This window comes from Misgurnus anguillicaudatus, chromosome 15, assembly GCF_027580225.2.
Source record: "Misgurnus anguillicaudatus chromosome 15, ASM2758022v2, whole genome shotgun sequence".
Taxonomy (NCBI): domain Eukaryota; kingdom Metazoa; phylum Chordata; class Actinopteri; order Cypriniformes; family Cobitidae; genus Misgurnus; species Misgurnus anguillicaudatus.
This window is the reverse complement of record NC_073351.2, coordinates 4721665-4865843: the sequence shown is the minus strand read 5'-3', so window position 1 is coordinate 4865843 and position 144179 is coordinate 4721665. Positions and strand designations below refer to the sequence as shown.

Genomic DNA, 144179 nt, shown 5'->3' with positions numbered 1-144179 from the left:
ATGGGCGTGTCCGAATCCACTTTTGCTAATTTAACGACGGGAAAAATTGTTTTTGCGCCGAGCGCATGGTCGAAAAGGGTAGGTCCTTTTGTAATGGGAGTATTTTGGGCGTAACGTGCAGTAAACGAATGAGAGTCACAGCTCTCATTCCCTTTAAAAGCAAGTTGCGCTGGCGCTATGTCTAATCCCTATTTAGATGACGGACTTTGTAAACTGAAAAACTAAGCGGAGGAAGAAGATCCCCAGTTTAAGATTAATGTTAAATAATTGTGTTGTTTTTCACTTGTATTGAAATTGTTACTTTTTTATTAAAACCTTTAAAACCCGTTTTCTTTTAGTCATGGAAGTAAAAAGCAGGCTTGTAATTGCTCTAAATGTATGGCTATCCAATATCATCAACAAATAATTTACAAGTATGTAAGATAAGGTTTGTACTCTAAAAATACTTTATTTGTAACAAACAGGAGATAAAGAAATTACAAACGGCTCTCCTCACGTTTCAGCACTTTGGACAGCGTTTTTTTAGCAAAGAGTTTTTTTAAGCATTACTTACAAATGTTTCTCATCTCGCCATATCCACAGCTACATCATATACAATAAATCCGTGAGGTAGCATAAAAAAAACATTTAAAAACAGACGCATTTGTTTAAAGCAAAGCATTTATTTACTTATCAGGCTGCAGGTAAAGCAGCTCTTTGCGCCTTCTAACGTCTCATAATTACTCCTCATTTATGTCCAAGAGACTCAATAATAATCTTTTACATTCAATCCTTTAATCTTTCATATATTTAAAAGCATTTTTGTGCTGCTGCGCATTCATGTACTTTGTGATAAGCAAACCCGCGTTGTCCTCCCGTTTATAGGCGCATTTTACTAATGCGCTCTTTAAATAACATAAAACACATTGCGCCATTGACTTTAGACTTTAGAGCAGGTTTTTGTTGGTCAATGGCGTAGTCTATTTTAGTTGCCTCAAAATAGCAACGCGCCAACAATGCGTCTGAACACACCTCATTTTCAGACCAGAACGCCCATGGGCGCAAAAGGGGGCGCAAATACATTTGCTATTTAAACAACGCGGCGCTAAACGTGAAAATTAGGGTGGAAACTAGCGAAAGACACTTGCGTCGCGCATTGCGCTGCATTGCGCCGGGTGTAAGATAGAGCCCCAAGTCCTTAAACATCAAGTCCGAGTCCAAGTCCGAGTCCAAAAGGGTCCGAGTTGGACTTAAGTCCGAGTTCTTAAAGGCCGAGTCCAAGTCGAGTTCACCCGAGTCCAGAAATTAATTAAATTGAAAATAGATTTTTTGTATTGTAAATTGTTACTTCCTATTAAAACTTTAACCTTTCAACCCATTAAACCAATGGCAATATAAAAATGTAATAAAAATACCTCTATTGCATCTTGTCATTGCCATTGAACATTTTTATTTTATGTCAACTACTTTTCTATCAAAAATGATTTAACAGAAAAGAAAGGGGATATAGAGCTATCTTCTTTTTACCAGATGTCTTGCAAATAAATTCTCTATGATTTTCGTAAGTAAAACAAATTATTGCTGACTTTGAGGACATCGTGCTAGCCACCCTGCTGAAAAAAACAGCATTGAACCAGCATAGGAATAATGCTGGTCTATCCTGGTTTAGCTGGTGGTCACCAGCATACCAGCACCAAAACACAACATATGCTGGTCTTGCTGGTATGACCACCATGGGATGCTGGTGCTAATGCTGGTTTGGTGCTGGTTTAGCTGGTGCTAATGCTGGTTGTGATGCTGGTTTGATGCTGGTTTAGCTGGTGTTCACTAGCAAATCAGCACCAAAACACAACATATGCTGGTCTTGCTGGTATGCTGGTTTTTTCAGGAGGGCACGCATTGATGTGTGTGATGTGTTTGTCTGCAAGTATGATGCGACTGGCTGCTGTAAAATAACAGGAGGGGAGACGGTCCCGTACACACTGCATATTAATTCGGTTGTCACTTCACCTTTTAATGCTTAATCCTGTTCTGTACACACACACACTTCAGTAATTTACGGAACTCACAACGGCATTCTACAACCGAATTATCTCCTGCAAAATGCAGGTAGTGACAACCGCATTAACAGAAACTCTGCACAGTGTGTTCATAACCAAACTGAACAACTAGTAGTTAATACTAGTGTTTAAACGTGCATAATAAACATGACAGATCTCTCTTCTGAAAAAATTAATTCCTAGAAGGGGAAAAAAGTCTTCTGTATGTGCGGTTTAGAAAATGACAGAGGCACGAGGTTTGGTGACTAGTGTTGCCTGATCTTGCACTAAAAAAACAGCGAACAAGAAAAATCCAATAATAAACTGAAATAAATCGAAATGCTTTACTTCAAAGATCAAAATATTAGGACCGGCACCTTCACACTTTATTAACACCAAAAACTTGATCGCTTCATGAGCCAAAAGCCATAAACGGTTAAGCGCCAAAACGGTATTTACGTACAAAAAACCCGAGGACCTGGCAACACTGCAAGACTGCGCGCTGTGAAGCAGCCTCACAAAAGAAGCATACAATACGCAAAACCAAGACAGAGGTTTATTGCAAAACACAATGCTGTTAGATTATTTTGGTCAAAGCTGTGAGTGATAAGCATGCGAGACAGCAGAACGTTGCTATGGTTATTTCTGTGTCAATCATCACATTTTCAAGAGTGAGTCTTGTTCCGTACAGACATGAAACGAACATTTAGGGGATTCACTCCCGCATTTAAATGCGGTTGTCACTCCCGAAAGTTTCCAGTGTGTAAGAGACCACTGAGACATTAATTAATTTCTCATCTCAAGTTTATGCTGGTTTTATTGTTATACATGACGCGGACTCGACTGTAGGCCTACTCGGGATATTTTCCGAGTTCAAAATGTCCAAGTCTGTGTCAAGTCCGAGTACAAATTCACCCGAGTGCGTGACAAGTCCGAGTTCATTCAAAATTGGACTAGTACCCCAACTCTACATCTGATCTCTTCTGGAAGCTGGTTCCAGCTGCGACTGGCATTTGAGTAAAGCTTTGAGTAAACCCTTGGTATTTCTAGCTGATGTGATCCTAATGATCTGAGTGACCTGTTGGGTTTATATTCAATGAGCATATCAACAATGTATTGAGGTCCTAGTCCACTGAGTGATTTATATACCATTAATAATACTTTAAAATCAATCCTAAATGTAACTGGTAGCCAGTGTAGCGACCTGAGGACTGGTGTGATATGTTCATATTTTCTGGTTCTGCTCAGAATCCTGGTAGCAGTGTTCTGAATGAGCTGGAGCTGTCTTATGGTCTTTTTGGGAAGGCCAGTGAGGAGGCCATTAGAATAATCCACCCTGCTGGTGATGAAAGCATGCACAAGTTTCTCTTAAGCCGTTTCTCAATACCAAGTACACCAAACTCGGACTTGTGTCCTTCGTAGTTCGAACTTGCAAGTTCAGACTCGGAAGAACGAACTCCTGACGCGAAATGCATTCTGGGAAACTTCGCTGTCATAAGTCCACACAAGTCTCCTCTGATGCATCTTCGATAAAATGGGCGGATCAAGAACACATCCGGGGATTTTATGTGAACTTGGGCTTGATGCGAACTTTGAATTGGAACAGTACTTGGGCCGCGACTGATGACGTTTCACAAGTCCACAAGAACGCAAGTACAGACAAGAACGCATATTGAGAAACGGCTTAAGTCTTGTCTGGAAACAAAGCATCTAATTCTTGCGATATTTTTGAGATGATAGTATGCTGATTTAGTTATTGCTTTGACATGACTACTGAAACTAAGGTCAGACTCCAGAATCACACCAAGATTCCTGACTTGATTTTTAGTTGTTTGACCCCTAGCGTCAAGGTATGCATTCACCTTGAGAACTTCATCTTTGTTTCTCTTTGTTTAACTGAAGAAAGTTTTGGCACATCCAACTGTTAACTTCATTATGAGGTCTGACAAACCTCTTAACTTTTAACTAGTTGCATGGTCGAGTTTGTGATTGTGAACCTGCAGCAGCTGATGCAAGGATTCTAAGCGACAATTGAGATCCACTTGAACGAGTCAATGATGAGTTAAAATAGAATGATCAAACATTTATCCAAAATCCACAATTGATTCGTATTACAAACAACAAGATTTTATCTTTTGGAGTCAGATAAAACAACCTAAATTACGTAATGTTGAAAAGTCATGGATAAGTGCCGGAAATGACCGAACGTGCAAGGATCCTTCTGCTATATATTAAATTTTTTCCTTACAACCATCATCTACAGGATCCTCTATAAAAGGACATGACATTTTATTAATTAGTCTTAGACAGTCTCTGCACCTAAGTATATCAAATTGGCTTTGGTAGCCATTTCAATTACGGTTAAAATGTTTTTGTCAAAATTTTAGTGGAATATATAAAATATATAAACCACTAAGTTAAAATGACTTGCACTGCGAGTTTGATAATAATATTTTACATTGTAAGTAATAAAATGTGCACAATGACTGAATTTACTTAACCCTTAATCATTGTTCAAAAATGATACGTTTTTAGTGTTTGGGGTTTGAAACTATAAAATTATATATAGTTTTCCATATAAAAATCTATATTTCCTTATGCAATCACTCTTTAAAAGTTTGCGGTCTATCAGCTGTTGCTCACTCACCACAGGTTCAATTCAGCTAATCAAATTCTGAAAAAATGTTAAGCAACCAACTTATCAAAACTGTAAAAACTGGATCTTTTCTGTTTTGTTTAAAAGAATAGCTTATCCTTTTTCCATATTAAACTATGTTATTACTAAGAAGAGTTGATACATACCTGTTAGCCCCATTCATTCAATGGCACCACCCAGAGACAAAGCCAGAAGCCACCAAACACATCAACGTTCCTCCCATCCAAGACGAGTAGCCACACAAGCAAGTTTGGTGGTACAAAACAAAACGTGCGCTTTTCTAAGCGGATTTAAAAGAGGAACTATATTGTATGGCAGAAAAGCACTTTTGGGAGTACTTCGACTCAGCGCAGTAACACTCTCCCTCTTCCTCTCATTATGAGAGGGAGAAGGGGAGCAGATTTTTCAGGCAAGTCGAAGCACTCCCAAAAGTGCTATTACGTCACACAATATAGTTACCCTTTTAAATCCGCTCAGAAAAGCGCACGTTTTATTTTGTGCCACCATACTTGCACATATACTCATAGAGGGATGTATCAACTCTTTTTTAGTTAAGGTAATAACATAGTTTAATATGGAAAAAGGATAGACTATTCCTTTAATATTAAATTATAATTTGTCTGTCTGTTAAAGGATATCACATTTAGCAGGATGTCTGGTAAAGGTTCTTCAAGAAAAACTGAAGGATCAAGGATCGGATGAAGTTATTACTGATGAAGACATCTTGTGTGTGCAGATTGCCGCTTTGTGCTATAATTTAGGTGAGTGCCACATTTATTTAATTACATGTGCACACTTGAGCAAAAAAACATTTTAAAAATCAAATAAAAATCTCTGGATCCATTTTTCTTTTACTTTTTTCTTTTTGTTAAAGGTGCTCTAAGCTAATTCACACGTTTTAGACCATAACATTTTTTTGTTACAAACAGCAAACATCTCCTCACTATCTGCTTGCTGCCTGTCCGCTGATCAAACTGTAAAAAAACCCGATCTCTGTAAACAGCCCAGCCTCCACAAACTGCAATAAAAACACAGTGGCCAAACCTACACCAGAAATGATAACAAAGTGTTCCAGTCAATAAACGACAAGAAGAATTTGGGGGTGGGGGTTGGGCGCGTTCATGAAAGCACGGAAGCGAGGGGGAGGGGGAGGACGTCGCACAGATTCGCTTAGAGTGCCATTAAATGCAAGTTCATAAAACAAACAACTTTATTGTGTTTGTACTGATCCAATATCTACAAATCTATTGTACGTAACCATTTTCAGAAGTTAAAGAGCAATATTGTGAGGTGTATAATTTATTATCAGGTGATCAGTTACTGATAACAACACCTCATCAATGTTGAGACACCTGTGATCCTCATTTACTGAATAGGTAGAAATCTGCCCACCCAACAAAAACTTGATTTTGTTGAAAAGGCATTTATAAAAATATATCACCCTACATCTAAATTTGGTTGAAAAGTGAAAGATAAAAAGACATCACGGGTAGCACCCAACCATTGAATCAATATGAAAAAATATGTTGCATCTCTTTTGAAATGGAATCAATTTCACTTTTGCACCGGCATTTAATGTTGATAAACATTACTACCTTATATAAGCCCAATCTGATCCAGAAAATGCAGATGATCAAGCTGATCGATCAACTTTGTCAGGGCAGCATGAGCAGGACGTAACAGATTGGTAAGGTAAGGATATTAAAACATGGTAAATGGACTGCATTTATATAGCACTTTCATAGACCAATGGCCATCAAAGGCACTTTACATATTGTCTCACATTCACCCATTCACTCACACACCGATGGCGGTGTCAGCCATGCAAGGCGCCATCAAGCATGTCGGGAGCAGCTGGGGTTAGGTGTCTTGCTTAAGAACACCTCGACACTTGGTCAGGTGGAGCCGGGGATTGAACCACCAATCTCCCTATTTGTAGACAACCTACATGAACCACTGAACCACTGCCAACATAAAACCAAATATGCATTTGTGATTGTAAAAACGACAAACATCAAGTGCTACTCGCACTGCACAAAACTCACGTTTGAATCATGGTTTAGTCAGTACTAAATTCTTTAAATATGAAAACATAGACTACTTACAGGCTGTGATCAGAATCACTTTTTATGTTGGCTGAACATTTTTGGAAGCGTAGGGAACTTTCAAGAAACGTGCTCTGGAAAGTGTTATGCGCTCTGCTCTGCTCTGTTGTTTTTTGGTTTTCTGTGTTTTTACCGCGTTTCTTAGAACTTTTCTCTGTTAGCTGGGTTATGTGCTCTTTCTAGTTCTTTGCTCATTTGACATGCATTTAGATTTAGATGACTCCCACCATATGGGCAGCTGGACTGATGCACCTGGACATGATTTTATTGGTTGTTTAGAAACAATGGAAAGTGCACATTGGCTGTGATGTAAAGAGTTGCAGACACTATGAATGGAACAGGGGAGTTTGTGAAAAGTTCAAAGTGTTGAGTTTCAGGTTTCCGGTGCGCTACTCGTGCCACTGCTGCACATGATCATAAGACAAAAATCTGGCTATCAGAAAAGAAAGGAGAGGGAGAAAAGAAAAAGTAAACCAAATCAGGGTAAAACAACTCCTCAGAAGTTTCTTTCTAAAGAGAACAAAATTATTTAAGTGAGACAGGTATTGCAGATCTATATAAAATATAGATGTTATAGAGGTTACAGTCGTAACAGAGTCTTAACTGTTTTGTTGACTGTTTTTTTTTTTGCCTTGGGAAAAAAACATAAAATATAAATCAACTTCTAAATCTGATTCTTGGTTTATGGTTGAAACAATATTTGTTTGTTGTTATGGTGTACATAAGCTCAGCCATTATGGGAAAAAAGAAACATAGTATAAAAAGATTACTGTAAGCAAAAAATGTCAGATAAACCATGAAAAAAAAACCTTTTTGTTTTCTGTTAAAGGTCATGGACCATTCTCTCATTTGTTTGATTTGAAGTACATGCCTAAAGTCCTCAAACCTAGTAAGTGACAGAGTTTCTCACTTTTGGTGGATGTTCAATTAAGCGTAACTCATTTAATAATTTGATAATTAATTATTTAACAACTTGTTCTATTGAGTTTTAAAGATCAGTTTTCAAAAACTAAAATAAATTGATAAATTGATACAGTTGAGGTTTTTAGTGTTTTATTCCTCTATAATCTTATTTAGTCAAAATTTTTGTTTTTGCTTCATTCAAAAAATGTTAGCTTATCAATAGGTTTTGGCCTATTTTTCCATTTTAGTAAAATTTAGACTGCTATAAACAGTTTATTAATATTATTATTAAATGATTATGCATTTACTTATATTATCACTTTTCTGTTTGAGAATAACTTTCCAAAAAAGTTAAACCATTAGTAGTGTATGTTCATTAAGTTAGAATAAGTTTATTTTAAAATCTTATGATATGGTCTATATCTTAATATATAAACTAATGATGTTTTATCTTTTTGTTAGATGAAACCTGGAAGGTAAGCATCAACATTGTCCTCTCTAAATATAAATAAATTACACAAGCTACGGAGCCCTGTCTCAAAATATTAATAAAGTGATGTATCTACACTTATTTTATGGATTTTCTATTGCCCCATTCCGATATACCAGATGACATTTTTAAATATTGGAACCGTTATCATTAACTTATTCCCTGCCATTGACAAGTTATCTCCTCAATTAAGAGAAAACTAAATGTTTTGATAGTCGTTCTGAATCTCTAACAAAATTCCTTCACAAAAATACAATTATTTCAGCTTTTTGCTAAAAAAAATATGTATTTTTGAAGAAAAATACCCATATTTAAGAGTTTATAAACAGATAAAAATAAAGATAGTATGAAACTTTTTTCTGTTTTGTTTGTTTGTTTATTGTTTGTTTGAAAGCAGAGGGTCTGTTCTTTCATTTGATATATTTATATGTTTATATATTTTTAGAAGAACATTTTCCTGGAAGGAATTTAGTGAAACTTTTGTGAAAATCACAAAAATGCTGGCAGGCAATCTTTCAAGAAAAAAAGGCTGGCGGGGAATGGGTTAATGGACAGTAAACGTTTAAATTTAAACAAATCCATCCTTCCAAAATTCCGTCCTTCTGTCAGAGTTTATTTAAGGTTTGGAACATAAGTGGATGAATTCGGCAATGTCTCTTCACTGGTTATTAAAAGAACCAATTGTATGCAGAGCTTGTTTTGATGTGTCTGGAGAAAACATTCTAGGGTTAAAAGACATACTGTTCAACAAAATATATTCTCAAAGATTTTTACTGTATCTTGGGATGATTTAAAAAAATATGCAAATGTTGCTATCCTTTTAGGGGTTAAATCAAAACGTTATGCAAAACAATTTCTTGAAAAACTAGCCTCCTTTCTTACCCTCAAAGAAAGAGCTCTTTAAAAGGAGTTCAAAGAAGGGATTTTGTTCCTGGGGGAAATTGATATATTTCCAGATAATGAGATATTTTATGGGCCCTATTTTAACGATCTAAGCGCATTGTCTAAAGCGCACAGTCTAATCGGGCATGTCTGATTCCACTTTTGCTAATTTAATGACGGGAAGAATGGTGTATGCGCCAAGCGCACAGCCTAAAAAAGTTGTTCCTGTTTTCCTTATGATTAATGGATGTGTTTTGGGCGTAACGTGCAATAAACCAATAAGAGTCTCAGCTCTCATCCCCCTTTAAAAGCCAGCTGTGCCTGGGGCCATGCCTAATCCAAAAAGCGGAATTTGTAAACTGAAAAACTAAGCGGAGAAGACCACCACCAGTTTAAGAATAATGTAAAAAAAATGTGTTGTTTTCATTATTATTTTTTGAAATTGTTTTTTTTATTAAAACCTTATAGAAGTAAAAATAGCAGGCTTTTAATTGCTGTAAATGTATTGATATCCTACATAATCAATGTAATCTCATAAAATAATTTGCAAATATGCAAGAAAAGGTTTGTACAAACAGGAGATAAAGAATTTACAAACGTGTGGAGAGCCGAAGTGTTTCAGCACTTGGACAGCGCCATGTTTTTTTTAAAGCATTACTTAAAATGTTTCTCATCTTACCAAATCCACAGAGTCATCATATACACTAAATCAGTGTGGTAGCATTAAAAAAAACATTTAACAACAATAGATGCATTTGTTTAAAGCAAAACATTTATTTCCTTACCAGGCTACAGGTGAAGCAGCTCTTTACGCCTTCTAACGTCTCATAATTACTCTTTATTTATGTCCAAGAGATTCAATAATAATCTTTTACATTTCAATCCTTTAATTTTTCATATTTAAAAGCGTTTTTTGTGCTTCTGCGCATCCATGTGTGTGATAAGCAAACCTGCATTGTCCTCCCGTTTATAGGCGCATATTTATAACATGCTCTTTAAATCACAAAAACAAAATTGCACCATGGACTTTAGACCAGGTTTTAGTTGGTCAATGGTGTAGTCTATTTTAGCTGCCTCAAAATAGCAATGCGCTAATAATGCGCCTGAACACACCTCGTTTTCAGACCAGAACCTTCATGGGTGCAAAATTGAGCGCAAATGCACATTTAAATGTATTATTAATTATTTTTATTCTTAACTCTCTATCTCTCTCTCTGCTAAGTTTTGACCTAATTTTTCACATGCTTGCAGATAATGGTTTACCAAAACAAAGTTATTGGGTTGTTATTTTCACATTTTATAGGTTGATAGAAAAATCAGATTTTCACTATGATTCCTTTAAAAACTTTTTTAAGCTTTTGTTTATTTTCACAGCATCAGATGGCCTCCGCTTTGCTGTTTCTGGACATATGGGAGGAGTTAAAGAAAAAAGGGAAGGAGGAGTTAAAGAAAAAAGAGAAGGAATTGGAGGAGTTAAAGAAAAAAGAGAAGGAATTGGAGGAGTTAAAGAAAAAAGAGGAGGAATTGGAGGAGTTAAAGAAAAAAGAGGAGGAAGCTTTTAAACTGAATGAAGATGATCTCATCTTTATTTGTGAGTTAATTCTGGGGGCTCATGAAAAAAGCAATCGAAAGAACAAATCCTACCTGTATGAGATTGTGAATAATACATGGAATGGCATCGATGTGCGCAGATGGGACTACTTTGCACGGTAACATTTATGCAAATTTACTTATTACAGTAACATTTTAAAGTAAGGGTCCAAAAATAATTAGGCCTATGTACCAATATCTGAATTGATTCTTAACCAATGATTAGTGAAGCCAAAGAGTAATCAAGAACTCTAAGGGCAAAAAGTCAAGGGATTAATTTACTGGAAGCAACTTTACAAAGTTTGTTTTGTTTAGAGTTTTTACTATATATAAACTAACAGTGTAGTACTAACAAGCCAGTGATATTCCAGATAATATGATTTTGCACATTGTTTAAACAGTAATTATGATATATTGCAAACTATCTTGCACTCCCCAATTTGGAATGCTAATTAGCACTTACAAATATTTTATTTAAAATACTTATTGTGTTAACTTAACTCTTTCCCCACCATTGACAAGTTAACTTATCAATTAAGAGAAAACGCTTTCTTGCCAAATAATTTTTTTATAGCAATCCATTTTACTGGTTTTATTTACTAGGTGGTGCTCTTACCCACCTTATAAAACAAATAAGCCTCTACAGATCCAAAAACATTAAAAACTCTGTGTATGTTTTGATTATCATTCTGAATCTGATTGCAAACAAACGTTGTTTATCTCTACCTACCCATATTTGAGAGGTGATAAAAGAGAACAAATTAAGATAGGATTTTTTTGTTTAAAAGCAGAGGGTATATTTTTTCATTTGATATATTGTATGTTTCTATGTAAAGAAAAATTTCCTAAAGAAAATTTTCTGAAAGGCATAAAACTTTTGTGAAAATTATAAAAAATGCTGGCGCTGGCTGGCAAATAAAAAAAATGCTGATGGGAAAAGAGTTAAGAATTACATTTCTATGGGGCGGTTTCCCGGACAGGGATTAGACTAGTCCTAGACTTAAACACTTTTAAGAGCTCTCCAAACTGAAAACAACTTGCACTTACAGATCTTAAAATACATCAGGGCCCTTTGTTTTACTTCAAGATGCACACAGGTAATGTTTTTAGTAAGGCATGTTGTTTAAAACTAGTTATATTTCCTAATTAAACTAAGGCCTAGACCTGGATTAAGCTAATCCTGATCCGGGAAACCGCCCCTATATGTATTAACATTAAAGGCGGAGTGTACGATCGTGTCATGTTATGTATTGTTTTCTAATTTTCCCCCCTCTTTTTAAATCATTCTCGCCTGGAGGTGGGGTTAAAGTTGGGGTTTTGGGTTAGGATGTCTAAAATGTAACAGAAAGTGAGTCTAACCCCAACCCCAAGTGACAATGGTAAGAAAATAGGAAAAAACAAAGACAAAACAATACATCAAATGAAACGAAAAAGAAAGTCCTGCAACGCACACAAAAAACTATTTATAGAAATTCATGTGTCACAAAAAAGACATTCGTGCTCAAGGCAGGGTTATTATAGTTATTTTAAGGGTTTGCCAGCAGATGACAGGTTGTCTTAATAAACTAACTATTAGCAATGAGATGATGTTTTCTGAACCGGCCTGTTGGCTCGGGGGCAACACCCGGACAGCGTCATACACATCACGTGACGCTGCTGTGCAGGTCAGGAGTTCTAATAGACATTAGTCTAGTGCCACCTATTGGTCATTAATGATTCAGCAACATCTGATTATTTATGATCCGGTAATACGAGTGAATCTGTGTTCAACTGCTGATCCAATAACAAGTTTATTTAGTTTTAGTTCGTTTTGCAGGTCCACATTATAGTTGTAGTTTAGTTTTCAGTTTTTTTTATTTTTGGAAACCTTCAATTTTATTTCAGTTAACGAAAATGTTTTTTTACTAATAGTTTCAGTTTTCGTTTACAGTAATAACCCTGGCTCAAGGCACAGAAAAAATCTGAATTTTGTGCCATGGACATGAATAAATTGATCAAATTTTGCATGACTATAACACGACTTTCCGTGAGATCAGTCTGACAAAACGACGTGGTTGAACTGGAGAACCCATGGGTCAAATTTGGCCAATGTTAATTAATGCTAAGAGAAGGGTTCTTGGGTTCTCCAGGGTTAAAATCCAAACCCATTTGACTTAATTTCATTATTGGAACACAAGAGAAAATACATAAGATTCTGTCTAACATCCTGTGGAACTTTAATGTAACAATACCATTTTCTATGTTACTTTGCACGAGACTGTCATCATCTAGGCGTTCCAAATGGTTTTGACTATCAACGTTTGCTCAAGTCTGCAAGAGTGTGTGAGGTGGATGATGGGAAACACATCTGCTTTCGGGACAAGGTACCTGATTTTTCTTCATATGCACAGTAAATTCCCCAGAGTTAATTTAACACCACTTGGTATTTATATAGGACTTTATTGTGTGATACACATGACACTTGAATTAAGCTCTGAGAATGTCCCTAACAAAAATGTACCTTGATTGTGAACTTACAGAGCAAGACTCCCACCATTAAAATAACATTCTTGATGTTGCTTCTCAACTCCAGTTCTTTAATCCCTTCAATGACTTAAAGCCAAGTGCACAGTTTCAGAGGCAATAACATAAACAAACCACTTCCTTTAGACTTCCGCAAAGAATTCATAACAACAGTCTATTATTGAGAATAGATTATTTCTAATAACAAGGAAAAAACAAAGGAAATTATCTTAGTTCTAATCAAAGCTATTTTACTGTGTAAAATCAATGTATACAGTATGTTAAAATGGTCATATTATGAGATTTTTTAGGATGTAAAATAAGTCTTTGGTGTCCCCAGAGTGCATGTGAAGTTATAGCTCAAAATACCCCACAGATAATTTATTATTGCATGTTAAAATAGCCCCTTATACAGTAGGTCTTAGCAAAAATGTTTTCTTTTCAAATACGAATGAGCTGATGAAATGCAAACACTGATCATAATAGCCCTTTTCAAACAGACATTATGGAAAAAAAACACGGAAATGCTCTCAGCATTGTTTGATTTTTGGTTCATTCATACTGCCAATGATTTTCCAAAATCTGTGCTTGCATTAACATAGATGCCGTAAAGATCCTGTAAAGACACGCGACGTGTTAAAAGTCCTGCACTTGGTAGTTTTTTCTCTGCACCATCTGAAGTTTGCTTATAATCCGTGATTTCTCTCTCAAGATACCACACGTGTGCATTTTTTTTTTTATGATAAGACTATAAAGGAGCACATAACACCATAACACTCGTTCTAAGAGTGCAGACAACTGCGTTTACATGGAACTTGGAGATTTGTCAGGTTTCTCGCAGACATTGACTACGTTAACATGCTGTAAATATTCGGGTTACGGTCAGGTTAAAGGGCGTTTTGCAGGTAAAATGTTTCAACGAATTTGTGCAATTTGCTTGTTGATAATAAACATTTAAACTGTTATTCATTGTATTTTATGTTGTTGGGTATCACAAAACCCGAAAAAGTATGAAAAAGTACAGCGGTTTGCAATGATTCTCCTTTCCCCCACAACGCACTGTATGACGTCACGCTGGGGAGAGAATTGACCAAAGCCGCCTTGAGAGCATTGAGAATGACTATAGATAGATAAGATAGATAGACAGATAGATAGACAGACAGACAGACAGATGGATAGGCTAGTATAGAGAGATAGGCAGACAGCCAGATAGCATAAGGTTAGCATATCTTCGTGTAGAAAGTAAACAAACAATTAACATACTCGTGCATGCTGGCTTGAGGGGGTCCATGATCCTGCCTGAAATGGGTGTAACTTTATGCGATCTTCAGCACAAACGGTTTTGGCAGCATGTCTCTAATCCTGGAAGGTGAGTGAAGCACGTCACGTCTGTTCGCGGGGACCAGCGATCCAAACGCACTCACTTTCTTACAGCCAGTAGCGGAATGGCAATCGAGAGAGTCGGGACTTTCCCGGGCCGATCTGATAATAGTTATACATTTCGAGTTATATTAGCAACACCGTCTGGCGGCGTGATGTGCGCCGGTTCCCGCAGCCCGCTGGTCAAACTGTGCAGGCAGCCTCTCTGCTCAATAAAGTATATAAAAGTGCTCAACCTGTTCGGCAGGTCCAAACATGTACAGGATTTATAAAAATACGGTGATCAATCAATGAGCGGTTCCTCCTCAAATGGCATAGTCTGTCGTGATGTAAAAAGCCGCCGAACGCCTGTTTATTACAGTATGTATGCGGTCGGATCCGAGTATGCTGCAGCTGCTGACTGCTGCTGCATAAAATGATTGTGTGATTCGTTATAATCGCATAAACAATATAACAAAGCATCCTTTTATTTCACAAAACAATATATTTGAGATATTATTTGATAGACTAGTAAGTGTGGATTAAGGATGTTTAAAAATCTCTAGCCTGGTGGTCAGGACATGAATGGATCAAATCAGCAGATTTGCGAAGTTTTATTTATCTCCACATATATCATAAATAATAATTAGCATGGTAACTTTGCAGTATAACACATTATATATTTCCTACGATGTATATATGATCTCCAAATTATATACGTAAGTATTAAACAGCAATAAATGTCTCATCTATCTCTATGGCTCTGGCTGAGTCTTTCTCCACTTCTCCCCAACATGACGTCATCGCAGAATTGCGTTAAAAAAACCGTTAATACCAAAAACGTAAAAAAAGTGGTCTTTAAGACCATTTTTGAGACATTTAAAAAATTACACACATATCTTGAGTGATTTATGTACCCATTAATCGACAGTGGTGGTTAACCTGCAACATACACTTTAAGGTCATTTACATGCATGAACAGAGAGAGTTACTCCTGTACGCATGAAATTTGTAATCAATTGGCAATATCCCGATGTAAACGGTGATTAAAGGCTAAATGCAGTGATTTTGCATGGCGGTTTTACCGCCTTTATTTACTAAAATAAATTATTATTTAAATCCAGAACAATGAGGTGCACCGATGTAGAAGCAGGGTAATTAAAGGGGCCGTGAATTGGTCGATTTTATTGCTTTATGGCGTTGATTGATGTCTACTTATGCATTTCGCGTTGTTTTTACATTCAAAAACATCAAAATAAATTAGTAATACGCTATTTTGTAACATGGATTAGTGGCTGTCTTGAGAAATGGTTCGTTTGAAGGGGCGGGCCGCATTGAAGACCTGAACGTAAACACCCACTGCTATGATTGGACAGCTTCATTCCCCGTCATTACATGTAGGGAAATGTTTTAAAAACATTAATGTGATAAAAATAGCAGCCGAACACAAATATGTTTGAGACACAAAAGATTCTGGGTGCTAAACATGATACACATAAATGACAATACGTATATTAAAGTAGAAACAAAACTCGACGTGACTAAATTACCGTATAAAACACAGTAAGCGTGCATCCGAATCTAAACTGCGTCTAATAAATCCTTATCAATAACTTTGTATATTTCTATTTTGCTTGTGAGGTTGCTTTTACATTCACGTAATGTTAAATACCACAGTTATATGATAAAAAATAAGCTTTGTTGAGTGTTTGACCATTCAAACGCAACTTGCCTAAATTACCGTATACAACACAGTAAACGGGCATCAGAATCTAAACTGCAGTTGATAAATCCTTCCTTATAACTAACTTTGTATATTTCTACCTTTAAATTACAGTCGTATTGTTAAGTGTTGTACCTTTATTAATCGTTTAATGTTTTTAGTAAATTAAAACAGTCAACAAACGTATTTAGACACGGATGTTACAACAGGACATATCAAGCAATCTCTTTTAACAAAGCAATAGTGAAACGCAGTAACTTAAATAAAGTAAAATGTCTTACTGTGAATTATACTGCTGTGTCATTGTTGTCAGATCCAATATAAGTGGTGCTTCTGAGTCTCTCTGCAAATCCAGCATCGACTTCTTTACAAATGAATCCATGTCCATAACGTTAACAAACGCTCCCCACACGAGCTGGAACTTCTTCAAAAGCAAACTTTATCCAAGCATATTGCTAATGTTAAGTTCCAAGCCTCCGAATTGAAGTATTTAGCTTCTGTGTTGTTCCCATGGTTGTTCCAACCATAGATATGTATAAAGGCTAGATTTAGGGTTGCCACCTGTCCCGGTTTTACCGGGATTGTCCTTCTTTTTAATAACCTGTCCCGGGAAATTTATCAACTCTCCCGGGACACTGAATGTCCCGGTTTTCGAAACGCTATGTGAATATGAAATTTAGCGCGCGCACGGCAGAGAGGGAGACCTTGCGTCTGTGTGTGTGTTTGCCTCATTTAGCCCATGTAAGACAGAGAGCTTCCTGATTGGCCTGTTTCAGGACATCAACCAATCAATTGTCAGTGTGGGCGGGCTTTTATCTCTTCTCCCGAACCAAACTAATCAGTGTATCTAGAAACAGGAGCGCCATGACAGAGGGAGAGTGCCCCAAAAGTGAAAATAAGACACATTTTACACCAGACTACACGAAAGTGTATCCCTGTCTTAAAAGAGTTAAAATCTTGCATGGTGTAGAGTTTGTAACAGTGACTTCAGCTTTTCCTATGGCGGGTTAAATGATTGTACAATACATGTTGAGGTGAGTTCAACAAGTTTAATTTCATGTGCATATTTGCTAGTTGCTATTAAGACCTGTTTAAAGTTGCAATGGAATATAAATAAAAACAGTTTACATAAATAGTATAAGCAGCTTTAATAAATTGTAAACCTGATTTACATATTTTAACATAATGTACAAATAATTGGGTAACACTTTACAATAAGGTTCATTAGTTAACACATAAACTAATAATAAACTGCACTTATAGCATAAAGCAATTTTTTATCTTTGTTAATGTTAATAATACATTTATTTAAATCTTGTTAACATTAGTTAATACACTGTGAACTAACATGAATAAACCATGAGTATTTTTATTTACTAACGTTATCAAAGATTAACAAATACAGTAACAAATGTACTGCTCACGGTTAGTTCATGTTAGTTAATACATTAACTAATGTTAACAAATAAGAATTGAAAAAAAGAGAATTGTAAAATTTTCCCAATAATTGCATAAGCCTATAGAAATATTATGCTATTTTGGGGGGGGGGGGGCTTGTGAGCAAACCAATTGGCCGGGTCATCTATATGTCCAGGTTTTTTATCAGACATGGGTGGCAACCCTACTCAAGGCGGAGTCCCTGACGGCATCACCTGGCGGCCATCTTACGACAGGGCGCTCGCTCACTCGTAGCATTGAGTTTAATGGTGCAGGTACTTTTAAATGACCATAACTTGCTCAATTTTCTACCGATCCTCAAACGGTTTGGGTTTTTACAAACGTTATTAACGTGGCTATAATTCTGGATGCTTTAACATGTTTCATGAATTTATTTTTTATTTTTAGTATAGGTATGCAGTGTCATAGGTACATCTTTGACGTTATATAACAAACCAAACCGTTTGAAAATCGGTAAAAAATTAAGCAAGTTATGGTCATTTAAAAGTACCTGCATCATTAAAACTCAATGCTACGAGTGAGCGAGCGCCCTGTCGTAAGATGGCCGCCAAAATGCGGACGTTGCACTCAGTTGGCCAGCAGCGCGGACGAGCCATCTAGCCTTTATACATATCTATGGTTCCAAAGCGGTTCTTTCACAACCGAAAATGCGTTTCCATGGTATCATAACAGATCACCGCGTCAAAATAAAAGTCTCTCAGAAAAAATGTATTTAAAAAGTCATTTTGGTTAAATTTGTCAATCTTTAAAGACATGTTTACAAACACACGTGTCACGCGAAGGTGTGGGCGGGGCTACAAAAGTAGACTTGTCCTTTTGGTTATGGGGAGGTGTTTCAATTCTACTTTGATGTCATAGATTTCCGAATTTTTCACTGGAGTGTTTAGCTGGCTTGGTGCCAAAGATGGTTATATTTCAGTAGCACGGACGTTTTCAGTTCTGAAACTTGCAGGATGTTCATTTAAGTATGATGACATCTTATATAACAAATTATCAAGTTAAAATTGAGTTTTTGATTCACCGCTCCTTTAAGTTACATGTCTTTTCCCTTATGAGAAAAAGATTAACAAGCTATACTAGCCTGCAGCTTAATATATTTGTGAAAAAAATATATAAATTGAAGAACAATTTCTTAACCAGAAGGTTTTTAAGTTCAAATTTACAGAGCATCAGTAAACACAGAACACAGCTGTGTCTTAAAGAAATTAAAATTAGACCTGTAAATGTACAAAATTAATGTAATACAGAAGGCAATGAATATTTATCTATGGCATTTTCAATAATATATTAGTAGATAAATGAACGTGTATCTATAATGTATGAAAACGAATAAATTATTATTTTGGCTAAATTAAGCTGAAGAGATCATTTTTAGTCAGACTGATTTGTCATCATTTCAGAACAAGCTTCATGGCCGGCACTAGCTAGGGCCTCAAGCTTGGAGGGGGGCCTCCATAACTGCCAAATCCATGTGCGCTAGTCCGACAATCACTACTGACAGCATTAAGTAAAGTTTTAAGGTGAGTTCGACTTTATGTGGAGCATCCGCTGCAGGAACCGCAGGCGGATGACATCAAGAGAACAACTGATAAGCAGACTCCTCTATATGATTTCTTGATTCGCTCTCGCTGTATTTTGATATCATCCACTGTCGGTTCTTGCAGTGCCTCATAAAGTTAAAGAAGCTTAGATGAACAGCATTCAAATCACTGCAGCTGACCGACTTTGAGTGACGCTGAAAGTATCATGTCCTTTGATTCCTGCTTAGCAAAAGCAGCATGCAAAGACAGTTCAGCACATTATTATTATTAATAATTGTACTTTGAGTGGCATGTGCACAATAGCATTGCGTGGGGGGCTGCCAATCAAAATAGTCAAGTTAAAAAAGTTTGTATTTAAAGTCAAATAGCAAACAAACTTGCGTTATTAAAGTAGCCTACCTAAAGTAAACTGTCTACTTTCCCCTGTAAGTCCTCTACACTTTATTTTAGTTTTCAAATCATGAAAACATGATACATATTTATTGGGAAAAAACTATTTAATTATTCTGCTTAGTGGTTTGTTTAACTTCCAGTGGCAAATGATGGATATTTAAGGTATAAAAAGGTATTGACATAGAAATATATCCATAGTCTAATAGATAACTTTATATATTGGTTCAGTAAGAGGGGAATTCCTCTTCATACCCAGCTAAAATAAAAACAAAAACGTTTTTTAGGAGGTGTTTATCTGTAGTTTTTTACAGTTAGGGTTTTTGCAATGTGTTGTCTTACTGTTGTGTTTGTGTTATCACAAAAAGGCGGTGTTTTAAATAAATTACTGCATCCACAACAACAAATTTGACCTGTCTTAAAATTATTAACACATGTGGTTTTGCATAATTTCTAATTAAATTTGAACATAAATTTTTTTCAATTTGTTAAATTTATAAAACAGAAAAGTAATGGGGAAAACATGTTTAATCACTGTAGTGGTCAAATGAATTCTTACATGGTAGAAAAAAAACTCTTTCTCTGATTACTCTGAAAATTAAAGAAGTGTGAGGGGCCTCCAACATAAATTTTGCCTAGGGCCTCCAAATATCTAGAACCGGCCCTGACAAGCTTATATGTTATGTATAACAACATTATATCCAGAGTTGGTTGAAAATATGTAGAAATATAGCTTATGCGAGTAAAAAAAATACAGAACAAAAACTGTTAGCTCACGCGAAACGAACGAAAAGCCGTTAATTAAGCGGACTCTCTGCAACAGAGGAGGTGCTGAAACAGTCGAGTCGGCAAGATGATTATCAATGTTTATAATCACGCAGATGCTGTTGATGAAAAACTTTCATATCTAAATGTCCAGGTAAGAGTCAGGTGTTCAGTCAGTTAATAATAAAGCCACCGGCGTTTTTGGTTGCAGCTTCCTCATCCACGGAGCGGACGCACCCTTACAAAAATTAACCATGCTTTTATTGTGGTAAAAGTGTAGTAACCATGTTTTTTTTTTTTGTTTTTTTTTGGTGTATTGATTATTATCAGCAAAACTATGGGTTTACTACACTAACCATGGTTTAACAATGGTTTTTGAAAACCATAGTTGTCAAAACCATGGTTATTTTGTGGTTACCATGGTTTTACTACAGTAACCATGTTTTTTTTTTACTTTTTTCATTTATATTATGTTGCTTTTAATCTTTAAAACTGCATCTAGATGCAGACAATGCTACAGTTATTCTGTCATCTTTCACTTTTTTCACACGTTCACTGTATGATTTAACGAAATATGAATAGCAAGTATTACATTTTGTGATTGGTTTCCTCCTTGCTCTAAAAGTGTGGTGCTGTGCTGCATCTCGCCATATTATCCTCTACTCCTTGTTTACTTCCGGTATACTCATACTGCGTGCAGGTTTTCTGGCCCATACAAGAAGTTCCTCTACTCACAAGACCAAGATTCCTTGCGAATAGAACATGGGCAGAACACAAATCAAAGTTCCTTTTGATGGGGATATGCCGATACACGTTTACATGACCAAAATTTCGGTTTAGAAAAGGGGTAACCCAGGGCTGATATTCGGGATTTTAAAAACTGGAATATAAGCATATTCGTGTTATTGCCGGTGTTAATGGCCGTGGCCGACCGGGTTATTGCTAATATTCCGGATGTGAACGGGTTATTGGCTGCATGCAAACGTAGTCTGTGAAGTCACCGCCTATACATAATATAGTCATTCAAAAAGCCGACGCCATATCTGTCTTAAGTTATACTGTTGTATCTCTTATCATGTCTGCACAACCTGTAAATGTAACATCAGTTGTGTGTTTTTTTTTTTTTTTGCAGTTTCCTCGCCAGCTGCATTATTCGAGCAGAGACTTTTATGCGTTACTTTGCACTTACATGCGCACATGAACAAAACTGCAAAAAAAGCCGGTTAAGGTGTTTACATGCCACGCGAAATCGAGGTAGTTTATTAATCATAATCGCCGTGTTTCTCAATCCTGGTGCTTCCCCTCCCAGGAAGTTTTAGATGTCTCCTTATTTAAGGCTCTGTTTACACGTACATGGTTATTTTTAAAAACTGAGAGATTAACCTTCATTTGTGCCCCTCGTTTACACGCAAACGGAGAACTCGCCTCTGAAACCGATTGTTTCTAAAAACTCTGGCTAAAGTGGAGATCTTGAAAATCTTCGGTTGCACGGTTGCATGTAAACTGAGACAAACGGATGTTTAAGCAGGCAACGTCACAGAGTATGCGCCAGAGCTCGCACCTACGTCAAAAGTGCGACCTATGTTTACATGTGACTGCTACTCTGAACGCTAAGATCACATTTTTGTTCGTGCACACTCATTTCGTGTGTTTGTATTTGCAAATACAGCTGCTCCGTTGTGTCGGGGGGCGGAGACGAGTGCTCGGGGGTCGGCGGTTTTGCGCGTGTTTGGCTTCGTGCGGCGCTGCAAGAACCGACAGACGGATGATGTCAAAGTACCCTGAGAGCGATTCAAAATTATGCTGCATTCCAGGCACAGTGGCGGTTCTAGGGAGGGGCCAGCGGGGGCCAGTGCCCCTGTGACAACAGGTTGGACCCCCTTGTGGCCCCCCTAAATGTGGGGTGTGAAATTATTTTTACAATTTTTTTTGCAATCATTGTTTTTTACATCTGTTATTAGACAGCGGGAACCCAACAGAGACAATGCGGAACAGAAAACAACGCGGAATATAGTGACTGCTTAAAGCAGAACAGTATCATAGAACCGTTTGTGGGTTTTCATAACAGTAATAGTAATAACAACAAAAAGACATGACAAAGTGTATAAATGAAGGTGGTAAAATTCTCATCAGCAAATAAGGAAAACTGAAAAATACTAAGATAGACAGACGAAGTAAGTGTCATTTTCTCATCCTCATGTTGTTCTAAACCTGTATGAATTTCTTTTTTCTGATGAACCCAAAAGAATATATTTTGATAAATGATGTTTAGCAATTGATGTGCCCGAAGCCGAATACGTTATTCGGAAGGGCACGGATAATGGCTTCAAAACGAATAACGAATTCATCCGAATAACAGAGAAAATATGCGGCCAGACATAATCACGTGTTTACTGGAACAGCGCTTAATTATAAACCCCTTAAAGCACGTATATGTGTGTGGGTTGGTGTGTGAAGTGAATGAGTGCAATCTTTAAGATGACATGAATGACATTTTCTGCGCGTCCCTTATTTAGGAATGCAAGCTGTTTTGGAATTAGTTTAAAATCTTAAAAACTCTGCTAATATCAAACTTCTTTTAACCCAACTGTAAAAAATGACCCTTTTAGTTTTTTTAATTTATTTTATTTAATTACACAAGACCAGAAAATCTTGATAAAATGCTGCACTCTGATAATAAAATATTCGTTAATAACTCCTTGTCTCCGTGTGACTTCGTTCACAGATGATCTTTTAATTTCTTCAAGTTAAAGCAAGCTTCATTGTCAATCTAGGTGAATATAAAATAAAGAGTAAATAGATAAAAATATGAAAATGTAACATTTTAAAAGCAAAATTTAAACTGAACATTACTATGACATGAATTGCAATTAACATAAAAATAATGTAAGTAAATAACAACTGAAACATTTGAATTAAATCTTTCTAATTTCCTTATTGTTTATCATGTTGCTTGTTTTGAACTAAGTCAAAACTGATTTTTAAATAATAAAGCAAACTGTAATTCGACATTTTAAACGAATATCTGATTATTTATTAATTTAGATAAAGATTAATGAGAAAGTTTTATTTTTAAATAATTAGTTCTGTTCGCCCAAACGCTGTATGGACATAGATAAGAAAAAGCTCAGCAAGTTTGTTCTAATGCTTATTATGCTTTCGTAAATTATTGTCAAAACCGTTGTTTTTGAACTATTCTGTCAGTGCACGTAATTGCACGTCTGTGCGTTGCGTTTCGGATCTGTCAGTCAGCGCGAGTCTTGTCGATCTTAATAACTTTTTAACATAAATCAGTCAATAACTCTTTAAACTTCAAGCAAGTCCTGCATTTTATTTCCAAATTCCTGCATGTTTTTAAACCGAAGATGTGACATGACACGCATCTTAGTATATTAGGTTAATCATTTCACTCTCAGAAAACGTATTGGATGTTTAATTAATAGAGTATTTGAATTAATGTAGGCTACTTGTTTTTTTCTAAAAAAAACCTCCCACTCATTTAGACAGAATGGGTCACATATGTAACTGTGCTGCAAGATACAATAAACGCTTAAAGGTGATATACAGTCAATGCGCTCTCAAGTTCAAAGCACATAGGCACAAGCTGTATGAGGCTTTGAAAATTTGAAGTTTGTCTTCCATGCCTATTATTAATGAGAATCAAGTTATTTAAGTCTTTTTGCTTAAAATTGTCTATAATTATTTTTATAAAAAATATTTACAGTTATTTAAGTTATAATTATAATAAAAGCAACATTTCATTTAAAATGCCATTTTCATGTAATACGACAAACTTCCAGTTTAAGACCCGCCCACTTCCGGTTCCATCCGAATACAAATACAGATACAAATAATTTTGAGATTGTTACAGATACAAATACAGATACAAATACTGACTCCGCTGCAAACCCCTAGCACACAGTTGACAGTACCCATTAAATTCCATCATTTTATTCCTACTATGGATTGGAAGTCAGTGGTCACTATCAGCTGTGTGTTTACCATCATTTATCAAAATATCTTCTTTTGTGTTCATAAGAAAATAGAAATTCATACAGGTTTAGAACAACATGAGGATAAGAAAATGATGACAGCATTTTCAGTTTAAGGTGAACTATCCCTTTTTAGTTACTGTGACTACTAAATATGTAATGCAAATGTAAAAATATAATGAAAATGTAAATAGTTACTGAGACTGATACTAAAAATGTAAAAATATAATGAAAATGGAATTACAGTTAATGTGACTAATACTGAATGATATAATGCAAATGTAAAAAATAAAGTTGAAATGCAAATACATTGTTGAATGATTATAATTTTTTTACCAGTTAATGCCTTTAGTGCAGTGCAGAAAATGATATTACAAGAATAAGGTCTAAATGTAACTGGCCCCTCTAGCCGTACAACTGGCCCCAGATTGGCCCCCTCATTTGAAATGGTCTAGAGCCGCCACTGTCCAGGCAGGTTTTTAAACCTGTGAATTATGACTTCAAAACCACGACTCACGACTCTATGCGTTCCAGGCAGCCTGTAACCCGTGTTTTTACAACCTTCTACCTGTGAAAGTGCACTGGAACGGCAGTCAAACTCGTGACTTCCCACCTGGAACACGTACTAGATCAATGTACTCCCAGTTCAGAGTCGTGAGTCTTGAAGTCGTGATTCACGGGTTACAGGTTGCCTGGAACGCAGCATTAGACCTCTATGTGTGATTCCTCAACTCGCTCTCACGGTACTTTGACGTCATCGATCACCTACTGCAACAACTCCTCCCTCCAACATGAAGAACCAGTTCGCGTCACCACCAGCGCTGCAGGTGATTGGCTTACGTGGGCTTTAGCTTCTCTTGACGGCATATATGCGCACGCGTACGTGTAAATAAACACTTAAAACTGACATGCGTGCCCGATATTATTTTTGAAACCGGAGAGGTTGAAATGTCCGTTTATGAAAATAGCCGCCCACGTGTAAACATAGCCTTAAACACCTAAACCAACTCATCAGCCTCCTTCCAGAATGTCTCACTAACAAGCTAATGAGTTAAATCAGGTGTGTTCACTGCAAAAAATGACTGTCTTACTGTACTTAGTATTTTTTTCTTGTTGTTAGTAGAAATATCTAAAAATTCTTAAATCGAGATGTATTTTCTTGATGAGCAAAATGACCTAAAAAATAATACTAGTTTTTAGACAAAAAAAAACACCCCATTGGCAGATAATTTTGCTTGTTTTAAGGACAATTTCACTTAAATTGTACATTATTTGTTTTAAAACTAGACTTATTTACTAAGATTATTTTGCTCATCAAGAAAAAGCTTCTTAATTTAAGAATTTTTAGATACTTCCACTGAAAACAAGACAAAAACACCAAGCAACAAAGTCATTTTTGCAGTGTTAAAGGGGCCATGTCACAAGAATTTTTTTTTTTTTTAGATTAAAATACCATGTAACGATCAGCCCTACACTCTAAAAAAAAAAAGGTTCTATATAGCACCAAAACTGTTGCTTTGGATCGTAACGATAGAAGAACCATTTTTAGTGCCATATAGCACCAGTGAAGAACCAGTGAAGCACCAGTGAAGCACCTGTGTAGAACCATATAGTGCTATGTAGAACCATATGTGGTGCTATATGGCCCCTTTATGGTTCTACACTGGTGCTTCACTGGTGCTTCACTGGTTCTTCACTGGTTCTTCACTGGTGCTTCACTGGTTCTTCACCGGTGCTATATGGCACTAAATGGTTCTTCTATCGTTACGATTGAAAGCAACAGTTTTGGTGCTATATAGAACCGTTTGTTTTTTTAGAGTGTATCAGCTGAGTTACAAATAGTTAAAAGGGGTCAGATCTTACTGTGTGAGGTTAAAACAATGTTAAAAGGATGACAAACAAGTGAAATGAAATTAAATAAGTGTATTTACAAGAATCACAATGAACTAAAAACAACACATAAAACTTAATACTGTTAAAAGAAAGGAATACAAGAAAACCAAACCTAAAACAATCTAAAAGTTTAAGCGTGTTAAAAGTACAAATGTGCAAAGTATTCTCCAATGTATATACAATACAGTTATAGTGATAATCCAAATTTATAGGGGCGGTTTCCCGGACAGGGATTAGACTAGTCCTAGACTAAAACATTTTTAAGAGCTGTCCAAACTGAAAACAACTTGCACTGACATATCTTAAAATACATCAGGGCCCTTTGTTTTGCCTCGAAATGCACACAGGTAATGTTTTTAGTAAGGCAAGTTTGTTAAAACTAGTTATATTTCCTAATTAAACTAAGGACTAGTCCTGGATTAAGCTAATCCCTGTCCGGGAAACCGCCCCATAGTGATAATCCAAAAGGTAAATCCAATAAAAGTAGTGATGTTACCAGTGACACCGAAGCTCCGAAGCGTGTGTCAAAAAATTACACTTAACCGATTTTCATTGAAGCTTTGTATCGAAGCTTGATTCGTTCTGGCAAAATGACGTGACCAATGACATCCGAAGCTTTGTTTCACATACACCCACGTGACTGCTTCGTTATCTGATTCGAAGGTTTAAAATTGTGCGATGCGCGGCGCGCCCTCATGGGTTGTATTGGAGTATTGCATTACACGGAATCGATATATATATATATATATATATATAATATATATATATATATATATATATATATATATATATATATATATATATATATATATATATATATATATATATATAATATATATATATATATATATATATATATATATATATATATATGAAGAGTTTGGTTCCAAAACGCAATAAATCCATTTTGACAAATTTTGGTAAAAACGTGTTTTCTATACCAAGAAAGTGACAAGATGAAAACAACTATTTTCTGTTACAAACTTTCACATAGCATCTTTAGGTTATAAAAACATAAAAAATTCAAATCCATAAGTTGATTTTCAAAGATTTATTATAAAAACGGATAATTTTTTTCACAAAATGCAATAAATCCATGACAAGTTTTTATTCAAAATGCTATAAATCTATTGAATCAATAGCCTATATAAATGTGTATTCATCTTTGCCATGTTATTTTCATTTAGTTGACTGTACACACTAATTAAAAATATAAACATTAATGTTATTAATCAAAACACTTACTTTGTCATATTAAGATCACTGTCATTGCGGTTACTTGACGTCTTCGCTTAACGTCTTTCACAGAGATCATCTGTAAAATGTTTTTGGTCCTGCTCGATTTTCGTTGACTTTGAGTAAAATTATGTACAGTTTTTCATAAGATCCTCTCCTCTGGGGTCAATGTGTTATCATGACAGTAACTTGATGCTGTCGGGAGAACAAGCACCCGTCTCCCGAGTGCCTCTCAGGGAAATTGTTAGATGCTGATGGCTTACGTTTCTTTCCCATCACAGAAAACCATCACAGATTTATCAATGCCATTAAAGTATTATTTTGTTTTGTTTGTTGATCTTGAAGTACAAAGTAGATGAGGAAAACCAGGACTCCGTGTACTCAGCGCGTCCGCCATTGTTTGTTTACATTGCGTGAACGGTGGGCTGTAATATCAGAAATGGATTTATTGCGTTCTGTAAAAAAGGGGGAGTGGCGTTTGTCGCATTTTGGGAAAAAAGGGAGAAAAGATGACAGAATAACACGGCGGATATTGGATTTTGCGTAAAATTAAGAATTTACTTTTAACTACTGACCTGATATAATGCTGATTTTGGCAGTAACTCATTTTTTTCAAAAATGGCGTTTTTATATATATATATATATATATATATATATATATATATATATATATATATATATATATATATATATATATATATATATATATATATATATATATATATATATATATATATATATATAAAATAGTAGTAAAAAGCCTTTTCTGCACCACTTAATACTATGATATTTTTTTAATTGGTTCACACTTAACACTATTGAGAAGGGGTATCCTTAATTTGTTATTTTTGTTTGGAGTTACCATACGCATGAAATGGAACATGCTTATTTAATATATTTATCCTTAATTTGTGAATCCATTAATTTTTGCTTTCATAATTAATATGTTGTTTGGCTGTGATACAGCACTTTCAGCAGCAGAGGTCCTCATCGAGCTCAGATTTGAAAAGCTTTAAGTAATGAACCTTTTTCCGATACAATTGGGTTGAAAGCTTCACTGCTTCAAGAAAGCTATACTTCGCCATCACTAAATAAAAGTAACTCAACTGACCAACAACAGTTTGGTTGAGCTTTAGCATTAGCCCCTCATGTGCTCTTTGCTAGTTCCTTTTATAGTCACTTCCTGTTTCCTGCCATGTGATCACTCACTGATCACTGATAAGGTAGACCATATCAAAATAAAAGACATACACACAAATAAAGAGTAAGAGATAAAATGGAATAAAATGGCTAAGACTACACGTAAAACCTAGTTAAAACTCAAATATACATAAAATCATAAAATATATATATTGAGTGTTAAAACATGCATCTTGTGTGGCTAGGGTGACCAGACCTCCCGAAAAATTTGGGACAGTCCCGAAATCTAAACTGGTGTCCCAAATCCCGAATCCTGCTCTAATTGTCCCGAAAATTATACTAAAGCAAAATCTTGAGTAGTAGTTGTCTGATAAAACATGAGCGAGGAGGTTAAGTCATCCTGCAGCCAGCCCCCGCCGGCTGCTCATTGGCTGCAGCTCAGCATCTTGTTTTTTATACTGTAGGTGCGCATTATGATATGCACTGATAAGGCGCGGGAGTGCTGGCAGCAGTTAAAACCTCCTTGAAATATGCTGACGTTGTATTGTTTCTACAGTATTAATGTATCTAATTCATGCCAATAGAAAAGTGTCCAGATTTTTTTTATGTCTTAGGAACGTTTTTTTACATAAAGATAAACACTGTCACAGAGACAACAAATTGGAGCAACATGTGAAGTGTCAAACTACCCGTCTTAAGAAAACATTGACCACCATAACGGTGACCAAAAATGTTCAATAGAACATCAGCATATAAACCTCTGTTAAAGAATACATAAGAACAGTCTGTTTTGTTATAAGATAGATTTAAAGGACACGTTCTTTCTGATCCCATTTTAAACCCTAGTTAGTGTGTAATAATGTTCCTATAATGGCATAAATAATACCTGTAAAATGATAAAGCTCAAAGTTTACTGGCAGGTTATATATTTTCTTGAACAGGATTCCCCTTTCAAAGCCTACAGCGAACGGCCAGTTTGGACTACAGCCCTCTACTTCCTGCTTTAATGACGTCAAGTAGAACAGCTTTTTGACCAACCTCCGCCAACAGGAATGTGTCAGTCTAGCTAACGTCAAGCTAAGCTGCTATCGAATCACAACACACTAAACAAACTACACGATCAGAACTCGATATGTATTTCTGAAGGAGGGACTTCATAGAACAATGAAGATATCAGCTCGTTTTTAGGACAGTGAAAACGGCGCCATAGAGATAAGAAAATTATGTTAAAAAATAGTTTTTTTAACACGTGAAACATGAACACATTTAATGTCCTTTAAAGGTGCAATTTGTAAGATATTTGCAGTAAAATGTCCAAAAACCACCAGGCCAGTGTTATATATTTTGTCCAGCTGATTACTATCAATATCTGTAATGTTTTCAACTACTTGTAAATCGTGAGAAAATTTCCATTCAAAACATTGACACGGGGCGGTGCAGTCTCCTGTCAATGACGTTAATATCCACGTGACCCTTTGTCACCGCCTTTACTGATGTAAAAACCACATGACAACAGTGGTCAAGTTCGAAAAAATAAAATGGCGGCAAAGGAAGCGGCTGGAGCACAAATTTAGTGAAAATAAACGTATATTTTCACTTTTTACACCTTTTAATAGCATTTCTAGCGAGAAATTAGTATTGTAGTTTTCAAATATGTGATTAGTTATCACAAAGGCGCTCTCTGTTTATATTTCAAACACGCTGCCTTTGAAGTGCGTCCGAAAGCCTTTCTCTGAGCTGCCTTCATGCCTCTGAAGTCATTTCCTCATGAGGCAGCGAGGCAACAAGTCCTCACTACCTTGAGTTTTCGGACGCAGCCAGTGTCGTGGACAAATGCGGAACTATGCGATAGCGCCTGTCGGGCTACGCGCTTGCTTATGAACTTATGGATAACTCTTTACTGTCTGCTGCTGGTTGTGTCAGCTCCTATAAGCGTACGGGCCAACCAAACGACCCAAGAAGAGTTTGGAACAAAACGAGAGAAAGAATGAGAATCAATTTGTTGTTGCATTATCTGGATGGAGAGAGCTTCACGACAACATTTAACTAGACAGAGATTATAATCCTGCTTGTGTTTTACGCGATGGGTGAGTTGTTTTGATTCAAAAGGTCAAAAGGTATTGTACAGCAATATAAATGGTCATTTTAAGACACTTCACAATAAGATATGTACTGTCAATACATTATGTGAAAAATCATTTCAAACTTAATTCTGTGCTGTGTTAACCGTCGAATTTGGACTAATACTGTAACATCTATGACTAACAATTTTGTTTTGAACATCACATATAAACTTACATAATAAAATAAACAATGTCATCAAACGCAACATTTATAAGACTTGATTACCTTATCCATCAACGTGATTTCTCGTTCGCGTCTGATTGATGGCCATCAGCTGTTGAGTTAAAGACTACAAATCCCATAATTCCACGCTGCTTCAGAGCGTCATTAAACAACATCATTGTTATTGATTTGACCTGGCGCCATTTAGCGGCGCAGATAATACAAATTGCATCTTTAATGTCTTTTCAGTCTTTCCAGTGGCTGGAAGTCAGTTGTAGTTGTGTTTCTCTTTCCTTCAGTGATTCTGCTCATTATCATTAGGTGTCTACAATAATCAGATAATCACCACTCAAATAATAATTTAAGAATTCAGTTAGCTCTAACACTGCTTCAGTGTTACTTTAACACCCCGCCGGTTGTTTCCATATTAACACCAGGGAATTTACTGTGCAGTGCTGCTAATAAAGTCATACTTAACCAGAAGTTAAAAACTAGATGAGATTGGTAATCACAATTTCCCTTGGCTTTTGCTGCTTCAGCAAATGGATTTTATAAACACATACAAGTGAAGCAGCTAAAAAAGTTAATAACAGAAAGACATGAGTTGAGCCCAACTAAAGAAGAAACTGTGATTTAAATATCTAGTGCTTCCAAATAAGCAATTAATTCAATGTATATATTTGTGGCTTAAATTTTTGTCTTCTTCATGACTCTCACAGGTGGCGGATAACATTTATGACATGTTTCACACCCGTTACACCCTCTATCGCCAGGCCTACCAGCACAAGATTGGCAACATCATTGAAGACATGTGATTTTATTCTATTTAAAGTGTTTTCACTTAATTTTGAAATTTTCTCATGTTTGTTTATAGTTAAGAATTGTTTATATTGTATATACTTTTTCATTTTGTTAATCAGGATCACAACAGCCCTACAAGCTAAAGTGAAAATTGATTTCTCGGAGATTACAAAATCGTGCTTGGGGACTGATATTTGGGATAAAATCTCAAGGATTACAAAAGGCGAATCAGCGGACAAGACAGCTCTGGATAGAGCCATGGCAGAGTTCACCAAACTTACAGGTCAGCAGAACAATAGCCTACTGAAACTGAAAGTACAAAAATGTAAGGCATCAAACACATGTATTTAAGTTATAAACTAAATGTTTTGTGAGGAATTGCTTTTGGAGACAGACTTTACAGTCCATGTGCAGGAAGTTTATCAAATAAGCACACAAAAAAATCCAAATTGTGTGGCAGAAAGACCTAGCCAGTAATCCAGGTAACATGAAGGCAGTCCAAAAAGGGGAAAGTAAAAGAGTAATCCAAAAGTTGATAACTGGTAATACTTTGCAATGTAATGTGAATTTAGATGAATGTTACATTTAATACTTTTCAAATGTTAAGGCAATGTCATGTTTCATTGTTCATTTAAACACCTATTTCGTGAACTATGTATAACCCCAAATCAGAAAAAGTTGGAATGCTGTAGAAATTGTGAGTAAAAAAGGAACAGAATAATTTACAAATCTCATAAACTTTATATTTTATTCACAGTAGAATATAGATAACCTATCAAATGTTGAAAGTGAGACATTTTGAAATGTCATGCCAAATATTTTGGATTTCATGAGAGCTACACATTCCAAAAAAGTTGGGACAGCAATAAGAAGTCGGAAAAGTTAAATGTACACATAAGGAACAGCTGGAAGAGGACCAATGTTTAAGAATAGTAATGTTGTCCCATTCTGGTCTAAAACAGGCTTCTAGTTGCTCAACTATCTTAGGTTGTCTTTGTCGCATCTTTCTCTTTATGATGTTTTCTATGGACTGCAGGCTGGCCATTTCAGTACTCAGATCCTTCTTCTACACAGCCATGATGTTGTAATTGATGCACTTTGGTGTCTGTGATTGTCATGTTGGAAAATGAAAGGTCTTCCCTAAAAGATACGACGTCTTAATTCGATAATATGAATCTATAACATAGATAAACCTTTCAGCATTGATGGTGCCTTCCCAGATGTGTAAGCTGCCCATGCCACACGTACTCATGCAACCCCAAACCATCAGAGATGCAGGTTTCTGAAATGAGCGCTAATAACAACTTGGGTTGTCATTGTCCTCTTTAGTCCGGATGAAATGGCCTCCCAGTTTTTCAAAAAGAACTTCAAATTTTGAATTGTCTGACCACAGAACAGTTTTCCACTTTGCCAAAGTCCATTTTAAATGAGCCTTGCCCAGAGAAAACACCTGTGCTTCGGGATCTATAGAGTTTTAGCTGGCAACGGCGAATGGCACGGTGGATTGTGTTCACTGACAATGTTTTCTGGAAGTATTCCTGAGTCCATGTTATGATTTCCATTACAGTAGCAGATGCAGTGCCATCTAAGGGCCCAAAGATCACGGGCATCCAGTATGATTTTCCAGCCTTGACCCTTACGCACAGAGATTGTTCCAGATTTTCTAAACCTTTGAATGATATTATGCACTGTAGATGATGATAACCTCAAACTCTTTGCAATTTTTCTCTGAGAAACTCAGAAAATTATTTTTCGCTGCAGCATTGGGGGAATTGGTGATTCTCTGCCCATCTTGACTTCTGAGAGACACTGCCACTCTGAGAGGCTCTTTTTCTGATTTGGGGTTGTAGTAATGTTGAACAGTTTTCCACATTTCTGAGTTTAGGATTATTTTGGCATAGCTAAAAAGTGTTTTGATGCACTGGAGCCACAAGCATGCCCCCCCAACACATTTGCGACCATCCATTCAGATTGTAGCATTATTTGAAAGTTGAGAGCGAGAAGCATTTTTCCCGCAAGTGGAATGATAAAACGTTAGCCTGATGCAACCAGACTCTCGTACATTTATTTCATTTGTACAGGGAGTCTGGCCACGCTCCCTTGCAAAGTGTTACTTCCGTTAAGGAGGGTTCTCTGTTGAAGTTTAAAACTATTGGATCTGCCCAGAGTCACTCTGAATCTGCCATAACCAATCGCTAACATTTGGTTGTGACGTATGTCACTCAGTCTGGCACACGACCTCAACGTCTGCATTCTTAGCCACTACCCGCTGTTCGCTGATTGGACCTGCAGAAGAATGTAGGAGGGCGGAGCCAGGCTAATAAAACGTAACATTCCTCTAAAATTCTCAACAATGGTGACAATTAAATGAAACAATTCATGCTGCAATGCATGCTGGGTATCAACAAATTACAAATCTCATCCAGGACTCCCAGCATGCACTGCGGCATAGACAAATTATTAACTTTTTTTATTTTCTTTGTCACTATTGTTGAGATTTATACTCTGATTCTTCATGTCTGTGTGTCACAAGCACACAGGTTAATGACAGGGGTGTGCAGCGAAGTCATTATTTGTATCTGTATGTGTATTCGGATGGATCTAGAAGTGGGTGGGTCTTAAACCGGAAGTTTGTCAAATTACATGAAAATGGCATTTTAAATGCATTCTTGCTTTTCATTATAATGAAATAAATAATTTGAGTCTTGTTCCTTAGAGCCTATTCATGGAAAAACTTCTCATTTTCAAAGCCCCCTACAGTTTGCACCTATAGGTGCTGCCTATGCATCACTGTATTGTAGTGTTAAAATAACAAACTTGAGAGCGTGGACAATACTGTACATCACCTTTAAACGTTAATTGTGTCTGTCAGCACAGTTCCATGAGACCCATGCTGTCTAAATGAGAGGGAGATTTTCATAAAAAATAAATAGCCTACATTTATCCCAATACTCTTAATACCGAATAAAATTATCTTTATTTGTATGTTTTCTGAGAGGTGTAAAGATCTACATGTTTAACCTAATACTACAAAGATGCGTGTCCATCCACATTTTGGTTTCTGTTTTAAAACATGCAGGAATTTGAAAATAAAATGCAGGATTGCTTGATGTTTAGAGTTATTAAGAGAGATAAAGTTCAGGACCTGGTTTATGTTAAAAAGTTATTAAGATCGACAAGACTCACGATCACTGACAGATCTGAAACGCATATAATCTAACATTATAATTCTATCATGTAACTGCATCACAGTAACACTGCAAAAATAAAGACAGAAAAACAGATCCAACTAAAATCAAGATTTATTTCTATACAAACAATAAAGAAAGCTTCAATAATTAAGGTTGTTGCAGTAACGAACCAGCTCAACAATCGTGCTTTCTGTCTCCAGGATGCGGGCGCACTCTTTAATGTTTGTAAACAGGAAAACCGTGTATTAATGAATATTTTATTATCAGAGTGCAGCATTTATCAAGCTTTTCTGGTCTTGTGTAATTAAATAAAATAAAAAATAAACGAAAAGGGTCCATTTTTACAGTTGGTTTAATAGAAGTTTGAGATTAACAGCGTTTTTGATATAAAAAGCTCGGATTTCTAATTAAGAGACGCACAGAAAATGTCATTTATGTCATTTCATAGATTACACTCATTCACTTCACACACATATTATTTGTGCTTTAAGGGTTTATAATTTAACACTGTTACAGCAAACATGTGATTGTGTCAGGCCGAATATTTTTTTTGTTATTCGGATGAATTTGTTGTTCTTTATGAAGCCATTATCTGTGCCCTTCCGAATAACGTATTCGGCTTTTGGCAAATTCCTAGTTAATGTAAATCAATTAATTAGATTGCATTACATTATGCACCAATCCCCACAAAATTGCACTATTAACTCTACATTAGCATAACAAATGTGTTTTATACACACAAAGTTAATGCAACCAGAGAAAATCTGCACAAAACATCAAGGGTAAAGAGTCCAATTAAAACAAACATTGTGTGAACCTTAAAACATGACAATGTCGTAACGTTTGAAAACGGTGGAATATAACATTCCACTAATGTTCAGACAACACAGAAATGTTCTTAAAACAATAAAAAATTGATACTTTGTTGGCAGAACATTTTTGAGAACGTAGGGAACTTTCAAAGAACATTGTTAGAACGTTTTTCTGTTAGCTGGGTAGTTCTGAATTATTCTAAACCCTGCCCTGGTAGCAGAGGCGGCCTTAAGCACCTGGTGGCCCGTTTCAATAACTAATAAGGGGCCCTACCCACATAAAACATAATAGAGCAAAAAAAGACAGGAGTCCTGTTGGTTTGCATCAATGGTATATTATTTTATTACGTGCACTTTCAGCTTTACGAACAGGCAGCTCAACAGAAATTATCCAGCTTATTTAATTAAAACTATAAACAATTATAGTTGGAATAATCCTTGCCCTTTCATGGACGCAAACTTCTCTGCTTAATTGATTTGCGCTGTATATTTTCAGCTGTCTGGGCTGATTTTTTTTTTTAAAAAACAGCTCAAACATATTCTTAAATTAAATTATTTAACAAATAGCAAAGAAGAAAAAGTGTCTGACTGACACTGAACAAACTTTTAAATAACGATGTGCTCTGCGTTTTTCAGTACCGTTGACATGGCAGCGGGCGTAGATTTCACCTAAGCCCTTTTTAGAAATCAACCCTTCTATGTTTGAGTGCTGAGAATGCCCTGATAAGTTCATCTTTGTCCAGCTATTTTATCACCTCATGCTCAATTGAAATCTGAGCGAGAGCTGACGATGCTATGTAGTAAACTATTATAAAAAACAGTTTACATACTGTGATGCGGAAGCAAAACAAGACGATTCCCTATCCAAAAAAAATCACCCATTGTTTATCTAAAGTTCTTGGTCATTATGTTCATTTAATGGAACTTGGTGTGGATGTTGCATTAGAGGAAAATGCAGTCATGCACAAAATATATTAAAAGCAGTCAGTAAATGCACACAGATGTTATTGCACATAGTTTTAATACAATGAAATACTGCATTAAGTTTAGTATAAAATCCAATCATATTATAAAAAAAACCCATTGAAATCAGCCCCTAAAAAAAAAACATATTATTAAAAACCTAGAATTGCTTCTGCACAGCCAAGCCTGATGAGAGAGAGCTGCGTTTTTGCGCCCTTAAAGGGCACTTCGGGAAGGGAAACTTAAACTTAAAATCTCACTCCAGATAAAATTAAAATGCCGTCGTTTTCAATGCTCTATTCTCCAAGTGTATTTTAGCCGTCACACAATGAGACACAATTGCGCAACTCTCTGCACAGCTCTGATCTTCGAAGGGAATGAATAGAACATAGGGATGAGTACTTCCAATTGGTATTCTCTCCATTTGTGATGAAATGAAAGAATTGACTTTTAAAAATCATAATTGAAATGGCCTATAATAAATATTAATCCAGTTCTACAGTTTTATTGTAGACTAAATAAAATACATTCATTTCATATTAATAATCCGATTTCTATCATAGGCTAAAGCGCGTATTAACTTCTGAAAGAAAATAAATAGCAGAAATTAATTTATTTAAAATGAAAGATATTTGATTGCTTAACATCCACTGGCACTGACACTGTGAGCTCCCCCTGTCACGGCTGGTATTAACCGGATTGTGGAAAAGTAACAGACGAACCCAAACGCAAGATGTACAAAAATATAACTATGATTTATTTACAAAACTGAAAACACCCACGAGGGGGTAAAAACAGAAGGGAACAAAAACACTGTGCTGAAACACAAAATAAAACAGAACACGAGAAAAACTTGGATGGGAAACTGGTGACATAAACACAGTGTCTACAAACAACGCACGCACACCACACAGAGAACACAAGGGCATTATATAGACAGCACATCAATGGGGAACAGGTGAACATAATTAATCACTTAAGACATGATTACATAAGGGAGTAGGGTAAAAGTGACAAGACACTGGGAATACGTGTTACACATACATGATGTGAAAACACACGTATTCCCACATAAAACAATGCTGCCCTGGTCCTGCCCTCTGGATAATAACCAAGGTCAGGCAAGACCATGACAGCCACAAAACACTGGGAACACGTGTCACACAGATATGATGTGAACACACGTGTTCCCACGTACACACACTGCTGCCCTGACCTTGCCCACAGAACATAGACCTGAACCTATCCTAAGGTCTGGCAAGATCACGACAGCAACAAGACACCGGGAACATGTGGAAGCCACACACAGAATGTGATCCCACATGTCCCCACACAGAACATGATACTGCCACGGTCCTGTCAGATGCACTCAGACCTACATCCAGCACGGATGTCCGACAGGACCGTGACACCCCCGTGCAGGAATCATAGCCCCCCGTTTTAACGTTCTTGCGCCGGGGCTGGGGCCCCCCTTGGAGGACGGGGCCCGTTTCAATTGAAACGGTTGAAACATAGGTAAGGCCGCTTCTGCCTGGTAGCCACCCCATAGTAGTGTGTTAATCCATAGTTTTGAGTTTCCTTTCGAGAACGGTCTCTCAACATTGCGTCAGAGGCTGACGCTATGCAAGGTCCTCCCCTCTTCTGATTTTCTGAAGCTTTTTTATAGAACAATGCCAGGCCTGCCATGAAGACGCAGATAGGCATGGCTTCTGCTGCTATATAACGTCCGTCTGAAGGCATATGCTCAGATTCTTTCTCTTCACTAAATGTTACTGAAGCATCGCTGTAGAGTATCACATGCGTAATGGACGTAGGCCGCGTCCCTTACACGCCTTTCTGCTGACATTTACATGGATATATTGGTTCGCTCCTCAAGGAAAAGGTAACACCAAAAGATTTTTTACATATAAGATTTTCAAAATATCACAGACCACAAACATTAGGATAAAAAAGTCCTAGATTTAATCTGGTGTGTGGTGTTTCACAGAAAATCCAATGATGTGTCAAATACAGCACACCACACACAAACAGATTTTCAACCAGTCTCGAATGTGACCACCAGAAATCTCGCAAGACTTCAGAATAAGCATGGCAGAAAATTATCTTTATTTGTACGTTTTCTGAGAGGTGCAATATTCTACATGATTAACCTAATACTATAAAGATGTGTGTCCATCCACATCCCTCCAAGATTGGAATGATTTTCACATACATTCAAGGAATAAAAGAAAAGGGTTTGGGTGAAGTCATGGAGACAGCGGGAACATGGTCTGTACAACTTTGCATCAACTTCACTTTGTGCTGCGCCATGACTGCTTCAATCTTCCATCATCTCGCTTTTTGATTGGATATTGTTTTGTTTCACGTGATAATAAGAGCATGCGTGCATTTGTCCTCGTGATTACCCACACACATCAGGATTTCTGAACGTAAATATTAAACATGTTTACAGTTTTTCTCAATTGCTTAAACACTACAACCAGGCTTTTGAACTAAAATTTCAAAACCATAACGCCATTTTTCAAGAAGCATAATCATTTTGAACACATGAGTCAGATTTGGTGAACTTTTACTTCAAAACTCTAAACACAAATCCCTACATTTCTCAGTGCTTACACCATCTGGTCATATGGAAAGCACTAGCATTCCACGGGTGTTTCTTGTTATCCCTCTTTACCCAGTGTATTTAAGCCTAGTGTGTGCATTGTCTGATGTCTGTGATTGTTGGGTGTAATGCGCTGTTTGTGTCCGTGTCTACAAGGTCCTGTTCGGATTGTTTGTGTTTGAATTTACTGCTACATTGCAGTTTTTTGCGATTGCTGGGACAGATTTTTCATTACTTTTGGCGGGTTTCCAAAACTCTTAACACAGCAACACACCTAAAACACACAACTTGCAAAATCATTAATTTCATGCTCAAAATCACAAATTGTAAACCAAACTCTCACACTGTTAACCAAAATACTGTAAACATGTCCCAGAATCAACTAGTTATGCCAAATTACCAACACGTGTTCTCTTTCAACAGAAACATTTAGTCAATCATAACACAATGTCATAAAAAAACACAAACATAAGATGGAAAAACAAAAACTGCATAAGTTTATGTGTCAGTCTGTCCTGAGTTTTGCACTGCAGTTTCTTTTGAAAACTTGTTTATATTTTTGTTTAGTTGGGTTTAGTAAATGCATGCAGAATTGCAAGACAGAATTGCTGCAGTAAAGACTTTACTGTCACGGTCTTGTCAGACATCTGTGCTAGATGTAGGTCTGAGTGCATCTGACAGGACCGTGGCAGTATCATGTTCTGTGTGGGGACATGTGGGATCACATTGTGTGTGTGGCTTCCACATGTTCCCGGTGTCTTGTTGCTGTCGTGATCTTGCCAGACCTTAGTATAGGTTCAGGTCTTTGTTCTGTGGGCAAGGTCAAGGCAGCAGTGTGTACGTGGGAACACGTGTGTTCACATCATATCTGTGTGACACGTGTTCCCAGTGTTTTGTGGCTGTCATGGTCTTGCCTGACCTTGGTTTTTATCCAGAGGGCAGGACCAGGGCAGCATTGTTTTATGTGGGAATACGTGTGTTTTCACATCATGTATGTGTAACACGTATTCCCAGTGTCTTGTCACTTTTACCCTACTCCCTGATGTAATCATGTCTTAAGTGATTAATTATGTTCACCTGTTCCCCATTGATGTGCTGTCTATATAATGCCCTTGTGTTCTCTGTGTGGGGTGCGTGCGTTGTTTGTAGAAACTGTGTTTATGTCACCAGTTTTCATATCCGAGTTTTCTCGTGTTCAGTTTTATTTTGTGTTCCAGCACAGTGTTTTTGTTCCCTTCTGTTTTTACCCCCTCGTGGGTGTTTCAGTTACAGTTAATAAAGAGTTATATTTTTGTACATCTTGCGTTTGGGTTCGTCTTCTTTAGTTTTCCACAATCCGGTTAATACCAACCGTGACATTTACAGTATTTACAACAGGACATTACTGCAAGATAACAAACATATTCAATATTACTTCCATTTACAGAATTAAGTAAAAATAAAAAATAAAAAACCGAAAAACCACTGAAGAATAAAGCAAAAAAGAAAATCTCATAATCTAATCTATTGCGTTTCTATTTGTCCACATGTTCTCATTCACATCACACCTGATATCTTCTCTGTCAAGGCATCTTTGGAAGAATCTTTTGCCATGTCTTATCCACCCCTGACAGTGTTCAGGTGTGATGTCTGTGAATGCACCATCTATTGCATCCTGGTGGTCTTGATACCCATTTGGTCTTCCGCTGACTTGTGCAGACTTATATCTTATTTTTTGTGTTGCTCATATTGTTCATTTTCCCCACAAAATCGACCTGAAGAGGTCTTCTTTTACACTATTGTATACCATATAGTCGTGCAATTGAAAGAACCTGAGTGTGTTTCTTAGATAAGAATCAGCTGTGATTTATATATTTGCATTGGGACAATAAGTTGTTTTTCATTCCCAATGGAATAAAATAAAGGGTATATATTTGTGTTTCAATTCATCATACAAACAGCTGTTTACTTTGACTAGTAAGGTTTAGCACATAATGTTATCTGTTTTGACATGCTGTGTGAAAGCTATTGTTTTGGTCTTGTTTAAGCTTGTGTGTAAAAGAAGTTCAAGCATTTTAAATTTCTGTTAATTATATGAATTTTGTGTTAAAGCAACAAGAAAAGTGTTAATAGTATAGCTTACACAGGCGGATGTAGTGCTAACTGCACTTGGATCCTTGGAGCCTCTGACTGCTTGCGTAGCAACCAACATTACACTATTATAGTACAAAACGTTTGAAAAGTAGTACTAGTCGCAATAAGCACAGTTAATAATTATTTGGTATTTGCAGGGTTTTTTCTACCAAATAGTTATTTGATGTGATCAGGTTTTATATAAAAGACAAACACTAAAGTTCAGTCAAAATAACCTTCTCATTTTTTTTTTAGATAACATCTTTGAGGATATCTTGTACTCAACTAATGATGAGCTAAAAGATTCCATAAAGATACTTAAGGATATTGTGAAAAGAAACCTGCCAAAGTTTGTGGGAGAGGCCAGACTTCCAAGAATTGACAATCAACAGACCTTACAGGTAGAAGAAGAATTAACACATCTGTTTTTGTGTCTGTACAATTCAGTCCATTAAAAGTCATAGAATAATTGTATTAACAGTCAAAAGTTTTGTGTGGCCAATTTTATCTTCCTGAAGAAGTTTGTTTTGTGCATTTATGGTTTTCAGTTTAGATTAAGCCTTAGTTACACTGAAAAACTTTTTGGTGTAGTAAAATATATTACATTAACCCTCATAATTTTTACATAGTATTTCTAAGTAAAATGATAATAAATACAAAATTAATTCATGTACAAAAATGAACTGTGTGGGAATAGTAAGTCATATTATATATTTTATTGTATTATTTAACTGATTAATAGTCACTGCAGATAGTCCTTAAATAATGAAGTACATTTTAATCAAAATCTCAAATCAAAAATCTGACTTCATTTATTTTAAGCGTATAAAATCCATTAAACTAAAACATTCAAGTGAAATTAACTTGAATTTATTTGCACATGTTGTAAGGAATACCCACAATCTTTTGCGCCTGAATATTTAGTTTTTAAGCTTTTTCACAGAATAAGAACTGATAAGAACTTTAACTACTTAAATATTTGTTAATAAAATTTCATAAAGGTTTAAGCTCTTATATTATTGATGTTGTTTTGTTGTAAATTATATATATTTTTTGAAGTCACCATTCAGGTAATCAGTCTTTCCTTGACATGAACCCTGTTCAGAACATGTTATTGTTTTTCTCTCCACAGTGCTGGCAATGGATGTCAAAAACACAGTTTTGTGTGCGTTTCTGTGAAGAATCACGTTTATTCAATGATTGACTTATTGTCACACTGTAAAACCTAAAAGTTAACTCAACTCATACCATTTTAGTAAACCGGCTGCATTAAAGCATTTAAGTTTTAAAACACATACATTTGAGTACTGTGAACTTAAATAAATTGAGTCATATGCAGTTATGCACTTATATTTAAGTTCACACTACTTCACACTACTAGTTCACAGTACTTAAATTTAACTGGTTTAAGGCAACCGGTTTCCTTAAATGGTTTGAGTTAAGTCAACTGTTTTTCAGTGCAGTAATGAACTTAGTGGTTAGTCTTATTGTTATAAATGGCATTATAGCACAAAGTCCATACAAATATGTTAAAGAAAATAACAAACAGTAAATACAATCTACCATACAACAGTAAATAAGATTTATTTAATATTTTCAGGGACAGCAATGGGCAAATAGGACTTATATTCAAAAAATAAGAGACTTTACCAAAACGATTAAAATAAATCTAACTTCTAAACAAAATTAATTTAGTGACATTTACTTAATTATTTAACAAATGTTTTATGCATTATAAGTAGAATTTATTTGATTTATTCATTTTTTAAGTAAATTTTACAAGTTATAATTTCAGTGTATATAAGTACTTTTATTTTTCCCAAGCATTACAAAAAACATATGGCACTGGAAAAAAATGGCGTTTATATACTAAGATATGTCAGTGCTATTTATTTTCAGTCAATACAGCACAAACATGCATTTTGCACATGCACATGAAACATTGTGTTTATGTCTTAGAAGATCCAGAAAACACTAGAGGAAACCTGGGAGACAACTTTGAACAAATTGAAATGCTTGGATGCTTCCAATTTCATAATTGATGTACGTCATGATCAAAACTAAATCTACTTTGAATATTTATATATGTCGACAGTGTATGTTACTGTATTATTGGCAATTTCCTTCTCATTCAGGTGGTTGAAATGGATCATGGCATGAAGCAGGAAGACCTCTTTAAAAATGTCTATTTCTACAACAAGAGGAACCCAAATGATGCCTTTAATATCAAGAAGTATCAGGTATCCTTTGTCTACACACAGCCAAATCCCCAGTGTTAAATGAACACTGCTGGGTGTATATGTGACTCGGCTTCTGTGTTACTTTTAAACACTGTAAGATGAAGTCATATACAGTATACACCCAGCTGTGCTCATTTAACTCTGGCGATTTTGCTGTGTAGACTTTGAGCTTCACTGTTTGCTTTGATTTTGTTTTAACCAAAACAAATAGGTACACTTCACAGCAGTGGCGGCCAGTGACTTATTTTTTCAAGGGGGCTCGATGCGAAGTTCGTCACAACCCATCATGTTTGTGGTTCCTTTTTTCAAAATATGTGTTCAGCGCATCGAGACATCCTGTGTGCATCAAGTGTCTTGTCAAAATAAGTGCCTGCTGCAGACGCGTCTAAAGGGTTTATGATAAAAGAGACGCTCGCATTTGTCAGATACTCACATAATCTCATCATGCGTAATCAGAGTTTACTGTTAAGGGAGTGTCTTGCATGTATTTTGTGAATTTGAGCATCTCTTTCATCATAAACGGTTTTGACGCGTGTGCAGCAGGCACTTGTTTTGGCGAAACACATGATGCACATGGTTCACAAATACATATTTTGAAAACACAAGCAACACACATGACACTCCAAACACTTATTTTCAATTAGCACCTCTCGGATGAGCAGTCACTGGCCTCCACTGCTCAACAGAAACCCTAAGTATTATAGTTTTATGCACAAATTGCATGAATTCTAATATTTGCATTTATTAAAACATGGCGCTCGGTAAAGTCATGATAGAGGAGAGGCAGGATAAATACTAGTATGATATCACTATAATTGTGACTTGTAATGAAACATATCTAAACCTAATAAGTAAATTGTGTTTTCAACAGCAATATTTTTACAGAACATTAAGAAATAATGTTTTATGACATTTTGTATTATTATATTTTTTAAGATGTAAATTAAGACTTTTGTTTCCACACAAAAGGGGACAAAATGGGATATTTTACCCAATGCAGGACCTTGCTCCTGGCACAAAATAATACATTTTATTCCAATTCTGCATCTTTTTATTTAATGCACAAAACTGTGACATAACTTTATTTCCATTATCAGGTATCCAGTCTACAGGCAGTGAAGTTTAAGGAACAGTGTGTTAGGGTGTACTACAAGAAGTCTGATGAGAAGAAGCTGCAGGATGAGAAGAAGCTGCAGGATGAGAAGAAGCTGCAGGATGAGAAGAAGCTGCAGGATGAGAAGAAGCTGCAGGATGAGAAGGAGCTGCAGGATGCTGTAAAGTGCTTTAAAATATGGTGCATTGAAAATTTTGGACTCCCTCGCCATGTGAGTATGATTTGTATGTAACATTGTTTGTCATTGCATGTGAAATAGGTAAAACATGTTTCTTGTGATATAACATAGTAAAATCCCTGGTGTTGAATTAAAAGGATAATCGTCATCATTTACTCACCCTCATGTTGTTCTTAACCATTTGAGTTTCCTTACTCGGCTGAACGCAAACTCAGATTTTTTTTAAATAATAGTAAACAAACAGTTTGTGTCATTCATTAAGTTCCACCATTTTTTTGTCATGGAATTCATTGATCATTGTCTTATTTTGTGTTCAGCAAAAACAATCTTTGGGCTCAAAAGCACTGGCCCAGAAAGAGTGCAACCTTGTGTTTGAGAAGTATGAACGCCAATCAGTGTTTATTTAAGACCTGGGGTTTTGTTGTATTTAAAAAATGTGCATTTACAAGTTATTAGAACAATTATTACTATTGTCTTTGCATTATTATTTTACCAATACATATAAAATTGGCCTGCTGTTTGTGCTTTCTCGTGTATATACAGTGCATAAAAATAAGTTAATATTGATATGTTGCATGCAGCCTGATACTATATTTGTTCACATTTATTTTATTTTGTCATTAATCTACACTCGGTACCTCATAATCAAAGTATTTTAGGAATGTCTGTACATTTATTTAAAAGGAAAAACTGAAATATCACATTTACACAAGTATCCCAGACCTTTTGCAACAACACTTGAAATTTAGCTCAGCTGCTTCTCATTTCTCTTGGTTGCTGCTGAGATTTTTTTACATTTTAATTGAAGTCCATCTGTGGTAAATTAAATTTATTGGACATGATCTTGAAAATCATACAACTCTCAGTAAAAGGCATCACAGCTGACAATGCACATCAAAGCAAAAACTTAGAAGTCAACACATACTTAAAATGTGACCTCTGCATTTAACCCATCCCAGTGTGAATAGTGAACTCACATACACAAACATCTGGGCAGCTATTCCTCTAACACCCAGGGAACAATTAGGTTTAAGGTGCCTTGTTAAGTTGTGCTACAGTCACAAACTGCTGGCTAGAACTCACACTTGCAAACTGTAAAAAAAAATTCAAGCTGTTTCAATGAATTACTATTTAGTATAGTTCCACAGAAATTTTACATTCACTCAATTTCTGTCTCTTTGTTTTTTAACAATATTTGCCCATCCAAAAATATTGGTTCAATTTGGATATTTTAGCTCTTCCAACAACTTCCTTAATGACTGGCTTAAATACAAATGATTTATTAACATTGAGGTCAAAGATATAATGAAGTTTATTATCTCCTAACTTAGATCACCTTCTATGAGGATGAGAACTTCAAGGGTGAGAAGTATGAGTGTAAGGAGGATAAGATTTCAGATTTGACAAAGCACCTGAAGAGTTGTCATTCCCTCTGTGTGAGTGGAATCTGGGAGGTGTATGAGGAGACTGACTTTAAAGGTCCAGTACATGTTTTAACTACATCAGAGTACCCTAAATTTCCAAACTCAGATTTCCCCCAAAACTTCAATTTCTGCAGGATTCCCTCAGTAAGTTTACACATACACAATTGAATGAGTATACAATCTTGTTAATGATATTTGAACAATTGATGTTATTGGAACCTCTAATACAACCTTTATTTCTTCTTTTTTATCTTTTGCCAAGTGGGAAATTCATCTTTACAATTGGGAGGATTTTGATGGTGATGCGCATGTGGTCACAGAGGACTGCTTTAATTTGGAAGAAGTGTGTGGTATAACTGAGGTGCACTCCTGTAATATGATTGCTGGGACCTGGGAACTCCATGAGGGTCTTAACTACACTGGAGAACACTACTTTGTATCTGAGGGGCCTCATCCAAGACATGAAGATTGGAATGCCCCCAACACCATTGTTAAATCTCTTAAACATGAGGAGATGTAAAATCTGACCATTTATTCCATTTACCGCCCTCTTTTACCCCTAAACAAGTTATTCATGTGTTTGAGCGATGCTGAAGCCACATTTTAAAAATTAGAAGCATTTGTGTTTGTTTATGTGATTTAAAAAATGATTAGATACAAGACAAGACACTAGTCTAAAAAGTAGCTTTTGAAACTGATTACAAAGATCAGTCAAATGAAAATTTATTATACTGTCTGCTTGTTTATCACATCTGAAATAATACAGTCAGATATATATTATTTCCCTCCTCATTTTACTTTAGATTTAATCCCTATTGTGCCACGATTAGTTCATTTGACTTTAATTCATATTATGGTAGTTGGGTTTAATGTTTAAATAATATTATTGCATTAACAGTTCATTTTGGTTTGTTGGTTTAATAGTTTTGATTCGTCAAAATATTCATCAAATTGGTCCTGGATAATAGAAATCGGACCTGTTGATTAATTTTATAATTTTAGATTTAATCCCTGATGTGTCTCGATTAGTTTCTTTTGACTTTAATTCATATTAGGGTAGTTGGGTTTAATGTTTGATTTATATTATTGCATTAACAGTTCATTTTGGTTGTTGGTTTGATTTGTCATAATATTTATGAATTCCGTGCAGGATAATAATAGGACCTTGTAATTCATTTTATCATTTTAGCTTTAATCCCTACATGTCTCGAGTAGTTCATTTGACTTAATTCATATTTTGGTAGTTTGATTTGTCGTAATATGTTATGTAAAAGGGCATGATAATTCAAAATGATTCATAGGTTTTTAATATTTAATCATATTTCGGGTGAAGTGTTTACAGTAGAGATAGTTTTGTTTAGGTTTACATTTTCTTTTACTTAAAATTATTTATTTAGTTTATTTCTGTTGATTCAGGAATTCGATTACATCTGTGCTTATTAACCACAAAAAAAATCAACCACAAAAATAAAGTGTATGTAATTAACACTGATGGAGGTGTTGTGATTTATTGTCTCTTAATAATTGCATGGCAGTCTGCATTTTTCAGTTCTGAATTATGAGAAGTTCAGGGTACTCAACACAGAAAATATGTGAGATGTGATGATCACAGTGACGTCACACCAACCAAATATACTGTGTCAGTGTGAGTAATATGTGAGCTCAGTGAATTCAAAATGTTGAGCAGGTTGACAGAATGCAGTTTAGATATCAGTCATGTTTCAGCAAACCATTTGTGCTCTACAGCTGTTTCCTGGGTCAAGTGAGGAAGCATAGGACATTATGTTCTGTCATTTTGAAAATACAACCCCAAAACAGAAAAAGTTGATTTAAGAAAACTTAAATGTACATATAAGGAACAGTTGAAAGACCAATTTGCAACTTATTAGGTCAATTGGCAACATGATTGGGTATAAAAAGAGCCTCTCAGAGTGGCAGTGTCTCTCAGAGGTCAAGATGGGCAGAGAATCGCCAATTCCCCAACGCTGCAGCGAAAAATAGTTTTCTGAGTTTCTCAGAGAAAAATTGCAATGAGATTGAAGTTATCATCATCTACAGTGCATAATATCATCCAAAGATTCAGCGAATCTGGAACAATCTCTGTGCGTAAGGGTCAAGACCGGAAAACCATACTGGATCCCCGTGATCTTCGGGCTCTTAGACGGCACTGCATCACATACAGGAATGCTACTGTAATGGAAATCATAACATGGGCTCAGGAATACTTCCAGAAAACATTGTCAGTGAACACAATCCACCGTGTCATTCGCTGTTGCCAGCTAAAACTCTGTAGGTCAAAAAAGAAGCACAAGTGTTTTCCCTGGGCAAGGCTCATTTAAAATGGACTGTGGTCCAACGAATGAAAAGTTCTTTTTAGAAAACTAGCACGCCATTTCATCCGGACTAAAGAGGACAAGGACAACCCAAGTAGTTATTAGTGCTCATTTCAGAAACTTGCATCTCTGATGGTTTGAGGTTACATGAGTGCGTGTGTCATGGGCAGCTTACACATCTGGAAAGGCACCATCAATGCTGAAAGGTTTATCCAAGTTCTAGACACATTTGATCCCATTCAGACGTCGTCTCTTTCAGGGAAGACCTTGCATTTTCCAACATGACAATGCCAGACCACATACTGCATCAATTACAACATCAAGACTGCGTAGAAGAAGGATCTGAGTACTGAAATGGTCAGCCTGCAGTCCAGATCTTTCATCCATAGAAAACATTTGGTGCATCATAAAGAGGAAGATGCGACAAAGAAGACCTAAGACAGTTGAGCAACTAGAAGTCTGTATTAGACAAGAATAGGCCAACATTCCTATTCCTAAACATTGTTCCTCCTCCAGCTGTTCCTTATATCTACATTTAAATTTTCTGGCTTCTTATTGCTACCTGTCCCAACTTTTTTTGGAATGTGTAGCTCTCATGAAATCCAAAATGAGCCAATATTTGGCATGACATTTCAAAATATCTTACTTTCAACATTTGATATGTTATCTATATTCTACTGTGAATAAAATTTAAGTTTATGAGATTTGTAAATTATTCCATTCCTTTTTTACTCACAATTTCTACTATGTCCCAACTTTTTCTGTTTTGGGGTTGTATTAAAAAAAAAAACTTTTTTCTGTAAAAGAATTACTGTAAACTATATTCCCTTATTACAAACTACTTCAACTTTATTCCTGTCATATGTGTACAAAAATGGTTGTCCTGAATTAACAGAGGTCTAGAAGTTGATTTTTCATTTAAAGTCACCATTATGGGGATCAATATTTGCTCTAGTTGAGCTCTTGACCCTTGACTTTGATTGGTAGTTTTTTAGTTGCTAAACTTTGTGTTATTTAAAAGCAATTTCTATGGCAAAGAACCAAGCCAAACTCTGATTAGAAAAGTTTGTCCAAGAATTACCTAGAGGATTAATTCTTTGATATTTTCTTGTCTTTAAACCCTTGTATTTTGTGTCCAATTTTTGTGACGATTTTTTTCGGTGAAGCGACTCAAATAAGGCTTTACTCATTGCTCAGCCTCCCTCATAGTCATACCATGGACAAGGACATGGATAGAGTGGCTCGAATTTCATCTGAGACTGCTTGTCACCTTGCCATTCATCTCCCTCCTCCTCTTTCACTACGTCCTCCTTCACCAAGTCCTCTTCCTCCTCCTTCACCATGTCCTCCTCCTTTCTCTCCTCCTCTTCCTCCTCCTTCTGCTCAACCTATTTCTTCATTTCTCTGTGGATCCATTGTTTCAAAGCTCAGTGAACTGATTCGGACTCTTTTATCTTTCTATTGAAGGATCTGATTGATGTGTGTTCAATTTTAACTCTTAGTGTTTCCACCTTGGTAATTGTTTGCTATTTGAGCCTTTTAAGCTGTGCTGACTTGAGTGAACTGTATTGAATGCTAGTGCTTTCCATATGAGAGTTTTTGTAGTAAAAGTTCACCAAATCTGACTCATGTGTTAAAGCAGTGGAGTAGTGTTGATAGTTCAGCAAAATTATTGTGCTTCTTGAAAAATGGTGTTATAGACAGGCCGAGACCGAGACAAGACCAAGACTTTAAAGGGTCGAGACCAAGTCAAGACCAAGACAGGCCGAGACCAAGTCAAGACCAAGACCAGTGCAAGTCACTGCATTAAAACACTTATGATAAAATGTGGAATATGCATATGATAAGGCACTTCTTGTCTGTGTGTGTGCGTGTGCCATCAGAAAAGTTGATAAAATAATCAAAGGCATTTCAGATATGTGGGAATGTATCTTTGTCTATAAGCAAATAAAAGTGAACAAACAGCTGAAATCAACGTAACCATTTATTCTGAACTGTCTTTCCATGGCTTGCCATCAACTTAACACAATGCAGGTGTTTTAGTAATAAAATTGGAAAAATTGTCATTGGGAGAAACTTAAACAATGCTTAAACAAATCCAACATCAAATGCCAAACCTGAATAAACTGTCATAAAATTAATGATAAAAAATACATTTGTGATGTGCCATCAGTTGTGGTCTTGACCGGTCTTGAAATAAAATTCAGAGTCCTCTTTGTCTGAGACCGAGACGAGACCGAGTATAAATGCGGTCAATTCCAAGACGAGACCAAGACCTTTAAAAGTGGTCTTGAGACCGGTCTCGAGAACTACAACAATTGTAATTGCTAACATCCCTTTGTCCAATCTGTAGTTACATTTTCACACAATATTCAGTTAATTAACATTTTTCTAAAATTTTCTTTTTACACAAGCTTACACCATACCAAAATCATGTATCATTCTTATCTTTTTTTACAAATGCTTAAACACAGCATGACCGAAATGAAGACCTAATCTACCAAACTTTAAATACAATATAATGCCTCTACTTCTGCAACAACAGCAGCTTACAGTAGCCTAAAAGATCTGATATGTATTTTATAATAGCTGATATCCAATGCTTTCCATTACATGGCCATGTACAATAAAAAGGCACTTGATACAAAACAATACAGAACAACACAACACAAAGAAGCAGAAAAATAAAGTAAATGTCTGGATGAGGGCGAGCTGGACTAGGGAGAGGAAAGTTAACGGAAAGGAGAAGGGATAAGGAGAGAGGAAATGGGAGAGGAGTAAGAGTGCATGGAGCAGTTCAAAGGAGAGTAAAAGCTGTTGTCACTGATGAAATAGCAACCACCATCATAGCACAACTGCTGCCAGAAGCAGAAAGGAAACAAATGGGAGGAAACATTTGTGATTGTGAAGACATTTGTGATTGCAAGGGACAATGTAGCATTCCACCATTCACATGCCTTCCTTAATCCCATTGAGGAATTTTTTTCTGCCTGGAGGTGTAAAGTCTTCAATCATCAACCACATGATCAAATGTCCCTCCAGGATGCAATGGAGTCTGGCTGCAGAGACATCTCAGCTGAAGATTGCCAGGGGTGGATAAGGCGTTTCTATCCAAGGTGCATGGCGAGAGACAATAAGGTATGACGTTGACGAGAACATGTGAAGCATCTTTTGCAGCGATTTTTTTATGAGCATATCAGTGAACACCCCTGACCACTCGCTGAGTTTCACGTCTTTGTAAACGAAAGTTTAATGCATTTTAGGAAGGATTGTTCCAGTGCACCTATACACACATTATAGAGGTGGGAAGTGATACAAGAAACACCCAAAAATTCTCGGGGCAGCATCATATGTGCAAATTTCAGTCAAAACTGTTCTTTTTTTATCATAAACAATCTGAAAACAGGGCTTTAAGTGTAAAATACCCAACTTGTCCTTTAAATCAGATGTGGGGATCTTATTAGATTGTTTCTCTCTGCTAGTAAGGTCGGTATTGCATTAAATAACATTCAGGAAATCAGTAGTGCTGAATTCATTATTTGACTTGAACAGGTTTAGTAGATCACTTCATGAAACGGCATCAATGAACACATGAAATAATTACAGCTACAGGAACTACAAACACTCTCCACCAGAGACCTCAATCCTGTAAATCATGAACCAAACACACGAGGCATTCGGCTGATGTTTAGCATTACTACAGCGAATAACAATGTCTGTATAAGCTATGCTTTTATACAAGCATGAGACCAGTCAGATCATCGATCAGACTCTAGACTGGCTGCTGTAACCATGATGTGCATGTGTGACGGATGACAAACCTATCAAAGATACAGCAGAAAACTGTATTCAGTCATCTGAAGCGAAAGCAGACTGCAAGAAGACTTGCTATATACAGTAATGCAAAGGTTTTTAAAGACCATAGGATGTAATGCAAATCAATATGAGAAGAGAGGCATTAGGTAATGTACAATTAACTAATAACTAATCTAAACATGACATTTCTGAAATGCCAGGAGTAAACCAATGCTTTAACATGGATTTATAGTGTACAAGTGAAAATAAAACGCAATAATATAACAGAATAAACGGATGTTACAGTTACATGTCATTTGTTCAGAGGTAAGGCTTATATGACACTGTAAATAAACTCATGTATGAACTATAACATTCAGGTTTTACATTTTCAGTTGTTTGTGTTTCAGTACAACTTCATTATCTTCACTTTAAAGTGAAATGCACCTTTAACAGATTGCATTTGTCATTTAAAACAAAAACAAAACAAAAATAATACTATAAAAAGTAAACATCACATTGAGCACAAAATGGTCCCATGATAATAAAAAAAATCACGAATGATTCTTGATAGTGACGAAAACTCTTTCCCCGCCAATGATGAGTTATCTCGTCAATTAAGAGAAAACATGTTCCTACCAATGACGCTTTCCTGACAAGTCTTTTTACGGCAATCTGTAATTCTGCTATTATCCACTAAATAATACCCAATTTATAAAAAACTCAAGCAAAAACGAATTTTTCAGCATTTAAAACTCTGTGTATGTTTTGATAATCGTTCTGAATCTGATCTCTAACAAAATTCCTTTACAAAAATGCAATTATTTTTGTATTTTTGAAGAAACCTACCCATATTTAAGAGGTGATAAAAAAGAACAAATGTAGATAGGATGAAACGTTTTCCCCAGTGTTTGTTTGAAAGCAGAGAGTCTGTCCTTTAATTTGCTTCACTGTAAAAAAACTGTCTGTAGAAATTATCAGTTGGTTGCCAGTAACTTACTGTAGATTTTACACTTATGTTATTTACTGGCAACAGTTTGTTCAAATTTAAATGAACATAAAACATTTTCAGTCTTTATCTTCTACAGTAAGTTACTGGCAACCAGCTGCATAATTACAGCTAATTTTTTACTAGAAGAAAATTTTCCTGGAAGGCATTTTGTGAATCTTTTGTGAAAATCACAAAAAATGCTGGCGGGCATCTTTTTTTTAAAAAGGCTGGCAGGGAATGAGTTAAACTGATCTAAACATACACTGCAAAAATCACTTGTAGTATTTTTCTTGTTTTGCTTTAAGAAAGCCACCAAATGTTGTTACACAGTCAGAAAAAAAATGATCCCTCAGTAAAATCACACCTTTGCACCTACAGTAAATATAATTTATATCAATGAGTCCATATTAGTACCTCAAAGTATATGTATACTGTTACTGTTTTTTCCCTTTGAAATGATTTATTTCTATGTTAAGCATTTTAAATGACCTCAGTGTATGAAACATGCTGATACATGTGAAAACTTGCCTTGCCTAAATGAATACATATAGGATCTTTTTAAAGGTTGACTGCTTGGGACCATTTTTTTCTAACAGTGTAGGAGCAAAATCTTATAGTATTTTACCACATTACAGTAGTAAGAATATAAGCATTTTAAAGTACAGATGTGCATTTCTATTAACACATCACAGTACTGAACTGAATTTATTATAGATATGCATTTAGATAATAATCACAAATACAGCTGTGTGCCACAATTCAAGCTAAAAATATTTACCAAAGAAGCAAAATCACGTAAGATAACATTATTTATATAGTAAAATTCTTTCTATCATTTTTTATTAGGAAATTTAGGTTTGTTTGTTTTAACCTCAATAAATGTTGTTAGATTTACTTGAAAATGCCTAAAACCTTTTGCCAACGAAGTTATCATGCATATATTTGCCTTTCAATTAATATATTTAGCTTAAAGATATTGTACTGGAAAACAAGACAAAGATACTTTTTTGCAGTGTAATGCACAGTCTCATCTCTACAGTACTTGTATTGCATGTCAACAACCATAAAAGCAGTTGAGACAGATATAATTGTGTGTGTGTTATAGAGAAAAGACTGTAACTACAGTAAGGCGTGACATGATCAGATGAATAATAACCAATAACTATGGTATGGGTGTTATAACGTGACTGCTGTAACAAGAGTTAATGTAAAAATCAAAATAAACTGCTATCAACAAAAACTGTATGACACATTCAAGATAATACTGACAAGAACACAAAAGATAGATATCACATTAAATAAACCATATAACAGCACATGCTGTGAAAGTAACAGATGTTTGTAATTGTTAAAATCATATAATACTGAAATAAATAACAGCAGACTTGACATCTTCCAGTCTTGTTAATAATAGTCAGTGCTTTGCGGTGTCTTTATAGTCTTTGTGCATAAAAGACACAGCGGTGAACATCATGAAAACTGTCGAGAAACATCTGGGTCATATATAATAAGTGACACGGTCTTCACAAGATTCATCTAAAGGCATGGTGAAGGACTCAATCATCTCTAGCCTCACTATACTATAGTGTAGGGATAGTTTACCGTGTTAGTTAATAATAGTTTATCCCACCCACCAGGGTCAGGACTCTAGTATCTTATTAAAAATAATATAATGTTGAGGATGAGGAGGAAGCTCATGAAGAAGAAGAAAAGCTCAGTGCGTGGATGCAAAGTTTCAGACGTGACTATTTTATAGCTAATCAACATTACAAAATACAATACTAACAAATAAACATCTACGCACATTAATGAAGTCAGCAGAGCTAAAAGGCCTTGTTATTATGAACTATCTGATAAAGATATGCGTCGAGGACACGTTCTGTGACTGGATATCTATGTTGGCTATAGCATTCGAGAGAAAAAATATCTGACTGGGCAAAGCAATAAATAAAATATCCTAACATCATACATATTCATGGATATTTATATATGTATAACATTATACAGCCCTGCAACAATACTCTGGTTGTGACATTGACAGCCAACAGGCATTTGTGTGTTTCTGACTTTTTGGCAAACTTTGTGTATGGTTTTATGGCCATAAAACATCCCTAAAGAATCAAACCTTTTAGGATTAATCTCACAAAAACACCATCCATGAATATTATACTGTAGAAACAAATCTTCTGTAAAGCTGCTTTGTAAAAGTGCAAAATTATGAAAAAAATCCTATAGAAAGAAATTTCACTATTATGTTGTATGCATTGTGACATTATTTTCATGAAAGGACATTTCCTTCATTATTGTTATTACTGTGACGCATTTAGATTTGCTATTGAGTTACTTTTATGTCAATTTTGTTTCTGATTTCAGTTTTTACAGTTAAAATTATTACATTATTTGAAGGTTTCTCATCATAAATTAAAAGCAATGCAACTGCTACCTTTATGTATGTACCTCTCATCTTAAACATCTCCCTTACTCATAACAATTCGAATTGAATGAAATTGGATTATTTTAAATAAGAATTTAGGAGGGGTTAATAAATGTAATGCTAACAATATCACAATGTTCAATCAAACAAAACTAGGCCTTTTCCTATTTGAATTTTAGGGTGAGAAAGACATTTTTTGTGAGATTGGTGAAAAGGTCTGAACTGCATTTCTGCATATGTATGTGGTTTATTTACTTACAATTATTTACTTTATATATATATATTTTAAAATGTAGTTCCTGCCATGTGATTGGCTGAGATGAGGTGACTCTACACACGAGAAAGGAAGCCCAGATTGAGGCTGCTGGGGATTTGAATGGTTTCCAGTGCCAGAGAGGACGGGTTAAAAGGAAAGGTCACGGGGTAGATGATTTTGGTGTCCATCAGCAGCTGAGGTGACTCCTTCCGATCTCGTAAACGTGTCTGACGGAGAAAATCACACACACATGTAAGTAGTCAAACAGTATAAAAAAACAGTACTGAAAAACATACACAGCAATCAGTGGGCAGAACTACTTTGCAACTATATAAAGAATCACCAACGCCATTTGACAGTTCATATAACAGGGAGATAGTACACAGTATTGCCTTTAATGTACAGGACCTTTTTTCAATTTTCATCATGAATAACTACACTATTATGATTATTGTTACTGATATATAAAATTGCATGTGATAAAAGATTTTCTTGTTTTCGAAGAGTTTGGTTCCAAAACACAAAAACGGCAATAACAAAAAATAGTTACCGCCAAAATCAGTATTATATCAGGTCAGTATTACAAAGTAAATTCTTAATTTTTAATTTAAAAAAAATCCGATATCTGCCGTGTTATATCTGTCTTTCATATTTTCTCCTTTTTTTCCAAACTGCGATAAACGCCAGTCCTCCTCCTCTGCAGGATGCAATAAATCCACTCAACCAATCACAGCGCTCCATTCCACGCACTGTGAACACTTTGAATACACACAGAATCCTAGTTTTCCTCATCTACTTTGTGATCAACAAACAAACAAAAACAAAATAATACTTTTGATGGCACTGATAAATCTGTGGTGGTTTTATGTGGCGGGAAAGAAATGTAAGCCATCAACATCTAATAATTTACGTGAGAGACACTCGGGAGATGGAAAAATGCCGGCTGTTGCTTGTTCTCACACGACAGCATGAAGCTTCTGCCACGCTAACACATTGACCCCAGGAGATCTTGAAGTCAATGAAAATCAAGTAGGACCAAAACATTTTACAGCTGATCGCTGTCAAAAAAGTTCAGCGACGACGTCACAAGTATAACAGCAGCAATGACAGTGATCTTAATATGACACAGTAAGTGTTTTAATTAATGCCATTAATGTTTATTTATTTTATCAGTGTGTACAACTAGTCAACTAAATGAATATAACATGGCAAAGATGAATGCACATTTATATATTGATTCAATAGATTTATAGCATTTTGAGAAAAAAAAACAGTTTTTATAATAAATCTTTGAAAATCAATGGACTAGAATTTTCTATGTTTTTATAACCTAAAGATGCTATGTGAAAGTTGTAACAGAAAATAGTGGCTTTCATCTTGTCACTTTCTTGGATATATATATATATATATATATATGTGTGAGATATACCTGTATAGTCCTTATGAACAGTGCCGACACACGCTCTTCAAACGCATTGACAGGTGTGTACAAGTTCAGCACCTTCACAATCTGTAAACACAAAGAGAGACATGACGTTTCAATTTAATTCACATTTATTTCTATAGCGCTTTACACAATCTTGCATTGTTGCAAAGCAGCTTTACTCTTAAATGCCTTTTACTACAGTGGAGACAATAATGGGTACCTTTACCAATAATACCATGTACTTTGCAATAATAATTATTAATTAATAAGTGTCTATACGATTTAAATATACGGACTGTTTTACTCATAGTGCTATAAGAAAGTATGTGTGTCTTAATATCTATTTATTTCATTTGTTAACAGGGACAGTGTGCACATTAATAAACATTTCTGTAAATGTGCCAAAGTTAGAAAAAAAAAAAAATTCAACTCCTAGACCCATTGAACAAATGTTTAAAAAGTGTTTAAAAGTCATCCAAACATTATATTAATGCACACAAAATCCACACAACAATCATAATGTATGGTCACATAGTGAATACTAATGTGTGCCACCTTTGTTTAGAATAGAAAGAGGACAGAATTGATGACAACTGGGTCCATTTAGACCTTTCTATCCGAATGCATTATGAGAGGCACGGCAATATATCAAGATAGACAAATAGTGTGTAGACTTAAATGTGTATGTCTGTTTGAGAGAGAGATGTTAGGCTAGTGCAGTGCTTCTCAAATAGTGGGGCGGGACCCCCAGGGGGGGCTCGAAGCGACACCAGGGGGGGCGCGCGCGCGAGACCCCAGGGAAAATACTTTTTCAGGAAGTGATTTTTAAAGACATTACACCCCAATCACGCAGTAAACCGCTTGTGTTATTTATTGATTATATTTAATTTTTCAGTATCAAATGGTCAAAAAATATTATACTTTAAATAAGGATTGATTTTTTTTTGTGTTTTCTTTTTGTGTATTCTCAATGTTAATAAGGATACAATGTTTTGCAGATGTGTAATTTTATAGGCAAATTATACTATTTACAGTCGCGGCGGAGAGTGGGGGGGGGGCACAGAAAATAATTGAGAAGCACGGGGCTAGTGTATGTGTGTTACCTGTGCTGTAGAGAGAGCGTTACACATCGAGCAAATGGCTTCGGCATCTTCATCAGTTTTCTTTTTAACCTGAAGCAGTTGTGCGGCCTGAATCAGCGGCTCCAGTGTTTCTTTAGCACCGCATACCATGAGGTTCTTATCCCTCAACCACTCCTCCAACTGACTCACATTATACCTGAACACACACATACATCATCACTTAGTATATAACCAACAATAACAGCAGAAACACTTCTTTTAGATCTATTTTATATAGATGTATACATTCATGCGTAAAATAGTGGTTTATATGTGTGCTCACCTGATCTGCATGCCCTTGCTCCAGGAGCACATGTCTTTACGCAGCAGCAGGTTGTTAAGCGTGACGGCACCGATGATGTAAAACTGCTGTTTGACCACTTGTTTTATAAGCTCTGGGTCTGTCCCGTGCTGGCACATGATGGAGTGAAAGGTGTTGAGCTGGCGGATGATGGAGTCCAACGTGTACGTTCCCTCATCGGCGATGCTGGACGTCCTTTTACGGAGACCCGTGGGCTTGACCCCCGACACGCCCTGAATGGTTTCGTGTTCCAGCATGCCGGAGACTGACAAGAGCGACAAAGAGAGAGAGAGACATATAAACACACAAGAGAAGAAAGGATAGGGATAGAGACACCCGGATACACGTCCTCACCGATCATGGGCTGTAGGATGTTCTCCATACACTTGATGAGCTGCTGGTAGATCTGAATGGCCAGGTCGCTGAGGACCTGTCGGTACTCGGCCAAGTCAAAGTTGGAGAGACAGTGGTCGTTCTGTTTGGAGGTGTTATGTTTCATGAATTGCTGGAGGGGGAAGCATAAAAGAGTGTTGGTTCATTTGCGCAAGCTGGTATTTACACAACGGTTTCCAGTGAACAAGATGGTCAAGTGTGAAACAATGCATATTAGGAAAGTCACCATATTTATTTATTTAAAGGGACACTCCACTTTTTTGAAAATATGCTAATTTTCCAGCTCCCCTAGAGTTAAACATTTGATTTTATACCATTTTGGAATCCATTCAGCAGATCTTTGGGTCTGGCGCTAGCACTTTTAGCATAGCTTAGCATAATCCATTGAATCTGATTAGACCATTAGCATTGCGCTAAAAAATAAGAGTTTCGATATTTTTCCTATTTAAAACTTGACTCTTCTGTAGTTACATTGTGTACTAAGACCGACAGAAATGTAAAAGTTGTGATTTTCTAGGCCGCTATGGTTAGGAACTATATTCTCATTTTGGCGTAATAATCAATGACTTTGCTGATGTAACATGGCTGCAGGAGGCGCAATAATATGACACAGCAGCCGAAAATAGTCCCCTTAGTAACTTTCAATGGCAGGGGACTATTTTCGGGCAGTGCGTAATATCACTACACCTGCTGCCGTCATGTTACATCAGCAAAATCCTTGATTATTACGCCAAAATGAGAGTATAGTTCCTAGCTATATCTGTCTAGAAAATCACAACCTTTCATTTTCTGTCGGTCCAAATTTATCTCAAAACCACAATTTCTACCCCAGTCCACATAGTATCTCAGGCTTTGGTCTATGGGTTACATTACAGTTCAGAGAAAGGATGAAAGTAGCAGTAAAAACAAGGCAGTTAGACTTTTTGTGATCAGATTTTGTACATGTGTCTTGTTTAAATGTGGTTGTCCCTAAAGCTTTGCTGTGTGTTTGTAAATGTGTGTGTGTGTGTGTGTGTGTGTAAAACCTCACCTCATCTCCGCTGTATTGTTTTAGGCAGTGCAAGAACCGACACGTGTTAGACAACCAGAAAGAAACCGTCTCAAAGTCATCACCTCGTTTCTGTAGACAAAGAAAAGTAGTCAAGAGTTATGAAGAAAACAGAAGTTACTCTATTTAGTATTGAAATCTGTACAGTAAGTTATAGCAGAGACTTGTGTGTGTGTGTGTGTGTGTGTGTGTGTGTGTGTGTGTGTGTGTGTGTGTGTGTGTGTGTGTGTGTGTGTGTGTGTGTGTGTGTGTGTGTGTGTAAGCTGATACCTTGAGGATTTTCTTGATGCTGTTAATGACGGAGGTAAGTAGCGATCGCACTTTCTGGTCATCATTGACGTAGTCAGCGTGACGCAGACACATGAAGAGAATGTATGCGGGCAAACCCGGTATCAGATTCACCGCCACACCACGAGGCTTCAGCTCTGTGATCATCACACATATATTCATCAGAGATGCATCTGAACTTAATTTACCAGCAGCAACATGTTTTGTGCATGCAGCATGCATGATTGCGTACAAAGGACTAATATTTGAAGTGACCAAATACTTTAAAGGTATTTAAGTATTACCTAGTATGAGATTTTTGACCAGTTTGAGCTCATCTTCCTTCTTGTACTCGAGCATTCCCTGGAAATCTTTCTCTCTACGTGGAATATTCACTGGATGAACGGGCTCGTCAGTCGTCTGTCCTGGAGACACGTCCATCTGACCACCTTTTACACACACACACGTACACATTAATGTTTATAAAGTCACTTGTTCATTACTTGTGAAAGGTAAACAGCTGTATCCAAGTACATATCACACGTGTGATGTACCTTCAAGGTCATTGATCTTTTTGGCAAAGACTTTGAGTTGTTTCTTTAGTTTGCGAACCGTCTTGTCCTGTTTCTCCAGCTGCTCCATGAGGTCCTGCAACAACAGAGACACGGATCCTGTCACCATGACAATCACTATAGCAAATGAGTCTCAGTTTAACAGGAGGATACAAGAAAAGCTTTATTTAAGTCAATCAGCCAAAGCAGATCAAAAGAGGATCTTTCTGAAGGTATGAGACACGTCTTCATCTGCTCATGCAAGAAGAAAAGAGAGAGAGAGAGAGATGGGCAAATCAAGCAAAAATCAAACTGGAAAAATAATCACAAGATATATTTTACAGAAAGATTATTAAGACTTTTTATACTGCAACCGAATTTCGCTATTATTCAGTATATATTTAAATCAAATTCTCATTGCTGTTCTGCCAAGAAAATATATATATATATTGAAAATGCACCGATGTGTCAGCCTATAATCGGTATCGGCAGATAAAAGCAATGTTTTACTCTATTGGACATCGGCCAATTGTTATTTTAATGGTACGCTCTGCACTTATAGGATTACACAACATAATAATTTAAAACAAGACATAAAAACTAAACTATTGGTACCTATCGGTATCAGCAGATGTCATTTTAAATGAGCGAAAATCAAGTGACAAAATCTTTGTATTGTATCTATGTTTGTCCGTATGCACTTCCGTCTATCTATCTATCTGTGATGGGTTTTGAGAGATTCACCCACAGAGTGAGAAAGAGAGAGAGAGAGAGAGAAAGAGAGATTATAAAACTGTGCTGATTTACAGTGCTGTGGGTTAAACATACACAGTTAATACACAGCGATTCTCTGTGACACACACCAGTGTTTGTTAGTGTTCAGGTACACACACACACACACTCGAATACACACACAATCCTACATACAACCATCCTGCGTAACATGCTGAATCTGTAGGCTTTATATTCCTTTGGGTCATCCGAGTGAAGCTCCTGTGAATGAAACATCTCCACATCAGATGAACCAACAATGCACAGTAGATGCTAGAACACAAGACTGCTAGTCGTAAGATATTACTGATTGCACACACATCTCAGAGACGTTTATTTGATGTCTCCGTTTACATCTGCAAAAGTTTCCTAAAGGATGTATTACAGATCTTTAGCAGACATCTTACAGATGTACCCGTGCTATCTGGGCTAGCACAGAGTAAGGGCACGCTCACACCATACATCATCCTCCCTCCCCATTTCCCCGCTCATCTACACTCACATTACACTTTATGATCCATACCCGAGTACGGTTACATCATAAAAGATGCGATTGTTTTGAAGAAAACTGAAGGATGTGTGCGATTGAGTTCATCATAATGATGAGTTTATCAAAGGACCGAGTTTGGGCACCCCTGATATAGTACTCAGTACCTAAATATATTATTACATTGCAACAGTGACCATCTTAAAATGAAGTATAACCCATTTCACTTATGAGGGATTGACAATCTTAAACTACATAAGCTGACCACTGGTGAATTAATTCAATCAAATCATCATACACATTACGTTCTTCAGCATAATAATAATATATAATATTACAGCTTGCATCTATACAAACAATGGTGCAAACACTACAACTTGAGCAAGTTTTTTGCAATCTAGTTGGACTTAAAGGACAAGTTGGGTATTTTACACTTAAAGTCCTGTTTTTAGATTGTTTATGATGAAATAGAACGGTTTTGACTGAAATTTGGACATATGATGCTGACCCGAGAATTATCGGTTTCTGTTGTATCACCTCCCACCTCTACAATGGGTTTATACTGTAGGTGCACTGGAACAATCCTTCCTAAAATGGATTAAACTTTCGTTTACAAAGACGTGAAACTCACCAAGTGGTCAGGGGTGTTCACTGATATGCTCACACAAAAATCGCTGCAAAAGACGCTTTCCAACAGCTGTTTTAGCATTCGTTGTTAACTTGTGGACCTTTTTTTGCAAACGCCTCACGCCCGTATATTCTTCCGTTGAGAGCTTGAATAATAGACACTCCAGCCCAGTTGGTGGCGATAATCCACCTTTGCCAATTGCAAGAATAGAAACAATGTTCCCGGCGCGGAGTAATACTGTACATCACAGCACATCTAATACAAGTCAATGAAGTTGGCAAAAACTACGATAAAACCTGTTAAAATGCGTATTTTGCAGCGATTTTCGTGAACACCCCTGACCACTCGGTGAGTTTCACGCCTTTGTAAATGAAAGTTTAATGCATTTTAGGAAGGATTGTTCCTGTGCACCTATACTCGCATTGTAGAGGTGGGAGGTGATACAACAAACACCCGAAAATTCTTGGGCCAGCATCATATGTCCAAATTTCAGTCAAAACCGTTCTATTTCATCATAAACAGTCTGAAAACAGGACTTTAAGTGTAAAATACCCAACTTGTTCTTTAAGTAATGAATATGTAGTGCAGTATGTATCACAAAACCATTAAAATGACCATGTCTCCAAAGCATAAAATTGTTTGGTGTTATGAGCTCTGTACTTCCTATCAGAAAAGGTTTTCCTACGAAATTTTACTATTTTTAAACTGCTTCATCCACAGTTTAAAGGATTAACCATCCATAAAAGATATTTGACTGAAATGCTTATATTTAAATATTTCACTCTATCCAATTTACATTTGACCAATGATAAAACTGCGTTAGATAATTAGACAGAGTAAGCAATCAATCGCAAGGCAAGATGGCATTATTTATGCTATTACACAACTATTTTCAAGAAAGGAGGTATGTAAAGCATTACAGTGACTGTAAAATATGTATTATCTGCAGTGTTGGGTGTAACTAGTTACTAAGTAATTAGTTACTGTAATTAAATTACTTTTGCTTTGAAAAAGTAAAGTAAGGGATTACTCTTATTTTTCTTGTCATCTAATTACAGTTACTTCTGATGTAACTTAATACTGTGTATGGACTCAATTATATATACTATAATACAATAGTGGATTAAACATGGTTTAAGTTTACAATTCTCATTATTAACTGGTCGATTATTAGCATTAATATTAATGAGATGTTGGCTGTTTATTAATACTTAATAGCACATATTAATGCCTGATTTAGAAAGTAATTAGTAATAAGTAATTAAATACTTTTGGAGAGAGTAATTTGTAAAGTAATCTAATTACATGATTGAAGATGTAATTAGTAACTAGTAATTAATTACTTTTTTTGAGTAACTTACCCAACACTGAATTTATCTGTATGCGATTGACATAATTTGAGTCTTCATATTATAGTCACTGGGCTATTTTTATTTGGCCATTGGCTTGGTTTTGTACAGAGATTTGGCAACCCTAGCTAAGGTCCAACATTCACAGTGTCTGTATATGTGAGGGAAAGTGCTCAGAGCGTGCTGTAAGTGTAGGTAGTGTAGTGCGAGTGTAGATAGTACTGCACTGACCAGGTTTTCGTTGGTGAGACGTGTGATCTCGTGTTGCAGACTGGCCTCGATTCTGGCCTCTGGAGGAAGCTGAAGGTTCTGAGCCAAGAGCTGCTGTTGCCGATTATTCTCCTCTTTAACACTCTGGAGCTCTCCACGCAAAACCTCCACCTCGTTCTCATGAGACCGACGCTGTGCCTGCAGCTGAGACTCCAACAACCTAAAGACAGAGAGAAACTGACTTTCAGCTGGGAAATAACTTAAAACTTAGTGCTGAATTAGATTCTGTTCTCAGACCAAAGCTTTAATAGAATAGTTCAGCCAAAATGTACACTATGTTTCACAGTGTATTTCTGTTTATTAATTGTAGCAATTTTTGGGTGAACTACTCTTTTACCTACGGTTAACAAACTTGCATATTTCTTGCACTGCAGCAGTCAGCATTCAGAAAAAGTACCTTCAGTTATGGCTTCTCTATGTCAGTAATAATTCCATGCAGTTTCTTAATGCAATTTAAGTTTCCTTTTTTTTTGATATCATGAAGCACTACGAATGTTAAGAAGAACAATCAACAGCTGCAGGGTGAAGGGAGGTATAAAACAGCACGATGTTATATGAATAGGTCTTTAAGAAGCTAAGGAAGCAAAATCAGTCCACAAACAGATGACGGAGAGATGAGAGGAGAAAACTGAATGCACAGTCTACATCTCTACACGCTCTCTCTCTGTTATTTAACCTGTTTGTTTCCTTTAACCCTTCATATACCAGCCACAGTTCCCCATCCTCATTCATCTTATGGTAGTCAGGGAAGGGAGATCTGATGGGGTGGAACAAAGAAACAAATGAAATACAAACCAAAAAAGGACAGAAGAACAAAAAGTTGCAAACCTTGAAGTGAGAAGACGACTTTTACAGGTTTACTAACAACACAAATGATATTATGTACCCTCATGTTGTCTCAAACCTTTATTATTTGTTTTTTATGCAGGTGGAGCTGGGGTGGAGGTGGGTGTGTATTAAAGCTCTGATACTGTGCTGTGCAATATTGCTTATAGCACACCAACAAGACTATTGTTAAGCGTAGAGCAAAAAGAAATGCATTTGCAAGCATCTAGAAAAACTAGGAACTATCTGCACCTCATGAGTTAAGTTAATATGACTTGCACAAAGCTACTCTATGACTTCAAAAGGCCTAGAATATAGATATCGACAAATTATTCACTGGCTTAAATATTATTTTTATTTGCATATAAACAAATGTGGAACATGCCACAAAAGCATGCCATTTCATATCAATAATGTCTGTATAGTGCAAATGCATGGAGGTTCAAATAGGATTTGATAGCAATGGTGAAGGGTAAGATTTTCAGTAAATAACTGTTTGTCAAATAATAATAGTAAATCAATAGATTTAAAAGACATGGAATATAGTCACATGAACTACTTTTAAGATGCGTGTTGGTCATTTTGGGACCTAATCCCCAATCATGTTTATCGTATGAAAAATAAGCCGAAAGGGCTTGGGTCATACAAGCTTGAGACGACACAAGCATTCGTAAATAATAACAAACTGAATATGGATGGGTTATTTTATTATTAATAGTGATTATGGAGAGTAAAAAAATATAAATAAAATGGCACAAAGACTTCACAGAATTTTAAGTAAGCAAAATTATTGATGGAAAAGAAATAATGCTAATGTATGACATAAGTTTACCAAACAATTAAGAAAATAAAAAATGTAAAAGAGCAATTACTTCCAGACTGATTGGCGTAAATAAATTTTCCACACACTGAGACACAGAACCAAGCCTAGCCATCACAGCCTGGTAAATTAAATGCAAAGCCATTGCCCAATGTTTTCAAGATTGCTTTATTTATTTTTGGCATTATTCTGCAGTGCTAAAAAAGCCAAAAATATTGCAACGCAACGTCCAGAAGTCTTGTGCTGGCACGACAATCTGCCTCGACGTCTGACGTGTTTACGTTTTATGTGATGCGACAGCATGACGTATCCAAAAAGCTACATAAATGCGATCATGGCGGTCAGACTGAAAAGGATTTCAAACCACATCTGGATGTAGCCTGATACTGATTAGAAAAAAACAGATTTCATGTGGTTTTTGGCCGTTCACATGTTCTTAATGTGACTGGATTCCAATCGAATATGCACCAAAATCGAATTTGGACTGACGAGTGTGAACAAGGTATATATGTCTCCTTATATAAACTAGGGGTGGGTTAATACCCATTTTTTCATACTGAAGGATTTTGTGTATATTTCTTTATGTGTAATCAATTGCCTCTTTCACACAGTAATTCTGGTAAATTACCATGAATTTACCAGAATGAATTTACCAGTAAATACAAAAATGTGCTGTTCACACACGCAGTGGCGTTCCGTTATTTTACCAGTAAGACATCATTCACACATCAGTATCAAAATACCGGTAAATTCGTTGAGAAAGCGGAAGTATCTGTAGCACGCGGCGAGCTCAGTGTTGTATTTGTAAACAATCCACGTCGTTCATAACCACGGTCCGTATTTTGTTGTTTTCACGTTTGTGGTAAACAGTCGCAAAGTTGCTCATGACCAAACAACATTGAATGAGACGACGTCAAACCGAAAATGTATAATGTATAAAGGTTTGCTCACACAGGCAGATCTTTGGGTTAAGAATGTAGAAGGTTGACACGACAACATCGCTTCTGAAGAACTATGCTACATAAGAACCTTCATTAAATCTCTTTTCCCCACTTGGTCCTGCTTATTATTTTACGTATTAGATACATTCTAATACGTTGGCGAGCCATGAAAGACTGAGTAGCCAAATTCAAGAAAATCTAACAATACCGATTAGATTTCGATACCTGAATTCTGAGTATCGTCCGATACCGATCCGATGTTTAAAACACGGTTATTGTGTGCTTTTGTATGACGCATTTAATTTGTCGCTTCTCCCGTGCATTAATTTCGTAAGTACAATTGACCCCTTAATCACCCACGTCACTGTGACGTCACCGCTCTAGCCGGAGGCAAAAAATAAGTAGGAACCTATAGCAGACGCAATAAAAGTTTGAGGTTTTGACTTAAAAATGTCATCTTGTTGTCATAATATAAGGAACAGCACTTTTGGTTCAAAACTAAAGTTTTACCGGATCCCGGCAGACATTCCTTCAAAGAAATCAAGACGACAATTGTGGTTAAATGCAATACGGCGTACAGACTGGACGGAGACGATCATAAATAATGCTCGTGTTTGCAGTGCACACTTTATATCTATGCATATGTACTGTTGTGTTGGTTTTATCTAGTACATATCAGCAAGTTTCTGTTTTATTGGTGAAAAGTCGACAACCTTCAGCGCTATTGTTTAGCTCAAAATAATCCACATTGTTAATCATAGTTAGCCCAGCGATAGGTTACATCAGACAATAAGCCTTGACAAAATTCCCCAAACCACCCAAAAGTAATTCATATTGTTGTCTACGAAATATCCCAAACCTGGTTAAAATCACGAGAGTTAAATAGCTGTCAAGGTCCCGCGGAATCAGTGACTGTACATATTCGGACAGTTCCTAACCTTCTTCTGCATCCATGTTTAATAAATCTCTCCTAAAACGTGCTAGCTTACGCTTGTCAACATTGCCTCCGCAGGTCTTTTTGCCTCCAGCTAAGCCCCGCACACACAAATACGTCACAATGTTTACCAACTGTAAAAGGGTCTATACCATTAAATATCTTCATAAATGCATTTGTTTTTCACATAAAGCTTTCGAAGATATTAGTAAGACTTTAAATAGTGTATAAAAATGTTTATGGTGCTTTTATAATAGTCTGACATTTTTATAGCATGACAGTAACCACGAGTAACGCATAGTATCGGATTTGGATTGGCACCTAGGGGTGGGATGATCCAATACTTGGGATTGGGTATCGGGCCATTCCGGACCTTTTTTGTAGGACTAACGGAGCCGATCCAAATCTGACATGTGCCCTAAATGATAAATTAAAATAAAATGATGTTTGCTTTACATCTCAGTCTGACAAGATTCCTTTATAACCTGTAGGATTAAATATCATTTTAAATGGCAGCCAATCCCATGACAGATCTTATGTATAGTGTAACATCCATCTGTTCCAGCCCTGCAATGAAGCAGATTTGAGTTTCTGCTCTGAGCTGCACGCATGCAGTAAAGCAACACATCATGCCTGTCCATCTGTTACCTCAACCTGTTCACAAGCTCATTTACTTCAGTCGGCCTGCGCGCAAACCTGGGTGATCTGCGCGGGAGAGAGATGAGCATCAACACACGGTCAGACAGTGAGTCAGAGAGACGGACGGACATACAGGCAAATATAAAGTGAAAACAGATCAAACTGAGACACAGAGATGTACAGACACAGGTTTGTGAAAAGGACAAAATCAATTCCTGTCATGGATTCAATGTTTTCCACAATTCAGCATGAGACTGTTTGGGAGTATAAGAGATGCATAGAGAGTAAATGTACTGCACCTGTTGGTATCTTTCAGGCCCATGTACGCCTGCGAGATCTCCTTGGCATCAGTCAACTTCTGCACATCCTCAATGTAGGGCAAAGGTTCAGTCATGGTCGCCTACACACAAACAGAATGATCAGATTAATACACAACTATATCTACTAACATTTATGATTTATCACATTTATGTAAAAAAAAACATGATTTATCATTTCATTGTGCTGTGTTTATATTTTTTTCAGATAAAGATATTTCCCCTAAAAGTAGATTTCATGCATTGGATGGGAGACAATGTTGTTAGGAGAGCTGCTCAAATAAATAGTAAATAATGCCACAGTGTCACTTTTTGGTCAAAACAATGAATGTGAATGAATGAATGAATAGGTACATATAGCAACATTGAATTAATACATAATGGAATGACTATCTATATTAAATTGAGTTGCCTTGAACTGTAATCTGCTCCCAATTGAAAGTAGCTTTCGCAACATTGAACATAATCAAATTTAAATGAATTTTATTCTGACATAGTGGTGCTAAATCTCAAAAAAGAGATCAGTTGTCTGACCAACATACCTTCTCATCCTGATGTGAGTAAAGCAGAAGACAGAAGAACAGATGAAGTTAGACATGTTTAAAGACAGGGTTAATGAGGAGAACACTGACAGATATTAGTGCACAAAAAACATCACATGACGTCAGATGATCAGGAAGTTCATGCAGGAGTAAGCGTATCGAACCTTGTGCTGCATGGCCTCTTTCTGACTGACGAGTTGAGATCGCAGGATGAGCACCTCCTCCTTACGCACCTCCAGCTCCTCATTGGAGGCGTTCAGCTGATCCAGCAGAACCATGTACGGAGGAGAACCGGGAGCAGCGGATCCGGCCTCGGTGCCACCTCTTAGAGACTGACGCATCTGATTTAGATTGTGTTTCAACTTCTTATTCTCAGACTCCAACTCCTGACGCTAAAGATACATGAGAGAGTAAATTCATTTATTCTTAACATTTCACTTTATCAGTATGGAATGATGTATTTTATTTTAAGCTGTGAAAGAAAAGTTAAAAGATTTTGTAATTGCAAAGACACACATTGTGTGTGTGTCTGTGTGTGTGTGTTTACCTTGAGAGATTCATACTCCAGTTCAGCGCTGCGAGCTTTCTTGTGTTCCTCATCATCCTGAAAGACAGGAAAACATCATTTCAACATGATCAATCATTTTAAAAAGCCTGTATTACCATCTCTGTATAAAATATTCCCCAGTTGCTTGACATCACAACATTAGACCTCAGTTACAACAAACCAATATAACTTGTTTACTGGAAGACTTTTGACGCACAAGAAAAGTGCGCACACTACGCTAATACTCTCTCCTGAATACAGAGGAGTCTAAGATGGCGGCGCTACCGGAAGGTAGTTATTTTGGTTTATAAAGTTTTAAATATGGATATTTCTACAACAGCACCACGCGGATTACCCTCAGAAGACCTTTTTTTATCATCCTGGAGCCGTTTGGATTTATTTTGTGAAGGGTGGATGCACATTTTTTGGACTTGAAGGTTGTGGACCCCGTAACTTCACATTTAATTAACTGAAAGATCTAAAACATTTTCTAAAATAACTGAAAATGTGTTTTTCTGAAAAACGATGGACATATGCATCTCGGACAGCTTTTGTCTGAACTATCCCTTTAATACAAATTCTCTATGTCTGTTACACACCTGTTCTTAAATACTCTTGTTGTCTTTTTAATAGCCATTTTTACGTAAGATGGATGGTGTGCCTGAACTGTTATCTATCATAAGTAAGAAATAACTGACGATCGTTGAATTATTCCAAAATAATGCACACCAGACCTGGTACTACTTCATAGCTGTGCGTTTACTGAAAAATAATGCACACCCATATAAGGTTTTTCACTTTGGTATAAATTTGCAATAATAACATTGTATTTTGTATGTATTCTACATATTTAATAATTTTCTAGGTTTTTTTAGCTGCTTTCAGACAATGCAACATTGGTTCAATTTACATGTATACAGGGCCTGAAATTAACACCCGACCACACGCCAAATGCAGGTGAATTTTGCAATTGGCGGGTAATACTGTCAATCTACCAGCCACATTGGTGGGTAGCCAATGCGAATCAGTGATGCGCGGGTCAATGTATAAACAACCCGCACCCGACCGCTGTTTTCAACTTACACGCCCGCAACTCGGACCACAAAAAAATTAAAAATAAATATTGTACCCTACCCGCTCCCTGTAGTAATTAGTAATTCTTTTTCTAATAAAAACATTTGTTTATGTCTTAAGTTTATGTATAGATTACAGTCCGAAACCAGTCTGTGCTTATTTGGTCTTAAAGAGACAGTAACCTCAATTAACATACTTAAGTCTGTGTCATTAATGTTAATCAAACAACCTAAAACAAAGACAAAATCATTTTTGTAGCTCTAAAAAATAATTATATTTCATTCATACAATAAAGACAGTGTTATCATTCACTATTCAGGCAAAAAAAAAACTGCCTGGTAAAAAGTCACTGTGGCAGGTGGACAAAAAAGTTAACTTCAGGCCCTGGATATATATATATATATATCGTACTGTTTTACAATCACAGTAACTGAGCGTATATGTCAAAGTGTAGATGTGTGTTTAAGTGTGTGTGTGTGTGTGTGTGTGTGTGTGTGTGTTTAAGTGTGTGTGTGTGTGTGTGTGTGTGTGTGTGTGTGTGTGTGTGTGTGTGTGTGTGTGTGTGTGTGTGTGTGTGTGTGTGTGTGTGTGTGTGTGTGTGTGTGTGTGTGTGTGTGTGTGTACCCTGGCTCTAGCCCGTTGAAACTGTTCCTCTCTGCGATCGAGTTCGTTTTGCAGTGACTGTTTCTCTTGCTCTAGTTCGGACACTCTCTTCTGCAGCTTCAGGAACAGAGACATATCCAGTATCCCCTTGGAAACATCCTGGAGAGAATAAAACATCCTATAAGCACGCAATAATATACAGTATATTTACATAACATCATATGTTGAATAACTGCTATGACCTCCCCTATATAGCATAAATATTCCTCCATAAAACCAAAACTGAAAACATTCTTGAATATCATGAATGAATATCACCTCTCCTAAGCGAGACCCCTCCTCTGACTCGGCAAACTCGGAGTATGTGCATTCGGATTCGTTGCTGCTGTGTGTGGAGTCTGTACGTCTGTGTCCGGGTTTGGGAATGTTCTGGAAAAAACAGGACACAGGGGTATTTCTTAAAATGTTGTTTTTTGATTATGCATAAATGCAATTTGAAGGGATTATTTACCCCAAAATTAAAATTTTGTCAACATTTACTCCCCCATCGTGTTGTTGAAGATATTTAATGGTAAGCATTAATGTCAATGGATGCCACCAACTGTGTGTTTACCTTAATTTATCAAAATATCTTCTTTTGTGTTTAACAGAAGAAAAAACTCATACAGGTTGAAAACATCATGAGGGTGAGTAAATGGTGACATTATTTTCATTTTTGGGTGAACCATCCCTTTAAGTGAGTATTTGTATATTTAACATTTACCACTGCCAGGCTTATCTCCTCTTTCAAATCGTCGTATTTCTCCTCCAGTCTGAGGTGCTCTGAAAGCAGGTTCTGATATCGAGAGCGTTCCTCGTTTAAATCGCTTTCTAACTGCTGGGTTTCCTCCTTTAGAGCCCTCTGCATTTTTTCTACAAAACACAAGCATTATGTGTTAAAGAAACACACATTAAACAATGGGCCGTATGATAGATGCCACTATATGTGGTTTTGTTGTACCTGTCCACTGCTGGCTCTGTTCCTGGATCAGTCGGTTCAGGTCGTCTTTCTCGTTCTTCAGCAGGTGGTTCTGCTCTTTCAGTTCGGAGATCATCTGTCACAAACAACACACAATCAAAATGAACCTCTTGGATGACTTCACAGTCTGTAATAGTGAAAATGTGGAAGTGTGTCCGAAATGTCCTCATCTTTAATTTGAGAGTATACAGTGTGTGTAAAAATATAGGGTGGGACTGTATTTGATTCATAAAGATTTGACTGGAGGCTGGGATAAGAAGTAGGCTAACAGACCCCACCCACATGACTCTTGTTACATTAACACAACAGTAATGTACCTGAAAAGTTATACTGTATGTAAATGAAAAAGCAAACATTTATTTCTTAAGAAAAACTTACAATTTCAGCTACTATCTATAACCATGACCAAAATAATCAAATCAGTTAGAGTAAAATTTTAATTAATGCACATATTCAATGGTAGTCCTTTAGGCAAATATACCCTAGACTGTTTAGTATACTTTTGAAACTTTAATGTATATTTCAGCATTTATTTATAGTGTAGTACTTTGTCCTATAGATTTCTAATGTTAAATTCTTTACTGTAAACATACAGTTGAAAAAGTACAGTAGTCATATTTCATTGTCTATGATAAATGTTGCTAAAAGATGACAATGTGTAGTGAACTCAGAAAATTAATTTTAAAAGAGTGAAGCGTTCACTTTCTTAATGTAAATCAAGCACTGTGTAAAGTTACATTATGTGAGTTTTCTAGTCCTCTATCTTAAAACTAAAACTACAAGTATTTCTAAGTTCTAGTCTTTATTTCAGTCTCACCTGTGTGAATGTACAGGTTTTGTCTCTTCTCAGGTTTAAACCAGTGAGCCGGTCTCTCTAAGCCCTGAGTCTATGGACACAGAAATGATTTCTGGGTCTTTAGACATAAACTAAACTCTAATAGGGTCTTGGGATAGTGGATTACACTCACAGTACTAGATAAAAGCAAAGATACTGAATATAACAAATTCAGTATCTGCTATTACTATGAATAGGGGATGATGCAATATGACCGCTCTGGTGAAGGAAGTCAGTAAAAAGAACCAATCATCAATTGATAACCACTAATGGCCCTTAGAGTCATGTGAGGCACTTGCAGACCTGTACCCATGTACATTAGTTGAAATAACCTCGAAAAAAGTAGCTAACTTTAAATTCAAGGACTTTCAAGGACTTTCCAGGTCCAATACCCTCAAATTCAAGGATTAAATGTGGGAACACATTTCAAGTGAGAGCAAGATTACATTGTGTATATCAAATTCAACCAATGGTGAGGCTTAACGACAAAGACAGGGAGACGTAAGAGCCAGGAAGTATATCGCAAATCTCAAATATTGCCAAAGACGGCGTTACAGGGACGCAGGAAGTATGGCGCAGAAAACGCAGCGTCTCGTTCCCTTCTCAGGGAACAACAGTTACATACGTAACCACCAGAGACGTTTTCAAGTGTCAAATGCAACTATGCAAAAAAGCATTTTGGTATGAATCAACATTCGCATACAGAAGATATAAGCATTTAAAGCGAACAGTTTAGCACGTGTGCTTAAAAAGTCTAGAATTTTTATGATATTATCCTACACTACACAGGAAATAATATGGATTTTTTTCCAGAAAACTTCTTGCATAAAATAGATTCCAGCACTTTCAATGACCTGTATCCATGTATGTATATTTACAAAACTTCCGAGGGCCTTGAATTATTCACAAACTTTCAAGGATTTCAAGGACCCGTGGGAACCATGTTAGCGCAAATTGAGTTTAAAAAACAAAAGTTATGAAATAGTGGATATTAGGTTTAATTGCTGATCAGAAATATGTTGTTTAATTGTGATTGTAGCACACAATTTTGGAGATATCTGTCTTTCCCCATTCAAGTACAGTAGATATAGTCTTGCATGACTGAAATAACTGCTTGGTGGAGTTGAAAACATTGCCCCCTAGTGGTGGGACGTTGGTTACCCTCACAGGTTTAGATAAAACTTGCAAATGAAAAGATTCTATTAAACGTCTTTATAATGAAATTTGCCTTGGATATAAAACTGTATTTCTCATAAACAAAGGATAAAAAAGTAATAAACATTTGCAAATTAACACTTATTTCACTACAGGAACAAAACGGGACTTCTGGGAGCACTACCGAGTGATGATTCAAATGAGTCAAACTCGATATTGAATCAGTTCATTTAAATGATTAACAATTCATTAAACTGAATCAGACCTCTCAGGGCCTGTCTGAAGTTCACATATCCAAAAACAAGTATAAAATGTTCTTTAAACAGTCAGGGCTGCGTTTTTCCAATAACAATTGAACTCATCACTTAAGAGCGCTTTCTACAAACTACTTAAAGGAATATTCCATTTTCTTAAAAGAAAAATCCAGATAATTTACTCACCACCATGTCATCCAAAATGTTGATGTCTTTCTTTGTTCAGTTGAGGGGAAATTATGTTTTTTGAGGAAAACATTGCAGGATTTTTCTCATTTTGATGGACTTTAATGGACACCAACAATTAATACTTAACTCAACACTTGGCAGTTTTTTTCAACGGAGTTTCAAGGGACTATGAACGATCTCAAACGGACATAAGGGTCTTATCGAGCTAAACGATTGTCATTTCTGACAATAAAAATAACAAATATCCACTTTTAAAGCACAACTTCTCGTTTAGATCCGGTCGTCATGCGCTAGCGTGACCCGACACAATACGTCATGACGTCAAGAGGTCACAGAGGACGAACGCGAAACTCCGCCCCAGTGTTTACAAGTATGGTGAAAGAGGACCGTTCCTACGTTGTTGTATGTCAACTGATACTAATTAATGTCTTTGTATCAGTTTATTGTTTACAATGGTCCGCAAATGTGCGTTTTATATATGTAACAAGTGACCTCCCTACGTCACTACGCATTTGCGTTAGGTCGCGCTGGACCGGACCTTGACGAAAAGTTGTGCTTTAAAAGTGTATATTTGTTATTTTCATGGTCAAAAATGACAATCGTTTTGCTAGATAAGACCATTATGCCTCGTTTGGGATCGTTTGTAGTCCTTTGAAACTCCGTTGAAAAAACTGTTAAAAGTGTTGAGTTAAGTATTAATTGTTGGTGTCTATTAAAGTCCATTAAAATGAGAAAAATGCTGCAATGTTTTCCTCAAAAAACATAATTTCTTCTCGACTGAACAAAGAAAGACATCAACATTTTGGATGACATTGTGGTGAGTAAATTATCTGGATTTTTCTTTTAAGAAAATGGAATATTCCTTTAAAGAACGTTCATTATTCTTGCGTTTTCCAAAAATGCCTTTTAATACGTTCGCACGCAGCATCATTTAAGTGCTACTTACGAGTCCCTATCCATTTATCAAGTGCTGAAATGTCACCTATAGACTCGTAATTGAAGCAAGAGCTTGTTTTTTAAATGTTAATCTTCATCCAATTATTGCACGTAATTATATTGTTTATTATTGTTCAATGTTATTTAAATGTTGTAATAATTTGTGCCTTGTGAAATGATCTTTTCCATATTTAGTTATGACTCATCCCATTGTGCAATGGCTTTTGCAGTTTATATGATTAGTTATTATTTGTTTATATAAAGATGATTCGTATGATCATTTTTTAAGATCTACTTGCTTTTGAGAAACACAGTCCAGGAACAGTGTTGGGTTTAACAAAAGGGCAGGCCGCTGCCATGAAAGGTCGCTCACGAATACTTAAGAGCAAATAGGACTCTTTACAGTCTCTAACCCTAACCTAAGACATGTTGAAGTCAAGTCTACACCACTACATGTCCACAACATGTGTACTGTTTTAGACACAAAAATGCTAACAGGCAAACACAGCCTGTACCTGCTCCATCTCATCCTGGTATTTTTGTGCCCAGTCCTCGATGGTCTTCTTCTCCTTCTGTGTGTTCTGTAGGTCTTTACGCAGACGCTCCAGCTCCTCCAGGAGTGATGTGACTCGGTTGGCATTGTTTTTAGCCTCCTCTTCTGCCCCTCGCAGACGCGTGAGCTCTCCCCGCATACGCTCCGACTCTGCAGCATGACTGATCTCCAGACCGTTCAAGCGCTCGCTGACAGCACGGTTCTCTTTGTGCTAAAACCAAAAAAGATTCAAAGATTAAGACCCATTATTAAAGGAGTTTACAATAAAACTAGTGATGCACCGATGTATCGGCCACCGATATTTATCGGCCGATTTTTGATGAATTTGAAACCATCGGCATATCGGCAATAGCACGAGAAAGGCCGATACCGATTGTTTATTAATTAACTGCATAAAGAAATCCATTATATGTAAAAAATGAGTTAATGTTGTTAATAAAATAAATGCTGAATAGCAAAAACCACCTTTGAAGGTTGTCATGCTGTCTTATTATATTTGTTTTAGCTTAATTTGTGCCTCTCTTATTATGTTGGTCAGTTGAATGTTAATTAGATCCAATCCATGTTCAGTAAAAATAATTTGATGCAAAAATAAACTAGCTAATAGACCAACTGTATAGATTGTATACAAGTGTTTAATAACGGTATCGGCATCGGTATCCGCCAGAAGTTGTCTGTTTAAATCGGAATCGGTATCGGCCCAAAAAATCCTATCGGTGCATCCCTAAATAAAACCCTTTTCAAACAGCCTCTCTTGTCTACAATTGGTTTAAATAAGCTACAGCATCTTCACATATGATGAAGTGTGGTACCTGTTCGTCTATCTTCCGCTGCAGCTGCATGATTTTGTTCTCCATACCGATGTTGAGCTTCTTGAAGTGTTCGACCGATCGGGCCTCGATCTTGAGTTTCTTGAGCTCGCGTTTGGCTCGCATGCGCCGGATGCAGCACTGCAGGTACACGATGGCTCGGAGCGAACGTTTGTACCACTGACGCGCCAACCAGCCGCGCACCATCTTCTGAATGATGATGGCCTTGTGCTCACGCAGAAGCTAGACGAACACAACAAATGCATTATGAACAGGAAAAAAACGAGAGAGAGAGAGAGAGAGAGAGAGAGAGAGAGAGAGAGAGAGAGAGAGACAGTATTAATATGAGTCCAGCTGCTGTGGTCCATCAGTGGGGCAGTCCCTATACTGGAACAACCTGGTCCCAGTAAGATCACATGACCGTATACACAGAGAGGTCACTACATCACAACATCCAACTCAGTTTTGCACCCCAACAGTCTGGTGGAGAAAACTGGTGACATCATGTCAATAATATCACAGCATGTGTTAGACGAGAAACGGCTATGACAAATCTGCTGTGATGCTTTTGTGATCTAAGCTTAAATCTGACTTGTCACTTTACTCACTATATGCCACTAACTATACATACTAATTATTTTTTAAAGGAACATCAAACATCACTATAAAACATATCGTAATGGTACAGACAGGGGCGTAGCAGCCATTTTAAAAGTGGGGGGGGGGCAGTATGGTAATGTGACCTTAAGCTGATGTTTATAATAATACATTCTAAATAGAATACCAATTCGTATTTTACAGCACCCTAGTGGCAATTTTGGGAACATGCCATGATAGCTTACATGAACCTATTTTTGTGAAATCATACTCACAATTTAAAAATACTGCAGGACTTTGAAACCAATGTGAGACCATCTATAGCCTACTTTATTTTTATGAAATAAAGATATTTTATGATAGTTACAATATTTCAGTTACACTACATTTGTATTTTGATGAATATACAAATTACATCTACACTCATTTTATACAACATACATTTTATGAAAATATAGCAATAAAACCTAAATCAATGTATTTACAAGTTTTTAATATTTTCAAGATGGAGGTAAGTTCTTTAATCAAAATATGGCCGTGGGAAGTGGGAGTGCTGCGGGACGGGTGGGAGATTTTTTTTTAAGTAAAAATATTTTGCACAATTTATATATTACTTATGAATATTTTAGGAGATTATTTTTGACACACGTTTAATTTCATTACTGTCTGTGCCCACCCATCTCCGTGGCCTCATCCGAGCGCACTTTCTCCGCCTTGCGTCTTCTGAAGACATGGGTACGCAGCACCATGACCCAGAATAGACTCACACACCTTTGGCTAATGCATGCCCACACAAAAATTCTGAACTCCCTGGGCATTCGTCCCCTAGCTCATGAGAGACTTTGGACTCTATTATACAACCGGCGCAATGCGCGACGCGAGTGTCTTGCTAGAGTAAAGAGTGCGTTGATATTATGCGCATACAGTATTAACGGGATGACAACGCGGGTTTACTTATCACATACATTGATGCAAAGCAGCACAAAAACGCTTTTTAATATGAAAAATTAAAGGATTAAAATGTAAAAGATTATTATTGAGTCTCTTGGACATTAATGATGACCGACTATGAGACGTTAGAAGGCGTAAAGAGCTGCTTCATCTGTAGCTAAGTAAATAAATGCTTTACTTTAAACGAATGCGTCTATTTTTTTAAAAAAATTAAATGCTACCCCACGAATTTATTGCATATAATGACTCTGTACCTGTAGATATGGTGAGATGAGAACGTTTGTAAATTCTTTATCTCTTGTTTGTAACAAATAAATAATTTTTAGAGTACAAACCTTATATAAAGCCTAATATATTCTAAAAATGTAATTATACACCATGTATTTTTTTTATAAAAGTATACAATATCAGAACTAAACCCATTATTATTTTTGTTATATAGGTTACTGTGAGAATATTTTACCACTGTTAATCGACGTGTGATTTAAAAACAAAAGTAAAATATGTTCGTCCGCATGGACATTAAAAATTGTGAAGTTTAATTAATATTATGTTGTTATAATATTATATGTTGTATGTAAATATGTTCTATGTATGTATATCTGAAGTTATAACGAAAGTAATTTCTCCTGGGATTATTAAAAGCATTTCTGCTTCTGATTAATAGCGCATATATTTATCTGATAACTGATGATGTCTGTGTGTTTCAGACCCTGGCTGTGTGCACTGAAGTGTATATGACAATAAAGTAGTAAATCTCAATGTATTTATTTTTATATTATTTAAATAGGCCTATAGGCTCATAGGTTTTTGTTAAAAATATTTCAAATATGTGGCTAAATCATCAGAAACAGACACCGCGAGCGTGATGGCACTATTCAAAGATGCGTTTATTATAACGTCTCAACAGAGTGATTTTGACGGTTTAAAATATTACTTAACACTACCAGTGACAGCTCCCGATGCTCGTATGCGCTTCTCCTCTGTTATGCGCTCCAGTCAGAAACTGAGAGCAGTCAATGAACGGACATCTTGTTCATTCATTATATCACAATAACTGAGCTTCGCAATATTTCCTGCCACATTGCTTCGTTAATCAATACAATTGATTGTTTTAAAAGATCGTCAAATGTTTTTATTTGAATAAGATCTTTACCGATGTATAGTGATTTATAATAGGCTACAAAAAATATATATTACATTTGCCTGCATAAACTGTTTATTTTCTTTATGAATGACAACGTCAACATTTGTTGCTGTTGAATTACACCGGTAGATTCATCAGCGCAGATGATGGGTTTAACATAAATAAGTTTTAATCTATATTATAAGATTTGTAAGCTGTGTTTAAATGTAAGTGGTGCAACACAACTCGAATTAAAATTAAACTGAGATAAACAAACCATATTATAGCTCTAAACTCTGCTTATTTTAATCTGTGCAACCCACGCTGAATCCTGCGCAGCGTGAGGAGGTTCATAGTGTATTTTAACTACAGTTAGGTTAAATCATAACATGAAAACTTTATCGCGTAATTTGTGTCATAACAACATACTGCAACATTATCTAACGTGTGTTTGAAAAAATTATGTAGGCTAATCGTCCTTTGCTTTTTTCTGGAGTGCATTTTATCCCAGACGGCGTAATAGCAAAAGTGAATGAACAAACGAAACTTCACAAGAGCAACAAGAGATTTGAAGCTCATGCAGACACACTATGTGATTGGCTGAATGTTAGTTCACTCAAATCTAAGTAACAAATCAAAGAACACTGTACATGACGCACTGCGCTGTTGCTCGCCAGAGCTCGCCTCCGTCTCTCATTAAAAATGTATGACTTCTGGCAACTTTGATGCTTGATGGCCTTGTGAACGCACAGTAAAAGTGGGGGGGTCGTGACCCCCCCGTCCCCCCGGTTGCTACGCCCCTGGGTACAGATGTAGTTTGTTTGGTTGTAAACCTTCTCCAGGGATGCAGTACGCAGCTTTTACTGGTCATGTGTCTCATGCCTAAAATAATTCACTGGTTTCCAGTGTGTTAATTATAAACTGCCCTGCTAGCATCATGTGTTACATGTTTATCTCTCAGTACGCATCCATGCAATTGTTTATTTAAAGGTTACAGTATTACCTAAACTACATTATATTTATTTATATATGTGAGAGAGTGTTTTGTATGCCTCACCGCTTTGTAAAGCTGTCTTGCCATGTATGCTCTGAGTATGCACTGCATGACCAAAGCTGCGGCCTGTTTGCGTTTGTAGGACTTCCTTTGTACATACATGCGCTGATACTTCTGGATGACGATCGCTGCCCGTGTGCGACGCAGGAATTTGGCCAGGCTGAATACAGAAAATATTGTTAAAGTTGAACTGTACTCGGTACAATGATGTGTGTTTGGGCCCCGCCCACTATGAGAAATCCCCTCACCAGCGGGCCTGGTATCCACGGACGAATCTCTGGATGGTTGTGGCGGCGCTCTTCATGCGCAGGTACTTCTTACGCGCCAGCCAGCAGCGGATGGTCTTCTGGATGCGGATGCAAGCGGCACGCAACTTATCTGCACGCAGTTTCTCCAGGTACGCGACCTGTCCGGCTCGGAAAAAGATCTTGGTTTTTCCGAACTGGTACTTATCTGGATCCTAATGGATGAAGAAAAATAAAGAAACAATAATCTTACTGGAGTTTATTGAAACAATATAAGACTATTATTATTATTAAAAAAATTCAATGACTGGTGGATGAGTAAAATAAATAACAGATTTCCATAAAGTTACATTTAAAGGCGGGGTGCATGATTTTTGAGAAAGGCTTTGGAAAAGGGAGTTGGCCGAGAACCAAAACACATTTGTGGCCAATCAGCAGTAAGGGGCGTGTCTACTAACCCACATCGTTGCCTGGGTTGCATATGTGTGGTCCAGATTCTATTGGGGTAGGGGCGTGTTGGCTAAGGTGATTTCAAATGTCAGCATTGGCTTTCAGAGATCATGCACCCCGCCTTTAATTTGTTAAAGGAACATGCCCGTATTTTGGGATTTTAGCTTGTTCACCGTGTCCCACAGAGTTGGATAGGTCCATACATGCCATTATCATATCCGTGTGTGCTGTGACTCTGTCTGACGCAGCCCCCGCTAGCTTAGCTTAGCACAAAGACTGGAAATGAATGGCTCCAGCTAGCAACTGCTCTCAGTAGGTGACAAAATGGTGCCAACATTTTCCTATTTGTGTGTTGTGATTTGTGTGGTCACACCGTGTGCAGGTGGCAGGGTGATATGAGACACAGACATCTTTTAACAGTATATATACATGGAACTATATTCTCAGAAGGTGAAGCACCGATACTTGGGTGGAGTGATGTATACGGTTGAAGGATTTCTGTGTCTCATGTGACCTTGTTGTTTGTGCACACTGTGACTGTGCAAATCACAACACATAAATGGAGAAGGTTTGCGTTGTTTTGTCGCTTATTGGGAGCAGTGTGCTGGCTGGAGCCATTCACTTCCGGTCTTTGTGCTAGGCTGGGCTGGTGGTGGGTGAGACAGACAGAGTTGCAGCACGCATTGAGATGAGAAGGGTATGTATGGACTTATCTAACTCTGGGGGATATGGTGAATAAGCAAAATTCCCAAAATATGTGTGTGTTCCTTTAACAATAGTTAACTACATAAGTTAAAGTGATAATTCACCCCAAAATAAAAATGCTGCCATCATTTAGTCACCCTCAAGTTATTTCAAACTGGTACAAATTTCTTTGTTCTGCTACCCACAAATACATTTGTAATCAAGCAGGAAGCCGGACCACCATAAATGTCAATAGTAGGAAAAAATACTATGGAAGTCAAGGGTATATATAATGTGACTATACCGCAGTTTAGTTTTACTGCACAGTACCTGCACAAGTTTCTCCAGAACATTCTTGCAGGTCATCTTCTTATCTGTCAAAACATCTTTCTGTTTCATCAAGACACGGTACCTGCTGAAGAACTCCTGATACGTCCACCTGACAAACAACAGCAAGCGCGCACATACAATAAAGATGTGCTTGACAAAGGCGATGCAGTATGGTGCAGTTTGAATATTCAGAGTAGGATACCTAGATGGGAAACCAGCTGCAGAGATCCGGATGGTTTCCAAAACTCCACATGCACGGAGCTGTTGTACGGCCCTCTTAGGATCAAACCTGGAAATGAACCAAATCAGGACAATATTATAGCAGAAACAATGTGTTCATAAGGGTAGATTTCAGTATTGGGAATCTCAGGAACAGAATCTCAGAAACAAGTCCTCCAAAAATGAGTGTTGTGTTTCTAATGAACAGTGGCAGCCGGTGACTTATGTTCCAAAAGGCACAAATTCAAAATATGTGTTCCTTGCAACATGTGAATCTATATGCATCATGTGTCAAGTCAAAATACCTGCATGTTGCACACATGTTATAAGGGTTTATGATAAAAGAAACGCTCATGTTTATGATACACTCACAAGACACTAACTTAAAGGGACACTCCACTTTTTTAAAAATATGCTAATTTTCCAGCTCCCCTAGAGTTAAACATTTGATTTGTACTGTTTTGGAATCCATTCAGCTGATCTCCGGGTCTGGCGGTACCATTTTTAGCATTATCCATTGAATCTGATTAGACCATTAGCATCGAGCTCAAAAATAACCAAAGAGATTCGATATTTTTCCTATTTAAAACTTGACTCTTCTGTAGTTTACATCATGTAATAAGACAGACAGAAAATTAAACGTTGTGATTTTCTAGGCACATATGACTAGGAACTATACTCTCATTCTGGCGTAATAATCAAGGACTTCAAGTGCCCGAAAATAGTCCCCTTGGTAACTTTCAATAGCAGGGGACTACTTTCAGGCGCTGTGTAATATAATTGCGTCATCTTTGTTTATTTTTAGGGCGATGCTAATGGTCTATTCAGATTCAATGGATTATGCTAAGCTATGCTAAAGTGGTACCGCCAGACCCGGAGATCAGCTGAATGGATTCCAAACTGTAAAAATCAAATGTTTAACTCTAGGGGAGCTGGAAAATGAGCATATTTTCAAAAAAGTGGAGTGTCCCTTTAACACTAAACTCTAATTACACACGAGATTAAGCGAGTATCTGGCGAATGTGAGCATCTCTTCTCACATAAACCACTTCGAAGCAAAGCAGGCATGTATTTTGACATAACGGGTGATGCACATAGGTTCACATGATGCGCCAAACACATATTTTGACATGATGAACCACACACATGACGGGCTAAATGCATGTGACGAGCTTCGCATCGTCACCGGCCGGCCGCCACTGCTAATGAAGTCTAAACAATATAACAATATTAATTTATGTTATTACTAATCTACAAGTTACATGTATTCCTCTGTATCATGAGACACTGCGATTTGTGTATCTTAACATTCTTCTGAATTTTCTTGCTCTAACCTGAGACTTTTAAATTTCTACCCAACTATCACTCCTTAAAAATCTATCTATCTATTTATCTATTTATCTATCTATCTATCTATCTATCTATCTATCTATCTATCTATCTATCTATCTATCTATCTATCTATTTATCTATTTATCTATCTATCTATCTATCTATCTATCTATCTATCTATCTATCTATCTATCTATTGTCATTATTCTCAGAAAATATGATTAGACTATGTTTACAGTAAGGTTAAAGGAACAGAATGATAAAAAACTGACGTGAAGGCATATTTGTGATCGTTGGGTTTGATGCAGCGAACATAATGTGGTGTAGTGGCGTTCAGCGTCTCCATTAGTAAATGCAGAGAATTCCGGAACTAAAGAAGAGAAATTGAAACATTCAACAAATAAGTTCATCTTGAATTGTCAGTGTCAACCAAAAATATCATTCATACAGGCAATAATAAATACAGGTAAAAAGCCAAGCATTCACCTGCAGTCCGACGGTCTTCTTGTGCTCTTTGCTGGATTGACCAGCTTTGCTCTTGACTGGTTTGACACTGAGACGAGTGCGCCCTCCAGGGGCAGGAGCAGCACCTGTCGGACTCGTGGCTTTCTCCACATCCTGAAACAGCTCCACCAGCAGGTCAAACTGGAAATTACAGCCAAGACAAACTTAACAATCATGCCTGATGGACCATTCCAATACTGTTATTAACCAGAGATGCCTGACTGATAAAATTACAGCTATTAGATCTTAAAACACAACTGAAATATATAAACTTGGTTTTGGTTAGGAGGCCATGAAGACTCTGCAGCTAAATACTGCTTGTCATTTCTCAATCCTGTACACACAGATTTTGGTTATTTATTAAAGTGCATGCAAACTCCACAAAATTTAGGCAGGCTCTTGATTGCTAAACTTGCTGTTGGTTATAATGTTTACATCAGCAAAGACCAAAATTATGCCAGCCAAAAAGTTCAGGATGGTGGGAGGAACTCATTAATAACAATAATATACATTACTGCGAATTCAAGTTCTACCAGATGCAAAGTGTTGGAATAATAGTTTCTCCAAGTAAATCAGCGCTTTGTTTTTTTTTAAACAATTGTTTGCATTGCAATTAGTACTGAACTGTTGACATCCATGTTTATGTATAGATGTCTACGCAGTTGTCACTTCAAAACCTTTGCTGTGTGTACAGGGCATATGAAAAGTGAGCTGCTATGAATACATTACTTCTAATGAAGATGTATGTTCAACCAAAATAACAGCAAACTAAGCAAAGCAGTATTACCTATGCACAAAAAAACCCTAAGACAAACTAATCGTTATAGTGTGGGACAGTAATAAAGAGAAAGGGCCTGTAGTACTCAGATCCCTGGGGTCTTGTTTACATTGATCATGAAGAGTTTGATCTCTAAGGGATGATAGCACTAGCGCTGGTACTAAACAGCATGCAGCCTAAGTAAAAAAACAGCATCCTTAATCATCAAGTCCACAACACATGTCAAACAAACAAACTCCAGTTACGACAAAGAGAGCCCTTGGTGTTTAAAAGACACCCCCCTTCAATTCTGTCTAAGCTATTAAACATTTTTGGTCCACATTTGTACACATGTTGGGGCAGAGCGTCTCTGGTGTTAAGTTGGGTCTTACAGTTTGATTGGCATCTCAAACCCCCCACTTTGGAATAAACTATAATCAAATTCTTTCCCTTTGTCTTTTTGCATTTGACAGAAAAATAGACAGTTTAGAGTGAGATTTTGCGTTAAGGGAGTCTGGGGGCACTGGAGTTTGTTTGGATGATGTGAGGATCTCTGCAAGTTTCTGACTGAAGCAGATTTTCATTTCCCAGAGAATCAATGCAATACTGAGATTGAGTCCCTCATAGCAGAAAGCAGCAGCCTGAACATGCTGAGATAGAAGTTTCTCCATCACACAAACACACGCGCACACACACACACACACACACACACACACACACACACACACACACACACACACACACACAAACACTCTCACGCACACACACAAACACTCGCACGCGCACACACAAACACACACCTATGCGTGCACACACACACACACACACCTTGTGCAGCATGGATACAATCTAAATGTGCGAATCTATCAGTTGTACTAGAGAAAGAGAGAGTGAGTGAGTGAGTGAGTGAGTGAGTGAGTGAGTGAGTGAGTGAGTGAGAAAGAGAGAGAAAGAGGGGGGCATTACTTGAGGCATTTGCTCAATTTTACCTTCTGCAGTTGTACAGGTTGTCATGGTCACAAACAACACATAGACAACATGACACGATGAGAAAACAGAAACATAATTAAAGATACAGAAAATACAGATACACATTTAGATGTATATACAGTAATGAAGCAGCTCAGACACCAGCAATAAACCAGATACCAACCATCATTTCTGTTTGCCTTTATTTTCACGATGACTACATTAAAGAAAGATTGTACTACAAATAAGATTTTTAAGGAAAACACCACCATTTTTCAATATTTTACTATGTTCTTGCCTCAACTTAGACAAATTAATACATACCTATTTTTTTCAATGCGTGCACTTAATCTTTGTACAGCATGTCGTGAATGTGTTAGCATTTAGCCTAGCCCCATTCATTCCTTAGGATCCAAACAGGGATGAATTTAGAAGCCACCAAACACTTCCATGTTTTCTCTATTTAAAGACTGTTACATGAGTAGTTACACGAGTAAATATGGTGGCACAAAATAAAACATGGCCATTTTTTAAGCGGATAAATAATGAGAACTATATTGTATGTAACTTCCGGTAAACTCCACTTAGAATAAATAACAACAAAGTTCTTTAAACGTAGTTTATTTATATATCAAGCAAAAAACAACAACACATAGATTACCTAGGAAACCAAAACATTTGTTCTTTTCGACGAGGAATTTGTTCAAAAGATCAGTTTAGCAAGTAGTCAGACCATTAAGAAAAAACGAAACCGGAAGTAAAGTTCAGATCCAGATGTGTATCGCGTCAGCGAGTAATCCTAATATTTTCAGCTTTTAAAATACTTTAAAACATTAACGCAAGCCTTTGTAAAGCTAACATTAAAGTTTGTCTCTTTTTTGTCGAATTTCGTTTCTTTAATTCATGCATAATTCAAAAAAACTGATTCATTCAGATAAATTAAAGATGCGCGACTGACACCAAACAGATTCAGATTTATGGAGGACTGTGGATGTATTGCTGGTGTCTGACTTTATTTCTTATGAACATGACAGATGAATGCATAATGTTGAACAGTACATGCAAGCAAACAGGATAATATGAACAGATGATCAATGATATGAATGTAAACCAAAAAAGACACGAAAGCTGACCTGTGATGCAAAAGATTTGGATTAACCACTTAAAGACTGATCATGTCAAGCAGTTGAGCTGATATTAATTGTTAATATGACTTTAATGTAAAACTATTAAGACTTAATCTGTCAGTCTGCTTATTTGAGCTGTTATTATTATTATTAGTAGTACAGCATGTGTTTGCTCTTACCGTACTGCCTCACGCTGAGGAGAAACTTTCAGAGACATAACTGTACCAAAGTTATACTCTACCAATCAATTCAACATCATTGAATTAATGTACCATGCTGGTACCACCACAGCACTGTTTTGTAAGTGTTACTTTATATGGGCCACAAGCTATTAAATTTGGGAATTAGTTTTGAGTCTTTCATCTGGTATCAGAGTCTGACTGCCTGTGTACGGTTCAATGTCTTCCTATAAAACCCACTAAACACACCCTGACACCCCGAGGGCACAGCTGACAGCGTGAAGTATGCAGTATGCAGTAGGGTTCTGTCTGAACACCTCGGGTACTGCTGAGTCACGCTGCCAAAAAAAAATCTGTAAACACCTCACAACAAGAAAATGTGCAAGAAAGAGATTTAGAAATGAACACGACTCTTCTTTAGTTATGTGTAAGTATCTTGCACCATCTTTAACCAGCAGGTGGCGTCTTTCTATTGACCTTTCTACGGACCGCAAGCCTCAAAGTCAAATTCTGGTTATAGTTTCCTCAGAGCTGCTTTGTGTGGTTTCTATACAGTTAAAATGTCTCATTCCAAAAACGTTTTGGACACTTTCTCCGTATTTCAGATATTTTAGCCTTGAGCAGATGATGCCTGAGAGATGAAGGCATCAGGGATGTGTTTTTTACTCACCTTACTGGCCTTCAGGACGTTGATCTGCTCTTCATTCACCGTATCTTTATTCTTTTCAAGAAAACCATCACATTGATACTCCACCTGAGATAGAGAAACATCTGAGGTTATCTTATAGCAAAGACACACCACAAATGTGATTTCAAAGATCTCAGCTGTTGCTCTTAGTCAGCTGTGAGGTTAAATGCATATCACCTGCTGCTCAGATTCATGGGAACTATGACTGTGTGTGTGTGCTATTAAATATCTGTCACACTCTCTGAATGTGCCCATCATGGTTTCCTGACACAGATATCTGATACTGCTCTTAAAACAGATCTGGACAGCACTGTAGCACATCAAGAACAAATCGAGCTGATTCATGAGTGTCACTGCTATTTAGCTCAGTCTGCATTTATAACACTAACTGTGTCAGTAGCTACTGAATTAGATCTCATAAACCATTTAAACAGTAGGTACTGTACTGTATAGTATCAGTATGGATAGTATGAATGAATTCAGATGGAGTATATCTGCCATGACATACGTCATCATAACAACAAGTTAGTCGTTAACAGGATTTTGAAATGTAACCACAAGGGACAGCTGTTTAATATATGTATTTGGATTTGAATAGAGCCGCGTTACCATTTTTTAATAAAACAAGACCCTCCGTCTTCTTCTTCTTGAATACTTGAATAACTCCTCTACTGGGGGGGGGGTTTACGGGATAGCAAGTGTCCATCCAATGAACACTTCGGAATCTTGCCCGAACTAGTATGGCATCCGGGTGCTCTCGCCTACTGCTTTTTAAATACTATGAATTTGGACATACTACTCGCTTCCCTACAGAACCGTTTGCCACTGTACGTTAGTATTAACGACGACAGTGGAGCTTCTGGCCTTAGTCAAACGAGTTTCTGTTGCTATTTTAAAGATCAGATGGGGGGCCCCATACATAGATTCGCCCTGGGCCCACAAATTTGCTAAACCCTCAACTATGGGTAATATACTTATGCCGCAATAGTTAGCCTGTCTGGAACCGAGCTGACTTAAACCACATCACTGTGTGAAACTTGCATTACATGTGAACGACCCTTACACTAATAGGATTTTGTTTCTCTCTCCGGGGCTGTTTACACTTGGTATTAAGATGTGTTTTCGTCGATCGGATCACAAGTGGACGAGAGAGACACATTACGTTTACACCTGGTATTTAAATCCGTCTCTTTTGTCCACTTTCGACCGCTTCTGTGCTGAATACTATGAGGGGGTGGTCTGTGAGACGGTGGGCGAGTCTCTCTGCTGTCATTCATACCCGAGCGGGAGTAATGATGAGTTTATATGGACGCAAACTAATATTATGTCGGAGTGCACTGCTTGTTTAGCAAGTAAACATGCTGCACAGTGTTTTGTACATGAGTATGTAAGAGCTTTCTTTGAATTTTCAGCGCAATTGATGAAATAGGATCGCGCAACTTTCACACGCTTTCAAAACAAAACTACGGAGATCAGCCGCTTAGTTTTATCAATGAAAGGCTTAAAATAGCGCTGTTCACCGAATGTTCACGCCAGAAGTCAAAAAAGACGTAAAACATGTGTTTAATAACTCAGATTAGATAAATAGGCGGAGAGAAGGCGGTCGCGTGTGGCTGTTCGAACGCATTCAACCACATGTGCGTTCCGCAGCTCCAAAGCGATCCGATCGAAAGTGGTTTCGACCACCTCTGGATGTGGTTGAAAGTGGTTGAAAGTGGACGAGCTCAAAACGTTTTGAACACCGTTTACACCTGGCATTAACGTCGTCCACTTGTGATCCGATCGACGAAAACACATGTTAATGCCAAGTGTAAACAGCCTCGGTCCCTGTCTCGTCCTCGATCCTGAGGACAATGAGACAAACAGACCCAGTTCTGGTAAATGTGAAGGTCGGAACATCCCTGATTTACTAGCCGTCCTTCAACGTGATGCCCAGCTGATGCCTGATCAAAGACCACAGGCAGAACCAGTTTAATCTCCTTATTCGTTTACATATATACAGTATATATATATATCCCCCAAGTGTTTTTTCCTCCTAGGACTTTTTTCTCCTGGCTAAAAAAGTCTGGGTTTTTTTCTCCTAGGGGTTTTTTAACCCGGGAGGTCAGCCTTCATTGGCTTAACTTAGCACCCTCTTCTAGAAGTTACATTAGTAATACGCTCGCTTATAATGTTGATTCACAGCCGCAACATATTCTGCTGCTTATGCTATCTGTATTATGTTATGCTATCTGTCGATTTTTTTGTGTTTTCCCTTGCTTTTATTAATGTAAAGCTGCTTTGAAACAATTACCAATTGTGAAAAGCGCTATATACATAAAATTGAATTGCAATCCATTTTAGGATTGCGTTCTCTGTGAACAAAACATTCATTGCTGGTTTTTGGTCCACACATGTTTGTAGCATCTTAGCTTTTGGTGCAGCCTCAATAGTGGGAGGATACGAATGTTGTCTTAAAATGATATCTATGTAGGTAGCTCACTAGGTATATGAACACCATATCATCTAAACCAGCCTCACAGTGTAAGGTGTGTGTGTGTGTGTGTGTGTGTGTGTGTGTGTGTGTGTGTGTGTGTGTGTGTGTACCTTATCTGCAAAGTGCTGAATAATGAAAGCTTTATTAGACATCCTCGGCTTTTCAAAAAGTTCACACGTCTTCAGATGAGTGTTATACAGCTTCTGAGCCCAGGAGTCATCCGAACCTTTCGGCATCTGATCAGAGAGAGAAAATTGGAATTAATGCATTTTTGCTTTTCATGTATATGCACAAAATACTTTTAATAAATGCATTTACAGTCTCAAATATCTTTGAATGCACATACAAATATTTTTTTGTGTCCTGATATTAAATATTTTATATAAAAAAAAAAACTTTTTAAGTACATTCATATTTGTCCAATCAGATGCAACTATTTTTCAATCCAGCCAGTCACAACACTGAATACATTTACAGTTTGATTTCCAAGACTGTGATTATGTACCTTGCATTCTTCGTCCAGAAGGTCCAGGATGCCCATCTTGGCTTCGATGAGGTTAATACAGGGCTGATTATCATAGAAATCAATGAGAGTCCAGGGAATCTGTTCTTTCATGTATTCCTCTTGTTCCAGTTTAAACACATGCTGCACAAAAGACACAGAAAGAAACAGGAGAGAAAGATGGCTGATAAATTACAAAATCATTAACAAAACATGTAAATACAAACAATCAAATGTATTTAAAGGGCACCTATTATATCCATTTTACAAGATGTAATATAAGTCTCAGGTTTGCCCAGGATGTTTCTGTGTTTCAGCTCAAAATACGCCACTGATCATTTATTAAAGCAGTGCTTTTCAAATAGTGGGGTGGGACCCCCAGGGGGGGGCTCGAAGCGACACCAGGGGGGGCGCGTAAGACCCCGGGGAAAATACTTTTTCAGGAAGTGATTTTTTTGCACCGTCACTTAAAGACATTACACCCCAAACACGCTGATAAGCTGCTTGAATTTTTTATTATTATTTATTGATTATATTTAATTTAATTTTTCAGTATCAAATGGTCAAAAAATATACTGTAAATAAGGTTTGATTTTTTTTATTTCAGGCAAATTGATGCATTTTAAGTCTTTTCTGTTACAGACTAAAAAACAATGTTAATAAAGTTATTCTTTGTTGTTAGTTGATTGATATTTATTTTTTGTGTTTTCTTTAGTGTTAATAAGGATACAATGTTTTGCAGATGTGTCATTTTATAGACAAATTATACTATTTACAGTCGCGGCGGAGAGTTGGGGGGGGCGCGAAATGTTTACTTCTTCCATGGGGGGGCGTGACAGAAAATAATTGAGAAGCACTGTGTGATGTATCAATTTAAGGAAACACACAAGAGGCCGTCAATCACTTTGCTCAGATTACTTTTTACTCGCTGCTTGAACCAGAAGCACTCGTACAACATACACAGACCACGCCTCCCTTAGCTACGGGAAGATACTGAGTCAAAATGCAAAACTTGAAACATTCAATACATCACATTTACCCTCCCTTTTAAACAAAGGTACACTCTGCTTCATCAAAAACTGCACATAGCAAACCCCAACACAATTATTATTGTTTCAACTAACAACAACAATAACAATTTTTTTTTATAACAGTAAAATGCCAAACTACATTCAAGACACTAACAGTCCTATACTGTAGCTATTACAAACATGTCAGTTTCATGTATTACAAGTCCAAACGTTTAGGTGGTTTTCTAATCCTGGAAGAACGACGTGGACTCTGAGTAACCCCCGTAACCCCCCCACAGTCCGTTTGAGGAAACTCAGAAACTGCTTGTTTCTCCTCTTCTGATGCACAGGGTTGAACAGAAGTGTCCACCTCAGAGTCATCAGTCTCTTTAACAAGTTCATCTTCTACAAACCTGGGTCTCAACTGATCACCATGTCTCCTGAAAGTGACATCAGTGTCTCGTCCCTGTACCTGGTAAGACACTGGACCAGTTTGCTTTACTATCACACCTGGAACCCATTTGTTCCCTCCTCCTGTGGTATTACGAAGATAAACTGAGTCTTTTTCAGAAAAAGACCTCTCCACTGCACGTTGGTCATGATAGAACTTCTGTAAATACTGTTTCCTACGAACAGTGACAGTGACATCTGGATGAACAAAATCCAGACGAGTGCGTACATGACGGTTCAGGAAAAGATCCGCTGGTGATTGACCAGTAGTACAGTTTGGGGTTGTGCGATACTGCATTAAGAAAAGCGAGATCTTATCTTCCAAGTCCATTGTCAAATGTGCAAGTTTCTTCATTCCATTTTTAAAAGTCTGCACATACCTTTCTGCCAGACCATTGGTAGCAGGATGACCCGGAGCACTCGTTGAATGGAGAATACCATTTAGCTGCATAAAGTTTTTGAAATCCACAGATGTAAATTGTGTTCCATTGTCTGTCACAATGTGCTCCGGCAGTCCGTATGCTGCAAACAACCTCCTTAGTCTTGTGATGGTCGCTTGTGAGGTAAGGCTAGGCATTTTAAACACCTCCAACCACTTTGAATACGCATCTACAAGTATCATGAATGTGTGTCCCTGGAACGGACCAGCAAAGTCTATGTGTAGTCTTTTCCAGCTTTGACCTGGAAATTCCCATGGGTGTAATGGAACTTGACGGGGTGTTTTTTGTTCCATCTGGCACGACTCACATGTTTTACTGACTTGTTCCAGATCTGCATCTACTTTAGGCCACCACACATATTTGCGAGTGAGAGCTTTCATCCTCACGATTCCTGGATGACCCACATGTATTTCTTTAAGCACAATTTTTCTCAGTTTATCTGGGATTATCACTCTGGTGCCCCAGAGCACACATCCTCTTTCTGTAGACAATTCATCCCTGCGTGAGTGATAAGCTTTCAAACTCTCGTCCACACTCCTTGGCCAACCATCCATTACATACTTCAGGACTTTGGATAACACCTTGTCTCTACGTGTGACGCGTGCCACCTGATCAGCATTCAGAGGAGCTTGTTCAAAATGTTCGGCAATTAAAGCATGAACATTCTCTGACAAAGCCGCTGTGCCGACATCCGTCGTGTCGGGTAAGGGAACCCGTGAAAGTCCATCCGCATTACTGTGTTTCTCAGAAGGACAGTATTCAATATGATAATCATAAGCTGAAAGAATGATCGCCCACCTCTGAATTCTGGCCGCTGCCATAGTAGGTAGACTTTTATGTTCTCCGAACAAAGTCAATAAAGGTTTATGGTCAGTTACCATCTTGAACTTCCTTCCCCACAGATACTGGTGAAACTTTTTAACTCCAAAAATGAGCGCCAGTCCCTCTTTCTCAATTTGGGAGTACTTTTTCTCGGCTGGCGCAAGTGTTCGTGAGGCATAAGCCACAGGACGTTCCTCTCCAGTGGGCATGGTGTGTTGTAAAACTGCTCCAATACCATATGCTGACGAATCGCAGGCTAAAGTGAGTGGAAGACTGGGATCGTAATGTACTAGAACGCTTTCGTCCGTCAGCAGATCTTTGCATTTTTCAAACGCACTTTGTTCTGACTGTTTCCATTCCCAGGTTACATTATCTCTTAACAGCCTGTAGAGAGGAGCTGCCATGGTACTTTGGTTAGGCAAAAAACGTCCATAGTAATTTACCAAACCCAGAAATGCTCTTAGCTCCTTTACACAGGTAGGTGCAGGTGCGTCCTTGATCGCTGTAACCTTGTCTGGCGATGGATGAAGCCCCTTACTGTCTAACACAAATCCCAGGTACTCAATTTGTTTTTTTCCAAACTCACATTTTGACTTCTTCACTCTCAAACCATTCTCCTGAAGTCTTTTCAACACTGCTTGTAGCCTCAGCAGATGTTCCTGTTCTGTCCTTCCAGTGACCAGTAAGTCATCAAGGTATACAACATCCAGATCTTTCATTATGTTCTCCATGATTCTTTGAAAAATCGAGGGAGCTGAACTGACACCAAATGGTAATCTATTGTAGACAAATAATCCTCTGTGTGTGTTAATGGTCAACAGCAGTTTGCACTCATCCTCAACAAGAACCTGCTGGTACGCTGATGCTAGATCTATTTTAGAAAACACTGTTCCTCCACTGAGCGTAGCCATCAACTCTTCAACCCGGGGTAATGGATATGTTTCTGTGATAGCTGCTTGATTCACTGTCAATTTATAGTCTCCACACAGTCTTATGGTTTTGTCTTTTTTTATTACCGGTACAATAGGTGCCGCCCATTCACTGTGTTTTACAGGTGAGATTATTCCAGCTTTCTCCAGTCTGTCCAATTCTGCATCAACCTGAGCCTTCATGGCAAAAGGCAGTGGGCGAGCTTTACAAAAACGTGGGGAGACTTCAGGATTTACCAGTATCTTTGCCTTAAGCCCACTGAGTGTGCCTAGTTCATCTTTGAACACATCTGGACACGAATCTAACACCTCTTGAAGTGTCTTTGGTTGAGGCACTTGACTGACATGTTTAATTTTTTTCCAATTCAAGGTAAGCTTTTGTAGCCAATTTCTGCCACACAGAGCTGGCCCCTCCCCTTTTACTACAATTAAGGGTAGCTGTTCACTTTGTCCCTCATAGCTCACTTGCGCTTTAAACTGTCCCAATACAGGCATAATCTCTCCTGTATAAGTCTTAAGTTTGACTCCTGCGACCTCTAGTGGCTCAGTTGCGAATGCTGCTTGGAACATTTCCTCCGATATGATACTCACGGCTGCTCCAGTATCAATTTCCATCATTATTTCTTTGCCATTTACCTTAAATGTCTCTGTGAATGACTTTTTTTCCTTCTCATCACTTAACAGCGAAAACATGGGCAACTCAGCTTCCTCTGCTTCCACATACTTAGTGTTTTTGTCAGCAAAACGATTACTTTTTCCCCTTTTTCCTCTGCATGCTCTTTTAATGTGGCCAATTTTCCCACAATTATGGCACTGTGCACTTTTGAAACGACACACCTGCGGGCTGTGATCTTTGCCATGACATCTGTAACACATCTTTCCTCTGTGATCGGGATGTCGTGCTGCACGCGCTTCCACTTTATGCACTTCCCCTGGGCGCGAGTCATATCCTCTCAGCTGCTGCGTGTCTTTTTCTGCCGTCTCCATGCTCAATGCGATTTCAAACGCACGTGCAAACGTCAGATTCGATTCTGACAACAGTCGTCTCTGACAGGCTTCGTTGCGGATTCCGCTTACAAAACGGTCACGCAATGACTCGTCCAATGTTGCACCGAACTCACAGCTCACAGCACATTGTTTCAGCTCCGCTGCATATTCCGTCACAGATTCATCAACTTTTTGGTTGCAATGATTGAAACGAAATCTTTCCGCAATCAGCAATGGTTTCGGCTCGAAATGGCTCTTTAAGATGTCCACAATGTCTTTGTACGACTTATCTTTTGGCTTTTCAGGTTGCACCAAGTTTCTCAGTAAACCGTAGGTGGATGCTCCCATCACACTCAGCAGGGTCGCAACCTGTTTCTCCTGGTTAATATCGTTTGCCACGAAGAACTGTTCCAGCCGTTCGATATACGCCGACCAAGATTCCACTTTCGGGACAAACTCGCCTAAGTTTCCCACAAGCGCCATATTCAAACTTTATCCTCGTCGCCAATTTTTACTGTGATGTATCAATTTAAGGAAACACACAAGAGGCCGTCAATCACTTTGCTCAGATTACTTTTTACTCGCTGCTTGAACCAGAAGCACTCGTACAACATACACAGACCCCGCCCCCCATAGCTACGGAAAGTATACCGAGTCAAAATGCAAAACTTGAAACATTCAATTCATCACACACTGTATTAAAGCATGTCCAAAATGCCCATATTTTGGCTGGTGCATATAAAAGTGCTGTTTTCATGTCTGTACCTTTAAATGCAAATTAGCTATTGGTTTTGGTTAAAAATAGATCTGATTCCTGTGAATACAGTCTGGGACAATGGCATATTTAGCCTCATTAGTGATACAAAGTGATAACACATTGAGAAAAGCTTTTGAGTAAAGTCAGTCATTGGCTGTGGGCGGGGCTTTGTTAGTGTTACATCACATTAACAAGAGAATCAAAATGAGACTGTTTTGGTTTTATGGGGATTAAAAATGAGTTTTTTATTGTAGGGTTGTTGTGTTCACACACTGCCAACAAACATTTATGTCCAAACACTTTGTAAAAGTGGGTCTTTTAACTCAGATCCCATCTCAGGAAACTCACCAAGTTGAACTGTTGCTGTAGTTTCTCATTGGCATAATTAATACAGAACTGCTCAAAACTGTTGATCTCGAATGTTTCAAACCTGAAAAAACATAACAAAATGACATTACAAAAGCACGATTGATTTTTAGGTCCTCCAGTTCCCCACCTCAACAAATTTGAATCTATGCACATAGTAACAATACAAACCTTTTTTCAAAATTATTTGTTTGTAATTTATAAAGAGCAAAAAGCTTCAAATAAATGTTAATTTACAGTTTAGTGTAATGTGAGAAGCAATTCAGACACGTTTAAACATATACTTGATCTTTTAGTCTTTATGAGTCTCATTTTAAATCAGCATCGCCTCCAAATCCAAGCACACTGTTTGCCAGAAATAAAACACATTAAGTTTTTGGATAAAGTGTATACTTTGTATAGCTTTGAAAGGCATGCAACGTGTCTGGAAACACACCCGTAAATGTCCAGGACTCCGATAAATGAGTGCTGTTTGACTGATGAATGCAGTGCTTTGTTCACATGGTCAACAATCCAGTTGAAGAGTTTGGCGTAGATGTGCTTAGCCAGAGCATCACGGGCGTTTATGGCCTGTAGTTTAGGGATGGGCTTTATGAAGGTCTCAGTTGTTGTCTTTATCTTCTTATGACACAACCAGTGAGACATGTCCTGATATGTCACGCCCATCAATTCACAAAATACGCTCAGATGAGCATTATTTGGCTGTGGGAAACAAGAGGAAAAAAACATCTATATGAAGACTTCTAATGATATTTTACTTTAAGGCTGAATGAGCCTGCATTCAATGCAACACCAATAATGTGATTATGCATTAATAATACACACTGATACACAAACTATTAATACACAGGGAATAGGGAAGTAAATTGGCTCAGTGTGGAAATTATGTTAATTTTGCATCCAAAATTGAGATGTCCTGTAGCTTGACTGTTAGAGCATTACACTTATGCATTTGGTAGACACGAGCAACGGCAAGGTCATGGGTCAATATCTTCAAGCACTATGGGCTCCTGTACAGCTCATTGGCAGTGCAAAAGGTAATGGCTTCGAACCCAGGAAACACAAAATGTATACCTTGTAATGTACTGTATGTTGTTTTGGATAAATGCGTCTGCCAAATGAATAAATGTAAATGTAAATTCATGCATTAAATATTGTACGATCTGATTGGCTGTGAATTTGGACTGCGACTGGACTCACTGGTATAATACTGCTGTCCAAGTCTCTGTCCTTCACCTCCACATTTCCCAAGTGCAAAATTGACGCCAGAATCTGAAACAAGCCCATCTGATAGGACTCATTCACACCTGAACAAATGAATAGCAAATATTACAATGTCAACCTGTTTAACAGAAATTATGTTCTTTATCTTTAAAACTTAATGAGCTGCTGCTACAAGCAGATAACTGCTAAAAACAACATATACTAACAGAAATCCTCTACATTTACGGATAAAGCTCCTTACATAAGACTTATATCTGGCTTTTCAAACTGATACTGGATCAGACGCAAAAGTAGACCCTATAAATGATAGTTTCATTGTCAGACACGAGAGAATTCAATCTGTGAAGTACCGAGGTGTAAATATGGGATTTAATATCAAATAGTTATTGAAGAAAGTGAGCTCTCAACCAGAGGTTAACCATCTAAACACTTTAGTCTGACCTAGCAATAAGAAGGCATTCCTGGTGGTTGACATTTCCTTAGCATCATCCACACCGTCTATCACCGGGCTCCGGCCCTGTTTGGTGTAGTGAAACTCATTTGCTGTCCCTGCAAATAATAAATGAATAAATGTTAGAAGAGCATTAAACAAGAGTTAAGTTGAAAATAACATAAAAGTTCATGTTTTTAGACGTGATTTATGAAACTGATCAATCATAGATTTTAACCAGTGAAAGATGTGACTACATCAAGACTCTGTGCTAACCAGACACACAGAAATATGTTTGGCACACGCAACATTTTTTGCTTGGCACATTACTGTCACATCAAATTGATCCTATCCTGTCTGAATAGGACACGGTGTCTGTAGAGTACTGCATTCAGACACAGTTAGCTGGTTTGAGTTTTAAATAACCTTTAAATGTCCAAAAAAGTTTATACTTATTCTAATGAAACCTAACATCAATCACTGATTTAAACACACAGATCCTAAAATCCGATTCACTCTTCATAGATTAAGGGAATGATACTTTGTTGCTTGGCAACGGAGACCTTATTAAGAAGTTCTCACACATGGACACATACATACGGATACACACGGATACACACACACACACACAGCATTAACAGTGTCAGCTGAGCAGGAAGTCAGCTGAACAGGCAAACAGTAGCAGAGAGCACAGAGCCAGCAGTGTGTGTGTGTGTGTGTGTGTGTGTGTGTGTGTGTGTGTGTGTGTGTGTGTGTGTGTGTGTGTGTGTGTGTGTGTGTGTGTGTGTGTGTGTGTGTGTGTGTGTGTTTTTAGATTTGCACAGACTGACTCCCAGCAGGACAACTCTGATAGCCGCTCGACATGCTGAGCCAACACGAATACACTCTAATCAGATACCTTAACAACACACACATACACGGACACACACACTCACTCACGCACGTGTACACGGACACACACACAGAGAATATTCCCATGAATGATATTGAATATAATTCTTCTCTTAAATTAAATGTGGTGATCTTCTTACTCAGTTTAAGAGCTTTAAACTCTGGCAGGTTAGCAGACGCACACAGCTGATAGAAGATGTGATAATTTCTCTCCTCGTCCGCCTACAGATGAAGGAAAGATAAATGAAAAACAAAAAGAGCACATCAGATTATGTGTTTCATACAGCTGATTGTACATAGATCTTTTTCATGAGATCAAATGTTTACTTTGCTTATGTTGCAATGCATTGCGCTACCATTTGAGCTCTCAGAATAAATATAAAAGTCATAGTGATTTTTCAGTCAGCCACAATGTATACTGATTTGGACTTTTCTGTGAAGCAGTAACAAAATGTTACCTTCGATTAGCACAAATTGAGGTAAAGGCACCATCATACTGAATGAAAGGAGCTCTTTGAATGAAATATCTGTGGTATTTATGAGCTAAATTTAGAGCTGGCATGAGAATGAAGGTGTGACGGCTACGGTTGATCCTGAATACGGGTCTTACGACATTTCTTACAGCACTTTCATTTTTTAGTCTTTTTGAATGACACAAGTGCTAAAAAGCAGACAGACAGCATAGTAAGGGTAGATAGATTCAAAGAAAACATTTAAAAAAATGTTCATTTTGTCATTAATTCCCACCATCATGTAGTTCCAAAAATGTATTTTCTGTGTAAAGGTTGTGCAACTGTCATTCACAAAAAAATACAATTTCATTGTACTCCTTATAAACCAGTATGTGTTATGGAAATTGAACCCAAGACTTTGTCCTGCTAATGCAATGCTCTACTTATTGAGCTGCACAAACACATCAAATCATCATCTGTTGTGCTCCATTGAAGGAAGTTAGGATTGAAAAGATTGAGAGATGAGTTGTTTCTTTAACAGACATAAAATGAAGCTGAAACTTTAAAGTCGCAATTAAATTAAAATGAAAAACTTTCACCTTTTTGAATATTGTGGTATTTTTTTTTACAAATGAGCTATATTTATTTATTTGGCCTCATAATCTTCCATCAAAAATGCAAATCTCCTCCCCTCCTTGAAACAATCTCTTTTTACATATAGTATGGCAGGTGGGAGGAGTCCAGGAAAAGCAATTAGCAAATCGCAACATGATCCAAATTTAAACGATCCAATCAGTTCTCATATCAGAAATCAAATCCAGCCATACATTTTTTTTCCATTTCAGAAGCCGTTTCACTCAGATATACATGCCGACTTTCATGTTTTTGTGAGAGCTGTAAAATCTTTTTTTATATTTACGTAGCAGCTTTGGATAACACTGTCTACTCAATGTCTCATTGTAAATGTAAATTAATGCTATATTGTACATGCATCCACATATACAAATGCACCCAGACACACAAAACAAACACACACAGTTAATCTCTAGGTGTATGATAACATCTGGCAGTACTATTTATGTAACATAGCAGGCATTTAGATTGAGACCAAAGAGAAGAAACCCCACATTCATTCATTCATTCATTCAGTATTATAGAGGGAAAAAAAACAGCTACGGAAAAACATACAAGGCTAAAGACTGAGGGAGAAAAATCAACATTTCCATCTGTAAGGCCAAAACTCTTTGCACCATATAAGCAACAACAATCTGTCTTTTAAGAGTTTTCGATGTTCTGACCATTAACATTCTGTGAATCTGAATACCTTCTCTGACATCTCTGTTATTAGAGTCATGTCATCTTAAATATGACTTTTCTTTCTATTTAAAGAGTATATTTGCATTATACATCAAACTCTTAATATTTACACTGCAAAGCTTTACTGAGATCATTCATTTACACGTAACTACAAAATGATTCATCCTGTAATTTATATTTGACGTAAACTACGATGAGGCTTGCTGATCCTGGAACTCTGAAAACATCTAAGCAAGATTTCAAATAGGCACTAACTTTACTATGACCGTAGATTTGAAGTAAAAGGGATACTCCAGCCAAATATCAAAATTACCTCATGATTTACTCACCTTCAAGCCATCCGAGATACACATGTCCATTATCTTTCAGACAAACACATTTGGAGTTATTTTAGTAAATGTCATTGCTCTTCCAAGCTTTATAACGGTAGAAAACAGGGATCAGGCAATCTTGGACTCGATTCACGCGGGAGTTTTAGCGTAGTGAGTGTTGGTTGCCATGGGTGCGTTGCATAGTAAAGGGCCGTTCACATTATAACGATAACTAAAACATTAACTATAACGATAACTATATTAGCGTCCACATCACCGGACCATACCGATAAACGTATGCTAATTCGCTAATGCTAATGGCAATAACTAATATTGGATATTTCTTGTAATACAAAATTTTGCAATTGTTTACATGTCACTGAATATGTAAATATGCTGTTCTTGTTGCATTTAAACAGCGGGTAACCAGCAGATGTCCTCAACACGCTGCGTTTCACGTAACTCTAAACAGTGAATCTAGTTTGTGTAATCTAACGCTAATATCTTACCTTTTGGCGTAGTTAATGTGGCAGGGAAAAAATGACTGATTTCCTTTAACATAAAAGATTTTTAAAACTATAGTTTTTATAGTTATCGCTATAATGTGAAAGGCCTTTAACCCTCGTGATTCGTGTGAGTCCAAGATGGCGTTGTTACCAGAAGCTAGTTATTATAGTTTAAAATAGGGATATTTTTCATACAAAACTGCATCAATTTCCCGCAGAAGACCTTTATTAACCCCCTGGAGCCATGTGGATTATACCTCTGTGAAGGATGAATGCACTTTTTTAAGTTTCAAACTCAGAAGTTGTTCCCTTAACCCTGTTTTCTCCCATTATAAGCTTGGAAAAGCAAGAACATTTATTAAAATAACTCCATGTGTGTTCTTCTAAAATTTGATAGAGATGTATATCTTGGATTGCTTGAGGGTGAGTAAATCATGGGGTAATTTTGATATTTGATTGAAGTATAATTATAATTTTAAAACATTTTGTGACACATAAACAGTAAATTTTCAAATATAATGCAGGTTTTGTGCTCTATTGTCGTTTATGCAAAACGTATCCTGGGAAACTTGGCTGTCATTGGTCCATACAAGTCACCTTCCAATGCATCCTCAATAAAATGGACAGAGCAAGAACACATCCAGGATTTTTTATGTGAACTTGGCTTGATGTGAACTTGGAATTGGAAGATAACTTGGGCACCGACAGATGACGTTTCTCAAGAATGCATATTGAAAAAACAGCCAATGTTACGAACTAACATAGGAGATATGAACTCGTGTCTTTACATGAATACAATAGCTCATCATGTGTCACCCCTCACCTGAAATACAACTCGTGATTTTTCCAGTAGATATGTCCTCATGTTCGCCCCAATGATATGATACTTCTTATCAAAGCCGATCTCAATGTACTTTCCAAATCGACTGCTGTTGTCATTCCTAGTGGTCTTGGCATTACCTATAGACTGGACATGAGAGAAATCATCAGTTTGAGTGTTAGCACTGAAATAAACTGTGGCTGTCTTCAATCTTGTGGTGTGGAGATGATAGGGTACATTGAATATTAAAGAATATTGATTTAAAACACAGGAGGAGGAAGATCAGGTGTGTGTATGTTCACAGCAGGTCAGGAAGTTGATGTCAAGCCCCCTACAGCACAGAACCTGGTGAGGAATACAACTGAGCTTCATCTTTACACAGCGTACATTCATTAAACCCTAGTGAACATTAACATCAAGATCATTTAGGTTTTTAAACTCTAGCATAGCTAAACTGAGTGAAAGATTGACATCTGTGTCCGTTTTTAAGTGTGGTGAAGATCCGAGAACAGCAGGGAAGGTCATATGAGCTTTATGCCAACACATGGACTCACACAAACACACACAGTTTCTTTGTGTACTCAAGGAAATAACCCCTGGGGAAACCTGGCAATGAAGGGCAGATATAACATTCTGAATGAGACACAGCTGTACTGTCTTGTTTATGGCCAGCTTTCAGTCTCTCAGCCTAGTAAGGGATCAAGTCTGTATTATTAAAGTCCTTCATGTAAAAAAACAGCGTTTCAGAACAGTGCTGTTATGGACAGACACAGAAAATCAGGCTCACCTCCATGATGGGGTTGGATGCCAGAACTTTCTCCTCCACGTTGGCTTCGCTGGCAGAGCCGCTGACCGTGGCAAAGTAACGCATGGCATATTTGGCAGAGACGGTTTTGCCCGCCCCGGATTCTCCGCTCACGATGATGGACTGATTCCTCTCATCTCTAAATGACACAAAAAGACAAGACGGATGTACATGAGATATATGTCATTTTCTGGTAAAAACGTTAGTTGGTGTTTGCCTATGAAAAACTTGCTGGCATGATGGTTGCCAGTGCATTGCTAAAGTGTTTTTTAGCGTTTTGCTATATAGTTTTTAGTTCCTCATCAGGCACTTTTTGGGTTTTGAATGATCGCTACAGCTATGTTAGGGTCTTTTGGGTTAGATGTTTGTAAACAGAGTATTTGTTAGGTGCAGATTGAGCTGAGAAAGCAGGAAAGTGGAAAACCTGGAGTGCAGCTGAAGCAGATTTTATTACAGATTGCTGGAAATGTCTGCTCTGATCTACTCACATACTGTACTAGGGTCAGGGTTTTCACACCTTAGTTAACTTCAAATTCAAGGACCTTTCAAGGACTTTCCAGGTCCAATGCCCTCAAATTCAAGGACTAATGTGGGGACACATTTCAAGTGAGAGTAAGGTTACATTGTCTTACCTTTTAAGATACATTGTTACAGTTCCCTTTTGAGGGAACTCGCGCTGCGCCACTGCGTTGACACTTTGGGGACGCCTCCAGGGGTAAGTGTGTCTGAATGTGTATATCAAATTCAACCAATAGTGAGGCTTAACGACAAAGACAGAGTGACGCGGGAGCCAGGAATTATATCACTATCTCAAATATTGCCAAATATGGCGTTACAGGGACGCAGGAATTATGGCAAGGGAGACACAGTGTCTCTTTCCCTTTTCAGGGAACAACAGTTACATACGTTTTCATGTATCAAACACAACTATGCAAAAAAGCATTTTGAATCAACATATGCATACAGAAGATATAAGCATTTAAAGCAAACAGTTAAAAAGTCTAGAAATTTTATGATATTTTCCTACACTACACAGGGAATAATATGGATTTTTTCCAGAAAACTTCAATGACCTGTATCTATGTATGAATATTTTCAAAAACTTCCCAGGGCCTTGAATTATTTCCCCAGATTCACAAACTTTCAAGGATTTCAAGGACCCGTGGGAACCCTGTAGGGGTAGCTAGCTATAGGGTGGTTAACATGTTTGGTAGTAGGTGGTTTCCAGGTATGGGATCGTTCAGTCATTTTGAAACCCACCAAGTTAGAGTTAAATGACAATTTTATCTCCTTTTTGACAGAGGTGGTGGCATTTGGCGTCTTTTGCATTCGAGCTTGTCATATGTAATAGTAATAGTAATGCTTGCGTGGCATATAATTAACATAATTTATGTATTATCAGTGCCTTGCTATTTCACACTACAATCTGACAAGTTTCATCAATCAATAGAGAGGAAACGAGAAAACGAGAAAAAGATAAAGTGAGACAGAAGGAAACATAACTTGGTGCATCTATTTTTGGCTTGGCTGCAGCGGGCAACGTCCTGACCTACTAACCTCCTCTAAACTAAGCAGTACAGCTTACACACATGACCACATCAGATATACTGACTGTAAAGACAGAAACATACACAAGTATGTCGATAGAGTTACCTTTAACTGTCTGTGCTATTAAACTAGACATGTTATAATGCTGCAGTCACACCAGACTTACATTGACTTACATTCATACGCATGCAAATGCAGCAGGTCATAGGTCTAAGCTCATGAAAAAAATGCATTTCGGCACGTTACAAGGTACAGATAGATGATCTCTGACCTGCAAATTCTTATAATCTGAGGATGCGTAACCAATAAATGATGGATATGTAACAGTGTAACATTTTCAGATGAATGAAAATAACAGTACTGCACAATCCTACATTGTTAACAAATAAAAAAGCCAACCAGAAAGGTGCAAGCGTGTCAAAATCTATAATGTGTGAAAAAAAAACACTTAGTGTGAGATATCATATCCAGTTGCTGCCCGTGTATGCAGGGATTTGTGTAGAAATTTTGCATCCTGAAAATTTTGTGTGAAAACCACTGCATTATTCAGCTAACTAGCTAGAACTGTTGAATTGACTTCAACTCGTGCAACATTATTTGCTTTAAAGAGCACCTATTATGCCCATTTTTACATGATGATCAAATACCCAGTGTTTTTTGCCATTTTCAGCCCGAAGCAGTTATCATGTTTACATGTTATTTAAATAGCAAATGCATTTGCTGCCATTTGTGAGCCCATGGGCGTGCTGATCTGAAACTATTTTGAGACAATTGCAATAGATTATGACCAACTGAAACCTGATCTAAAGTAGAGATGCACCGATTCAATACCTGGGACACATTACATATTTATTCTCTTTCCATTGCGGAGCAAGCATTCATGCGAGAGGATGCTTTAAGTGCATTATTTTCATAAATAATTTTCAATTATAGGTTTTTAACAGATGTAACAGAAAGTACTCGACAGTACTCTTGATTTTGTGTGTGCCATTTTAAATTGGCTTTTAATCGGCATGGGAGATGAGACTCTCATTGGTTTATTGCACCTTATGCCCAAAATACACCCATTACTTGTGACAAGAATAGAGACAACCCTTTTAGAAGATGCGCCATGAGCATAGACCACTTTTCCCGTCGTTAAACTAGCAAAAGTGGATTTGGACACTCACTTGCACCGTGCGCTTTAGACCATGCACATGGATCGTTAAAATAGGGCCAGTAATGTCTCAGGTGTCCGTGAAGTTTCAGCTCAAAATACCCCACAGATCATTTATTATAGCTTGTCCAAAATGCCTCTATGTTGGTGGGTGCAAAATGTGCTGTTTTCATGTCAGTATCTTTAAATGCAAATGAGCTACAGCTCCTCACTCCCTTATCGAAAGAGACAGCGAGTGCTTTCAGTTAAACTAGATCTGATACCTGTGAATACAGTCTGAGACAATATAGTATCTCACTACTGAGACATGGCGGACAGCGTACAACTCACTGAGAGCTACGATAATGCAGGACTGTAAGTGGGCGTGGCTTTATCAGTGTGATGTCACATTAACAATAGAATCAAAACAGCATGTCTAATGAGACTGCTTTGGTTGAATAAAGAAGGAGTGGGTGGATTTTTTTCATTGTAGGGTTGCCAACACATATATATGTCCAAACACCTTGTAAAAGTGGATTTTGCATAATAGATGCCATTTAAGCTGTTCCTCCACTATGAGAGTAGTTGAAAGTATAGCTGTAGCTACAGGGATGGGAGACAGAAGAGATATTAGGGGACCACAGGTGTGAGGGCCCCTCAACATTACTAGAAATATTAATAATATTAATATGCAATCAAGATGTCCAGATGTAAAAGTCTACCTGGCCATCTGTTTATAAGACTCCTCTGCCACCGCAAAGATGTGCGGGTCCATGTCGCCCATATTCTGCCCGCTGTACGCATTAATGATGTCGGCTCCATAAATGGGCAGCGTCTCATATGGGTTTATGGCCACTAGGACGATACCTGGGTCAGACGGATACCAACAATTAAGCTCTATTATTTCAAACAAATGAAGTGTAAGTGTGTTTAGTGTGCGTGTTTACCGCAGTATGTGTAGATGAGTTTGGAATCAGTGAAGCGCACTTTCAGGTTATGTAAGACAGCAGGCTCGTGCAGGTAACTGAGAGCCGTCAGGTCGTTCTCTCCCACCAGGATATCTGGATTACGCAGATGCGGCAGGTTGTTTGTCTTGGGGTCCAATTTGTACTCCAGTTCCTTAAAAACACAAATCACAGCATCACTGTCTGAATGAAGGAAAGATTTGGTTTGTTATTAAACAATAACACATTAGACCAACCCTTAGGAAAATGAACCTTGTTTTTTGTGGTAAAAGTGTAGTAACCAAGAATGTTGATTACTATTAGCAAAACCATGGTCATTTTGTATACTCTTAAAATGAATGTGTTAAATGAACACATCTTGTGTCTAGTTAAGGACAACACATCTAATGTGTTGTGTTGTGCTTAACTTAACACATCTCTGTGTTCTTTTTGGAATAACACACTTTGTGTTGTTTTAACACATCTCATTTATTTGAACTCAAAATCAACAAAAATGACACATAATGTGTTAAATAGTTTAACACAAAACAATGTGTTAAAAGTAACACATCTTTTCTTAGAGTGTAGTAATCATAGTTTTACTACGGTAACCTTGTTTTTGTTTTGTTTTTAACTGTAGTAAAACCATGGTTAAGGGTAACTCGAAAAAAAAATGAATCAATTTTATTTTATCTATACTATTTGTGTGCTAAAAGTTACATTAGTGTGATTAAATAATGACTTACGTTTGTGGCTGAACTATTCCTTCAAAACAATACAAATTCTCACATTCCTTATTTACAAAAGCATGTTGAATGGTTTTAAACCAGATCAAAATGCAATATGGTAATAAAGACATCTGCTTTATACATTCAATCATACTGAGAAAAATGTAAGCATAGCAATGATCATAAAATACTAAAAATACTAGCCACTAGTGTACTGTTGTAACTCATAGACAGATAAATGATAAAGCCGGATCAGTGAATCTCCATCACCTGGTTTCAGATATAGCAGCATTAACTACACAGACCCGGAGTTCATTAACAAACCTGGCAATATCGTATTCATTATTTGGACGAATCGCCTGTGATAATGAATGCGATATTGCCTAGCCTGTCAGTTAAAGCAGGTGATGGCGATTTACTACTAATCACAGCCCAGCTCTACCAAGGGGCATTATCACAAACATACCATATACTACTTTATAAAACAGTTCTTTCTGGTTCTTGAATAGGATTGGCTGATAGCCGTGAGATATTCCAACAGTTTCGGCACCCTGCTGAAAAAACAGCATCAAACCAGCATGCACCAGCATGGGAATTATTGTCTATGCTGGTTTAGCTGGTGGTCACCAGCATACCAGCACCAAAACACAACATATGCTGGTCTTGCTGGTATGACCAGCATGGGATGCTGGTGCTAATGCTGGTATGATGCTGGTTTAGCTTGTGCTGATGCTGGTTTAACTGGTGTTCACTAGCAAACCAGCACCAAAAATACAACATATGCTGGTATTGCTGGTATGCTGTTTTTTTCAGCAGGGCACTGTGCTTCACCATTTCACATAATTTATAGTTTTATTAACACGCCACAACAATAACAATATGAATTTCAATTTATGCATTTGGCAGACGCTTTTACCCAAAATGACTTATAGTGCATTACAAGATACACATTTTGATCAGTAGCCTATGTGTGTGCCCTGGATTCAAACCCATGACCCCTTACAAAAATGAACCATGTTTTTTTTGTGGTAAAAGTGACCCATGTACCCATGTTTTTGGTGTATTGATTACTATTAGCAAAACCATGGTTTTACTACAGTAACCAACACGGATACATCAGAGCCAGTGGGAAATTATAAGTGTCCGAGATCAGGCTTTGGTCAGGGGGGTGAGCGAACACTGGCGCCACCTGGCCGCGTCTGGGTCTCACGTCCGTATCTTTCTATGTTCATATAGGAGCTATCTTTACTAATCGACTGCACATTTCAATATTATACATATATATTCTTACCTAAACTTATCTTAAAACTACACTTTGTGACCAAAACAAATTTTATATTGAGAAACGGCTATTCTAATGAGTTATTATTCAAATTCAAACATTCAAAACAAACAGCTGAAATGGTTACCTTTCATTCTGGCCTTCAAATCCGTGATGTAAGACAGCAGTTTCCCAACAAAGAGGCTTTTTTAAATCACGCCATTGTTGTTTTCTAGTTTTCTTTTATCAAACTTGTGCCATCGAACTGTTGTATAAAAGCAATACCGCTCTCGGAGTCGCGTGATATAGCTCTATATCATCACTGCTGTGCTTAGGCCAGAGGCACGAGGCCACAGGTCCATATGGAGCTATAACACACTCCTACTCAAGCGATATTGCTTTAATATATCATGTACTCTACAAATACATGTATGGTCCCGTACACACTGCATATTAATTCGGTTGTCACTTCACCTTTTAATGCTTAATCCTGTTCTGTACACACACAGTTCAGTAATTTACGGGACTCACAACCGCATTCTACAAGCGAATTAAACTCCCGCAAAATGCAGGTAGTGACATCCGAATTTACAAAAACTCTGCACAGTGGGTACATAACCGAACTGAACAACTAGTAGTTAATCAAGTGTTTAAACGTTCATCATAAACAGGACAGGTCTCTCTTCTGAAAAAATAAATGCTTAGAAGAGGAAAAAGTCTTCTGTATGCGCGGGTCATAAAATGACAGAGGCACAAGCGTTTGCTGACTAGTGTTGCCAGATCTTGCACTAAAGAACAGCGAACAAGAATAAACCAAAATAAATCTAAATGCTTTACCTCAAAGATCAAAATATTGGGACCGGCACCCTCACACTTTATTAACACCAAAAACTTGATCGCTTCATGAGCCAAAAGCCATAAACGGTTAAGCGCCAAGACGGTATTTACGTACAAAAATGGTAAATGGTAAATGGTAAATGGACTGCATTTATATAGCGCTTTTAACAGACCTATGCCATCCAAAGCGCTTTACAAGTTTGCCTCACATTCACCCATTCATGCACACATTCATACACCGACGGCGGTGTCGGCCATAGAAGGCGCCATCCAGCTCGTCGGAAGCAGTTGGGGTTAGGTATCTTGCTCAAGGACACCTCGACACTTGGTCCGGTGGAGCCGGGATTGAACCACCAACCTTCTGGTTTGTAGACAACCTACATGAACCACTGAGCCACTGTCGCCCAGACGAGGACCTGGCAACACTGCAAGACCGCGCTGTGAAACAGCCTCACAAAAGCGTAAAATACACAACGTCAAGACGGAGGTTTATTGCAAAACACAATGCTGTTATTATTTTGGGTAAAGCTGTGAGTGATAAGCACACGAAATGGCAGAACATTCCTATGGTTATCTCTGTGTCAATCATCACATTGGGAGTGAGTCTTGTTCCGTACAGACTTGAAACGAACATTTAGGGGATTCACTCCCGCATTTTAATGCGGTTGTCACTCCCGAAAGTTGGCAGTGTGTACGAGACCTATATAGTACTTTATAGTACACAGCAAAATAGTCACCTACTATAAGAAACCACCCAAGAAACCCAAAAGCATGAGTAGTGTTGTGATATTACTTGGCAACATACGATGAGACATCACAATAGAGATCTTGTGGGAACTGTAATGGGATGTTAACACTAAGGTTGCAGGATTAAATGCTTGAATCCATCTTAAATACAAAGTGGGCCATGCAGTTACAGTATTCCAATTTCCAGTAGTTCAGTTTACTGTAAGTAACTGTAACGAGTCTGGTGAAATGTACCCCAAACTATTAATATATCAAACACAGACACACACTGACCTTTCCATCCTCAAGCTGAAGCTGCAGAACTCCATCTCCTTGTCTGTAGTCCTTGTTGAGCTCGGCTGATTTCCAAACTTCCTCTGGATCCGGGATCCAAACCCGTGCATACTGTACACAGACAGAAATATCAGTCACTTACAAATAAGCAATGCTCCTTTCATTGGTTTATTTAACACACTGCACACAATTATGATATTAGGGACTAAACAAAGTTTAGTTTAAACACAGAATTAAAATAAAAAACATATTCACGTATCCTAAATATTAACTTAACCAATGGTTTGAGGTTAGGTTGGGACTATCTCTTTGCTCAACCAATGGCGGATAGAGACGTTTTTAGAAAACTATTTGATGTAATTTTTGTAGATAATACTGAGGGTCCATTGGTGACACACTTCAGAATGAAAAGTCCAGCTGTGATGATCATTTTAATAAGTGTAAAGAACACGTGTCTAATCTACTCAACACTGTCACACTGTTGTGAAAGCCAGCAATGATAATCAAACCGTCATATCATAGTCAAGCGTAATAATACAGACAGTATGACTACAGTCATGACCCAATATAAGACAAATAGCACAATTCATCGGAGAAATCAGGCCAAAAATCCAGATTATACAGTACAACATCATTACATTTATTATTATAGAGTAAATCCATATATACATATGAAATTGTTATGATTATATATTATATGAATTTAATAATTTAAGCGTTTATATGAATTTATTACTGGCTGTAAAATCACACAAACAAACAGGCCAGATTTCCACACCATCATTTAAATTTAAAGGAATATTCCATTTTCTTAAAAGAAAAATCCAGATAATTTACTCACCACCATGTCATCCAAAATGTTGATGTCTTTCTTTGTTCAGTCCAGAAGAAATTATGTTTTTTGAAGAAAACATTGCAAAATTTTTCTAATTTTAATAGACTTTAATAGAACCCAACATTTAATACTTAACACTTAACAGTTTTTTTCAACGGAGTTTCAAAGGACTATAAACGATCCCAAACGAGGCATAAGGGTCTTATCTAGCGAAACGATTGTCATTGTTGACAAGAAAAATAAAAAATATATACTTTTAAAGCACAACTTTTCGTCTAGATCCGGTCCAGCGCGACCTAACGTAAATGCGTAATGACGTAGGGAGGTCACATGTTACATATATAAAACGCACATTTGCGGACCATTTTAAACAATAAACTGCCACAAAGACATTAATTAGTATCAGTTGACATACAACAACGTAGGAACGGTCCTCTTTCAACACATTCGTAAACACTGGGGCGGAGTTTCGCGTTCGTCCTCTGTGACCTCTGGGCGTCATGACGTAGTGCGGTGACGTAGTGGGGTCAGCTGGCGCATCACAACCGGATCTACACGACGAGAAGTTGTGGTTCAAAAGTGCATACCTGTTTCTTTTATTGTCAAAAATGACAATCGTTTTGCTAGATAAGACCCTTATGCCTCGTTTGGGATCGTTTATAGACCTTTGAAACTCCGTTGAAAAAAACTGTTAAGTGTTGAGTTAAGTATTAAATGTTGGGTTCTGTTAGGGTCCATTAAGGTTGGAGAAATTCTGCAATGTTTTCTTCGAAGAACATGGTTTCTTCTGGACTGAACGGGGAGGGACATCGACATTTTGGATGGGATGGTGGTGAGTAAATTGTCTGGATTTTTCTTTTAAGAAAATGGACTAATCCTTTAAGCATGTATGAGACACAGGACGATTCATACAATATGCCTTGGTATGCTCAAAAATCTATAAAAATAAAATGTTAAATATTAAATATTAATATTAAAACAAATTAAAACAGGACACACCACAACAATCATTTGCACTCGCACAAACGCTCCCAAAATGGTCGCAATTTCGAGCCCTGGTACCAATGAGATCATACCTCATAAAATAGTTATGAATTGCTATGAGATTGTATTGGAAAGTGTAATGGTTTCAAACACAAAATCTGTCCAGTGCTTGGTTACCATAGCAATTTGTGTGAGGAAGATGTGATGGTGATGTCACACTCAATGGGCGGGGCTATAGAATAAGGCGGGGCTTCTGAAACTGTAAAAATCTATTTTTATCTGTACAGCCCCCCCATCCATTCTTTATTCTCTAATTTCCTCATTTAACTGCTTACTGATTCGGAGATCAGGAAACACATTTCAATGAAAACCCAATGCAATGGACCATACCCATAGCAACATCATCACTGTCCCGTACAAGCAACCAATCAGCCAACCATGATGCCATGATTAACAGTTAGAGGCCACAGACTAAACATTCGGTGTGGCAATGAAACAAACCCACAGCCGCATAAACCCAAGTCTGTGTTTCTCTACAGAAGCTGTGACGTAAGCGCGTTTAAGCAAGTCTCTGGAGGAGATCGTCCCAGAACTGAGCTCCTAGCAACAGAGACACAAGAGCAAGAAGAAAGGGTAAAAATAGCACCACAACACACAGACAAATTTGCCGACACACTCTACCATCTCCATTTCTTATCCACCAGGATAAATTAACACCATCATCAACATAGCCAGCAGAATAAGGATTACAGTGAAATCAGTGTGTGTGTGTTTGTGTGCATGTGTGTGCGTGTGTGTGTGTGTGTGTGTGTGTGTGTGTGTGTGTGTGTGTGTGTGTGTGTGTGTTATAACACAGAGCATGAGATAATCCTCATGTGACACAAGCACATGATTCAGCAACTACAGACAGTCCTGAACACAAACACATCCGACCCAGCACCAATGAAAGAGCACCTGTAATGTGATTATGTGACATAATGCATAGGCATGCGATACGTTCAGGTTTAGCACAAACTTGTTGATGCATCTGGAATACTTTACTTCACAGATGTTCAACAATCATTGGCCATCATTACACTGCATACACACAAAGGTTTGGACAACTGTATTCAATACAGAAACGAATCCTTGTGTGTGATTTTATGCAGAGGTGGAAAGTAACGAATTACATTTACTCACGTTACTGTAATTGAGTAGTTTTTTGTGTACTTTTACTTTTTTGAGTAGTTTTTAAAATCTGTACTTTTACTTTTACTTGAGTACAATATTTTATTACTCTTTCCACCTCTGATTATATGAGTCATTATAAACGCGTTGAGTCAAACGGTGTTAATGGGTTATAAAGGGATAAAAGCCCATTGAGAGGGATTAACCTGGGATTAGATAAGGTTTATCCTAACCAGATGAATTGACATCTATTAACCTGATCTCCACCTGATGTGACATTTGAATCTCAATTATAGTATAAATAACATCGATCATCTCCGACCTCAGCGAGACACGTCATTTGACATCTCGGAAAAGATGGTGGCTAGCCCTTCACAGCCTTCCTGAACAGCAAACAAACTTTCAACTATTTTTAAAACACGTAATATGTATGAACATGACTACTAAAATATTCAGTAAGGGGGCGTGCACACCAAAGTGTTTACATCGGCCTATATTTTCAATTGTTTCCAATGAAAGTGCCACGCCTTTAAAAAAAGGCAGCAGCTGGCGGGTTTTGTCCATGCTGAGCACCAGCACTCTGCTTTTTTTTAGTGCTCAGTGCCGAGAGTCCAATCGCAGTGGAGGGGTGGGACAAATATCCCAACAACCAACCGGCGCATCGTTCAACAACTGATAAACAAAGCAGAAGTATCATAGCAACCAAAGCGCTCATCTAAAAATAACTGGCAAGCACCTACAGTCAAGGTCCGCCTGCGGTTTTCAGCCGCGTTTAAAACACTTTGGTATACACGCCCCCTTAACTGTTTCTGCCATAATTGCCACAAGAGCACGTCTCAAAGTGATATCATGTGGTAAACATGCAAATGTGATGATTGATTGACTGGAATGCATTAAGATCAGAGGTTGGATATTTAACTCTTTCCCCGCCATTGACGAGATAACTTGTCAATTGAGAGAAAACGCTTCCCTGCCAATGACGAGAATTTCCGGCTTTTTGCAATACTGCTATTATAAACCAGGTGGCACACTCCCACAACTTATACAACCCAGAAGTAACACCTCCCGTGAAAAAGAAAAAACTCTGTGTATGTTTTAAGGATCGCTCTGCATCTGATCTCTATCAAAAGTCCTTTATAAAAATTGAATTATCTCAGCTTTTTGCTCAATACTTGGTGTTTTTGAAGAAACCTACCCATATTTGAGGTGATAAAAAGAAAACTAATAAAGATAGGATGAAACTTTTTTTTTGTTAGTTTGTTTTTGAAAGCAGAGGGTCTGTTCTTTTATTTGATATATTGTTTTTTATATATTTAAAAAAGAAAATTTTCTGGAAGGCATTAAACTTTTGTGAAAATCATGAAAAATAGTGCCACTGGCTGGCAACTTTTTTTAAAAACGCTGGCGGGGAAAGAGTTAAATATACAAACATTTAATATATCAAATGAAAGAACAGACCTTCAGCTTACGGGAATACTTCTGGGTTTTATAAGTTGTGTAAGAGCGCCACCTGGTGGATAATAGCGAAAATATGGATTGCCATAAAAACTCGTCATTAGCAGGGAAGCGTTTACTCCTAATTGACGAGTTATCTCGTCAATGGTGGGGAAAGAGTTAACGACATAATATCCAAAATCTGAGTTGTCTGGAATGTAACAACAGCCCTTTATACCTTCATATAATGCACTTTGAAGAACATCCATTTTAGTGGTGTCCAAAATCATAGTGTACATTATTGAGTCCACTTATTAATCCCACAATGCAATGCAATACTGAGTGTACAACCAATGTAATTCACAGCCAAGGAGGATTATGGCATTAACCATCTAAATATCTCAGCTTAGGAGTCACAACTTCTTTTCCTCTTTACTCTGCTGTAGTGTTGTTCCTTTTCTCCATTCATCATCTTTAGTCAATAAACAGAGATTTGTTATTATTCAGGTGATCTGTATTCAATCTGTAAAACACCAAATCACACATTCATACAGACAAAGCTAAGCTATCAGACTCAATTATAAACCTCTTTATCCTGATGATGCTAAGCGTCCCAAAATCGAAGTTGCCCTAGTACAGATATTCATAAAAGGGGTCATATGATGCGATTTCATGTTTTTCTGTGTCTTTAAAGCATTAAAAGCTGTTTGTGCATGGAGAAGTATGCGTAAACACGTATATATTTGCCTAAAGTCACAAAGATTAAGGTATCAAATCCAAAGATATATTCTTTCTAAAAGTGAAGGCTCATTCACGCCTTCCTAAAATGCTTCATTCAAACACGCCTCCACATTTCTACATCACCGTGTGGGAAGATTTGCACAACACTGCTCAGACGTATATGCCAAAAAGAAGGTGTAAGGTTTATTCTCGCTGTATAGTAATGTCCTGGTGACGCTAAGCTTTAGGAACCGATATTCCAAATATGGTAAGGGGCATAACACCACGCACTAGATAGCTGGCCAATCAGAGGACACCGTGCTTTCAGAACAATGAGCTTTATAAAAATCGTCACGTTTTAGAAAGGCATAAAGGAGCATCAATAACGTACGGTATGTAAAAAAATAATGTCTTTTTAAACCTTAAACTGCACATACACATTGCATTACACAAAAACACCCAAAATAATGTCCTTTTAAGCAACATGGAAGATCACAGAATAAACGTTACATCTGTGTAGGGAACACACATACTGATAAAATGTGTACTGTATGTCACGGTGTATAAAAGCATTTTAAATGTTACATGATGCTCTAGGTATTGGCCCGAGAGAGAGAGAGAGAGAGAGAGAGAGAGAGAGCATAACAGAGCATCACATGACAGACGCTCATGTGAAAATCTGCTGCCTGCTGTTTCCCAGACTCTACATTCACCCACTATACTTACTACAGACCAGCTCTTAAATAAAAGTGATGTCGCTATGAACACTTGGCTGACACAAGCCAAATACACTTGCCAAAAAATTCTGAAATCCCACAAATCCTGTTCACTACGAAAAGAAACAACTACTGTTAGTGTTATGCTTGTTTGTTTCTTATGGTTTCCAGAGCAGAAACGTCTTTATGTGTCCAAAGGTCTCCGCACATTAGAAAAGGACCATAGCCAACTGTGGATCTCATCCAAGCCAAGTGACACAAGAATAAATTCACACACAAGAATTAAATAGAGAAGAGATGCTCACATGGATCATAAAATCCCATGATATGACTACAGCCCATTTCATACAGGCCACTGAGCAGAGCGTCTCCTTTATTAGCATAATCATCTTACATTCATCTTTATCACTTTACAATGATGCACACTTATGGGGACAATATACATGAAACAGATAGACAAATTTATCGATTTGATTATCGAATTTATTGATAGATCGGTATCGGCCGATAACTGCATTAAATTACTCAATCGGTACTCGCTTAATTTGCAGATCCCATGAAACAATCTTTCTGTTTACTTTTGTCATCATTTGACACTCCTGAATGCCCCTACAATTAGAGAGCATTTTTACGCAGTGCGAGCATTTTTATAACCCGTTGCTCATGTGCGAAGTGCAGATTTGGATTTCTTTCTTTGCCTTTACAGAGATATGTGTATCTTGTATGAGAACGTGCTCCGGTCAACAGCGTGACGCGTCTTCACATCCCCATCAAACAGCGTATACAACACATATCTTTGGCGGCCGACAATTGCATCCTCATGCCAAAAGCTTTTTATTTGCATGCGTAATTGTACTACATACGAATGCATGTATATTTTATTCATATACAGCAAAGACTGTGAAGTGTTTTATTGTCATTACTTTTAAGAGAAACATTTTTTAAAGGCATTTTACATTTCTCTTTGCAGAAGAAATATTTGTTGTGCTAATCTGTGGTATTACTTTATCTAGAAAAATGTCAACAGTTACAGAGTTTGCATATCAGCTTGAACAATCGGTATCGGCATTAGTATCGCCGGTCACGAAGACAACAAATCGGTACTCGATATCAGCTTGTATGGTCGGTATCGGCATTGTTATCGGCCAACCACAAAGACAACAAAACCGGTACTTGATATCGGTTTGAAGAATCGGTATTGGCATTGGTATCAGCCAATCACGAAGACAACAATCGATACTCGATATCAGCTTGAATGATCGGCATTGGTATCGGCCGATTACGAAGACAGCAGATCAGTACTCGATATCCGCTTGAAGGGTCGTATCGGCATTGGTATCGGCCGGTCACAGAGACAGCGAATCGGTACTTGATATCAGCTTGAAGAATCTGTATCGCCATTGGTATCGGCCAATCACAAAGACAACAAAAACGGTGCTCGATATCGGCTTGAAGTATCGGTTTCGGCATTGGTGTCGGTCGATCACAAAAAAAAAAAGAAAAGAAAAACCCGGTACTCGGTATCAGCTTGAAGAATCGGTATCGCCATTTTGGTGTCACAAAACCAACAAAATCGGGACTCAATATTGGTTTGAAGAAACAGTAACTCGATATTTGCTTGAAGAATCGGTATCGGCATTGGTTTCGGCCCATCACAGAGACAACAAAATCGGTACTCGATATCAGCTTGAATAATCGGTATCAGCTGCTCGCGAAAACGGTACTCGGTAACAGCTTGAAGATGCGGTATTGGCCCTGGTATTGGCTGATCACAAAGACAACAAATCGGTACTCTGTATCAGCTACAAAAATCCTGATCGGAGCATCACTAGTAAGATGTAACATTTTAGCCTTTGCTAAAGTTCAGTTTTCCACGGACCTTTTTGTGGAAGGTGTGACAAATGAGCTTTCTTACGCTACATGCACTATAATTATAAAGAAATAGCTGTTTGAATGAGTTTTAGATAGTAGTTTAGAAAGTATACTTTGTCACACAACAGAACAACATTCAACTACTCAAGAAAGAAAGAAAGAAAGAAAGAAAGAAAGAAAGAAAGAAAGAAAGAAAGAAAGAAAGAAAGAAAGAAAGAAAGACAGAAAGAAAGAAAGAAAGAAAGACAGAAAGAAAGAAAGAAAGACAGAAAGAAGTACATTTTTTACACATTTTTGTGTTAAGCTATTTAACACATTATGTGTCATTTTGTGTTGGTTTTGTGTTCAAATAAATAAAAGGGTCAACACAAGAAGTAGTTAAAACAACAAAAAATGTGTTGTCCCAATAATAACATAGAGATGTGTCTAGTTAGGGACAACACATTAAATGTGTTGTATACTAACACAAAATGCGTTGTTTTAACATAACAGTTTTAAGAAAGAAAGTTTCACATATTTTTAAACAAATCACAACTCAAAAATCACAGTAAAATGGGAATGTAATGCTGCAGTAACAGATAATCAAAATGCCATGAGCTCCAGTACTTACTTTAACGTACATAAAATCCAACTCCTGGTTCATGTTTAAAGAATAAACTGCTCTAGTTCATAGTGCAGAATAAAAAACAATGTCTGCCCCACTTCTACAAGAGCTATGAAATACACTGAGGATTGTTCAATTCATCTGATTGGATCCTTGATCTGACACACACACGCATATAAATACTGATAATGATGATGCTCCTCAACCGGCCAATGCTACAGTCAGCAGAGTAACTTGTTATCTGTCGGTGCATCTGTTCTCAGAACAGTCAAACCTCTTCCTATGTCACATGAACGGCAACAGTAGAGCTCTTTAAAATTACATCATTCTGAAAAAAAGCGTCAAACAACTCAGTGCTGCAGGAGGGACTGCCATTTGGCAGAAACGGGAAAACTTGCATAAGAACAGACAACAGACACTACATGAAGATCCAGGAGGGAATTACTACTGAAGTTAAAGTCCAGCAACCTTGTGTAACAATTATTTTATCTTATTTGACCTTTTTAGACCTTTTTTACTCCTAGTAATGTCATGCACATCAGCGGTGGCCAAAACAAATACACCAGGTCACTTAAATCTGTTCATCCTACCAGGCTAATAAACGAACAAACATAAGAGCAGAAAGAGTTTGTTTTATCATAATATCATCATAATAACTTGGTGATCCTACAGGAAGTTGCATGACATTAATGAAAGAAGAAACCATTTTATCCAGAGAAGCACACAAAGACCAGCCCTGTGTTCCCAGGCTTGCCTAAAACACAAGTAAATTGTGACTGACCTTTGAGGAAAGATACAAAATGCTGTCTGCAGACTCACAAATAAAACATTAAGACATGACATCATTGCAACCGGGATCATTTTAATAGTCCTTTGTTTGCCTACTGCATCGAGACACTACAGGATATCTCTGAATCTGTATGCAGTCAAGACTAAAGCTAATGTGAAGTCCATGCCAACCACTATCTCTGAGTTCATGCTGCAATAAAGCATAAAATATTAAAAACACTAAGATGTTCTGAATGTCATGTCACTACTTACTATAATTTGTTATGCAAAATGTAATATTATGATTTTAAAATGAAAAATGCATCACATTTGGAAGAGGAAAAATACAAGCATCAATTCTTATTGTATATCAACCACTATGCAGATGTTACATGAATATTACTATATGGTCTGTCATGACCCCATGTTAAGCTCTGAGCCCGTCCTGTACATGTGTAAGGCCTGATTTGAATAACTGCGCTTTGCTCTAACAGCTTTCAAAGAGATCTGTCAGTGCATTTACAATAGGACAGCTGCATCATGGGGGATGGGTGGGCCTTTCTCTACCTCTTCCCTCTCTTGAGTAACACCGACCTTCCATTCGTCATCTCTGACATCTTTATGACTACATATGATGATGTCATGCCTCGGCTGATTTTTTTCCTCAAGGAGACACACCTTGATGTGTGCAGACCGGCGTACAGGCCGCAGAAAAGGACTGAAAACAACACCGGCTGCATGGGTTGATGCAAACATTTCTAACATGGTGCTCTCATCAGCACCCGAGATGCAGGCAGTGATGCTTGCATCAGCACCGCCCGCATCCCACTGGCTCTCTGCGGTCAGCCATCACCTCACACTGTGACCCATATCAATACATCACGGCCTGTCTGTGCAATACTAAATCTCAGCAGTTTTTAGGGATGTCAAAGATGTTTGACTCTATACAATCTCTAACACATTATCTGCAATATGACGGACAATGCTAGGGTGTTCATGCTCCTTTAACTAGTACGTTATGTAAAATCAGGTTTTTTGTGAGTAATACATTTCTTTTTTATTTAATAATGTTGTCAATTTAAATGTTAAAATGCTGTGCACTTTTCTTTATATCAAATCAGGTGTGATTCATTCATTCATTTAAAGCGTCAAAGGATAATAATGACAACATATGCCCAATGCATCTCAAGCTACACGGTCGACAGCAATAATCTCAGTTTCACGGTCATGCACTCACATTACATTAAAACGTTTACATTGTATTGCAATACACATAACAGCCTTAAACATCTGCATATGATGTCCAGACGATCAGATGCTGAGTATGTGACTTTACCTTTGTATATAATTCAGACGCAGCCATGATAATCACAGCGAGCTGAACATCCGATCAGTCCGATCACACTGTAGATGTCCTGTAGCCTAGATCAGACTCAGTGAAACCCGTTTAAAAGGATGACATGAACACAGCGGAAGATCATGTGCGTTTTCGGCTCATTCCTCGTGAATCTGCGCGTGTTTGTGCGTGGCGTGTCTCGGAACGGAATCGGTGCAGAGAATGAGTCAATGAAACACGGTTGCCATGACCGAACAAAAAAATAACGCAAGGGTGCGCTCTGCTGGACAACACTATAGCATCACACACTGGCATCCTACTAAAATTAATAAATAATATAATGAATATAATAAATAAAACTTTATTTAACTAAATTCGGAGGAGCATGATGTAATCCAACCAATCAGCGCAAAGACGTCTCTATTTTCAAGCAGTTCATGACCTCATCTCTGTCCCGTGACAGTTTGCTGCTAACGTTACCCACTCTATCGACTCAGAGTCATCTAAAAGTTAGTAGGCTACTATCCCAGTTAAGGAGGGGAGAGTATGGATACGAGCTCGGAGCCCTCCCCTCCGACAGCACGCCACATTTTTTATTTGATTAAGTTATGTAAATGCGAATTTGTGATATAATATAATATAATATAATATATTTATGAATAAATTAATCTATTTCCATCATATTTATTATGATCATAATTTATTGTAATAAAACAAATTTTTATAATATGTATTTGCAATACATGCCCACATGAAAATATACTGTAGTATGCTTTAGTATTTACAATAAATGGTGGTAAGTGATTTTGAACCTTACTAAATTAAAGAATACTACTGTATTTTCTATTGTTTATCAACTAATATTTATTACCATTAATACTACCGAATACATATACATCTACTGGGGATTACCATTTTAAATCATACTGAGAGAACACTACATTTTTCTCACATAATGTATTGACAGAGTAAGCGAACTAAAGTGCTTGTAGATTCATAAACATCAGGCCAATAATTTAATTACTAGCTTACAATGTGCCCTATGCATACATGTATAAATACATACATACAAATATCCTAGAAATCTGAAACTCACCTCAATATGTTTATTCAAATGTAATGTAAAATTAACACTGATATTTCAAATGGTTTAGACCAGTGGTTGTCAAACTGGGGGCCGCGAGATGGTGAAGTTACTGTTTTTTATTAGACATTTTCTAGGTTGATAGAAGCACTGGTGACCCTATACTTAAACATGAAAAAAGTCTTTCAAGATTTTCATGATATGTCTTCTTTAACATTTATCACATACACTGTTAGACTTAACTGTAATTTCTGTTACTTACCACAAAATGCCCAGTATAACACCATCATTTTCTTTTCCAGTTCATTACTGTAATATGCATGGCATTATGGGTATTAACATTTAATTTACAGTGATTTACTGTATGTTTTTAATTTTGCGGTAGCTTGCTTTAAAACAACAGCAGTAGTGCTACTGTAGTTGAATAAAACAGTGTTATAAATGCATATAAAATGGAAAAATAAAATATATCTATGAAATAAAATACATTTTATTTGTTATGCTTTTAGCAGTGAAGCAAATTTCAAAATGTGAATTTTTTCCGCAGTATAAATAATTTATTGAAAATTGATAGAAACAAGAAAGGGATTATGGATAAATGCTTGACCGTCAGATTTGAGTTTGACCTCAAGACTTCAAAACACTAGTGACGCCAAGATTTCGCTCCACTGAGTTTGATTCCCCTTCAAGGCAATTTTTTTAAAAACCTAGGTTACAGTAAGGATATTATACTGTAAAATGGAACTGCCGTCAAGGCATTATACTGTAAAAAAACATGTACAGTTATGGTACTGTAATGGGGCAGTTACAGTAACTCACTGGCAACGTTACAGCGTATACACAATAAAAAGCCTAACAGTGTACAGTGGCAAGATAAAGTATGTGAACATTTTGGAATTTCTTAGTTTTCTGAATACATATTTACAAAAAAGTGATCTGATCATATTCTAAGCCGTAAAAAAATTTGCAGCTGGGTTGCCGGTAACTTACCGTAGATTTAAATTTATGTTATTACTGGCAACATTTTGTTAGTTAAATGAAACATTAAACATTTACAAGTCCTTGTCTTTACAGAATAAAACTAGAAAAACAGCATCAAGCAAAACATTCTGGGAAACAAAATCTGAAGCAAAAAACAGAAAAAGGTTGATGATGATTTCTGCTTCCCAGAATGCTTTGCATGAGGCTGTTATTGTATAGTTTTATTCTGTAAAGATAAAGACTTGTTAAAATTCAACTTTGAACAAACTCTTGCCAGTAAATAACATAAATTTTAATCTACGGTAATTTACCGGCAACCCAGCTGCAATACCATTGCAATTTCTACTGATTTTTTTTACAGTGTATGGACAAACATAATGTGTCTTAAAATAATTACATAAATTCTGATCTTTCATGTTTTTATTGAGAATAACCAAAAAAAACCTCATAGTGCTTGTGGGGAAAAGTATGTGAACCCTTGAGTTAATGACCTTAAAAGCTAATTGTCGTCAGGTTTTAGCACACCTGGAGTCTGATTAAGATAATACGTTTTGGAGGTGTGGACTATAGCTACTTTGACTGATAAAAACTTTTGGGGGTGGTTTAGCGGACAGGGATTATCTTAAGCCACTACTACGCCTTTGTTTAATTAAAAAATATAATTAGTTTTAACAAACATGTCATACTTAAAACTTTACTTGTGTGCATTTTGAGGCAAAACAAAGTGCACTGATGTATTTTAAGATAATGCAATTTGCTTTTAGTTTGGACAGCTTTGACATATATTTGAGTCTAGGACTAGCCTAATCCCTGTCTGAGAAACCGCCCCTCGGAGTTTGCTCTGCACAAGAACACCAAGCTTATGGGAGCCATGCATCACCAAAAAGAGCTTTCAGAGAAAAAAATTGTTGCTTTACATAAAGCTGGAAAGGGTTACAAAGTTATTTCAAATATTTTAGAAATTCACCAGTCTACAGTTATGCAAACAATCTACAAATAGAGAAGCTTTGGGACTGTTGCTACCGGCTGTGGCGCCCAGTCAATATGAGCACAATGAAGACTCATCAATTAGGTAAAGACACAACCCTGAATGACAGCCAAAGATTTGAAGGCATCATTGGAACTTGCTAACGTCTTTGTTCATGAGTCTACAATACATAAAACACTGAACAAGCAGGGCATCCACTGCAGGACACCACTTATTAAAAAGAACATTGCTGCACATCTGAAGTTTGCAAAAGAGCACATTGACACTCCACAGTGCTATTGGCAAAACGTTTTGTGAACTGATGAAACTAAGACTGAACTATTTGGAAAAAACACACAGCGCTACATCTGGGGTAGAATATCATCATGAAAACATCATCCCAACTGTAAAGTATGGTAAAGGAAACATCATGATTTGGGCCTGCTTTGCTGCATCGGAGCCTGGTCACCTTGCAATCATTGAGGGGAAAATGAAATCCCAAGTATATCAAACAATTCTTTAGGATAATGTGAGAATGTCTGTACATCAGCTGAAACTGTGTAGAAGGTGGGTAATGCAACGGGACATCGACCAAAACACCAGAGCAAGTCCACAACAGAATGGCTTCAGAAAAACAAAATCCGCCTTTTGGAGTGACCAAGTCAGATCCCAGACCTCAACCCAATATAGATGCTATGGATTGACTTGAAGAGGGCCATACACATGAGACGTCCAAAGAATATGACCAAGCTAAAGAAGAATGGGTAAAATTCCTACTCAATGACGTGCAGGTCTGATTCACAGCTACAGGAATGCGCCTGGTTGAGGTTATTACTGCCAAGGGTGGTCAACCAGGGTTCACTTACTTTTCCCCCTCATCCTCCTTTATGTCTAAAACACAGTTGGTGGTGCCATGTGTCCAGAGGTCACAAGATCCACACAGATCTTCTCTAGATCAGTCAGGTTTCTGGCCTGTCGCTGAGAAACACAGAGTTTGAGCTCCCTCCAAAGATTCTTCATTGGGTTAAGATCTGGAGACGCCAGAACCTTGATATGCTTCATACAGAGCCACTCCTTGGTTATCCTGGCTGTGTGCTTCGGGTCATTGTCATGTTGGAAGATCCAACCTCGACCCATCTTCAATGCTCTAACTGAGGGAAGGAGGTTGTTCCCCAAAATCTCTCAATACAATGTCATCCCAGTCATCCTCTCCTTAAAACAGTGCAGTCACCCTGTCCCATGTGCAGAAAAACACCCCCAAAGCATGATGCTACCACACCCATGCTTCACAGTAGGGATGATGTTCTTGGGATGGTACTCATCATTCTTCTAAGTTCTTCCTCCAAACACTCTTAGTGGAATTATGACCAAAGTTCTATTTTGGTCTCATCTAACCACATGACTTTCTCCCATGACTTCAGTGGATCATCCAAATGTTCATTGGCAAACTTAAGGACATGTGCTGGTTTAAGCACGGGAAACTTCCATGCCATGCATGATTTCAAACCATGACGTCTTAGTGTATTACCAATAGTAACCTTGGAAACGGTGGTCCCTGCTCTTTTCAGGTCATTGACCAGCTCCTCCCGTGTAGTTCTGGGCTGATTTTTCACCTTTCTTAGGATCATTGAGACCCTAAGAAGTGAGATCTTGCATGGAGCCCCAGTCCGAGGGAGATTGACAGTCATGTTTAGCTGCCCCTGTCTTTAAGGGTCAGAATTCTAGCTGATAGACAGGTGTTCAAATACTTATTTGCAGCTGTATCATAAAAAAAATCATATATTGTGATTTCTGGATTTCAGTGGACATGCACCTACGATGACAATTTCAGACCCCTCCATGATTTCTCAGTGGGAGAACTTGCAAAATAGCAGGGTGTTCAAATACTATTTTCCCCACTGTATGTAAGTACACACTTCATTACTTAAAGGGGACATATTATGAAAATCTGGCTTTTTCCATGTTTAAGTGCTATGATTGGGTCCCCAGTGCTTCCATCAACCTAGAAAATGTGATAAAGATCAACCCAGTACCTTAATTTTAGTAAACCATTATCTGCAAGCATGTGAATAAAATGCTCATTGAAAAGTGTTAAAATGTGACTCTACTTTAGTCTCATATTCATCTTTCAATGTTTAAACATTTCTCGACTCCACAGCAATTTTGCCTTTATTGTCCCAACACTTACAGTATGGAGGGCACATTATATTAATACAGTATATGTGCGTGTAAATAAATAATTGTAAAGCTATTCATTAATTGTGGCATCTGTGAAAGTTTTCATACCATTTCAACATTTCTGCTCTTTTAGGCAACCTGTCAGTCATTTATTCAATAGAGATTTATGCAAAGATCAGAGTAAATGGCATCCTTTATTCTGCAACAGCAACAGATTCAAAGCACAGAAAAGTTTGCAAAACTATTTTATTTACAAGTCAAAATGGCTCAAAAGCGACCACAGTTTATGCTCATGCAGACCGTGGACATTTTATTGTAGTGCGTTGATGTGGCGTGAGGAGCCGACAGAGAACCGCTTTCCTCCTCTGCATAGAAGACAAAATAGATGAGATCTTATGGAGCTTATTACACACCAGAGGCGTCCTCACTGTCTGATGTCCACAAACAGACACCAGTGATATATGACATGAACGTGTGGATTTCTGATGCCAATTCCTGTATTGGCACTACATCATAAGGCTTTAAGCACTATGATACAAGGCAAATTGACTGCAGCCTCAAAGATCTGCATTACATGCTATTAAACATGGCTAACCGAGTGTCCTCAGACAGAGTAAAGCTGAAACACTGAAATGAGCATTCGCATGAAAGAAACAGGATGCTGATCTACATTATTAGAGATTACTTTCATATCAAGCACACAATGAACAGTTCACCAAAAACTGAATTCTCATTTACTCATTATAATGTAGGTCTATACCCCTTTGACTTTGAATGACTTTCTTTCTTTCATGAGAAACAAGAATTGTGCATTTACTTCTATATACCATAATATGGACAATCGTCTATCAAAAGTCCAGAAAAAACAAAACGTACCACTAAAAGCACATTATATACCAAGTCTTCATACACAATACCAAAATATTAATAATTTATTCCCAATAGATGATCACAATTGAATTTTAAACCTGGCCAGATTCATCACAGCACAATGCCGTTGATCCTCGCATGTTTTAAAAATTATCACAAGGCACATTTGACAGTTTTGAATCGAATACAAGCATAATTATATAAGACGTACGGCAATATTGCACGACTTCAGAAGACTTGGACTATAACGCCAACTTTGATAGTGATTTGTAGGCCTTTCTGGAGCTTGACAGTCACAGTCTCCAATCATTTCATTATTTGTTTGATAAAAGCAGCCAAGACAATCTTTTGAACTTCCTATTTTACGATCCACAGAAGAAAGAAAGCCATACAAGTTTGGGCCACGAGGGTGCGTAAATTACCGAACTTTATATTTATCGCATGAAGCAGCGGGTAATGTGGGAAATTGATACAATTAAAATGTAAAGCAAAACGTAAAATGCTGTTTGCTCTCGCTTATTATCAAATATGTACACTTTCAACTACATACTACAACACATTAAAAATATCCGAAGACCTTTGAGAACTTCACCCCCCTTAGAGCCACGACCCGACCCATCTCACAGTGCAGCAGTTCAGTACAGCTCTGTAACATCTGCAACCCTATGAATATTCAGTGTATGTTCAGAGAACAGGAAATGAGAGAGAATGAGGACAGGAATGCTGGATCAGAAATAAACGTAAATGACGAAACTGGGAGTGTGGAGTGAAGGAAAGCAGCAGCTATCAGCCGGCCAGTTTGCTAGCCACCAGAGAGGGTTTCCTCTGCGGCAGGTCCTGAGGGGTGGGGATGTGGTCTCCGGTGATCTCTGCCTTCTCGGTTTGTGCCGCAGGGAGCTGCTTGTTCTTTATTTTGGCCTTTGCCATGTTGTAGTCGCCCGAGTCAAAGTACTTTGGCTGGGAAAAAGCAATGAGAAAGAATGTGTTAGCACGTGTAAACTATGGCACAAGTACATTTGTATATTTTCATGTCACAGGGGTGGAAAGAAACAATATTTGTATTTCCATTAACCTTCAAAATGCGAAAATTAAAAATCTGGGACAAGTAAATGTGGTACACATCTTATTCCGTTTTTACCCAATTCGAAAAGGAATATATCGCATAACTACTAAGGAAACAGGGCTGCGTAGCCCCGACAAAATGTTTTTAAATAGAAACAAGTGATGTGTTGAACACCCTGTTCTGAATCTGATGATGTAAGAGTTGCAACTACGGCAGCTGAGAAGGCCATTGTTTGTGTTCTTCTCGAATAATTTTCGAAGCCTGATGAAATTGATATAAGTATGTGTTTAATAATACTGCAAAATACGCTCAATGTTGCAGTCACTGCCCCTGCCGTCCAGAATAAAAGAGAACATCCCAACTTGGACACATTGTGCGAGCTGTCTCTTTAGTACCGCGTGGTTCATTTACATGTTGCTGCTAATTGGCCTGACATTTTTGACAAACCAACCAAACAAGAGAAAACGCAACTCAAACTCGTAGCACACCATTTCCAGGAAACATGTCGCTCAACCTGGAAACTAGGAGTGTAGCGATAAATCGTGACACAGACACACATTAATATACTGTCCAATATCGATATTAAATCACAAAGGCGGTATTATGCACAGCACTTGTACTATGGCCTTTGATGAGTAGGAAGTCCTTAACAATCTGAAATCACTGTTAGTTTGAGTCGCTAATAACATGCATTTGAAAGAGCAACACTCGTCAAACACAATCATTATAAATATTCTTTATTATCATGAAAATACCCGAAGAGGTTTAAAAGAACAACGATATAAATATGCGCTTAGACGGTTTTTCTCGGACACACGTGCGTTGTCGAGGTTACGCGTCTGGATGAACTCTGGAACAAATACCTCGTCAAAAATAACAAATGTTTTGGTTTCCTAAAGACAAGGCGAGAAGGCAATCATGGATCACCACTATGTGAAGGGAAGTTTGGCAGCTGGTTTGTAGTTAACATTGTATACTTTCATTTTACACAGCAACGTTAGCTCGGTGTCGTTTTTGATATGTTTTAGTTATGATATATGCACCACCGTAATCTACTTGTTGTTTATTTAGCTTGTTATCAGAAATAAACTACTCTAAAAGATCTTTGTTGCTATTCTTCTTATATTTATTCTTAGTGGAGTTTACCGGAAGTTACGCAATCGTTTATCTTGTTACTGCTGAAACCGTCTATAGAGGGTATGCATATGACATCACCTTCAGCAAAAATGACTGCAGTTACGTCCACTGAGTGGCAAAAGACACAGCGGCAGAATTTGTGTACAATGTGAAATCAGAGGAAACACTGGGAAAATGCGTCTAAATGAGAAACAGCTGTTGTGCGATAGACTGTACTAACAGATTAACAAGAATTCGGAGCTATCGTTTTACAGACTGACAAAAAAAACACCGAAATGAGAAGTAAATAGATCGTCCATGCCAATGTCCACTGAACACAGGGGGGTTGACAAGTTGCTAGGGTCACTATCAAATGCAACTAAATTTAAATTTTTGCTGATAATTGTCAGTTATATTGACATTTTCGCGGCCACCACTAGATCAGCCAGCCATTTTGTTGAATTTTTTGCCACCCAAAGAAGAAGCAAATCAGTAGCAGTAGCCATGTGTCATGTATGTCAAATTTTGGGATAAAAAATACATGAAATACACATAAATGAATACTCTTATGCTGTGTAATTGCAAAGTTTTGTCAGTGATCCTTCATTAAAAAACATCCATTATGATGAGCCTTGTGTTCTACAAATGGTTTAATAGTGTTAGGCAAGACAAACATATATGTCAGGAAAAGCGATTTCTGGCCATTTGCCAATGTCCACAGACTACTGGTTGTTTGGCAAGTTGTAAGGGTCACTGTTAAGGCCAACTAAATTCAATTAAGCTGATAATAGTCAGTTTTACTGGCGTTTTCGCAGCAGCCACTATGAAAACCAGCCATTTTGTTGAATGAATTGCCACTCAACAGGGTGAGCTCCGGCTTGGTTCTGTGGAAAAGTGACGTCATTGCATACACCCTATAGGCATTTCCTGTGTGTTTATATGGTACAACTTCTGTGGCCCATATTAAGTTTCTGTACGACAGCACCCTCTGGCTTTTGGATGTAGCAGGATTTCACCATAATTCATTGAGAAACATATCAAGCAAATCGGCAATCGCACAAATTATTATTACACCTCTAACATAAACCGTAGGGCAGTCATGATTTATTGCATTTCCCATTAAAAATGCCTGTCTGAAACCGATTTTGAATCGCAAGGCTGCGAATCTGTGTTTCATGCACAGCTTGTGCGTGTACTATGGTGTTTTGGTCAGTAAGAAGTCCTTATCAATCTAAAATCCTTATGAGTCTGAGTCGTTTATAATGTGAATTAAACAAAATCATTCAAAATATTATTTATTATCATGAAAATACCTGAAACAATTTGAAGAACGGCGATCTAAATATTCTTATAGACATTTCCTGGAATAGCATTTGTAATGATACTTTTTCTGTAGCACAAATGGAGTGTCAAGCATGAGAGTCGCTTTTGGATGTTCTGGGATTTCACTGTAATTTATTAAAGTGCATTCATTGAGAGGACGCTCATTTGTACGATTAATCGTCACAGCCCTAATAAACCGTAGCAAAATGTTGCGCATCGTTTTAAGCTTGAACGTGCCCCAGGTGTTTTCATTTACATGTCACCTGACATGCATAAACGTCACATGATGATTCACTTAAGTTCACAGAAAGCTTGAATAACACGTAAATTAAAAAATAATAGCTACTGCTGTGATTTACATAAACCTACAAACATCTGTCGTCATTTTTCAAATGACTTATCACGTGAGAAGTATGTTCGAGTCGCATAACAACTCATTATTTTAAATAGAAAAATCTGTCGTTTCGCTATGTTTTTTTTTCCAAATCTATGTTTTAAAAATATTGCAAAAGTTTTAAGCAAATTTGTAATAGAAACTAAACCTTCTATAATATATAAACAAATCCTTGAATGCTAACCCTGAGTTTACAAATGCACAATGTCAAACATGGAAGTGCAGACAAAACTTTTTTTTAAATCTACTCAATCATCCCTACTTAGAAACTGAACAGACTATAGTTACTATATAAAATACAGCTAGCTAAATAAATACTAAACACCAGTTACTGTAGATCCCAGTCAGTCAATTTGATTAAATGTTTAGATTTCATCAAACATTTTGATTGAAACATTGTGTCTATAAAAATATTCAGACCTTACTTCATCTGTGTCTTATGATACGGTGACAATCTGTGTTACAGCTATGAGCATTCGTATAACAAAATAACATTTTTATTCCTGATCCCAATGCAAGATTTAATGACATCCATATGAAGTAAAAGAGAGTCTCACCCCCTTCTGCAGTCTTTTCCTGAGCAAATCCGATCCTCCAGGTTTATTGCCCAGGTGAGGGTATTTGGCCTTTAGTTTGGCTTCCTCCTGTTTTTCTGGACAGTTCCTATTCTCCTCATCCTTAGTAAACACACAACAAAATATTTACCATAAAACATATCTTAATACTGAAATTACAAAATCAAGTACTCGTATGATAACCTAAACTCTCAAATCTATTTGCAAATGAATGTCATTGCTGATATATTATAAACTGCACAGAGAAAATACATATTGGAAATATTGTTTTGCCATCATTAACGGTAAGATAAACTATATGTGACGATGATGCGGTATTCAACTGTGCTCCTTCAAAATTTCACCATGATTTCTGTAAAATTATATGCATACTGCATGTATATGAATACTCACTTCTGATGTCTATTATAAAGTTGAATGATCTGTTATATTAAAAGATTGAAAGAACTTTACTATTGTGCTATTATTCAGTTAGCATCACTTGCTAACAGCTAGCTAACACCATCGTCATACCCAATCCAAAAGAAAACAAACCATCGGCAGCACTATTATCCATTATAACTCAATCAATACATGTCTGTATATCTACCAGCTTACTTAATAAAGCTAGTTATTGTTGAGATTTAATGCTAAAATCGCTGAATATGATGAAGAAGGCCTTTATACACCGATGAACAGCAGGACAGATTAAAATCACATTACAACACACTGATCGGTCAGTAACAGAGGTAACCATTACAGTTATCAGTAACATTGCAGCAGGTTTCAATAAAGTAATCTCCTTTTATTCGATGTGTCCTTATGTCGATATGTTTTTCCCCGAGTCTGTAAATACAGTTACGTTATGTAGCGGAAAAGCCCAAATGTGACTCAATGCAGAGATTTGGTTTAAAAAATCTTCATATCTACTTACTTTCTGCTCCTCCACATTCGTCTCCTCGAGCTTCGTGTCCTCCATTTCTCCTGAAACACTCACTTTTTGTTGATTTATTGGTGTAGAAATGAAAGCGTGAGCCTTCAGTCTGCTCCTGTGAATGCAAGTGCCCGCCTACGAATGTACAATTGCTACTACGGCGAAGGATTCTTTCATGAATATTTAATAAGTGTCATGAATATTAAGTACGTAAGGAGCGTGAACTGGGCGAAGCAGAATGCTTACGTTCTCACTTGATTGTAAGGCATAAAATAGGCTTGTTCGACTTCATGCGGCGCCACAAGAATCGACAGCCGGATGACATCAAAGTATCGCGAGAGCGAGACGAAATATAATTTCTTGAATCATTCTCGCGGTACTTTGACGTCACCCGGCTGTCGGTTCTTGCGAAGCCGCATGAAGTCGAACAAGCCTAATGTGTGTGATGGATTCACAAAAACTTGACTGTATGTCCCATAATGCAGTGGTTTTCAAACTTTTTCGGCATGCGGCCCACTACGGTGCACCCCTTCATGCCCTCCTCCCCCAAAGAAAACATTACAAAACTTAAAATTGGAATTAAACAAAACATATACAATTATACAATGCAGTGATATTGGTTGGTAGCCTTATCTTTCTGAGTTTTAATTAGACAGAATTTATGATAAATGAATGTATTTTATAAAATGTCATTAAACTGCCCCCCCCACCGGCACCATGTCAGCCCCCCCCCCCCAGTCTGAGAACCACTGCCATTATGGATTTATTTTCATGATATGGACAATCTAATCTTTCTGCTAGGTTTTAGTTATCAAGAGTTATTTTTATGCAATCCTGTAGATACCGCATCCAAAGTTCTGACCGCATAAGTCATGAAAATGTGATCCTTACATAATTATCTGTCATTAATCTCTCCTGTGATCATGCTTTAAACACCATGTTAACACCAGTTTGGTACTTCTACGCTATCAGGCAGTATCTCACAATGTCTCCATGTTTCACCTGCCTTTATCAACCACCTGTATGTATATGAGGTCTGTTATCAGTTGATAGTTGACACATTTGTTGACTTTAGGTCAACATTTTCAACTGTGTGGATCTGTTGGAGCAGCCAGTGATTGTTAAATAGTTTATGGTAAGTTAATGTATTATTAAATTCAATGTAGCTATGTAATCATCTACAATATTTTCATTTTACCATTGTCTATGAATGTCCAAGTAAAATTCAAGCCGCCATCGTCTGAACCTGTTTTCACATAATGTAAGTGATACAATAAAGGGCGGATGTATGAAAACTTCTAATTAAATTAAATGGAATATTATTGTCTTATTTAATTTGAAATGTTTGTTTATTAAAGTTTAATTATAATTTATTATAGAGTCATTTTTACTATTTGACATGTATACACTCATACAATCCAGTTAAAAAATGTCTGTAGAAATTACAGTATTACTGGGTATTACTGGCAACTAGCTGCCAGTACCTTACTGTAGATTTTACATTTATGTTATTTACTGGCAACCGTTTGTTCAAAGTTAAATGAACATGAATCATTTTCAGTATTTATCTTCTACAGTAAGTTACTGGCAACCAGCTGCATAATTACAGCAAATTTTTTACAGTGCAGAGACCTACATTATTGCATGAAAAAATCTACAGATGGTTGTTACTAATATAGGCATAGAAGAATGAGTGACAATCTTAATCCATGATTTATGTCTTACACATGAAGGGACTCCAAAGATCTCAACATTATGGAATCAGTCTGGAATTTCATAAGGAGCCAAAAGCAACCGAGATTGAGCCTACCAACAACTACCAACTGCCCTAAACATGTGTGGACCTCTGGAAAAACTAATGTCTTTTTAAATGCAAAAGGTGATCACCAAATATAGATTTAGGGTTATTAATGTTTGGTTGAAAAATAAAAAAATACAAATTGACAATTGTGGTGGTAGAAGACTTGTTTTGGTCCGATTTTATAAAAACTGTAAATACATGAAAAACATTTGACACACTGGACTTATTGTGCACATACATTTACACATATGTATACAATAAGTTAATTATATAGTTTTATAATGTAAATACATCCAATATGAAATAGGGATGCACCGAATCCAGATTTTTTAGGTTCGGCCGAATCCCTAATCCACCGTTTAAGATTCGGCCTAATCCTAAACCGAATACCGAATCCTACTCGCATCCTTATTCCAACACAGTAAAACACATTAATGAAGTAAAAAACGTCCACAGCAGTGTATTTTTCGTTTTATTTAATTTTAACTGTACATTATGCCAGGATGACAAGTTGGAAAAACTATTTTGACAATAACCATAAGCCTATGCATAATGAAAGCGATGCGTTGCGACACGCTCGTTTTTCCAATAAGCAAGCAGCTCCGCGCTGAAAACTATATTTAACTTTGAGTGAGAAGCTCCGCTCGTCAATGTCAGTCTTCACACGGCCGTCCAATTACAGTGGCGGAGGGGCAGGACATTACCACAGCAACCAACCGGCTCACAGCTGAAGCATCACAGCTACCAAGCGCTCGGCTGGTAGCAGCAACAGCTGGCATTTGGGGTCCTCAAGGCGTTTTCAGCGGTGTTTAAAAGTTTTGGTGTGTCCAGCTGACCGAAAGAAAAAGCTCATCTCCACGTCAGCACCCGATGTGTGTAATCAACGGCTGCGTGACGTCGACCAGCGTAGCGCAAGCCTAGGGTTCGGTTCGGTGGAAAAAAAATCTAGGATTCGGCCGAACCCGAACCCCGCCAAAAAGCCCAGTATTCGGCCGAATCCGAAACCGAATCCTGGATTCGGTGCATCCCTAATATAAAATAAGTACAAAATTTTTAATGCATAATTTCAGCATTTATTTTAAGTTTGTATAAGGTTAGCCTAATTGGGGTCTTGCTTATGAAGTTCTTACTAATAAACCAATACCAAAAGTCTTTTATCAGAGTAAGCATTATACAATAACAGAGAACTCTATGAGATGTCCTTAATGCAGACATAATCTAGGCCCATATTTGCTCAACTGAGGATCATATGTGTAAAAATTAACTTGCATTTAGTAGGGCTGAGACTTGATTCTAACAAGATTTGATTCTTTGATTGTTAAAGTGTCTGGAATAGAGAATTGACCTCAAAGAAGGGACTGATATGACCAGGTGTGACATGACTAAACCATAATTCTATCAAATTACTCCTTAAAGGGACATTCCACTTTTTTTGAAAATATGCTCATTTTCCAGCTCCTCTAGAGTTAAACATTTGATTCGTACTGTTCTATTTCATCCCTACTGACCGCCAGAGGCGGTGCTTAAGCACTGAATGATCCATCTCGCGCATGCGCAGGTCGAGTGTTTATACCAACAAAGTCACCCGTGACCCCTGATGCCTACGGAGAGTCTATAACTTCCGGTGACATCAGAGGATCTGTTCCTTTTCATCTTCTCGCTTCGCAGGTTGTTTTTTCCGCGCTAGCAAAAGACTACAGGATATTGTGTTTCATTCGTTGCTGGTGGCCTTGTGACATTTTATTGTCGGAGCAGCGAGTTGCTCGCCCTCCAAAGGCCGCAACGAAATCTACCGACAGGTGAGTTACAAACTTTTTATATAACTGCTCGTTTGGTGCATTTGTTGGTGACGGCTGTGTTTTCGCTCCCTCTCCCGACATTTGTAATCTAACGTTAACAGTTACCTTTATATTATTGATTCATCTGCGATTTATTGTTGTAACACGGACGAGTTTTTTGGTTGATTGTTCAACTGCGCTCGTGTAGTTACTTTGTGCCAACTCGGTTGTGCCGGTTTATTTTGTTAAACGTCTTTTTGCGCTTTAACTGCGTTTTTTGTATTTAGTACCAACTCGGTTGTGTCGGTTTTTGTTAAATGTTCGGCGCTTAACTGCGCTTGTGTATTCGTGCCAACTCGGTTGTGCCAGCTTTTTGTTAATCGTTCGGCGCTTAACTGCGCTTTGTGTATTTTGCAACAACTCGGTTGTGCCAGTTTTTTGTTAATCGTTTCGGCGCTTAACGGCGCTTTGTGTATTCGTGCCAACTCGGTTGTGCCGGTTTTTGTTAATAGCGCTTACCCTTAACTGGCTTCACAACGTTTGCGGTGACGGTTGTGCTTTCGCTCCCGGCACCGGTACTGCGTTTAGTGTCTTATTTTTTCGTTACCCTAAGCTGGTGAAGGCAGTGCTTTCGCTCCCGTTACCAGCATATTTGTACCTCAGTGACTAGATTGGTGGCAGTGTTCCCGCTGAAGCTAATCTTTTTTCTTTTTTGCTACATTTGTTGGTGAAGGTTGTGCTTTCGCTCCCTCTCCCGGCATCTGTACTGCATTCTGTGTCTATTTTTTCGTTGGGATAGTTTACCCTTAGCTGGTGAAGGTAGTGTTTTCGCTCCCGCTCCCAGCATAGGTGTGCCCCTGTGACTAATTGGTGGCAGCGTTTCCGCCGAGGCTACCTTTTTTCTCAGTTGCCAGCATGGTTGGCAACCACTCCTGCTCGGCCTGTATGGCTCCTCTGCAGCTTGAGGATGGCCATGATTTATGTCCCTCATGTCTTGGCTTCGAACATTTAAAGGAGGGTCTTTCTGACGACCCCTGCATGAACTGCGGTATCATGCCTCGGGCAGTGAGGGCAGCTAGACTGGCTGAGGTGGAGCAACTGTTGGGCTCTACTTTGTCGATTGGACATTTGACCCCAGCCCAGCGACTGGTTCCAGATCAGTCTGGGCAGTCTAAACGTCGGGCTGCTGAGGCTGCAGGCCCCACTCCTGCAAAAAAGGCTAAGGGACCCCGGCTTGCCTCTAAAGTGGACCAACTAACAGCGGAGCTCAATACTATGAAGTCCCTCTTCCTGGCTTTCCAGTCCGGTACTGGAGCAGAGCCGCCAGATGATTTTGTCCCCTCGGCAGCCTCCTTGGAGTCGGAGGACGATGTGCTTTCCATGGCAGCGTCCGCTGGCCAGTTTAATGAATATGAGCCAGAGGTACTTCCACAGATGGAAGCCTCCCAACCTTCTGGGGCCTGCTCCCGTTCTTCAACCCATAGCTCTACTGGTGGTGTTGAGGACTGCTCTATGGGAGCCATCATTCGTATGGCTCTTGCTCGTCTCCAGTTGGACGTCCCGCAAACTCAGCCGGCTCCGGCCAGTGCTTTTTTCAGGCGTGTCCCAGCCTCCGTCAGCTTTACTGCGCCCCCATCGGAGGAGTATTTGAGGGAGTTGCAGGCATGTTGGAGGGATTCTAGAGCCCTCTCTCATGCAACGTCCGATGGCCGGACCCTGGCAGCCATGCAGGACGCCCAGAAGTTCGGATTGGACCGCATGCCAGCAGTTGAGCCGACAATAGCGGCTCTTATCATCTCACCTGATGAGGCTTTGAGGCCGGATGCTAGGTGCCCTCGTCCCCAGTGCCGGGTTACAGATGATCTGCTCTGTAAGGCCTATGATGCAGCGGCCCGCATGGGACGCATCGGTAACTCCATGTCCCACCTGATGCTCGCTTTGTCAACTTCCCTGCAGGAGACTGAGTTGGATGCCTCTGTCCACAATTTTAGCGATGCTTCACTACAGGCATTCGCATTGATGTCTAGGGAATTGGGGCGGTTGATGTCTACTCTTGTGCAGGCTCGCCGCCAGGTATGGTTGGCACAATCTCCTCTCACTGAGGCCTGTAGGAGAACCCTCCGCAGTGTCCCGGTGGAACCAGGGGAGCTGTTTGGTTCCGCAGCTCTGGAAGCGCTTGAGCGCACGGTCCAAGCCGGACGGACTCGACAGCAGCTGTCCGGGCTTCAAAGAAGCGTTCCGCCTCCTAGCAGGCCTAGAGGTCCTCCAGCTGCCCCACAGCGCAGCTCTCGTCCACAGGCTCACCCTAGGGGCTACCTAAGGTCTCTGCGCCCACGTCCACAGCCTGCTCAGCAGCAGGCACCGACCTTTCGGGTGCCTGACCGGCTGCCCTCAGGACAACCTCAGTCCTTTCCAACCCGTCGTGCCTCTGGAACCTTTAGAGGCCGGGGACCCCGGCGCTGAAGCCCGGGGGTCGGCCGTCGGCTGTTTTTCCCAGCAGCAGCTCAGCTATTGGGCTGCTTCCATCAGGGACCCATGGGTGCTCTCAACCTTAACCCACGGGTACAAACTTCAGTTCCGACGCCGGCCCCCAGCCCATGGCCGGGTCAAGATGACCATCATAAGCGACCCGGCAAAAGCCCAAGCCCTCACCCAGGAGTTGTCCGCCCTCCTGGACAAGGGCGCCATCGAGCCAGTAGATCCCCTATTGCACCCCGGGGGGTTCTACTCAACTTACTTTCTGGTAGCAAAGAAAGATGGCGGACTCCGTCCTATCCTCGACCTAAGGGGTCTCAACAGGTTCCTGAAGGTTCTGAGGTTCCACATGCTGACCACTGCAGAGGTTCTACGTACAATTGCCAAAGGAGAGTGGTTTACGTCAGTAGACCTGAAGGATGCCTACTTCCACATCCCTATAGCTCCACACCATCGGCAGTTTCTGCGGTTTGCCTTTCAAGGGCGTCATTTCCAGTTCCGAGTGCTCCCATTCGGTCTCTCCCTTTCCCCTCGGGTATTCACCAGGTGTGTGACGGCAGCCCTCTCGCACTTGCAGTCGCGGGGCATGAAGATTCTCCCATATCTGGACGACTGGCTCATCTGTGCGCCATCCCAGTTTCAGGTGGCACTGGACACGTCGTGTTTTCTCTCTCATGTGGCCCGCCTGGGCCTCCGGGTGAATTTTACAAAGAGTTGCCTGGTTCCATCGCAGGGCACGCTTTTTCTCGGGATGACTCTCGATGCAATCACCATGAAGGCTCGCCCATCACCACAGCGGGTGGACGACATCCTCCGCCGCCTCCTCCTGTTTCGGGGGGGCAGGCAGTTATGCTATGTGGAGTTTTTGCGCCTCCTAGGGAAACTCACAGCTGCCGCTACCGTGATTCCTCTAGGACTGCTGTCGCTGCGTCCCCTCCAGAGGTGGTTGCACGGCTTTCACCTAGATGTCAAGTGGCACCGGCACAGGAAACTCAAGGTGTCACGTCGTTGCCTTCTTGCTCTGGCCCCATGGAGAGTAAGGTCATTTCTCCTGCAGGGCATGCCCTTGGGTTCCATCGCATCTCGTCGGGAAATCCTCACAACAGATGCTTCCCTCTCGGGATGGGGTGCTGTGTGGCAGAATCGAACAGCTCAGGGGCTGTGGTCTGTGCAGGAGCGCTCACAGCACATCAATGTCCTGGAACTGCGGGCTGTGCACAAGGCATTGCAGGTTTTCCTTCCCTTCCTGGGAGGCCGGCATGTGCTTGTGCGATCAGACAATGTCTCGACTGTGTCTCACATAAACCACCAAGGAGGCACCAAGTCTGCACCACTGCTGCAGGCATCCCAGGATCTCCTGCTGTGGGCAGGGCCACACCTGGCCAGCCTGAGGGCGATGTATTTGCCTGGGGAGCAGAATCAGGCGGCAGACTTACTCTCCCGTTGCAAGCCTCCGCCGGGGGAGTGGCGGCTTCATCCGGATGTGGTCCTCAGCATCTGGGACATCTTCGGTCTCTTTGCCTCAGAGGAATCGACCCATTGCCCCCTTTGGTTCTCCTGGACGGAGAAGAGCAGCCCTCTGGGCCAGGATGCTCTCGCACACGATTGGCCAGAGGTTCTCCTCTATGCTTTTCCACCAATCCCTCTGATTCTTCCAACACTGCAGAGAGTCCTCCAACACGGTCACAGGCTACTGTTGGTAGCCCCCTTCTGGCCGGGAAGAACATGGTTTCCACTGTTGTACAGCCTCTGCAACGGTTCACCGTGGCGCCTCCCAGACAGGAGGGATCTCCTGTCTCAGTTACGGGGCCAAATCTGGCATCCCGATCCTCACCGCCTGCAGCTGTGGGTCTGGTCGCTGCAGGGCCCGACCCGCTGCTGACTGAGTGTTCAGATGGCGTCTGCAATACCATATTGAATGCAAGGGCGCCTTCTACCCGGGCGCAGTATGAGAACAGGTGGCGGCTGTTTACTACATGGTGCTCAGACAGGAATGTGGACCCTGTGCACTGTTCAGTTCCAAAGATTCTAGAGTTTCTCCAGTCACTCTTGGATGGCGGCCGGTCCCCGGCTACCTTGAGGGTATATGTGGCAGCCATTTCCTCTCGACATGCTCGGGTGGACAACGACACGGTGGGGTGTCACAGATTGGTGTCCCTTTTTCTGAAGGGTGCATGGCGGTTACGCCCCCCACGAGCACAACGCGCTCCAGCCTGGGATCTACACCTGGTGCTCGATTCCCTATGTTCACCTCCCTTTGAACCCCTGGCTCAGGCAGAGCTGAAGTGGGTCTCTATTAAGACTGCCTTTCTCCTTGCTATCACGTCAGCGAAACGTGTTGGGGAACTTCATGCGCTCTCTGTGAGTGACTCATGTTTGAGGTGGAACTCCGATGGCTCGGGGGTTACCCTGTGGCCGAATTCAGCTTTTCTTCCGAAGGTTTTGTCATCAACCAACCTTAACCAGCCTATCCACCTGGCACAATTTACTCCCCCAGAAGGGGAGGACAGATTACAGCTGCTGTGTCCCGTATGGGCTCTCAGAGCCTACGTTGTCGCGACTGCAAGTATAAGGCAGTCAGACCAGCTCTTCCTCTGCTATGGTGGTCCTAGGAGGGGCTGTGCTCTCTCCAAACAGCGGTTGTCTCATTGGGTGGTGGATGTAATCACCCAGGCATATAAACGAGGTGGTCACCCCCTGCCATCCGGGGTGAGGTGCCACTCTACCAGGGCAGTCTCAACTTCATGGGCGGCCCTGCGCGGCGTGCCCCTGGAGCGCATCTGTGAGGCGGCATCATGGGCATCCCCGAGTACCTTCTCCAGGTTCTACCGGGTGAATGTCGCCACCCCCCATCCACTGGAGGTGGTCCTGTTGCCAGACTCTGCGCTGTCCTCTCAATAAGGTACGTGCTAAATTCCTCGTGACTTTTCTGGTATGTGTCATCCAGTGCTTAAGCACCGCCTCTGGCGGTCAGTAGGGATGAAATAGAACGAGGGCCACGTATGCAACTACGGTTCCACGAATCCCGGATGACCGCCAGAGCGTTCTGTCACTCAGAATTCCCGTGTACTCGCGAGAAGATTCTGTAGGAACAGATCCTCTGATGTCACCGGAAGTTATAGACTCTCCGTAGGCATCAGGGGTCACGGGTGACTTTGTTGGTATAAACACTCGACCTGCGCATGGGCGAGATGGATCATTCAGTGCTTAAGCACCGCCTCTGGCGGTCATCCGGGATTCATAGAACCGTAGTTACATACGTAACTCTCGTTTTGTTATCAATTTAGCTGATCACTGGGTCTGGCGCTAGCACTTTTAGCATAGCTCAGCACAATCCACTGAATCTGACTAGACCATTAGCATCGTGCTAAAAAATAACCAAAGGGTTTTGATATTTTTCCTATTTTAAACTTGACTCTTTTGTAGTTACAAGACAGACGGAAAATTAAAAGTTGTGATTTTCTTGGCAGATATGGTTAGGACTATACTCTCATTCTGGTGTAATAATCAAGGACTTTGCTGCTGTAATATGGCTGCAGCCGGCGTAGTGATATTAAGCACTGCCCGAAAATAGTCCCCTGCTATTGAAAGTAACCAAGGGGACCATTTTCGGCTGCTGCACAATATCACTACGCCTGCTGCAGCCATGTTACAGCAACAAAGTTCTTGATTATTACGCCAGTTTGAGAGTATAGTTCCTAACCATATCTGCCTAGAAATTCACAGCTTTTAATTTTCTGTCTGTCTTAGTACTCAATGTAACTACAGAAGAGTCAAGTTTTAAACAGGAAAATATCGAAACTCTTTGGTTATTTTTTAGCGCGATGCTAATGGTCTAATCAGATTCAATAGAGTAAGCTAAGCTATGCTAAAAGTGGCACCGCCAGACCCAGAGATCATCTGAATGGATTTCAAACTGGTAAGAATCAAATGTTTAACTCTAGAGGAGCTGGAAAATGAGCATATTTTCAAAAAAAGAGGAGTGTCTCTTCAAACAAGAACAAGTAGCAGGGATTTGAATTCGTCACAGTAAACAATGCTTTGAATAATCTCTTAACCAAAAGACTCAGATTAACTCACCGACTCATTCAAGATGTGTTTAAAATCTTCTACTGTGGCAGTATGTAGGTTTACTACATGTAATTACCATTACCATTTACATATATTAACCATCGACAGTATGCACAATTAATATGTTTGTGTAGTACAGAAACATTCACAGATATATACTACATCAGCCATTTTGAATTGTGATGTGACCTGC

The 144179-nt window shown here is 38.0% G+C and overlaps 4 protein-coding genes across 8 annotated transcripts in view; 2 read left to right on the top strand and 2 right to left on the bottom strand.

Annotated features, from left to right (window-relative positions):
* LOC141349805 (deoxynucleoside triphosphate triphosphohydrolase SAMHD1-like) overlaps positions 1-8194 on the top strand; it is a 143979-nt gene extending 135785 nt beyond the window's left edge. The window contains exons 19-21 of the mRNA XM_073853972.1: positions 5308-5435; positions 7609-7668; positions 8145-8194. Of these exons, the coding sequence (XP_073710073.1) occupies positions 5308-5435; positions 7609-7668; positions 8145-8194 (238 nt within the window). The remainder of the gene's footprint in view (positions 1-5307; positions 5436-7608; positions 7669-8144) is intronic.
* A 2238-nt stretch (positions 8195-10432) lies between these two features.
* Positions 10433-47196, top strand: LOC141349674 (uncharacterized). The gene is made up of 10 exons (XM_073853299.1): positions 10433-10763; positions 12899-13007; positions 31649-31740; positions 31850-32013; positions 41669-41814; positions 43382-43456; positions 43549-43653; positions 44751-44978; positions 46277-46513; positions 46632-47196. The coding sequence occupies exons 1-10, from the start codon at positions 10435-10437 to the stop codon at positions 46887-46889; spliced, it is 1743 nt and encodes a 580-aa protein (XP_073709400.1). The 5' UTR covers positions 10433-10434; the 3' UTR covers positions 46890-47196.
* An 8274-nt stretch (positions 47197-55470) lies between these two features.
* On the bottom strand, positions 55471-122678 carry myo5aa (myosin VAa). Of its 5 annotated transcripts, none has more exons than XM_055174212.2 (42): positions 122398-122678; positions 111962-112072; positions 108119-108290; positions 107894-108038; positions 104471-104627; positions 103687-103830; positions 100418-100499; positions 99398-99505; positions 98933-99039; positions 98169-98434; positions 97715-97796; positions 91975-92115; positions 91580-91705; positions 88976-89059; positions 85256-85414; positions 85042-85139; positions 83421-83507; positions 83219-83327; positions 81758-81969; positions 81513-81669; positions 77785-78024; positions 76935-77183; positions 73033-73126; positions 72796-72944; positions 72351-72461; positions 72054-72191; positions 70356-70412; positions 69973-70200; positions 69249-69349; positions 68959-69015; positions 65467-65547; positions 64752-64950; positions 62213-62278; positions 61289-61382; positions 61040-61183; positions 60738-60892; positions 60450-60539; positions 59381-59531; positions 59009-59291; positions 58708-58882; positions 57608-57688; positions 55471-56405 (listed from the first exon to the last, which is right to left on the bottom strand). In XM_055174212.2, exons 1-42 carry the CDS (start codon positions 122422-122424, stop codon positions 56253-56255), a joined length of 5670 nt encoding a protein of 1889 aa, XP_055030187.2. In that variant the 5' UTR covers positions 122425-122678; the 3' UTR covers positions 55471-56252. The 5 variants fall into 5 exon arrangements, with proteins under 5 accessions (XP_055030187.2, XP_055030186.2, XP_055030188.2 ...); XM_055174211.2 differs by lacking the exon at positions 122398-122678 and adding an exon at positions 120300-120459; XM_055174213.2 differs by lacking the exons at positions 62213-62278; positions 122398-122678 and adding an exon at positions 120300-120455.
* A 5104-nt stretch (positions 122679-127782) lies between these two features.
* Positions 127783-134020, bottom strand: arpp19a (cAMP-regulated phosphoprotein 19a). Its single transcript, XM_055174585.2, has 3 exons — positions 133862-134020; positions 132931-133050; positions 127783-129434 (listed from the first exon to the last, which is right to left on the bottom strand). Exons 1-3 carry the CDS (start codon positions 133904-133906, stop codon positions 129264-129266), a joined length of 336 nt encoding a protein of 111 aa, XP_055030560.1. The 5' UTR covers positions 133907-134020; the 3' UTR covers positions 127783-129263.
* Positions 134021-144179: the final 10159 nt, after the last annotated feature.

Excerpts from the sequence above, each read along its gene's own strand:
- arpp19a (XM_055174585.2), bottom strand. The coding sequence starts at position 133,906 with ATGGAGGACACGAAGCTCGAGGAGACGAATGTGGAGGAGCAGAAA. Across the intron at positions 133,051-133,861 it reads CGAATGTGGAGGAGCAGAAA|GATGAGGAGAATAGGAACTG; the intron begins GTAAGTAGATAT and ends GTGTTTACTAAG. Across the intron at positions 129,435-132,930 it reads GGAAAAGACTGCAGAAGGGG|CCAAAGTACTTTGACTCGGG; the intron begins GTGAGACTCTCT and ends GCTTTTTCCCAG.
- myo5aa (XM_055174211.2), bottom strand. The coding sequence starts at position 120,332 with ATGAACCAGGAGTTGGATTTTATGTACGTTAAA. Across the intron at positions 72,462-72,795 it reads AGGAGATAAGCCTGGCAGTG|AACATTCCCAAACCCGGACA; the intron begins GTAAATGTTAAA and ends TGTTTTTTCCAG. Across the intron at positions 59,292-59,380 it reads CATCCTACAGCCCATGATCG|TCTCCGGCATGCTGGAACAC; the intron begins GTGAGGACGTGT and ends CGCTCTTGTCAG.
- LOC141349674 (XM_073853299.1), top strand. The coding sequence starts at position 10,435 with ATGGCCTCCGCTTTGCTGTTTCTGGACATATGGGAGGAGTTAAAGAAA. Across the intron at positions 10,764-12,898 it reads AGATGGGACTACTTTGCACG|AGACTGTCATCATCTAGGCG; the intron begins GTAACATTTATG and ends TTACTTTGCACG. Across the intron at positions 13,008-31,648 it reads ACATCTGCTTTCGGGACAAG|GTGGCGGATAACATTTATGA; the intron begins GTACCTGATTTT and ends TGACTCTCACAG.